The sequence below is a fragment of the Copadichromis virginalis genome, linkage group LG16 (genome assembly GCF_057382275.1).
Source record: "Copadichromis virginalis isolate Kocher_CV1m ecotype Utaka linkage group LG16, C_Virginalis_male_GT1.1, whole genome shotgun sequence".
Taxonomy (NCBI): domain Eukaryota; kingdom Metazoa; phylum Chordata; class Actinopteri; order Cichliformes; family Cichlidae; genus Copadichromis; species Copadichromis virginalis.
In genome coordinates, this window is record NC_140633.1 from 23,582,055 (window position 1) to 23,707,705 (window position 125,651).

Here is a 125,651-nt window from a genome sequence, read left to right on the forward strand (position 1 = left end):
AATAACAGTAAAAAAAAATCCATTGAAATGCATGGGACATCTGAAACAAAACAATTCAACATTTTGCACCAAAGCCACATATTGCAGAGTCGTACCTAATAACAATATTACACTCAATGTCACTTACCCATTATATTGTATATTGTATAGCTTTCTTGTTATATGTAAAATTGTATTTATTCAAATTTTTACTTTTTAATTATTTTACTTGCATTTTTTAAATCACTTTTATATTTAAATATATTTAAATGTTCATTTGCTATTTATCTAGGGATTGAAGAGTAACGCAATTTCTATTCTCCGTATGTCCTGTACATGTGGAAGAATCGACAAATAAAGTTGACTTTGACTTTGACTTTGATATATAACAAAAATGTGAAGGGGCAAAAAAAAGTGTCCAGTTCAAATGAATGAAAGCATCGGTTGTTTTTAAAATGATTCACCATGGCACTGACATTTTCCCCAAAGAGAGCAATATGGTGACCTTTCCTCATGCCACATCTCCAGTTTGAGATGTGTCAGTGTGACAAATCAGATAAGGCTGAGCTAAAGCCTCAAAAAGACTGGGGAAACAGAAAAGAGTCAATTATTCATGACTGTTTTGTTTTATGACAGCTACTAGAAAAAATGTTGAATTTGCCACAGGTGCTATCTATCTATCTATCTATCTATCTATCTATCTATCTATCTATCTATCTATCTATCTATCTATCTATCTGAGATATAATTAGAATATTTATTTATACATTCAATTACTAACTGGTTACTTGTTCTATTTCAAGAATTAAAATGAACATTTTTATATATTTTAGGTTATATTTTCTGTTTAAAAAAACAGTCTGTCTCCATGTCCTTAGGTGTAAAACAATCAAACCTAACAAAACAAGGCTATGAAAGAAAAACAATATATTTAAACACAACAACAATTAAAGGTGCATAAACAAATTAAGAATGAAACGGGCTGCTAAATGACAATATACGCAATAAAAATAGAAATATGACTTTGAAAAGTAACTATCTTATAATAAACTGTTAATGATAAAAGAATTGATAGATAGAAGAAATAATCATGATTAACCGAAAATTAAACATATGCAACTTTTAATCTGCTGCTAACAATATGCTTTCTATAAACACCATCATTCGCTGAATACCACCAATATATATATATAGATATATATCTATATATATATATATATATATATATATATATATATATATATATATATATATATATATATATATATCTATATATCTATATAGATAGATAGATAGATAGATAGATAGATAGATAGATAGATAGATAGATAGATACACATATATAAATGTGTGTGTGTGTGTGTGTGTGTGTGTGTGTGTGTGTGTGTGTGTGTGTGTGTGTGTGTGTGTGTGTGTTTTGTTTTGTTTTTACAAATAATATGACAAGTAGAAAATTGGCATACATGTGCCAGTGATAAAGTCCAGCACAACCACCATGTCTGGACTCAGAGTAAGCATTTTTTTTATATCTCTATAGTATAAATATTTGACTTTATAGCAAAATGATGGTCTCTGCTCTGTCTCCCTCCATTTCCTCTCTGACATCCTATCTCGGTTAGCATCCATCGTATTTGACCTTGAGCAGACCTGTGAGATTGCATGCTACTGCATCTGCTTCATATTAGTAATATACATATACAGGTTTTTAATACCTTGTACAAATTATATTTTTATAACTACTTTTCTTCCAAATAAATGGACAAGACGTCACACATATATATTTGTAAAGTTTTTGTTTGTTGCTAAATTCTCACTTTCCAATGCCTTTTTCAAAATATATATATACATTCTTCGTTAATTTGTTTATATTTGTGTGGGAACGAGTGCTCTCATGAACATAATCCACAAAACTCACATAGTTTTATTGCTGTTCCCTTGGTAACAAGCAAACCCTTGCCCTTTTAGCCTACTGGCACTCGTGTGGATCGTACCACTTTGCGGACGTAGGGTGGGTGTCAGAAAATAGAAGTTAAAGAATGCCTACTTTTTCCCACTATATTATTATTTTAGAAATCAACTTAATGTATGAAATGTCTCTATACAATAAATTACGCCTTACGCTCGGTTGAAACGTCATATGCTGAATTAATGGCTGTTTTCAGCCTTCGCATCGCACCCAGGGACACCCCTTTATCACACTGAACTGACGGTCGTACAGTAAGCTGTCAAAAGCTTGTTGCTTAAATCTGTGCAGCGCTACAAACTAAAGAAATTAGGTCGGAGACGTGGATGAAATAACGAGCGGTAATTCTCAGAACAGGGCGAGAAATAAAGAGGCTATTGAGAGGAAATTTCGGGAACACTTGACATATTGTTTTCGTTAGTTGGGTTGCCGTTGTCCTAGCTGGTGCGTGATTGTCGTATCCTCTGGGAAGCAGCTCGTTCGTGATGATGAGGTAAGCAGGTCCTGTCTTTCTGCTACCAGTGTGGCTAATGCAAGCTAATGCATGTTAATGTGAATGTATTTCTGATTGGGTTGTAAAGCTGACACTTAAGCATCCTAGCAGTCTCAAACTGTGGTAATAAAACTGCGTGATACAAAATAGTGGCAGTTAGTTGACTGCCATTGTACTAGTAAGCCTTAAAGTATTTTCTTACAGCTTTTAATCGAATTACATTGACACAATATGATTGTATTTGTTGTTATGGTACACCTACAGCGGTGCTTCTTATGTGCATTTCCTCGTTTACTCTGAAAATGACTACATTTTTTTAAAAAAGTAGACAAAATGATTCCTACCTGGGATACTCGGAAGTGCCATTAAGACAACGCCATCCATCATATTGTCAGCAGTAAGTGGCTACACCCCTGAACTGAGAAGGATGCTGAAATTATTTAAATGTTACAATTAGAACTGAAAGATAACACACACAAAACAAAAAAGGCGTATTTCTATTTACATTGGGTTATTACGGGTTTTTAATACCAGCATACTGACCTGCACCTAATCCAAGGTATGGAGCTAATAACTCAGGCCTGTATTTATGATAATTAACTGTAAAGAGTGTTTAGGATATACACTTATGGGCTGCATGCTCTGTAGTCATGTTTGTGCAGAAGCTTTGTGCAAGCTTGCAAAATAATTTATTTCACATGCATCATTGTTCATCCCTGCAGCAGCAAACTCTGGAGGCATGGATCAAGTGTTGAATTCCACGTTCTCCAAGTAATCAGATTGTAATCATAAATAAATGGTCAACAGGAAGTTTCACATGGCAGATCAGATTCTTGTTCCCTATTGGACAATTTCTAACTGGGAGGGTCTTCCCAGAGGCCAGCTCCCAGACAGGAAGGGGGTGGCTGGAAATGTTTTAGTCAGAGCCTGGCAGAGAGTCTGTTTTTCTTGCTGTGAAGAGAAAATCTTTAGTCACTGAATCCATGGGACAGAAAGAAGGGTAAGAGTTGTTTTTTCTTGTCAGTATATTTAGAAGTCAGCAGCTTGAAAGTTGTATCTCCAGCCTAGATTCCAGGAAACAAGAACAAGCATTTTAGTGCCGAATGAAGTGAGAGAGGTCGGTTTTCCTGCTCTGTTTCCTGACTTGCGCCTAAAGGAATTTGCTGCAGCGTACTGTTAGACCAAGGGTTGCTGCAAAAGAAAAGGAAGAGCAGCAGAGCAAAACAGCTTTTGGAGTGCAGTATTTACTGATAGCTTTAGTTGATTTTAGTAGGATAAAAAAAATCAAATCATGCAGATTTAATCAGCTCATGAGTTGTCCACCTTTTCTGTCTGCTCAGCAACTTCCTGTGTAGTTGCAGGTCTGACTACGCAGTTTGTGTTTGACTCCCAACCAGCTTAGCAGTACATAGAGAAGTAGAAAAAAATGAATTGGCTGCAATAACTGTATGACTCTTATAAAGTGCAATTAATGGATCCTGATGAACAAACTTTGATGCAAATGTGTCATAACCGTGTTTCAGCAAAACTCTGATTGTGTGATCTGGTGCCTTTATAAAATGCTAATGCTTTTATTTAGGCAGCATAACCTGGAAAAGAGTGAAATGTGTAGGCATAAAACATCTGTATTCCCTTTGGATTTCCCACGAAATGATGAGAAGGAGCTCCATGGTGAAAGATAAACGGATTTTTTTATGCCTGATTGCAAAATGTATGACTTGTGCTTTGCTGATTCAAACCTATTTTGTGTAGTTGTATGAGTTTAAATGGATGGCATCTGCCACTTCATTGTAATTCAGTTTATAGAGGAGGCAGACTAATGGCTTTAAATAAAGACAGGAACAGATGTGAGGTGGTGAGTGATTTGCAGGTGTGTGCAAAGTCTCTTTTCTTGATAAAACGCTGACAGCTTTGTATGAGCTGAACTTTTATTACTTACAGAGGAGTTCTAACAATGTGAATTGTCTGCTCTGTACTATCGTCATGGGGGCATGTTGGTGCAGTGGTTACCTCACTGCTAGAAGGTCCTGGGTTCGAACCTGTCTTTCTGTGGGGAGTTTGTTCTCATATTTTACATAACATCTTAACGTATCTTAATATGCCCACTGAACAGACTAATGATGCTGTAATCACAATTAAGTTTAATTTCAGTAATATCCCTGTTTTCTTTTCTTTCAGATTACAAACAGATAGTGCCTTTGAGAAGATATCTCCGACCTGAAGTTGGTTCATGTACATTGCTGCCCCTCGCTTCTTTTTTAAGTTGCAGTCTCATGCACCAACACAGGATACCTCAGCTCAAGCCCTTTGTCGCTGGTTTGCACACTTTCAGCACCTAAAAGAATGAGAAATTCAAGCCATAAAATAGAGGATAACAAGACGGAGGCTACTGACCAGCGCACATACGACAGAGTAACAATTCTGTGTTGAGATCATTGTTCACTCTCTGTGGGCGTTCTCGGCTGTGGAGTATACACTGCAGTCTCTTGCTGTAAAAAACACAGTTGTTCTTGTTTCTAGGATAATTTTTCTTTGATTGGCTAGTCATCTGATTTTTCTGCTCCTTCTGATGGGGGAGTCATCTGGTTGTTTTAACAAAGAAGCAGACTGTATTCAGAGCTAAAAGCTGCGATTAAGCTACAGCTTCTGGTGAATTAGTCTTTCAACAATAAGAGTGACTTTTAAAAGTTGCTTTAAAGTTACAACTTTTGGACATGGCGTTAAATATTTCTTCAGCGAGAGACACAAAATGGCTAACTCTGGAAGTTTGTCGACAGTTTCAGCGAGGAAACTGTTCACGCAGTGATGAGGAATGCAAATTTGCTCATCCGTCGAAGAGCTGCCAAATTGAAAATGGAAGAGTCATAGCCTGCTTTGACTCATTGAAGGTAAGACATATTAATGATCTTCTATTAAGTGTCAGAAAATAATGCCCCTGTATAAAGGAGTATGAAAGTAAACTAAGACTAAAAGGAAAACTGGATTTTGTTGCTGTTTGCTAGCAGTGTAACTGTGTAAGTTACTTATATGCTTAATAATGTAGTGCTGGAAGTACGTGTCAGTTATTAGTTTATAAAAGTGAAAGAAAAATAATTATTTCTTGGGTTAGAAAAAATTCAAGCATGCTCATTTCCCATGTTAAGTGGTGATAATAGAGAAATCAACTGTTAGCATCACTGTTGTATAGTCAGGTGTAAGTTTAATATTGAATTCTCAGAGCCCTTCAGTGCATTAACCCTCCCAAGCATCCAGCCTCATTTCCCATATTGCTCTACTATTTGTGAAATCATGGGTAATACCACTATTTCCCAAAGATTGTACGGTAAAATCTAATCACTTATCCAGAGGATTTAGGTGATAGAAGAAGAAAAAAAATCTGGCAGCCAGATGGATTACAGTCAGTTTATTCTCCTGCTTGCTCAGTTGCCCTGAATGAGGTGGGGGCATCCTTAATCCACTCTCACACATTCACCATCACACCAAAATCCAGCTTTGCCTCCAGGACTATCCTCATGTTGACTCATCTCCTTACCACCTTGCTACAAGTTTTTACATAGCTTGCCTGTAACTCCCGTGGACATGGGCCCGAATGCATTCATAGAATGAATCTACTTCATTCCTTCATATAAAAACATTTATTGTTCATCTTGATTATTATGACTGTCGGTGAGCTGCACCACTCTGCAGTCCGTCTTCCCTTTTCATAAACTAATCATCCCTCTTTGGTATGGTAGGTCCAGCCTGCTGGCTAAAAAAGCGACCGGAGTCTTCATTCAGAAATCTAATTGATACATTCAGATGCCAACAGAATAATGGAACAACAGATTAATTGGGTGCATATCTGAAAGGGGGGTTTTATTAGTTCAGACATTGGCTTTATGTTGTAGATAAGTGGCACCAAGCACTTTTCAACTTATCAAAGTGATTAGAGGTTTCCATAATATTTATTTTACTGCAAAGTAGTCGGCCAGAAATCTGTAATTTCCTTTGTAAAAGATTGTATTACATTTTGCTCATAAAATATTAAGGTGAGAACAGCTCTCTGCTTTGAAAAGAAAAGCTACAACTGCAACTATCTGCATTACCTTCATATTGATTAATATGGAAATTTAATGATCATAATTATAATAGATTTGAATAGAACATTTCAAGAAACTCAAGAAAGAGTATAAATAAATTACATTCATATATAAAAATGATCTAAACTGATTGTCCTGTTCACAAGTAAAGTGCTTGTTTTATTTGACCAACAAGCAAATATCAAAACTACTTAATTTACTGTTACATGAGATAAAGGATACCCTAAAATGCCTTATTTATGATTTTTATTTGTCAAATTAGCTGAAGATTTTCTAACAAATGTTCATTCGTTGCTCTAAATAAAATGTGCAGTTTATTCAGAGCCAGACTAAAATGTTTTTTCAACAGGGTACCTTAAGGGGAGTATAGAGTTTCTACTGGAATTTCGAGAATGAATGTCAAGCTGTGCTTTTCCAATTTTTAGGAACTCTGTCTAACTATGTCAAAGTTTACAATGATGTTTTGTAGTATTGAGCCCTTGTTTGCTTAGTGAGAGCTAGCCATTCAGAGACGTGTTTTCCTCGTATTTTTCTCTTGGCTTTCCTGCTGACGTTGTTGCCATACGATTTTTGTTCAATTCAGGGTTGTGAGTGAGAAGGACATGTCAAAACAATTACTGTTAACTTTCCCATTCACCAGTGAATCCTAACACAATTGATGTCATCATGTTGAAGAATATGCACACTCTTTGGTATTGTAAGTAGATCCTCGTGGCTTCTAATAAAGCACCCGACAGTACTGTTGATGTCCAGATGTAGCTGATTCCTTTTGCTTGCTGTTTCTACAGTTTTATTGTAGGCGATACGTTTTTGTTATATATCAGGGCTAAAGTTCAGTACCAGCAGGCATTACTTCTGAAAATTTTCTAGGGCTAGATGCTGAAGATATAAAGTCAAGTCATTCCTTGGTTGTTGTATCTCCTTGTTTGGTTCATTCTGTGAGTACTACATTTTTTCTTTATAGATAAGACAAATTAATAACCAGTATTCAGAATATATATCTAAATGAATGTCAGAAGAAATTTAAATGAGCAGACATGAGTCTGAGAACTTGAATATATAGGAGAGAGAACGCTCATCTCTTATTAGGTTAATATAAATGCCTGAGTGGCAGGGATGGCTTTGATTGGCTCATATTGAGGGTAAAATAAATAAATAAAGGGTTTTTCAGGTTTTGTATTTAGGCTTAAAAACAAACCGCTGAAATATACCACCGTTAAGGCTAAATGAGTAAAAAAAACCCTGTGTAATTAGCCAATGCATGTTGTAATGCACAGTATATGCTGCACAAGTGTTGCATTCAAAGCTGATGTTCAGTGACTGTGCAGTGAATGATTTTGGATAGTAGGTGGGTCGGGTAGGATTGAGAATTGTGTAGTCTGTGAAATTTTCATGGGAAAAATCATTTAACCTGCTGATTAACACTTCTGAGTACCAGCTCTGATCTGATCTGTGAGAGTCTAAATAAAGGATGTAATGCAACACATAATCTGCAACAGTTTATTCTTTTGCATTTTTCAACACTAACTGTCTGCACTCCAAGTAAAGTCTTGTGCCTGACTCAAGAAAATTTTGACATCCATCATTGCAATGTAAAATGCTTTATTCTAGCCACGACTAGCTGTCACGTCATGCAACACAGCACCGCTGACAGTGGAGCCTGAGTGGGAGAGCTGTGGAGAAAAAACATGTTGACGATTACGTTTCTTTGAGACAATCTTACAGGATTTTGATGAAAACAAAACATTCATTTTTTTTCTCAGTCTTTTGATTCAGCAACATTTTTAGTCTATCAGATTATAAAATTTCTTTATGATATGAATGAAAATGCTTCTATTTCACTTTATAATTTCTCTGAATGCAGGGCAGATGCTCAAGAGAAAACTGCAAGTACCTTCATCCACCTTCACACTTAAAAACCCAGTTAGAGATAAATGGGCGCAACAACCTCATCCATCAGAAGACTGCAGCAGCCGTGCTTGCCCAGCAGATGCAGCTTATGATCCCTGGACCCAGCCTGCAGCCTGTGGTAAAGTCCTGGTTCAGGAGGAATTTTAAGTCAGTGTGATGTTGATGGATGGCATTCTCACACATAATATGTATGCTCTTCCCTCATAGCCAACATTTACACAGGGACTTGGCACAAACGCTGGTCTCGGTTATGGTTCATACATGACACCATTAAGCCATGGAATGAGCCTCATTCCTTCAGACATCCTCTCCAGCACTCCGGTTCTTGTTCCAGGGAGCTCACCTGTCTCAGTCCAGTGCTCCTCCTCTTCCTCCTCCTCTTCCTCTTCTTCTCCCTCACAGAAGCTTCAGCGTTCAGACAAACTAGAGGTATTCATGCACACCAAGGCGTGACTTCACATAAAAATACATTAGCGCTTATGCGGTTTCACATGATCTGGCTACACATTTAAAAGCTGAACTCCTCTTGCTCCTCTCAGGTGTGTCGTGAGTTTCAGCGAGGAAACTGTGCAAGAGGGGAGACAGATTGCCGCTTTGCTCATCCCAGTGACAGCCCAATGATTGACACCACGGATAACACTGTCACTGTTTGCATGGACTACATCAAGAGTCGCTGTTCCAGGGAGAAGTGCAAGTATTTTCACCCGCCTGCACACTTGCAGGCCAAAATCAAATCCAGTCAACAACAAATCAATCAGACAGCAGTGGCAGCACAGGCCGCAGCCGCAGCTGCAGCTGTGGTAAGTCAGAGTGTTATCCTTCTGATGATTGATAAAGTGTTCATCATTGTTCTGTCTATGAAATTGCTGAATGTGGAGTGCTGCATATTTGTAAGCATTTGTAATGGTACATTCAGTGAAGTTGAATAGAAGCTCCTCTCAAAACTTTAAGCAGCAACTCCTGAAGTAGTTTAATATCAAAGAAATGCACCAGTATTTTATTTTTAAATAAAACTTCTTAAAGGTCACAATATTGATTTCCTATGTAAAACTTCAGACAGTTGAATCTGACACCTTCCTCTCACAGATTTACATAGTCTTAGCAATTTTAAATTGATCCTCTTCATTAAGTCTTACAGCTACAATTTTTCTTGGATTGTTTTTAAATTGCGTCATTAAATATCATTAAATAGCCTTTAAATGTAATGCACAATCAGGCTTCTCACAATTTCTATTATCTTTTCTTTAGTGCAATATTAAAGCCACATTGGCTCACTAAATTATGCTTCTTTGGCCTCCATTCTACTTAAAAATCATGTCTAGCATACATCATCTTTTATGGTTAATTCTTTTCCATACATTTTTATTTAGGTTGTAGTTTAAGTTGTTAGTTGTTCTTATGTACTGTACAAGTTAAGGAGACATCTGTAATTCAAAAGCTTTAGTGTGAATGCAGTAAATGGAGCTCCACATTCTGTGCTTTGTGACATCAGGTGCATGGTTGTTTTAACTTTTGATTTGTGGTACTGCCTTTGCTACCTTCATAAAACCAAGCTATCTTTCATTTAATTATGAAACTGTTAAGTGCTTGCTGTGCATTATATCAGTATCCTGCACTTGGAGTCATAAAACCAGCGTGTTCCAAAATCCTTTTGTGTGCATAGTAGGTTTTGTTAATATTTTAATACCTTTCATTTTAAGCATTGTTCTCAAACTTGACGTATAGTTTAAGGTTATTACACCCTTGTTATTATAAGTCTTTGTTGCCAAAATGATTCATTAACTGTACATGTTGACCTACTAATTAAGGAATCTTTAGTTTAATGTGTCCTTACTGTGCATGAATATTGTGTTTTATGTGGTATACTACATTCAGGTTATTTTTGTTTTGTTTTCCCCTTCTCACCTATCCACAATGCTGTCCTCCATGATGCACCTCTGCTTGCTGTTACCTGTATGTTAATACGCTTGAATCCCATTGGCCCACTGCCATCATGTGCTCGCTGCCTGCTATTAAAAGACTCAGTCGACTGCCAAAGCAATGAAGCGACCCCTCGAGGCAACTGTAGACCTGGTACTTTCACCTTTTGCTTTGCATGTAGCTATTAATTGTACTGTGAGAACTTTTCATTTTTGTCATTGGGGTTTACGGCTTCTTCAAGTCTTATATTGCCCTTCTGTACATGATCTGTCAGCATGGGTATTTTTAAGTGCTCAAGTTGTCAAATAAGTTTTGGTGAATACATTACACCAGTCATATCTGTGGTAGTTTTTTTTTTCATTGTGTCATCTTTATATTTTAGTCATGTGTATCATTTTTTAAACATAAATACTAACATATCCTTTTAAAGGTGTGCGTAACAGAAATATGGGAAGTGTCTTATTGCCTCTTGTCCCTTTCCAGGCCTTTCCCCATAGTGTTCTGCAACCCCTACCAAAGAGACCAGTTCTTGAGAAGAGCAGCTGGGCCGGCTCTCTCCTCAGCCCCAGTTTGTTGCACTACCAGCAGGCTCTGGTCAGCTCACAGACTCTGCAGCAGCCCACTGCAGCATTTTATCCCACAGGTGAGCTTCCAAACCTGCTATGACTCCATGGCTAAGCTAGATTTCCGTGTCTGTCTCAGGGCTTATTGCCGTCAGATATTGTTCGCAAATATCACATCATGTATTACTGTTACTTAACTGAAGAAATTTGCAGGATCAGCAGCACTCCTTGTGAACAGGTCTGTTATATCAAAGCTTTCAAAAAAGGGTGTGACTCTTAATCCTTACACTAACAGGTTTTTGACATGTCACTGCAAGATTCTTGGCTTTATCATAGCTTATAATTAAACTTTGTTAAACTCATATTACGAAAAGTAAGACTGTTATGAAAAACAGTTGCTCTCAGTTACTCCAGTAGAACCAGTAAACTATTAAAGATTGAAGCAGTGGTTACAAAGCAAATTGATGACCTCTTAACAACCAGGGCAGGTTCTTCAAGGCAACAGGTGTGCTATATGTCAGTTGGCAAGTCATGGTCATAGACACACCTATATGGGGAGAAATTTGCCTCAAAGAATTACAAATGTGTACAGTATGACACACACGCGTAAACTAAGATTTACAAATGCATACGTTTAAACCTGACTAAATACTGATCATTTACACACAATTTGTTAAGTTCAGCTTCACAAATCGGATAATTTTCTGTGTATACAAATGTCTAAAACTACACGTAACATCCCTCTCGCTCACTTACAAAACCATGTGAACTAATCGCCTAATATGCACACGTGGGCTTTTGAGACACATTTCACAAGGTCAGCTTTGCACAGATCCATATATGTAAGCTGTGTTCATGTTCTGGTGTAAAATTGGGATTTCCTTTGTTTTCCAGTGTAAATGTCTGGTTTGAAAAGGTCTGTTTGCTTGCAGAAATTTCTCTTAAATGTATTCTATGTTAATGCGCCTGTTTTGTAGTTAGTGAACACTAACTACAAAACACTAGTTTTGTGTTACTCAGCTTGTATCCATCAGAACAAAACAATGCTGCATTAACACAATGGGCCTGTTTAATAAAGTAAAGATCTGTTTTTATGGGCTTACACCAGTATTGACCATATTAATGTATGTCGATTTTGATAAAGACCTTTTCTTTTTTCACCTGTAAATCACACAGGTTCTGTGTTGTGCATGACTCCAGCTAATGGCATTGGTAGGTGCCTCCTCCATGTTCTTCTTTAACCATGTCCTTTTGTAGTAAAGAATACATTACTTTGTCTGGATAAGGTAGAGTATACTTACTATTAACGGATGAGAAATCAACCCTTTGAACCAGGAAACTGGATGAGAACAAAAACTGAAAAAAACAAGAGATTACTTTAGTTTTTTAGTAAACATTTTTAGCTTTATGTTTCATTTTTTGCCTTTCTGATCAGAGCCCTGTATGTATATATGCTTGTAAAATTATTTTAAATAATCAAAGCACAGTAAAGAAATGTAAGCACTTTTGGTTTATTCTGGATTGTGATTAGGAAATTTGATCAGCATCCCATAGATTTACCTCATAGTTTATGCTCTTTAATGTTTTGTATTAATAGTAAAACTCTGTAAATGTTGTATTTAAAAAAACAAAACAACAACAAACAAACACATTGATCACCTCTGGTGGCATAGCTTTACATGCCATATCTTGTGGGATGCCAGATTATGGACAGATTTCCTAATTTTATCTCTTATCAGCCCTCCTTTTATGTTTTTCCCCTGCTGTCTCGCTTTGCTGTGTGATCACATGCCATCTGCTGGTCTAACCCAATGATGGCTTGCTGCTAATGTCATTTTGTATTTGCTTGGCAAGAGAGAGAGATACATTGCTATGGTTACCATAATGCTCCACCTCCCTTTTCATTGCTTTCATGGTTCCCTTCCTGAAAAAGTCCCCATGATGTACAGTGCTACGCCTGCTACTGTCTCTGCAGCAACTACTCCCGCCACAAGTGTCCCCTACGCAGCAACAGCACCAACCAATCAGGTTTGCTCCTTTTTAAAGCTTTCTGTCATAAATCCTTGAGCTCTAAATAAGTGCTTCATCTTTCAATCAGGGGAGTTGCTTCATCAGCGTAGAGATGCCCGGCTTGCATTGCAGCATTAAGCTTTCGTGTACCTCGTAGACCAACTAGGCTGCATCTCATCCTTTCCTTTAGAAACAAAACATATTTCTAGCTCTTCCATCTGCAAACTGTGGTGTCGCTTATATTCTCTATTGCATGTTTTATGCTTTGGTTGATGCCAGTGTCTTTTCCAACACAAGCTACAGTATATAGGACTTAACCATACAGTTCTTGATATTGGTTATGCTGACTTTCTGTGTGCACCGTCTTAATATAAGATTTTTATTATTCGTGTAATAAAAAATATTATTCACATTTCCTCAATTGGCTAGTTTGAAACATTTAATATTAGGATTGAGAGAGTAAATCTAAAGTATTTGGTATTCTTTACTTTGATTACTGTTGTCTTTTTAATGTTTAATGAATGAAGTCATATGGACATACGGATAAGTTAGTATTTAAACTTTGTCATGACCACTGGCATAAAAGTGTGGGGCTAAGTCAGAGTCAGAAGTTTTATTCATTTGAAAAGTCTTTTGAAACGGAAATTCTAAGTTTTGATATTTAAAATGTAAAAAAAAAACTGTTTAAAAAAAACAAAAGAATGATTTTATTTTGAATAAATTTGTTTTCATTTTTTTTTTTTTTGTTAGTTTACGTTTATTTTTTTATTTTACATCTGATTTGATCATTTTCCGATTTTTAACCCTGGTTTTGTGTTGTGGGCATGTATGAAGGGGGAGAGGTGGGTGTAGACTGATGATTGACAGCTTCTGTGTCACATTTGTTACAAGTTTAAAATGAGCATTTTGATGGAAGATGGTCATCGCTCCTTTACAGGATGCTGCTGGCACCAGCCAACAGGTAAGAAACATGGTTTCCTGGATTATCCTATGATTGACTATATTGATGAGTGAATGTTTGTAACATATTGATATTGCAGGTGCTATGAACTCTTTTACATTAGGTTTAAATAAGGTGGGCGAGATTCTAATCTCAATATAGCTTTTTTGCAACCTACCACCCAATCAGATAACAGTATTCCTTGTTGTAGGGGTAAATTTTTTCCCCACATGTATGTATATCAATATGTTTCAAATATTGACCCATCAATATAGTCTATTATAGCACAATCTGAAACTGTGGCTGGTGCCGGCAGCATCCCGTGAAGGAGCAGTGACCATCTTCAGCCAAAATGCTCATTTTAAACTTGTAACCAACGTGACACAGGAGCTTTCAATCACTAGTCTACACGCACCCCTCCCCTTTGATACACAGCCACAACACAAAATCACGGTCAAAAGTCTGACACTGGAAAAAAAAAAGGGTTTGAAGCTGATAAATAGTTAAAACTGTTTTTAAAAATGCATAAAACAATTTATTCAATGTGTAAAATAATTCATTTGATTGTTTAAACACATTTTTTAATATCAAAACTTATAATTTCAGTTCCAAATCACTTTTGCAAATCAATAAAACTTTTAACCTTAAATTAGCTTCAAGGTCAAGCCGCATTTTTACAAAACGATGTATCAAGAGAATAAAGTTCATTTCACTTAAACTTTGTATTTTCATATCACTTAAGAGTGAGAAGTGAGTTCCTTAATAATCTTTGTCTTGTAACAAAGGCGATTGTAAAGTATACCTGTTGTGTGAAACTACTCAGTGACTTGTCTTTGCCTCCGAAACAGATCATCCTCAAGTAACCGCCAGAAACAGAAGCCAGTGCCGTGTTGCTGCTGTTAAGGGTCCCGGGCAGCCGTTCTGTAAATATTCTGTTAACAATACACACAAAATACAAGAGGCTGCATGTGGATAACATCGCCGACTTTATCTGACATTATGATGATGATGATGATGATACATTACAGGCAGTTATAATGAACCTCTACATTATACTGTAATAGGTGTCAGAGAGATTGTTATTGTACACGCCTTTGCACCTGCTAACATGCACCTTCAACGATCAATGTGCATTATTTATTTGTTTCCTAAACTAATTCTGATAGGGTTATGAGTGCATTTAGCCACCAATCAAACTTAAATACAATAGATGCTACAGAGAAGTAAACTGGCAGTAGTGGCATAAAACTAAACAACAGAGATGTTTTAAATAATGTAAATATTTTAATCAGTTCTCAGTCTGTAGACAGTACCTGTTAATGTCAGGTGTAAAGGCGTCCTATATTGTAGATTATATTGCAGTTTTATCATCATCATATTCTTTATTGAATGTGTTATTTAAACTAAGAAAGTTTTGTTTTTGATGATAATGATTGCTCATCTAGTGCCAGATTTAACTTTTAATCAAAGAGAAAAGCACTTAATTTAACTTTAAACTTAACAAAAAATTGTGTATATAAAAAAAATGTAATCTAACAGCAGGTTTATGGATGTCCCTTTAAAAATGCTCTGAGTCCCTCTATACTTCACCCAGAGTAATGGATCAGTGCTCCACCTCCTGGTGTGCCTTTGCATTACATATACAGATTGTTTTCTGTCTTTTCTGAGAGAAATGAAATGTTTTATCCGTTCAAAGCAATTTTGTTTTTCTAATTTAACACCTCTTTAGTAAATGTGCATTATTGCTCAAGACAATTGCTGACTCACTGATGGATCTGTAAATACTTTTCACTTGTTCAAGTTGATATAGCCTCCACAGCCATGAAAGTCAGCTCAGTAAGAGTATGAAGTTACTGCTGCTCATATTCAAACTAAAGCTCTTGTGATCCTGTGAGGGTTGCGTGTTGAGTAGTGTCTCAACTGTTAGTCTTAAGGTTGCAGTCACTTGTCAGTACTGTATTAATCGAAGGTTACAAGTGCCTAAACAGTTGTGCATGCAATGATTAAGTATATTTGAAAAGGTTTGTGTGGAAAAACACTCAGAAAATCTATTCCACTTAAGACATATACATTAGGATTAAATCTACGTGTTTTTGCAATACCATGTAAATGCAGTGGTATTGTGTGTGTGGACCTGTTAATTAGGCTTACAGTTTGTTTTCACTGATGCTTTAATGTGTATGTTATTCAATGTAATTTTCAATTTAATTTGATTTTCTTTCATTTTTCGACAAGAAATTAGCAAAAAGGGCAAAATACTTTTGTAGTAAAGTAGAAGGAGGCAAACATTTGGTGACATGTAGTCATGAGAGATTGACGCGGCATGATGCAGTTACTCATTGCTGTCTACTATTTAGCAGCAGACAGGGTGGGCATTGTGTCTGATTAAGAGAAATATTGTTTCTTTCTTTTATTAGAATTTTAGTTATCTATTTTGCAAACAAGGTGTACAAATAGAAACCTTTCATTGAATCTTTTGCATTTCTTCACTTTTTTATTATATATTTTCCTTGTGATGTTTTACATGTCAATAGAATTTACGAGCATAATTTTACTGGTGTAATATTAGTTCAAAATAGTTTTAACATGTATTCTTTTATTTTGTGATGAATGCAATTTATTAAAATTACTTTAGGTGTGCTGAGGGTTTCTCAAAGGACCTTGATCTGTTAGCCTATTAAAAGCGGTCTTGTGTCCAGGGATTGATGTTGGACAAAGGAGAAACTTAAAGCAATTCATCCTTTTTGCTGCCTGTAAGGGACAACAAGCCTTTGTATGACCAAGGCCATAGGATTGATTTTTATGTACAAAAGTGCATCGTACAGGACATGTTTTCCAAAAAAGAAAAGAAGTAATTTTCATAATGGTGTAACAGTAGTTTGTCATTTATTGTCTGATTTGCTGCTGAGGGCAATCCCAAGTTGCAGTGATGAAAACTGTATTTTGGTCGGTGGTAGATTAGCTGTATCTCCTCACAGTAATTAGATTACTTGGAAGAAACTTGGATATTTAACTTTATTATTATATGGTGAAACACTGTGGGTAAAACAGTGCATAAAAGAGAACTTTTGAAATGTTAGTTTCGTGTTTGTTAAGGCTTCCCTCTGCATGTTGAGCACCAAACTTAAAAATGTATTTGGCTTTCAAAATATAATTGCTTTAAAAGTTTAGACTGCTATTAGACATACAATATTTCCCCACTTATTTATTTTACTTAAAGGCATGTTTTTGAATGTTTGTGTTATGTTATGGCAAAACGTTTGAATGTCATGGATCCACCTGCACACAGAGGTTGTTTGAGATCTCGCCCAGTCAAAAAGATGTGAACAGTAAGAATGTTTGGTCTGACTGACTGATGGAAACACTTCTCATAAGCACTTTTTCTACAGTCAGACAACTGAGAAGACAGGCTTTGTGTGAACTTTGCCTTACCTTTGGTGTATTACTGAGTCTGTATTTGTTCACTAATTATGATTTCTATGTCGTCTAATAAATAGAATAAACTTCACTGAACCTTTCTCTTAAATTAAGATACACACATTTCTAACATGAGGACATTATTACATTGTAACGACACCTGAAATAGCTGATATTGATTGGCTTGTGGGGTTGGCTAGCATTTTATTGCAACCTGTCATATTTAAACACTGAAGCTTCTCGTTAAGATGTCACGCAACAGCTATTTGGATCCATCCTGGTCTGAATGCAAACATTTTCCCCAAAAGTAATTGTGTATAATTAAACATTTCTTGTGGATATTTTTTGTTCCTGTAAATTCTAAATTGTGTACAATCTGATATTAAATATACATAAATAAATATATGAATGTCGTGTAAATGCCATCCTGTGAGCTGTGTTTAATTTTGCAATGCATCAGCAGTAGAAACCACGTGTCATCCTCAGTGAGCATGTTTTCATGTTTTTGTGTTACAATTTGTTCAAACAGCTGTCCTGTGAAATTGTATTTATCACTATTAGTGAAAGCTAAAGTAGTCAATTAAAAAGACTTACCTGGCGGTTTCAATTGGAGTGTGTTACATAGCCTGTATTGCTCATTATCAAAGAATAATAAAGGTTTATTATATTTTTTTTTACAAGGTGAGTGACTTTTCACTCTCGAGTCGGATCGCAGCTAAATTTTTTTATTTTTTTTTAATGCAGCGTTACCATAGCAACAGCATCCGGTGCGTTTCACCTCCTCTTGGATACACATCCCCGAGCCGCCTCCGTGATTGGATGAGCTCTCTTTGGATGTCACTGGGGCAACCGAATGATGGGAATTTTAACACATGAACGGAAATGTCAGCGACGAATCTCACTGGCTGCCTCCGTGAGGCTGCCATTCAGGCACATGTGAGGTGTACAGAAAGCGGAAGCGCCCATTGGGCTGTTCGCGTATCCATCTGACGAAGGAGGATCCACAGGCTTTTCCTTTTTTCTTCTTTTCTTTTTTTTTTGGTGCCTCGGTACGGGAGCCGAGTGGGGACCGGCTGGTAACGCAGCGGCCGCGGGTCTCCACCCGAGAGTATGGCAGCTGGAATCGCACTGGAGAGCGGGGGAGAAGCGGAGACATGTCAGAGATGGTGAAACAGAAACAAAGAGACGCAAGTTCTTTAACTGAAAGTCAGGGCACTTTAATTTGGGAGAGTTTCTCTAAGGCGGTCTACAGCTTAAAAAATCGTGCCTGCAGTTCATTCCGAGGCTAAGCCAGCGTTTTCCCAGCGTCCTCGATGGAGCAAGTTTGTTTTTTTATGAAGTACAGAGAGGGGTGAGCTAAGCAGATGAACACCCGCACGTTCAACATCATCGGGCGAGCTTCTTTTTCTCCCTTTGCGCATTTTTCGGACACTTTCAGTCCTCGGATGCTCGTATAACTGTCAGTGTCTGGCCTGCATGGGGGGAATATCTACAATGAAATCCATCTTGAGGTGCCGAGTCTTTGTGCTCTGCCATAGCTGAGCAGCAGCGAACAAGACTGTGTTATTGACAGCCCGTTCAGAATGGGACACGAATGGTGAGCGTGATTCGCACTGGAGCATTTTGCGTTGATTTCAATGACGCGCGGAGATTGATACCTTACGACTTGATTTAAATCCCACGATGCGCGAGTATAAAGTGGTGGTCCTGGGCAGCGGTGGGGTCGGGAAATCCGCCCTCACTGTGCAGTTTGTGACCGGGACGTTCATTGAAAAGTACGACCCCACCATAGAGGATTTTTACCGCAAGGAGATCGAGGTGGACTCCTCGCCCTCGGTGCTGGAGATCCTTGACACCGCTGGGACCGAACAGTTCGCCTCAATGCGCGACCTGTACATCAAAAACGGTCAAGGATTCATATTGGTCTACAGCCTTGTCAACCAGCAAAGCTTCCAGGACATAAAGCCGATGAGGGATCAGATCATAAGAGTGAAAAGGTTGGTGAAATCATGTGCTGGGGAAAAAAAGAGTAATTTCCATAATTAAGTGTGGCTGTTGGGGGTTGTTTTTCACAAATATATGCTGGACTCATGGGCCCTGTAGTTTCAGGATAGATCTCGGCCTGCTTGGAGATGTTATGCATCTTTAAGGCAGCAACACTCCATGCCTATTATGGTATTCCAGGTCTCACCCCTATTTCTTGCCCCCATGCCTCTGACCCAGCATATTAAGTTCCTGCAGACGTTCTAATGTCTCACTTAAGTGTTTACTAACAGGACAACAGTGCTGATCCTTCCTACCCCTCAGCTCTGCGAAGACACGTCTGTCTTCCTGTCAGAGCAAAACAAAATAGTGTCAGTGATCTGCCAAGCTGCTGTCTAGTGCCGCTCGGTGTCCACTGGATGCTGCAACCTTTGCGAGACACCCAACCGGGAATACTCAGGATTCAGTGCAAGAGAGGCTCTGCAGAGAGCTTTCAAGAAAGAGTGGCTGAAAAAAACAAAAAAAGCTGCGGGACTGTTGAAAGCACAGATCTGCAGAGGAGTCACCGTGTTTTTAATTAAGAAGCTGCACAAGCTGTTTAGGAAGAGCAGCACAATGGAAAGCCTGATGTCTCAGAGCTGCTGCACAGATGATCCAGATATGAGGTCACCACAGTGAGCTGCTGATTGATACATGGGAGAGGTTAGCTGAGGCTGCGTGGAGCTGTCATGTTATTGGTGTTCCTTTGCTCTAGGCCAATGTACTGTGCAGATACACTGTACTGTATGCTCTATGCTCACCTGCTGACATAGCATGAGATTATAAAACTCATCCAGATCAGATTGGTTAATGTCCTGTATTTGTTAGCTCCGCTTCGGCGTTCCAGTGTGCAGGCACTGTGCGCTGGGCTGCGACTGTGTGGGTTCATCAGTCACTGTAGTTGTCAATGGATTTGTTACAGTTAGTTCAGAGAGTCAAATAGGCTCCGGAGAGAATAAGAAGAACCCTACTGAAATCAACTTATAGTTAATACCATTTAATAATCTTGTTATTTACTATATGCTGTAGTTGGATAAGGTTTTTGTCCCTCCCTTGTCACAGTTCTTCCACTCTTCCACCTCAAAATGAAATATAATCATGCTGTGGATGTTTATTTTTATAGGTTGTCTTTAGTTTTTGTCACTTAATTGGATTTAGACCCTTTTTTTGTCAAATGCACCTTCTAAACAATCCTATTATTATGTGGCTCCCGATGAAAGAATGAGGTCAACATGTTTCTCCCATGCGAATTGAGTACGAGTAGAGGTATGTTGAGTCTGCTGCGCGAGCGTGTGTCGTCCTGTATGTAAATGGTGTGCGCGTGCGCTCACGGGGCAGATGCAGCCAGGCTTTTGTGTTTTCACACTGAGTCTGGTGCCGTTGTCTGATATGACAGCAGAATTTATTTTCCGTAGCAGAAAGATCGCGCTCCACAACACTACTCCCACACAGCAGTTAATTTGGTGCTGGGCTTCATGGGGAGTTAGACATCTAAAACTTAGGATTGTGCTTTTTTTTTTCTTTAAAAATGTCATATTCAATGCGATTATTAAGCTGTGACCTACATTTTGTATGCACTCCTGCTTTCAGAAAGTTGGCTCTGAATGGCAAGCGCGCACATTTCCTTCGGTTATTCAGACTTTTTCTAACATCAGCAGAAATCGACCTTGTTTGCTACTAACCTTGCAACGAGAAACATTTCATTTAAGACCCCGAAAGGCTTGCTTTTACTGTGCTCCCTGCTCCTCACCCATTCCGGCAGGATTAATAACAGCTTCTAATGACTGCAGCTGCATAAGGTGACTTCTTTGTTCCTGAAAAGTGTTGGAATATCTTGTAAATATTAAACAGCGCTCATTCTGTGCTGCTACATCAGTACAAAGACTGGTGACCAGATTGCACACAGGTAAGAAATCCAAATTCAGTGCATCCTGTGCCTGTTGCATAGTTTGTCCATCAGAGGACACGCGGCAACTTCACTGTTGGCAAAATACGTGTCACAGAAGGCAATGAAGAAGTTACAGTTTATGCTCATAAAGACATTTCATCATTAAGACATTTTTGAATTGCTCGTTTGCTTTCCTGACTGCAAGGAGACATGCTTTTGTTCACCTAAGACCCACAGCTAAAATGCAACACGTTCGGGCATGTTCTGTCGAAAGGCATTGTGGGAAATGCTGTAAATGACTACTGGCAGTAGGAAAAACAAAGTAAAGACATGACTATTATCATGTAGATTGATGAGGTAACTTACTGGTAACATTAGAGAGGAAAAGGGTGTGATTATCCTTTTAAAACACCCGAGTGAAGCACTCACAGGTTTCTCAGGCAAATCCTGTCAGCAACTGTGTGAACAGCATTGGCGTTGTTTTTGTTTTCCCTCTCTGTCGCTCCTCACTAACAAAACACTGATGACCGGTCACGACCGTATCGCCCGTCGCTCAGGTCAGAGGCGCTGCTGCGTGTCGCTCTCACTCTGAACCCTGTCAGCTTCTATCAGTGCCCGCTGATAGCAGCACAGGCAGGCGTTAGCACAGGGGCCCTGGGTGGACATGATTACACCCTGGCCTGCCTGTGCTCACTGGGGACCTCGTCGCTCCACACTTCAGCTGCAGTTAGCTATATACCAGGGATGTGTTGTGATTGGTGACTTCAGAGAGTAGAAATACAAGTACCGTGTGAGGGTAGTGAGGAAGAAAGTGGTGAAACAGGATAGCATAATAAACCCTGCTGTTGGCACTGCAGTGGTTGTTGCTGTTGCTGGGCCCTCTGCACATTTATTCATTTTTTACATTTTTTAAGTTTTCAAGTACTGCAGTTCTGAACTTTTCTCGATGTCACCTGACGGAGGTTCCTGCGAGAATGTAAATCGAGCAAGCCAGCTCCCAAGGACAAGGTCCATGTGATGTGGTTTTTGTCTATTGTGAAAACTGGGGAAATGAATAAAGCTAAAGGTCAATACTGATTACTTCACAATGGCTTGGCTATAAAAAAAAAGTGTTATGAGTACTTCACCTCCCTGAGAAATTTTGAAACACCAGCAAGTTGTTTCTCATCTGTTTTAAAAGTCACAACTTCAAAAAGGATCAGACTAGTTCAGCTGGTGAGACATTAACTCACCTCATAAAGCAAGTAAAGTTTTTGCAGCGCTACCAGTATGCAGTCATTTATTCTGTTGTATCGCAGCGTGACGGTTCCGGGTTAAATCTCCTGGCTGGCTGAGCTCCTTTCTGTTGTGGAGTTTCCATGTTCCCTCTGCGTCTGTGCAGGTTCTCTCCGGGTATGCCAGCTTTCCTCCACAGTCCAAAGAAGTGCATTTTAGATTCATTTGTGATTCCAAATTAGCTGTACCATAGGTGTAGATGTAAGCACGAATGATTGTCTGTCTCTGTGCGTTAGGTCTGTGATGGATTGATAATCTATCCAAGGTGTACTCCATCTCTTGCCCAAGGACAGCTGCAGTAGGCTCCAGCACCCCCACGAACCTGAACTGGATAAGCAGTTGAGAAAATGGATGTATGGATAGATAGTGTGGTAGTGTTGCCAATAGATTAGATATCCCACACAGATAGTCCGCTGTCATTAGTTGTTACATTGTAAGCCATATGTCACTAAACATCCACTGTTCCATCAGGAGTCGAGTCAAACTATCACTGCACCAAAAATACAGATCCTTTAGGGGGGGAAAAAACTCATTAGCCCATGCATAACTCATACATCAAAATATAGACAATTTTCAGTCTTTGAGATACAGTACTGCAATATTTGGTTACAGATGTAAAAGTAAATAGTAAAGTAAAGTAAACCGAAATTTTTTTTAAATCAACACAAATTTGCATGCAATAACTTTCTTAATACTGTGTGATTGTTCAGAGAAATGCAAAAATGTAATAATAATATGCTCTTAATATATATATATATATATTTTTTACATGCATAACAGTGAAGGGACCTAGCTTGTTAACAAGACCATAACATGCTAATTATAAAGTTTTTAACACTGGTTTTACATATTTTAAATAAGCTATGTTTGCGGTCAGTGAATGCCCAACTGGATCATTTGTATGTAACCTGATTTGTGTTTATCTTTTATTTTCTCAAAACAATCCCACTTTTCTGGATTTCATTTTATATTGATGCCCACATAGAGCCCACTGTGATCTTAAGTGGGCCAGACCAGTGAAACTCCCCTTTATCAGTGTAAGTGTAAGAAGTGCCATTTCAGAACTGTGTCTCAGTTTTTCTACGTGAAAGAAATGCTGTGGAGGAAAATGAAAGAAATCGGTCAGCGTGACTTAAATTGCCATAAATAAATGAAAGCTATATAAAAGTTCTAGTAGATCATTGCCCAGACTGTCCATAATTATAAAGTAGAAAGGTTTTGTTAATTCACAAAAAGCTTCTTTTTTTAACTGTGGAAGCATTGTAACAAACAAACAAAAACAAACTATTTCTACAGACCATAGTGGAAAAAGAAGAACTTTTTTGTCGTTTAACTGTTTATCTGTTACTTAATTCCTTTGGTGTAGTATTAATGGTGATGGGGGAGCTCTTTATCAATAGGATAGGCTGTAAAATCATTAAAATACACTTTAAATTCCAAAATCTATGTCCTCCTTCACTTCTTGTCTAATGACCTGGATTGGAGGCTTTACCGGGCTGATTCTGGTCCCCAAGCCTTATGTTTGACAACCCTGTTGTAGAGTGTGAGACTTTATGTAAGTTTTTTTTTCCTGCAACAAACCTCAAGTGTCCACGAAATCAGACCCTCTATTTCAATTAATGTTTAGCGGACTAATTGTCAGGCAGGCCTACTTGCTAAATTAAGAAATGTGACAAACCTTTGCATCTTACCACTGCCACTGTGAGTTAAGGTGGAATGCCAGCTGAGCAATTAATTTAAAGCACCATTGTGTCTAAGCCTCAGAGCCCGGGGAAGTGCATGAGAAGTGCATGTTAGCAGAGCAGAGAAACAAAGAACAAAAAAGTATTAAATATGATCCAAAGTAGTGATCAGTCATTTCTGATGTACACTGCTTTTTTCAGATTATTCCAGGTTTGTGGCTTGTTAAGGGAGCAGGACAAGTAAACAGCTTGGGAGTCAGCAGCGCAAAACTGAGCCAGGAAACATAAAAGCTATTATATTGCACACTCTGTTTAGATGGTATTCTGGTAATTAATTACACTGTTCAGCTGTTGCAGAACTCCTGACGTGTGTTCATTCTCCGATCTTTTGTTACATTGTACCTTAGCAAGAGTTTCAGTGATTTTTTTGGTTATTTACCAAGTTTTACTGCGATTATTGTAACAAATCTCCATAAAAATCCCTTAAGAGCTGAAGTTGGAAACTAATAATCTCCTTTATGCATCCTAATTGTTCTTTTATTGTGAAGTATGCCGTCAAACTGAATTTTTTTCTGGTGGTCCAGTGAGATTTCTGACTAACTGTTTCAACTTTTTTTCAATCATGAGGTTGATACTGACAGTATGATAAAAGGGAAATATCGTCCTTTACAGATATGAAAGCATAAGGGCCGTATTTTCCGGTTAGAACTTTTCAATGAATTATTCAAAGCGTATTACTGACCGACTGTTCAACCCGGACAAATTTCTACTAAAATGGTACTTGCATTTTAGATGTTTGGCCGTGTACTTCATAAGAGAAGTAATTTGTGTCAGACAGCATAATCACCCACAGAGACCTGCTAGTGTGCCAGAGTATTGCTGTGATAAATCAGATCCAAGGAAATCTGTACAGTCTGTCAAGTTCAGTACTCATTTATCTTGTCCATTTTGGCACTTCTTGGCCAGTGTGTTTATCATCAGTAAACGGGGTCGATTTTTGAAGGCTTTGGGAAGCAAATAATGAATTCTCATAACCATCCCAAACAGAATTAAAGTGTTTTACTTGTCATATATTATTGCTTGTTTTAAAGGGAAAATCTTTGCATTCTTGCCGTGGGTCAAAGAAGCCATTCCTGATTAAATCTTTCGGTGCCCTAATGTGGCAAAAAGAGGAGCTTTGTGCTGCCTTCTGACTCAGCTCAATTCTCTCCCCTGGCTAAACTGAAGACCCTCTACAAAAATGCTATTCGCAGGGAAGGGGTGCCCAGCACACAGCCTTTCCTGCCTGCTGCTGCCCCGAGTCATAACCAGTGGCTCTTGGGCAGCCGGTTTCTACCGTCTGTCAGCAAGGCCTGTGTGAGTTGATCTGCATCATGCATTATTGATAAGCTGTGTCTGAGCAAGCTTGAATTGATGTTTGCAGTCTGAGTGTTCCACTGCCTCTGGCATCAGGCTCACAAGCCGAAGGCTAAAGAGCGACATGTTGTTTGTGCTGTTTGTGTCACAGCAAAAACGAATCCCGCTCAGTAATTCGTTTGGCCTGTGTTTTCTGCAACAGTCGAGCCTTACTTTCTTGTATCAGCCACCAGTGGTTGGCCGACAACCTTAACGCCGAGTCTCTGTGAGCCTTAGCCCCATGGCAGCCTCTGTCTCACACCTCCTTGGACTGCCGCTTTTCTTCTCTGTTATTATGACTATATATAGACCCTTTCTTCTTTGGGTCCAGATGCCTTTGTGCTGTGTTCCTGTAATGATGAGCCCCAAACGAGCTGCATAAGTTGCAAACAGCTGACCAAAAAAAGCATGTGGCACACTCACACACAGTTTAATGTGATTTTAAGATACTTCTGCTGTTTGGGACAACAAAAATAATGAAGTTAGGGGTTTTTTTGTTTGTTTTTTTTACTAGATGTTTTACACTTTAGCACTTTTTTAACATAGCAAGTGATCGTCAGTTTAGCAAAATAGGGATTACCAGGGTTGATATTATTGCACTGTGAAAAAGAGCCATTGCACAAGCCACTGTTGTGCAATGTGCTTTATCTTTGTAACGCACAAATCTTGTTAAATCAAGCTAAAACTGAGGTTTCTCTTCTAATTTACAAACAGTATAAAAACCTCAGCAAGAGTTTAGCTGTCACCTGAGAAAGCAGCATGCCAAAAACAAAAGGAATCAGTTTGGACACACAAAGGAGGAGATGGGTGCACAAAAGTTTTCACTGGAGTGAGAAGTATCATCAGGAAATTCAAAGACAGTCACACAGCAAAGAAAAAGCATGGCAAGAGGTAGAAGTTAAAGATTTCAAAGAAGCTGGAAAGAAAACTAGTGAGAGACCCCAGAACAGCCAAGAGTGAATCTTAGCCAAGTCGAGATCTGTCTTACATACAATCACTCGAACTTTGAAGGGACTTTGAAGTTGCAGAGCAAGAGAAAGTCCACTCGTGCAGAGGAGACACTTTGAGCTCTTTGGCCACAGAGACTCTGCTTATGTTTGGAGAAAGAAGGCAGAGGCATACAACCCAGAGTACACCATCCCTACTGTGAAACACATAAGTATTATGGTGTGGGAATGCTTTAGTTCAGCTGGAACTGGGAATCTCGTCAGGGTGGAAGAAAACTCCAACTAGTCAGCAGCAAAATTGGGTCCGGGTCATCGCTTTGTCTTCCAACACAACAATAACCCAACATATGTAGCTCCTGGTGAAGAACTACCTTAAGAAGACCAACGTGAACATTTCTGACTTAAAATGTGTGGAGTAAGCTGAAGAGTAAGGTCCATGCCAGGGTCCGTGTACATGTAGCTTCACTTCTTCATTGTTTCACTTCATTCCACTGCTTCAAAAAAATTAAAGGAACACGTTACTATTTAAATTTGAGGATTGATGTGAGTTGACTAATAACTGGTGAGTTGAAAATCTGTTCGATAAAATTCTAAAAACCAACACATGTGAAATAACAGAAAAACGTGCCTTCTTTGTTGCGATAATATGACTTTTTTCGCTTCTACTTTAACCGTACCACTGTTGTCCATGGAAACAACATCAACATAAGGTTTTCTATTGCGTAGGTTTTGCTCTCCTGAACTGAACTGAAACCAGTTTTGTACTGTGGAATAACCTCAGTGTTTCTGTCATATTTGCTGGGTTTGTGCAAACAGTTTAGAGCAGAAAAGCGAGAGCTTGTGTGAAACAGCATCTGATGGTACAAGATACATACCTCTTTGAGTGATTTAGAGTGGGAGACAAACAACAGCTGAATGGAGGACCTACCAAAATGGCATCATTAGCCCAACTAAACACAGAGGCCCTTTTAAATGGATGCAGCTGTAAAAGTAAAGATTTTGCCTTTCAATCTGCCCACCCACAGCTATGCTTAGTGTTTGGGGGGTTTTCAGTGAAGGTGGGAAAGGGAATTTAAGGTTCAAGGCTAAATATAACCTACCACCAACTAGATCCAAAGAAGTTTTCAGAAAAATCACAGCCTTGCTGTTTTTACTGACACCAGGAATGCAGCGAATGAGAACTTAGGCACGACATGCTGAATGTTAAAGTTGAGAAGCATAACATGTTGTTTCTCATTCAGTTTGCCTGCCTAGCTCAACACTTTTGGTCACACACCGACCGACCGACCTCAGAGATTGTCTCTTAAATTCAGGTAGCTCCTCTCGGCTCATCCTGGGAACAGAACGGGATAGTTGAGATTAAAGTTCGCTGGATAATGTATTCATGGGTAGATCAAAGTCGGCTAGTTTAAGCTTATTTAACGCTGAAACCTGCAGCCCCCCTTACCTCTGAGAAACGCTCTGGCTGCTCAGCCTGGAAAGGCTTCACAGTAGTCTCCAGACTCCCCGTCTTTTCAACAGTAGCCAGTTCCTTCTTTACCAGTTTATTATAACAAACAAGGATGAGGATGATATTAATTTTGGTGAATAACTTAAAGGCATCTATAATTCACAGAGCGAGTGCAGAATTTGAAAATCCTAATGGTGCTGACAGGTGCTCGGGTTAAATTTGACTGTGCTGTGAAGTGTGAAGTGAACACAGACGTTTAAACTTGGTTCAAACGACAGGTCCGACAGATGGAAAGCGCCCCCTCGGTCGTTTTGCATACTGATAAGCATGAAAGAAATAGCAACCTGTTGTTTAAAGGATGCGAACACGCATGATCTGCTATCTCTCTGATGTTTTTGAGCTTTGTTATCTCCTCTGATGTGTACAAAGTGCCTCAGAAGCCCGCCATGTTCCCCAATATCAAAACTGATGTAGTGATCATATTGGTGGAAATGCATCTCAGCTGCTTCTTTTTAAGTAATTATAGAGCAGCCTATTTATTTTAACCGACCGCATCCTCTGGCTGTCCTCAAAGTAGTCCAGTTCCACAGTGACATTTTGTGCTTTAGCTACGTGCCAAGGAGTTCAGAGCTCAAAGGATTATGGCCACTTCCTGCCCTCAGGGGTGACAGCTATAGTACCCGTTTCCTCTGCTGTACTGGGTCAGGCTTTACACTTAGTGTTTAGATGAAGCAGGTGACGCTCTGGTTCTTGATCTGAAAAAAGCTTCCTCCCACACTCAGAGTCCACTCGTATGCTAAAGTGGAAACACTTTCATCTTAATCCTTCTTGCGACCTTTCAGTCAGAACGAGCCCACCTCTTTCACCCAGCTGAGCTTTTCAAAAATAACCACCGAGATCCTTTTTGTCAAAGATCCAGGCTTGTTTTGTTAGAGAGATTGGAAAAGATAAAAGATGGAAAGATGTCAAAAAGGGATTAAACAGAGGCTGAGAATTGATGTTAATTTAATGGTCACGTGAGTGGATAATGTAGCAAATGCAAAACTGGTATATTAAGAAAGAATTATGCTGCTGATAACAGTAACAGCTTTTTGGGTGAAACCACCAACTTCCAGTATAATAAACTGGAGAAACTGAATAGAGGCTGTCGTTGTTATGGAAAAAATAACCTTTTCTCTTAGGTTTCAATCACTCCAGCCATGCGTGCATGTTAGTTCACGTGAGTTCAGCAAGCTCAAACAGTGGCCATGATGTAAAGTCCACATAGGCTTTTTAGATTGATTTTTAGGTTGAATCTTCTGTTGATAGTGGTGATAATCATCATAAATATTTTGCTAGAGGTGCTGACTCAGTGGTTAGCATTTTCACATTTGCCCAATGATAATTCAGTAACCCAGTAAAGATGCTTTCTTACCTATTGCCTATTGCTTCCAGCCTCTTTTTAAGAGGCTATTATACTTTTTTTTCTTATTGTCTATCATACTTGTACTGTTAAAATAGTGGATGCACTTATTAAACAAGGCCAAAGATTCAAATAATGATATCGGTGTCTGCCCTGGAAATCAATGTGAGCCAAGAGCTTTGGCTTCAGATGCTCGGTTAGAGATAGTAGAGGTGGGTTTTTTTTCTATTCTTTGCTCTGTATGTTGTGACTGGCCATCTCAGCCCCACCCACCTGTTCTTCAAACCTTCTGTTTGCATGGGACAGCCAATCAGGAGAGGTCAACTGTAAGGAAAAAGTGTTTGGAACAGTTTGTTCTAGATACACGATGAACTGAGGGGCTGCACTAATGCCCACTATCAGATAAATAAAGATGATCCTAAATTCCATTATGCAAACCTACTTTAGTAGAATAAAAATATGGAGCTTGAAATAAATGTGTCAGATCTCCTTTAAATAATTATGATTTTTGTAAGTGCAACAGATGAAGGTTTTAGTCACTGTGCGCTTTTTTTTTCTTATTTAGAATTTGCTAAAACCAAGTTCTGAAAGGGGAATTGCCTTTCTTTTCACTTTTATGGGAAAAACATAATAAAATAAAAAGCTCTGATTTGCCACACATGCAGCAGTTGCTTTTTCTGTGTGTCTGACAAACTGACGTCGGTCTGTGTGTGCTTTCAGGTACGAAAAGGTTCCCGTTATCTTGGTGGGGAACAAGGTGGACTTGGAAAGCGAGAGGGAGGTATCATCCAGCGAAGGTCAGGCTCTAGCCGAGGAGTGGGGCTGCCCGTTCATGGAGACCTCGGCTAAGAGCAAAACTATGGTAGACGAACTGTTCGCCGAGATCGTTCGGCAGATGGACTACGCCGCTCAGCCAGACAAGGACGACCCCTGCTGCTCCTCTTGCAATATACAATAGCCCTGGGGAGGGGGGGGGGGGGGTACCAGGAACAGACCAGGCAAAAAGTCCACTTAGAGGGAACTTGTTTGACTTGCAGTGGACAGATACACACTTAGACACACACATGCACATGCCGATTAAACTGAAGATGAAAATCACAGTTGAGCGCAATGGATACCAAGTGAGTGGAGCATAACATTTGCAGTGACACGATTAATAAGAATAATAACACGTGAGTAATGCGTACATTTTGAATGAAAATTGCCAGGAATTTGCCGCAAAGGTAACTGACAAATGACAAACAGAACATGCCCTCGCCTTATTTTACACTTTTTTGTTTGTTTGTTGTTTAAGTTATTCCGTTATGAGGAAGCAAATATTGTCAGCAAAGAATAACAGATCGGGATCTTTATTCATTACAGCTTCCTAAACAATCTGCTAGAAATAACTGTTGTTATTGCAGTTTTCAGACACACCACTGAGACGCATTTCCTGTTACCATGACTCTGTTGCAAGTAGCTGCTGAACACACATGACAGATTTCTGAAGAAGCATTTGATTTCCATTATGTACAATGTTGCTCCCAGTTTAATTCGAGCAGAGGTTGGCGGAGGGTTTTTTTTCTACTCATCACAGGGCTGAATCAAAGAGGTTCCCTGAAAGCGCCTCAATGTTCTTAGTTTTATTTTTTCTGCTGTTCAAAAAAAAAAAAAGGAATGGAGAGAAAAAGGATAAGTCGGTGTCTTTCTTTAAAAAAACAAAAACAAAAAAACAACGGTGCAATCATCTCTTTCCTATTTTCTCACTTTGAGATATGATAGTAAGCATAGCGGAGTCTTTCACATATCGTGTGATGTTTTGTTTTCCTCTCCGGGAGACTCTGACAGCAGATTGCTGAGTAGTAATATAAGTAACCGCTTCATCCTGACGGGACAAAGAGCGATTTCAGTGTTTGAATATCTCCGCAGACCGTCTCTCCAAACTCTTTTCAGGAATGGGTGACATTTAAAGTGAAGATGCCAACATTTGTCATACTTTTTTTTTCTTTTTGTCCTCTGGTATCAATATGAAATGTGGCGCTCCACAGTTTCGACATCCTGATGCCATCCTTCATGTGCTCAGAGTATTCAAATTCATAGTAACAAATAGCACCGACGGAGGCGGCGGTGATAATAAGAATAATAAATGGTAGTGTAAATATTTTGTATGGAAAAAGTGCCAGCTCCTATGAAGACACTGACTCAACACATGTGGAACTGTCAACTGTATGCATGGCTAGTGAACAAAAAAAAGGACTCTTATTGTCTGAGATTACTGTAGGCTGTGGAGAAAAAAAACGTGCAAATCAAACACATACATGTCTGGATCTGGACACTGTCTCAACTGTACATCTATGTTGCCACGGGAAGCAGACTTTCCCCGTGTGACCATTTTCATTGTTGATTTTATATTTTTTTATGTGGCCATTTACTCTTTATCCCTCTCTGAATGGTGACACTGTTACATTTGACACCTAAACAATAAAAGTGCGTTCAACACTATCAGTGCGACTGGCGAGCTTCAGTGAAATTAACTGAATGGGAGGAAAAATGTGGCTTATATTTTAATCTCTTCTTCTTCTTTTTTTTACAAATCAACAATTTGTAGTTTTCTGTTCAGCTGTGAGACAACTATTCTAATTGTATATATGATATCCAATTTGGATATACAGTGTCATTGTTTATTTGTTTATATCATCATCAGTTTTAAAACTTTGCCTGGCATGATGAAAATTTGTCACATGCACTACTATTTTTCCTTCACCAGTGTTAGCCGAGCACAGTACTGAGAAAACTATTGCTGAAGATTAACTTGCATTTGCTTTGCCTGTGTCCAATCAGGCTTTCAGACTTCCTCAAGTCTGAAAGCTGCGTCTTCCTGTTGAAAGTTTTGTACTGTTTTTAATTCATATTCATTATTTTATTTATTGTCTATGTTTTACACGTATACAGCCTGACTCCCTGGTAATTTGACCAATCGTAGCTTTGAATGTGTAGGGAAGCAGATTAAGAAGCTGACTGGTTGATTGGTGTGTCACTGTAGGTCATCTGGTTAAGCAGGCAGTCCATATGCCAAAGGCTAATGCTGCGGCCTGAGTCTGGCCGTGGCTTGCGTGTCATTCCCCTGCACTCTTTCATTTCTTTCTTGTCAACGCTATCTGGCCTAATAAAGGTTAAAAGCAAAGGGACAGGGGTGATGACTATATCCAAAATCACATTATTCTGTACTAATACAATAAGGAGTAGATAAAGCTTTATTTTGACTCATTTTGAGTCATATTGAGAGGTGTAGAGTTGCTCAGGCTGATCTGTGGAAACAAAAACCGCCTTAAAAACAGCCACATAAAAAACCACCAAAGCAAAGGTAAGTGAAATGACCCAAAACAACCTGTAAGAGATCCAAACAATTCAGTGTTCTTATATGTGGAGTTTGGGTGCATTAAAATATCTGTGTTCGGGGTTTCGTTGGATCTCTACTCCAGTCTTGTCAGGAGGAGAAACTGTTGACTCCCACCTGCAGGACTCAAAGATAATTGCAAAGCGTCGTCTCGTTAGTCCAGCAGCACATTGTTCTTACCAGATTGCAAAAAGGATCCAAAATCATTTGCTGTGATTTTGAATCGAACTCATGCAATGTGTGTGGTTTCTGGATTCACTGGGACAGTCAGGGTGGGGTTTTTTTTACAGTCCAGGCTGGTCTGAATATGCCAGTACATGTTCTTACTGTTTGTGAAGGCACTGATCCTTCTGTTATTTAATTTTGTGCCATACGCACTCTTCAGCATCTGTGTGGAACACAACTGAGTGCTACTACTTTGTTCATGTTCTTAATTGGATTTCTTTTTCTCCAGATAATAGTTTTTTTTGTAGCAACAGTGAGTCAAAACGCCTCAATCCCCAAAAAATTAAAAAAGAATGACTTCCCTCTGCATTGCATTGGCACAGAGAGAGGAAGAAATAGACTATAATTTATCATGAATTATTACAAAATATTAACATTTAATCCAGCCATTTTTTTAACCTCTTTTAGGTTCATGGGCAGGCTGGATCCTCTGCCGGCTCCCAGCTGACACTGTGTGAGAGGCCTGGTTTTCCTGTACATCCAGTACTTGACAGTCATTTTTGTCTTGAGAGTCATTTAGGTTCACATCCACATCTACAGCCACAATAAAGCATTAACTTAAAACCAAATGGTACTTGTTCAAGTGTTCTTTGAGTAACTAAAATTTCAGTTGCCAAGAGTTCAGATACACATGAGGTAATCCCTCGTGTCAAAGGCAATGCACCAAAAGCTGTATCTGAAGTTATATGGTTTGAGGAGATTGATTTTTTTTTAATGCTGACTCCTTTTTTTTCCCCCCTTAGTTTGCCTCAGTGGGTCTTTGAGATTGTTCTAAATCACTGATGCAGAGTAGAAGTGGCAGTGGGGGGAAACACTAGTTAATAGAGCTGGAGAAGTGAGAGTCAGCATGTCCTCTGAGACGCTTGTCAGCATCCACCTTCAGGCACCTGATGTAAGGACAGTCTCAATCTCTGAGGTGCTTTATCCGCCCTGATGAGACGGTGGGCAGAGGGCTGAAGGACCTGAAGATGATAGGTCTCAGTGGGGTTCATTAGGAAGCAGTATCCCTGTTCAGCAGCAGCCTTTGTGTTTGTGGAAACATTTAGTTAAATGAGGTACAATATCCTTATTGTTCAGTGAAAGAGTTTTAATGAGAATGGATCACCTAATGGCTCGCATGTATCAGCCTAATAGCTGTGGTGCAGTGTTGCCTCATGAACTGTGTTGTGTTTTTTAAATTATCTTTGTGCACTCCCTTTGCCCTTTCCCTCAACTCCTTGCAGAGCTGGAGCTAGAATAACTTTCAAGGAATTTGCGGCAGCGTCGTGGGATGCTGAATTCTCAGCGGGAAACGATGTGGAAAATATAAATAAAATCAGCTTGAAAACAACCCCCCCCCTCCCGAGTTTCCCAGTGTAGGTGTATGAATTAAATAGGCGCTGACTCATCGTTACCTGCTCTCAGCTCTGTAAGCCAGGGGCTCAGAGGCACAGACATCGCAGCTGTGACACAGCACGCTGTGTTTGTTCCAGCTGAGATCCTCTACATCAGTATGTCAAATGTCAAGAGGAAGAAGAGGGGGCTGAATGAGTCACTCCACCACCAACGCCATCCCCACCTCCCGCAAGGGTGCAGCAGGATATCTGTGTGGGATACAGCAGCAGTACATGGCAAAAAAAGGCCACGTGGTGCTGCTTCAGCCTCTTTGACTCCAGGCCACGCTAAGTTCAGGAGCAGAAGGAACACCCTGTCTGCCAGCCCAGAGGTTTTGAGGATGAAGGAGATTCCAATGCACACACCACACAAAGGAGCCTTTAAATTGCTTTAATCCTCTCATTGATCAGTGGAGCATTAAAGTCTCAATGTGGTCCAGACCGGGGTTGTAATGTGTGGAAATTAGGCTTTTATGCTTCTGCTGCACAGAACAATTGTTTAGATCAATTGGCTCTGATGTGAAAGTGCCTTTAGGGGAATTGCTCTGTCATGATGTGGATCTGCATGCTGTGCTGTCCTGTTTAAGGTATCATCTCGTGCCTGCCTGGTTTTTTTTTGTTTTTGTTTGTTTGTTTATTTGTTTTTCTAGGATTTTAGACCACTGGATCTGCTCATGACTGAACATGCTGAAAGATTATACGCTGCTTGCTTGCTGCCTCAGCTGGAAGTCACCAGCACTGAAGCTGTTATCAACCTACACTCTGTGTTTCATGCCTTTTTATACTGGAAACAGTGTTGATGTGCAGGAGGGGGAAGAAGGAACAAATAGGCTGAGCTGGGACTGTCAGAGGGCCTAATAACTAGGTGTCATGGCAACCAGATGGCAACACATGAGCTGTCAATTTCACAGTCTAATTTGCCGCTGCAACAGAGGAGAGTGTGTGGGTGATGATCTGTTCAAACAATGAAACATTTCTGTGCTGAGCACATGTGTTCATATTCTGGCTTTTAAATATCAGCCATTAATCAAATCAAGTGTATTTATGTAGCTCATTTTAAAACGGACATATGGGAAAAACAGGTTAAAACATTTTGCATCAAGAATTCTAAAAGTAAAAGTAAAGTAGTAAAAGAAAAAAGGCAAGGAGAAACATAAAAATCCATAATATTAATCAAATCACAACAGCACATGAAACAACACATGTACATATAACAGCAAATCTACACTGTGGATCCCTCTAAAAAAAACTGTAATGGATTTAACACGACTGTGAAGCTGGGTTTAAGAAATAAGTGTTTAAACTTTTTAGAGTGTGTTTAGCACCACCTTGTGCCAGTATAGAACGTGACGTCACGTGGTTGGTTGGTTGCAGCTAACAGACTTCATGAGTTTATGTTAGCTAACAAGTGACAGAACTGATAACTCTGTAAAACAAGCAAACTAAAACTGAAAAGCAGTCTAGGGGAGTCACTTTTGTACTGCCTATGGCTGTAGCAGTGAGTTTTATGGTTAAAAAAATAAATAAAAAACAGGACATACTGTCCACTTTCACGCTCTCTTTAGCACTAAGTGGTTTTTCATTGTTAGCTAGCCGCACTGCAATGGAAAAATCCACCTGTTAGCCGTAATGCTAGGGTTTGTAAATGAGGACTATGCTTCAGTCAGGTGCACCTGTGGTTCACCCGGCCGACAAGCTGGAGTCTACGCAGATTTTTCATTTTCATACTTACTAGGTCAAACTAATCCCAAACAGCTAGGAGGAAGTTTAAGACTGGATGCATTTTTCATGTTGTTCTCATGCAGATAAATACATTTCTGACTGATGGGATGTCTGCAAAAGCTTTGGAACTAATCACAAATTACCCAGTGCAACTATTGCAACAGAAAGGCCCTGACTGGGTAGTAGGAGAGAAACCTGGCATTATAAGATATTGTGGTCATGAACCAGGAGATGGTGAGGATTTGTAGACCAATGATCAGGGACACCTCTGAGTGAAGTCTAGTTGGCAGGTAGAGGAATTACCCTGGATGATTATCTTATCTAACTCTAATCTAATTCTATATGTTTGTGTTTTTTTCTCGTCACTCTCCCACAGAGCAAACAGTCACAGCAGATGGCTGTCCTTCCTAAGCTTTATTCGCCGGGAGCTCTTTTTCAAAGAGTTTTTTCTCCCCTTTCTGTCGCCATATGCATGCTCATAGGGGATTCTCTATAGACGTAAATAACAGAAAAGAATACAGATTGTGGTCTTAACAAAGGGGGGTCTTCTATTTGAGCTCCACATGTTTTTGTGTATGTCTGTTAAGCATACATTTTCTGCCATTATGAATGACTCCCAATGTCCTTAATTGTGCTTTTTCATCTTCAGAAGAGTAATGACCACAAGAGATTAGTCTATTAAGAACACTAAGTGCTAGGAAGTGTGTGAATGTTTCACTACCACCAAATAAGATGTGGGTAATGTTAAAAATGTAAGTAATTTGCGCGTGCACACTTTCTGCTTTTTTCCCGAAATTTTCCAATATTCAGTAAATTTAAATATCAATTACATGGATTTATACAACAGCTGAAGGATTTTGAGTATTTCTAGTTTGCATCAACACACACTCAGCATAAGCACAGCCAAATATAGTATGTAAATTGGACAAAAACAAATTTATGGGCCTGTGGTTAATGTCGGGGACAGACTCTCTCCTGTGTGTTTCAGTGGAGGGGATCATTTATATCTTAATTCACTCAAGTAGAAGTGTAACAGTAATAACATCTGTTTAATCCTGATGCTTTTGCACATTCACGGCAGTAGGAGAAGCATATTTTTAAAAAAAATCTGTCTGTTACCTGTCTTTTCCCTTTTTGTTTCTTCTTTAAATAGAGCATGTGAAGAGGCTCCCTCCTGCTGGTTTCCCTCTCTTCTAGAGGTGGAGAACACAGTAGGAGCTGTGTGTAGAGGAGGAAGTCTTGGATAGTCACTCTCTGAACAAAACAGATTTCCCTCCCTCTGCTTTATCAACTGTAACAACTCCATGTGTCTCTTCAGTACAGAAAAGATCTAAAATGTCTTAATATAAATGTGATTTTTAACACCAAAATATCTTAATATTCAGATTCTGATTGAGATCAAAAGGGTATAACTGCTTTTTCTTTGAATATAATTCACAAAGCATGGAAAATCCTAAAAGAGTAACAACCACAGCTGTTGAAACACACATTTCATGAGGGATTCACTCAATTTCAAATATCATCCAAACAGCGATGATGCCTTACGAGAGCTGCAGGAGGCAAATGTGCACTCTAGATAAAAAAAAAAAGCATACAAGTTGCTGATTTACAAAGATTCCTGCTGTAATTACATGAATCAAGTGGTTGTAATTTTCATGCTGCATATATAATCTGCACAGCCCTGTCACATATGCATCCACAGATACAGAGAGTATTGTTTGTTTGGATTTTTTCTCTTTTTTTAGAACAAAAAATGAAATAAAATAAAAGCAACTGGGACATTTACTACGCTTCAAGCAGCACAGGCAGGTTTATTTTAAGCAGCTGAACAGTAGTTAGTACTCTAGACACAGAAATGTGTGTGTGTGTGTGTGTGTGTGTGTGTGTGTGTGTGTGTGTGTGTGTGTGTGTGTGTGTGTGTGTGTGTGTGTGTGTGTGTGTGTGGAACACTGGCAGTTGGAGAAATGTGAAAGTGTAGCTCTAATGACCTGGTATTTAAAGTCGGTGGGAAATGGTGACAGGAGTATGCTGCACACAGACCAAAATACATCTTCAGGGAAAGATATTGTGTGAAAATGTTTTAGATTTTGAATAGAGCCCTGGGTTACATCATGTCAGCCTACCCTGTTTAATTATGAAATTATTCCACTCTGTACCCCATACTTTACTTTCTTTGTGGGGCTCCACACAAACTGTGCTGGAATAAAGAATAAATAGTACACAGCAGGAATAAGTACCAAACAGGAGAAATATATGCAATCAAGAGAGATATATACAAAACAAGAAAAAGGCACACATTGGAGATCAACTTTCAAAGTGCTTTGAAGTATTGCAAAGAAGAAGAGTTGGTCAGAACAGAGTGCGTGTGTGAGTGGTCTGAGTGATGGGAGTTACGCAGACCATGGATCAGATTGGTGAGATGAGGGGGCAGGGGTGAGGGTGGAGGCACAGTGTTTGTTGACAGTGGGAATGGCCCAGGGGAAGAAGTTTTTTGTGAGCCTGGAGGTGTAGGACCTGATTGCCCTAAGGCACTGACTAGAGGGGCAGTGCCTCAGGGTGTCCTGCACCTCACCCTCTAATGAGGATCTGACGATGTCCTCCAGAGGTGGCAGACAGCAGCCAATGATTTTTGGGGCAGTGTTAAATTACCCTCCTGTTCTTAGTAGTGGCCCCTGTGTACTAAACACCCAGGCACTAGGAGAGCACGCTCTCCACTGAGGAGCAGCAGAAGGCCAGCAGCAGCTTCAAGGTTATTCTTCCTCAGAACACTGCTGGGCCTTCTTTACCAGGGCATTAATGGTGTGGATCCAGTTGATGTCAGCGGAGATGTGGGCGCCCAGAAACCTGATATTGAAGACAGATTCCACCCATTCCCCATTTATAATTAGAGAGGAGTGGACCTGTCTATGCCTCCTGAAGGCCATTATGAGTTCTTTTGTTTAAAGGACTTACCTGCAAACACAAAAGTTTAAGTTGTATCTACAAGCTTTAACTTGATACTAATTTAAGACTTACATGGTAAATTCACACCGTGTCTTATCAGAGTGCCAATTTGTACAGCATTCTATCCTGTTGTGAATGATCTCTTCACTTGTCTTTACAAATCTTAATGATATATGTACACACAGTCCTGTGATAAAACGTACACACAGTTCTTTGAAAAACTAAGTACTCCATGATTGTAGAACCACCGTTGCAGCAATAACTTGAAGTGATTGCTTTCCACATTGTTGTGGAAGTATTTTGGATCACTCTTGAGTGGATTCATTTATGCACAGCTCTCTTAAGGTATTTTGGTCAGGTTGAGGTCTGGACTTTAACTGGGCCACTGCAACACCTTCATTCTGTTCTCTTGCAAACATCATGCTGTGCATCGTGACCAAACATCTCCATTTTGGTCTTGTCTGTACAAAGGACATTTTTCCAGAAGACTTCTTTTTAGAGAGAAGAACGTTTTTCCTGACAACGCTTCCAAACAAGCCATCCTTGTTCAGGCTTCTTCTAACTGCAAATGTGTAATGAAGTGATCCTTATATAGCACTTTTCTGCTCTGATTAAGCACTTATTATTTATTTTACTGCAGCTGCTTATGCATACATTTTTTGTACAGCTGGTTGAGGATGATGCAGGTATTTATGTCTATCAGTGGGTGGGAGGCTCGTATTGTTACATCACTTTTATTTGGTAGATCCAGTTTATCCATAAGATCTTGATATAAGGGCTACTAACAACATATGTGCATGACCCCATTTGAACCTAGATGTGACATATTTGTTTTCATTTTCCCAGTATATGTTGTTTTTTTTTTTATTAGCATTCCGGGAAACCAGTCAAATGTAAAGTCGGCTGAATGAAAAATTGTCATATAATGAATAGATATTATGTAAAACTTTTGTGTGCAGTGTTTCCCCACCCAGCAGTGACTATAAGTTGACTTAATGATTTCATTTGCTATTGCATAACTGGATAAGAGATCACTAAGAACATGGCCCCAAATCTTGATTGCTTACATAACTAATCCAAAGCAGCATTGTCTCTGGTCTGTTTATTCTTTCTCGCTTGTTTTCACGCTCTTGCCGAAATGTTAATCTTTGCCTCAGTTCCAACACGGTGCCTCCAGAGAGCCTCTGAAGCTGCCAAGACACCAAGTGTAATTTCTCCATCTTCAGTCCCACACCGCTAAAGCGTAGGAGACTTCCTTTCCTGCCAATGAGAAGGTGGGCGAGCAGCAGACATGAAAAAGAGGCAAGGAGAAGAAAAAACTGTTTTGGTCGTTCACCGCAGTCCTTGCCTTTTATCTCTGTCCCTGGACCCAATAGCATACACAGAGGCGTGGGCGATGTGGAGGCCCGGGCCCAAGCCAAAGCCCCAGGCCACTCTGCATAAAAAGAGAGGGAAGGAGGGCATACAAGGCAGTGAACAGTTGGCAATGATTACATAATGTGAGCAATCGACTGTTCATAAACCGACTGATTAAACCAGAGGTTTCTCTTAATCTGACTTGTCCGTCATTATTAGAGTCACAAAGTCAGTGGTAGTTGGCTTGTTAGTATCATCGCTGGACACTTTCAGGGACCACTGGCCAAGTAATTTATCAGTGATACTACTGGGTGCACTAGCATTTACTACAGTAGTTAGGCCAAGCAGTTTTTATAGGGATGACAAAGATGAGACCACTGCTTATTATTCCTTTATTTATCCAGGTAAAAAAAATCTCATTGAGATTAAAAATCTCATTTCCAAGAGGGACCTGGCATCACTTATATTGCTATGACACAAAAACTGATGTTTTTGTTCTGCCTGAAAAATTGTGGGCTTGATCATCAGTTTTTTTGTCAGTTGCTCTCATGATTAGATTTGATTTTATAGTGCAGATTCACACTTTAAAGCATGTTACAGTATTGCAGTGTAAAGACACCACAGTATTAAAGCAAAAACCCCTACAATTAAACAATCCCAGGCAATACACCACTTGGCGATCGCTGGACTGGACATCTCTCAGAGGCTGTTTGTCCAAAGACCTGCCTAATGCCTTTTTTGATATTGTCTGGTTTAAATAACATTTGTTCTGAATACATGCCATGAGTTTAACAAAGTAGTAGAAGAGTTCAGAAATGCATTAGCATTGCAGATCTCTGCTTGGATATCACAGAAACTGAATAAAATCTGAACTTGGACACAAGGAAATCAGCATGATGCCAAGTTAATATCTTAGCATCTTTTTCTTTGTTTTTGATGGTGACACAACTACACCTTTGACTCATTTTCAGTTTACATCCTTACACACACTGTTATGCATTCACTGAAGGATTAATGGGGGGGTTTTCCAAACATGTGTCCATGATTATGGCCTTTTGTATTTCGTCTGCATTTCACTTTATGGCAAACTTATCTGGACCTCAGGTAAACTGCAGGGTTTTGGTTTTTACATAGGTGATGCAGAATACAGTAGTTTGATAAAAGAGAACATTGCCTTACAGAAATGTCCTTGAGCTAAGAGTCTCTGGCAAACTCTAGAGGATGCTGTTGCATGGATGCTGTTGCACGACCAACCTCTGTCCTTAGATCAGTGACTCTCTATTTCCAAAAATAAGATAGTAAGTGAGCAGACCACACACAGTACACACAACCGGGAGGAAACAGAGGGTAGGACATTACCACTTCCACTTTTTATTTAACAAAAGAGTACCTGTTTCAATACATGCTGACATTGCTTAGTACTGCTTTTTTCTTCTTCTTTTTTAAATTCTTGTGATTGTTTACCCTTTCAATTTTCCTGGTGCCTGAGGCAAATACATAAACAACTGTATAACACACATAAGGAAGAAAACAGTGAGTTTGAAATCACAACAACTTTAAAGTGGAAATATAATACAGCACATACCCATTAAGCAGTAACCTTCGAGGTAACTTCCGGGATTGCTCCCTAAAGCTTCCCTGCTGGTCCTCTAACGTTTCCACAAACGTGACCTTGGTTTACCAAAGTGGTTTGCGCCACTATAGTGTAACTACTGTAACTATAGGACCACTGCAGTGTAACTATAGTGCAACTATTTTATATAAAAATAATGTAACTACATGATGTAACTATCTATAATGTCACTATAGTACAACTTTTGTTACTTAAGCAATAGTTACACTATAGCGCCACTATAACCATATTGTAACCATAGTGTAGCTATAGCTATAGTGGTACAACGCCAGTGGGTTACCCGTATCACCGACTGTGAAGAAAATAATACATTTAAGGATGTTTTCGCACTCTCTTGGTAAATGTAAGTCTTATCTTAACTTCTAAAGTTTGAATGCAGTGTTTTGTTTTGTTTTACAGCAGCTGCCGCTGGGTGGTGCTGTTGCTCCTCGGTGTGCAGCTGCTGTTCGGAAGGTGGAGGTGCTGCTGCACCTCCTTCATTGTCTGAGTGAATTCAGCAGGAGTGGATCCGTCGCTCGGTTCAATGTAATCCCGTCTCTCCCCGGCTCACTCACTCAGTCGTCCGCCATGGCGACCGCAGGAAGCCTCCTGATCGCTGCGAGCTGTGTCTAAAACTCATCTGGGATTCATTTTCCCCCAATTTTTTCGGACGTGGATGTAGTCTTCCCCTTCAGCAGGGAAATACTTTCGTGTGGACAAGCCCGCATTTCGAGACACGGGGGTAAGAATCGTGCAGCCCGAGTCCTCTCTCTCACTGTGCTCTTTAAGGGAAGTGATTCAACTTGTTTGAGGAGATTAGGGTTAAGTCTTGGGAGTATCTTTCCCGTGTTGTTTCGTGATGCTGGATTTCGAAGGTGGGGAATAACTATCACTCCGTGTGAAAAATCCTTCTATGTTGCTAGGGACTGTCCTTTCTGTCCCTGCAGTGTGGCTTGCATTGCACAGATATACCTTAGCAGTATGTGCAGACGCCGCAGTCGTTGGGGGTTCCGTTTCTCTGAGACGATCCATGCACGCTCTGTGACATTTAAAAGATTGCAAAGATCAAACAGTGCCGGGGTGTGTGCATTTAGCAGTTTCCAGAGGCTGTCCAGGTGGGTCCGAGCAATGCGTTAATGTCACATGTACTGTACTGGCTGATAATGTCCCGAGGATTACAGCAGCCTGCTCTATTAACCTACATTATATTTATGGTGTGACCACACTTCAGACTCCATGAGCTGAGTCTACAGTGACTGTAGCATTCGAGTCATTGAGACTCTTTTGCATATCCCTTAGTTACACGTATCCTGTTGGTTGTCATTCCTTTCACTTAATGGACATGTCACATTGCCAGCAGTACAGTAAGAACTTAAAGCCTTTCAGGCAATGCCAGCCACACCCATGTATCAGTGTCGATTGCGAAACACAGAAGAAATTGAGCTCTGTTTTTTTGTTATGCAGCTTCTCTCAGGTAGACAGCCTCTGGCCATTCAGCTGTCATTAAAGGATTCCAGCTGTGCAGTTGTGGACTTCATCTAGGGGCCCCTGCGTGCCTCTGCGCACAGAGGAGCCACTGTTACAACGCTGGACTCTCAATAAGCCAGCAGTCACAGCTAAACATTACAGGCTTGTGTGGAATTTCAAGCAAACAAGTTCAAAGGCAGGGAGGTTTACCCTGAGAAACACTCAGGGGTCTGCAAATGTCCCTTTTGGCATTGTATGCTGGACGAGTACGCTTTGTGTCACTTTCTAGCCCTGGGAACAAGGCCATCTGTACTACTGCCTGTTTTTGTGTTTGTTTGGTCCTGTGTTACCTATTCAGAGAGGCGCACAGACCCGGAGTCATGACTGGTTGATTCATGATGCTTGGTGCAGGGGAGGGTACGTGCTGACTGAAATAATCAGAGTCTACTCTTTCACTGCCCTCTGTTTCACTGGTGCCTTGTTTGAAGAGTGTCCGGTTACGTGGCGTGCATGTGCAGGTCATGCAAGCCATGAATTTACAGAGTTGACATAATACGCTTGCCAATAATCAAGAGCCAGGGCCACCGAGCGGTGACAGCCACTCGGATCAAGTGTCAAAAAGAACTGGGCTTGATTAGGGGAAAATATGCTCGTTTCCATTCAGACTGCCCCGGTGGCAGCTTTTAGGTCTGTTTTTGATCAGCCCAAGGGAGCGTGCACTTTAACTGGAATACAGCAACATCTCTCACCCACTGCGCTGTGATGACAGTGTACAGGCAGGTGAAAATGATACAACATGGTCCCCAAAGTCTTATAACAGAGAACTCAAAGATGAACTTTCCTGATTAATTGCATTACAAAGTGTCCTTTACTTTTTTAGCCTTTTACCACAATACATCTGGACAGAATGGCCTTGACAGCCTTAACAATCACTTGACAGAAAATTGGTTTCCTATTCAATCAGTCATTCCTCAAGTAAAACTGCCTTTTTCCTGTTTTCTTGTTTCCTTTCTCTTTCTTGTAAATAATATCTGTTTATCTTTGGTCGCTTGCCACAGTTTTCTATCACCCAGCCGACTGATTTTTCAATCAGTCAGCAATCATCAATTAAAAAAATAAAATTACAGTCAGCAGACCTACTAGCCATCGATCCCTACACCATCATCGCACAGAATTTACAGTGTCCACTGTCCTCGGGCTATATTCTCCACACACTCTACTGGATTACATTATCCACTCCTTTGAAATGCCTTATTCAGCTCTCAGCTTAAACTTGGCACCAGTCGTTCACCTCTGCTGCGGCTGAACAACTGCCCAGTGGCCTCGGTGCTCTGACGAACCACTCGGTGAGGTCTCGGGATGACATCAGCCTGCTGGAATGTGTAATGAAGAGAGAATTAAGCAGGACAGCAGGGCCTAAGGGGATCTGGCTGTAGATACATGGTGGCGGGGTGGGGAATGGGGGGGGGGGATAGTGGCCTGATCAAGTGTCAACCCGAAATGAATCCATGACTTTGTCCAAAACATTCAGCCATCTGGGAGAGTCATTGACTGAGTGATACTGCAGATTTTCCCACATTCCAGATGCACCTCAGCTCTTTCTGGTTTTGGATGTAAACCTCCAGCACTGGATGCTTTGTAGCGATGGTACCCATCATTTATATTTGTCATGTTAGTTACTTTCTGTGGCCTGTTGAAGCCATTCATCTATTAGTTATGGATTGGAAAGAGCCTGGTTGCACGAATTGGATGTTTTCCCTTTGCCATCATGGGCTTCTTCCCGCAGCCAAAAGGCATTCGTGTTATGTTAATTGGTGGATGTGGGAGTGAACAGTTGCCTGTCTTTGTGTTAGCTCTGATTGGCTAGTGACTTGTCCGAGGTGTACCCCATCTCTTTCCCTGCTTGCCCAATGACAGCTGAATTGGGTAAGTGGAAAGAAATCGATGTACGTTATCTGTTATCTCTACTTTAAACCTGCAGTTTATTGATAACCGATCCAATATAGTTATTTCATCATCTGGAGTGTTTTCGGTTAATTCCTATTACTCTGGGTTTATTCTACTTCTTCCCCAAATCAACTGTCATTCTACCAGCTCTTTGATTTTTACACTCTAGCCTCATGATTCATTTGTTAAATCAAATTAGGGCTGCCTGATTTGTGCTTTGAAAGCAAGAACTTGCCTCACTCTTTTTTTAGATTAATTGGGTCTCCCACTGGCAACAATTATCAGCCATTAGCAGCGAGTGCAAATACTGCATTTGCAATTACTGTGTTTTGTGTGACATGAAAGGTCGTGCAGCCCGTCCTCTGGGAGCCGATGCAGACATTGGGCTGTACTGCACATACATCGCTGACGCTGTGAGACGGGAGTTTCAGATTTTTACTCTTTAGGTTGAATATGTTTTTCTGTGCTTGACTTCTGTCTTGCCCTTGATGCAGGCTGAGCAGTGAGCAGTGCAGCACACCATGGCAGAGCCAGACCCAGACACAATCTCCTCTGGCGCAGGGCAGCGCCTCGGAGCTCCGGAGACCCTTGGCATCAGTACGTTAGATCCCGGGCACAGACCTCCGGCCATGCCCCCCGGACGACACGTCACCGTCAGGGTCCGTATGCTGGATGACACAGAGGAGCTTTTCGACATCTCGGTGAGTCATTATCGTTTTTCTTGTTGTTGAACAGGACTTTTCATTATCGCACCATGGCCAAGAAGCATTTCCCCGATTCCAGCTGCAGTCTGGTAACAGGTTGGCATGGTAACTGCATGTTGAATGAAACTGGATGGATCTTAGTAATGTCAGGGTTCCTCCAGTTTATTGTGGGTTATTCAATTTCTGCTCACTCTTTCCTAATCTCCCAAAGTGTTTCAAATCTGCTCTACAGCTGTCGCTATTACTACACCACAATTATTCTTCTGCTGCCAGGGTTCTCAAAACGCAGCTCACGGGCCAGAGGTGGTCCTTGGAAATATTTTATGCCGCCCTTGGATGACAAGGAAAGGATGCACGATTCTACAGCTCACTCATGGAGAGTTCATGCCCATGCTATGATGTTGCACGACTGAACGAGACCAAGAGAGAGAAGCAGAGCAAAGCATCCCTGTTCTTAAAGCTTTCCAAACACTGGTGTTATCTTAGATAATTTAATGAAAGCAGATAGGTACAGACGAGAGAGACAAGAATATATCTTATTTGTCTTGTTTGAGCTCCCATTCGAATTCCATTCTTGACTTTAGGATTTAGAGGATTAACGTTCTCATCACATGGCTCTAAATTTGGACACAGTATGCAAAGGCGGATGTGCTAAAATTAGACACTAATTGCTAAGTGCCTTCTACTATCTGGTCACAATGCTTAAAATGCAAAAAAAAAAAAAAAAAGTAAAAACATATGTTCATTATGTAGAGGAGAAAGAGAAAATACTGGTATTTGTCTGAGGATAGAGTAGAACAACGAGCTACATTCTGCGACCAGAAGCGTTTCCTCCCAAAACAGTGGAGCGAGATGAGTAGATAGTGAAAAGTAGTGATGGAGGGAAACAGATACAGCAGCAGCCACACAGGACCTGTTTAATGTGTATGAATTGACCCCGGCAGTGAAGTTGCTGAGCTTTACTGACAGTTAGTGCGTGTGCATTGCAGGGTGGCTGTGTCCTTTTGGCTGTTTCCCAAGGCAGTGTGGGTAAATGCAGTTCCTTAGGCAGTGCATGACTCTTAATCTTTCTAGAGGTGTCATATGTTCTTCTAATACTTAACGCTCACTAGGTTCTCCCAGTGAAATCCTGTTTAATTGCACACTTGTTTATGTTTTTTTGTACTAGTTTTTCTCACGCTAGTTTGTCAACTGCAATATCATCCAGCCGGTGATGCTTAAATTTGATATGAGTCTAGAGCAGGAGTGGAAGGGATTTTTTTTTTTAGTCCGCTTCAGGGCTTGCAATCTGTGGAAAACCTGCAATGGGAAACTCCGCTTACAAAGGTGATCTCAACCTCAGAGTTTAATACATTTTTTATGACGTTTCAGTGTCCCAAAGCTGTGTTTAACACTACTCTAACCGCCAAGGAGTACACACGCTGACACTTTGGATCTTCGGTGGTGAAAAAGAACATTAAACGACTAAATACTGTGCACTACAAGAAATATATGTAAGTGACCCTTTTTGCAAGGCCCTAAAATGTCCTTCATTATGTAGCTGAGCGGTTGTGATGGTGAGTTTGCAACGTTTTCTCGCCAAGCTGGCCTGAAACAAGCTGAGGCTGCGAATCAGGGGAGGGTAACAAAAGGCTCTCGCTAACAGAAAGCTTTATTCATGCTCAATTTAACACACATTATATCCTTTGTCACAAGTCAGTACTTGAGATAAAAAGCTCTGTGGCCTGAATGTTGTTTTTTGCCCAGAGGTATCAACAGAGAAGATATTTATCTCAGTCACTGGCTTGCATTCAGGGTGGAAAGATCTATTATAAAATAAAATAAAATAAAAAAAATATATATAGATATGTATAGACACATATACATACACACACATCTATTTATTTACTATGTACATATAGTTCAGTGAGTATGTTGAGCTTCTAAAAACAAAAGGTTACTTTATTATTTTCGAATTGCCAAGCAGTGTATACACTGATCAGTCACAACATTAAAATCATTGGAATTTAATAATATTATTTATCTCATTACATTGCAATGTTTAACTGGGAAATCTTGGGTGATTGGGGTTCACATGGGTATTATTTTGACATCTATCACATTTCTAATGGTTCTTATGCAGCTCCTCTTACCAGTGGCACTCCCTGATGGCAGCAGTCTCCCACAGCAGGACAGTTTACTCCACCCCACAGCAAAATTGGTTCACGAATTACTCGAGAATTGTGACAAAGAACCGAAAGCTCACTTCATCCGGCCTCCAAACTCCCCACATCCCAATCAGATCAAGCATCCACTTGAACGAGCCCAGTTCACGGAGTCCCCATTCCACACTCCACAGGACTCAAAGCACCAGCTGCCCACGTCCTCACAGGACACCAAAGGCTCCAAGTCCACGGCCCAATGAGTCAGAACCAGATTTAGCAGCATGAGGGAGACCTTTAAAACCTTAGAAAGGAGTTTTTACTGGAGTTGAGGTAAAGCAATTTTAAAGCACATTTAGTTGCCTGAAGCGAGTTGCTTTCTTTCAGCAGTAATTACAATTTGTTTCACCAAGTCGCAACCCAACTATCCCTGAGATACAGAAGACATATGTCAACTTTGTACACACTGTGCTGATGTTAATCTCTTCCCCGCAGCAGTGAAGTGAGATAGCTGCATGGTCTACAAAACACATCTGTCAAGCAATTATCCAGTCTTTTATTTCACAACAGGAACATGCAGCATTGTTCAGGAAGAGGCAACTCATCTCAGATGATTTTATTGTCAAAGTGATTCAAGGCAGGAATTTTTTTGGGGGGGGCGTCTCTTTAAGAAAACATAAAATGTCTAACCTCACCCTGTTACTGATACTGAAGGCTTCAGTTCCCGTTCCTCTGTTTGAGAGGGGTAAGTTTCCACCTCAGCGGGCAGAGTATCAGATGGTTGAGAAACAAAAAGGGGCCACAGAGCCTTCTCATGGGTCGCATACCATGCTGTGGCCTAGTTAGCACTCTGGCTGTGAACACTTGTGTTGATGCTGATAAAGTCTGGCTGCAAAAACCTGGACAGCGGTAGACTGGCCTCCTGAAACATGACTAAAATCTAGTCCATCGTTTTTGTTTAATTCCAAAAAAAGCAGAAGATTGAAGATAAAGTCGTTTTGGTTTAGATTCAGTGGGGCAGGAGAACAGACTGCCATCTGGCCTTGCGTTCCTCGGGCTAACATACGCCGACACCGTGTGTACTGATGTTTTGATGCTTATGTTTGCTGATGGCTGGTGGAAGCTCTGCAGATTTTGTCTGTGAAGAGTGTTATTGCAGCATGCATTTAGCAGTTGGCATGTGGGGGAAGGGATGATGAAGGCAGAGTGGAGGAGAGTTATGTTCATTCCTGTGAATGAATGAAGGAGTTCAAATCCATCGGGCCAAACCTTTCTGCTAGAATAGCATCAGGTACAACCTTATATGGAATACATCTAATCTGATTCTGATTTAGCAAAACATTAGAAATTCAGACACATACCATCTCTCTCTCTCTTTCTATCATATTGCACTCCTACTGCTGGTCTTCCTCTCTCACTATAATGAGCCACTGAGGACTGCAGTCTGTCCTCTCCTGCCTTCACTTCACTTTGTCCATTACAGCCACAGCCCCTGTTAAAAGTCTACCTGCTGAGGCAAATCCTGAATTAATTAAATACAAACCTCTTAATCTCTATGCATTTTAATTCGCTTTCCATATGCGGTTTTTACTGCAATACTTTTTCTTTCCTAATAACTAATAACATCAACAGTACATACAGGTTTAGATTAAACCACGGCGTGCTTCTTATTCAAGCTAAGCATCACGCAAAACTGCTGAATAGACATGTTGTTCTTATTCCCCAGTGGATGAATACTTCTTATATTACGATCACCTGAATTCCACTCAGTCACCTCAGCTTCAAAGTATTCACTTAATCTGTGAGTATTGGAACAGTTACTACACTATGTTGGTGTTATTTGCTAATTTGCCAGTAAGCTGTGCGTTATCTGAGCAATTTCAATAGGCATGCTAGAAGTCTAGTTCAGTCTTGGTATTTTTACACATTACATCCTTAACAGATTCTGGCCCATATTGACATGATAGCATCACATAATCGCTGCAGTGTTTTTGGCTACACATCCATGATGAGAATCTCTTGTTCCACTACATCCCAGATGGGTTTACTTGGATGCTTTCATATTCAAGAAACCAGTTTAGGGTGATTTGGTCTTTGTGATCTGGATAGATCCATTACTACAAATTCTGATCCTTCCACTTGAAGGTCACAGCAGAAATGTAAGTTTTTCTTTTCTTCTATTGTCCAATTTTGCATTATAGACTCAGTTTTCTGTTCTTTGCTGAAAGGAGTAGCATCTCGTGTGGTCTTCTGCTGCTGTACCAGATCGGTGTGCTCTTCTGCATACCTTGGTTGTAACACTTGGTTATTTGAGTTACTGTTGCCTTCCTATCAGCTCAAAGCAGTCTTGGCATTTTCCCCTTGACCTCTGACATCAATAAGGCATTTCCACCTAGAGAACTGCTGCTCACTGGATAGTTTCTGTTTTTTTGGACCACTCCCACACAGCCAGATGGTTGTGTGGGAGAATCCCAGCAGATCAGCAGTTTCTGAAAAACTCAGACCAGCCTGTCTGGCACCGTTAACCATGCCACATTCACGTTCGCCTTTCATCTCCATTCTGATGCTCGGTTTGAACTTCAGTAAGCCGCCTTCACCATGTTTACATACCCAAATGCATTGAACTGCAGCCATGTGATTGGCTGACTAGATATTTGCTTGACTGAGCAGTTGGACAAGTGTACCTAATAAAGTAGCCAGTGAATGTAGATTTACTGTCAAGGTCAAACCAATTCTATGATAATGTAACTGAACACCTTATCCAACATTGCACCGAGATCCACAGATCAGGGAATCAGTTGCTGTTACAGATTTCACACTCAAGGCGTAAAGCAGATGGCAACCTTGCCATGGAATAAACTTCTTCTTACCTTTAGATCAGCTTAATCAGTTCCCTGTTTTAAACAACTTTCAAAAACCCACCTGCATTGACAAGCTGTATAACATTATAACCATAGCCTTATAATTCTCTTTTCTTTTCCTCTCTTTATATATTTTGAAATGGTTTAATGCTGGCATTTTTGCAGATTTAATTTAAGGACCTTGTCATTCTGGTTTGGAAAAATGCTATAAAAATTAAGTTTATTGCTATTGTTGCCCAACACTGCGTCCTCTTGAGGTTTTGAGCTGATTTATGTTACTTTTTTTACTTCATACTCACTCTATCGCCCTTCTTTTCGACTTTTCAAAGCCCCGAGCTTTTGTACAATAGCAGAAAATGAGAACGTGGTGCAAAACACGGCGTGTTGTCGGTGAATCTCGGGGGTGTTGATGCATCAGAGTTTGAGCCATCAGTTTAGATTACAAATCAGTGGATGAAAGTAAACATGTTAATGAACACCCCACTGGTGTTCGGCGCTTCTCCTACCATTGTCTTAGGGTGGAAGCCTACTCCCTCCCTCCCCCAGTGAAACTCATTTCCCCACATGAAGCCACAGGGGGATAAAAATGAATCAATAAATAGGAATAATAAAATGAAATTACCTGATTTATGTGCCCTTGTTTCAGCACAGTGTGAGAGCCTTGTTTTGCGGTCATTTGTGGTTGCACTAGCTTGTCTCATGATTTGTGCTTGTGTTTGCAAGTGTATGCATGTGTACATGTGTTTTTAGGGGAGGAGCAAAGAAGAAGATGTAGCACAACAGAAGAAGAGTGGCAAGGCTCTGTAGCCATTACCGGTATCCTGCAGAAGATGCTGCTGCCTGATTATCACGACGCTGTCTGAGAGCCTGTCAGTCTGACATATTTAAAGTTTACATAACTAAATAAGGATGCTGGATCCATCTCCACTCCTTTTTAGGCATCCTTTTAGTGTGAAATGATAAAAAATTAATCAAGAATGTTTCACTGAGTAGATTTTTTTATGCTAACTATGAACGCAGACATCTATATTTAACCTATTTTCTGTTGCTGGATGTGATTTCTCTCTCTCTCTCATCCTCTTAACTGAAAGTGTTCAGAGGAAACCGGGGAAGCAGGGGCCACCCGGGCTAAAAGAGGGCTGTGTCACAAAAGAGAGAACCTTCATTAGAACAAGCCTACTCTCACACCAGTCCAGAGGGCTTAGCATCATCCGGCCACTCTCCACTTTTCTCCCCATATGCTGTCACCCATTCATTGTGATGAGAAGCAATAAGAGGAGCTCTAGTGTGCCTTGTTGTCCGCTGAATGGCAATGAGGTCCTGACTTAATGAGCAGAAGCACGATAAAGGGCTTCTTTCAGCTCAGTCTTAAACAGCTTATGTATGGTTGTTCAGTGACTGACTGACCGGCAGTGAGGACAAGTACACACCTGTGGAGCGACGCCCAGATGCATATGGAGAGTCGAGTACCAGGGGTGCATAAATAGCTCCATTCTGAACATTGATCTTAATAAAAAGGAAGCAATGGGATTGGCAAATGCAGCGTACTTATTAAATCTGACATTCAATCCACTGTCATTAGTGTACAATACAGCTAATTAATTGCACAAAGCCGTCCATTAGTCGTGGTGTTGTACTCACGTTATGAAGCTGTGGCGTGACGCATACGTTTTCTTAAATGTTTACCCATTAATAAAAATGACAGTCATGGTAGTTTCAGTTTGGGGTTTCTTAGTGCATCAGTTGAATATCTTTTTCCACGAGCTGCTCGTTTGTTATGTATGCTGATAAGTTTTAAATATGCTAAATAAATCAAATAAAAAGCTACATTTTAAAAGCTGATTTCAAGACGGCTTTGCTCTCTACACAGAGAGCGTTGTTCAGCTGCATCCAACCAAAGCCTGCTGTGTGTTTGGTCAGTGCAAATGGACTATAAGAGGACTAAAAATGGAAACCATAAAACTTCTGGTACCAAGAATCTCCACCCTAATGGCTTATATACATTTGCTCTATCTCTTTAAAACAATTATGGTAATTTAATCATGCGGAGTCAGATACGAGGAAGCCCTAAAGCCTATACCAGTGCTGCCAATTTCAGATGACAGATTAGCCATACAGACCAAAAGGGAACGAATCTGAATCTATTTTAATATTTGAATAATCATTACAGGCACATTTTAAGCACATATGCCAGACCTGCAGTAGCTCTAGCCTCTTAGTTTGTGAATTTGGTAAAAAAAAAAATGGGTCAAAGGTAAAGACAATTTAATGATGAGTTATTCTCTAGTTTGGGAAACTAATCAATAATTGTCACTGTTTGACCGATTGCACAGAAGTAGCTCATCTGTCAGTAATGGAAATAACTGTTAGTCGCAGTTGACTGCAGCACTATAGCCGGGAATAACAGGTGTATTCATATTTACCTGTTTTATATTATAGCTCATTTGTGTCTAAACTGCATTACTGAAAACCTTCTGCTTGTTGTTTTATCGATGACTTTAAATACATCAGCATATTTTCTCTGATGGTTGTTGTGCAGAAATACTAACTGGGATAGAAAGCAATCAGCCTAGATTTCCACTCCAAGCTCAATGTATTTATGCAAAGGGAGTCTCTGAAATCTTTTGTGTCTGCACAGCGGGACGGGTCGACACCACTGAAATTCAACATGCGTATTATCTGCGCGCATAACGCACGTTTCATGTTCTGTATTTATAAACATGACACGTGGAGCGTAAAGGGAGGCAGTGCTAAGAGAGAGGAAGACGGTCTAGTCTGGGAGCACTGTGCTAAATCCTGTTAAATTCGGAGCTGCGGTGGGGACACGGTCTGCTTCCCCCAGCCTCCCGGCGCTTTAGGGGGGAGAACTGACAGAGGTAGTGGTTGAATGATTTGCGCACAGGGGATGATTTGGCACCAGCGTTTTTTTGATGAGCTGTCATTGGCTGAATGCGAATACAAATGGGATTTGATTGGCTGTTAGAGCATTCGGGGGAATGGGGCAGCATCTATGATGCACAGAGCAACACATCCAACTCTCCCCTACCTTTTACACCATGTCAATGAGTTTTCTAAACCCATTACTGTCACTCTCCTCTTCCTGATATGAGTCATGCATGAGTACAAGCCAAATCTCTTTAAATTAACTGTGTTGTTACTCTAGTAGCTTTTTTTTTTTTTTGGCGGGGGGGGGGGGGGGGGGACTTGTATAGTGTGCATCTGTTGCGGTCAATGAGGAGATGGTGACCATGGCAATCTCTCCATCCCCTGTTACAGCAAGCTCAGTCTTTGTGAATGAGGGGATTCATTGGAGAGAGCTTCCAGATAAATAGCAGCTCTCTGATTTTTATCTTGCATGTCACCAGAGAAAAGTGTTTGCAACCTGGCTGGGGAGACAATTAGAAAGAGGCGCCGATACCGCAAGGAGACTGGGAATCACAAGCATCCGAGCATGTGATATTTGCCTGTTCTGCTAACATATTACATTTGTTCTCTTTTGGGAGCCTTAAAATAGAAACATTTCTTTTTTCTGTTCTTAAGCGCCGCTCTCCCGATAGTACTGCTTCAGCCAACTTTAATCTGTTGTTATTCACTCTTAGAGAACACACGCAGCTGCCTCGTGTGGCTCCCTGCCACGAAAAGGAATTATTGCTCGTTTATCATCCCACCCTCCGCTGTTAGAGATCGTCTCGCCGGCACAACTGTCGCGACCTTTGAGCGGCAGGACGTGAACCCTCCGAGGTGTTAGTTTGGATCCCCGGCTGATGTTCTTTCTGTGCACATACATCGAATTTCAACACTGTACGAGTTCTTGTTTGAAAGGGCACGTGTAATCATGCCGGTCTATGTGTGGGTTGCCATGGCTACGCAGAGAGGTGGGTGAGGAGCGTCTGATCCGGCTGCCGTGCTGCAGAGTTCTGTCTTCCACTGATATCTGCTCGGGAAGGGGTGGAGGGAGGAAGAAGCGGGGATGTTGGGTTGAGGAGTGGGGGGTTTCCATGCGGAGCATTAATATGAGAGCAAGTCGCTGGCATGGGGATTCACTGCTGCACATCATTTATGAGTAACATATTCAGGAAGGAAACGCAGCCCTCATCGCTTTTTTTTTTTTTTTTTTTTGCATTCAAAACCTCTTACTTAAAATGTGACTCACAATAAGTTGTGGGGCATTATTAGCTCGTCTTCGTTTCACTGCTGATTGACCCATTTTCCCCTGAAAGATGGCATTGTGTTTGGGATGGCAAGGGAGAGGGGGGCGGGGGTCATATGCTCAGTTTGACTATAAAAATAAATAAATAAGTCAAATAAATGGAAGATTTGTGTGGGTTTTAAAAGCTGAGACATGCAGTGAAAAGATGAAAGCCTGCATCAGATGTTCCACTGGTGATACAGATTGAGGACGGGGGGGGGGGGGGGGAAAGAAGATCAAAAATAACGGTGGCATTCATGCGTCTTGCATCATTGTTGCACTGACTGACTGTCTTCTGCCAGGAAATATTCTCATGCTTTCCTCACATGAACTCTGAACCCTCGGTTGCCTTTTTCTCATGGCATGAAATTGAAATCCCACAGAGGGGTTTTTGTGAGGGTGGCGGGGGTTGTTGTCCCCCACATCCTGAAATTTAATCAGGTCATTTAGGATGAGAGCCACGGGAGAAGCGCTACAGCAGGAATTATCCGGTAACTGATGGCTAAGAATACTAATATGGGAAGAGACACATACTGATAAAAGGAAGACGGTATTTTTACCAGATAAATATCAGGGATACCTTAAAGGATTGTGGAATAGCCCATTTAATCAATATCAAGGCATTCAAAATGATACCATATAATGATTCGATGTAAACAAAAACAATCATATTGAATATTCTATGATGTAAAACTACAATATCTATGTATACTTAGTTTCCATCTGGGGTTTTCATATCAATCTGAGTCAGGTACATGACTGTCTGCCAGGAAAACCAGTTTTCCAGGATTTCAAGTGTTTCCTGCATCCAGATAGTTGTGCGCTAATCTTCCTTTTTCTTGCTCTGGTCATTGTTAATACATGTAAACCAATTAAATAATCAGACAGCAGCAGATGGGTTTGAAATTCATGAAAATCAGGCCATCTTTTGCTGCCCTCAAAGTCTGTTTACATGCATGCAGTCGAAGCCCACTCAAACACGTAAAAGTCTTCAAACACAATCCACAAAGCTTTCAGAACAAAATATCTGTCCCTGCCTACAGATTCTTGCTGCTGCCTATCAGAGCAGTGGATTTCCCAAAGAAGGATGACCAAGCAGTTGCATGGTTTTGACTGAGTATGGTGAAGAAATACCAGAGCTCATCTTTGGCTTTACTTGGGAACAACTGAGCAACATTATGGGGGTTTTGTTGGATTAACTTTGTGAAGTTATGTTTCTAGCTAGCCAAAGCCTTCCCAGACTCGAAGTGTATTGCAGCATGCTGAATTTAGATATCCATCATGTATCACAATTAAAGGCTGCAAAAACATACAATTAACCAACAACTAGACAATGGAAAATTAATCAACACCATTTTTACAGTTATTTGTGTTAATAAGCTATTAATAAGGAAACATAGTCTCTATATTAATCAATAATGAAAGGAAATGTTGTCTCAGAAATATTTTGGCTGTTTTTCCTATGAGGCAAATAGAGAGCACTTGTATAGCAAATATTTACATTACGCGTAACCCCTCAATTCCCTGTAAAGCAAAAGCAAACAGGTGACAGTGTAAACACAGCTGTAAATGTAGATTTCAGTTCCCCGTACATTATCCACACTATTTCGTGGAGACACAGAGTGAAACAGCACAGAGCCACTGATGAAAGCTGTCACCGACGCTGTCATGTTGTGCCTGACAATATCATGCTGCTCTGCTTCCTATACTGTGCACAGGTGCTTTGGGAAAACTGATGCCTTTATAATAAGTCTTGTTCCTATGGTAACCAAGATGGATATCTCTTTGTGGAGGATCGTCGTATTTGTTTGGTTCACACAGCAGCGACGGTCGACTCTATCTGCCGATGTGACCATTTGCCTGCTGTCAGTTTGCAAAGAAAGGACGAGGCGAACGCAAACATAACCCGTGATTCTTTTCGTCTCGTGACCGACTCGTGAAGACGGGGGATCCTCTGACTTCCACACGCCGTTTGACTGCAGCTTCGATGGGCTCGCTTTTCATTAAGCTCTTGAACTGCTGTATCCCACTGACTGAGTAGCAGCGGGGTAGGTAGACATCACAGCTCGTGATGGGTGTGGCGGCCGTGCCGCTCTTAGTGAGCCCGCAGTCTTGCCTGTGATGTCCTTCTGGTCTCAGATAAAGGGTGAGACCCTCACGAGAGCTGGTTTGCCTCGGCTGCACAGCAGCTTCACGACAGCAGTGCCCCTCTTCAATAAATTATGAATTTCTCATTGAGATTCGCAGGGCTAATTAACATGTCAGAACGGACTAGCAGTGTGATATCATGGGATTATCCTTATCCACTCCGGGTGCTGTGGCTGTACCTCTGCTGCTCTCCTGCTGAAATCTTCTTATCAGTTAGAAATTTCTGCAACACATGTGCTGCCCTTCTTTTTCTCGTGTTATTTGCTGCAATACTTGATGGGTAATTAAAACATAAAAAAGTGCTGAAGGCTGTGCTGTAGCTCTGCCTGCAGTGAAGTCATTCCCATGATGCAGTTGCCCAACATGTTGTGTATGAGAATGCCTTTCAGCTGCACCTGAGTCTGCCTCCCACGGCACCCTGACTGTAATTGAATTTGGGGTCTCGTGGGTAAATAGAAGAAACGTGTGGGAGGAAGAGTCAGGGTGAATGAAGCAGAGATTGAGGGAGGGACATGAGAGCATGTGTGTGTGTGTGAGAGAGAGAGAGAGAGAGAGAGAGAGAGAGAAAGAGGGAGGGAGTGAACTATTTAAACCAGAAACCCCAGCTGTACTTACGCCCACCGGAGAGCGTCTACCATAACAACGCTGCCCTCTCTTACCCCTTGGTATTAAAGTGGAAACTGTTGCATAATCTACTTTGGAGACTAGCAAACTAAAAGTTATCATTTGTCCTGGAGAAACCAAACTCGAAAGTTTTTTTTTTTTGGGGGGGGGGGGATTCCTCACTTTTCTTTTATGTGTGATTTGACCTTTAGTCGAGCTGCTCTTGAGCTTTTCGTCCATCTCTATTGAGAAGCGATGCGCGGAAGTCTGGAGCAAAAAGAGTCAGAGCTCTGTGATATCAGAGGATTCATTCCAGGGGACGTCTGCTTTCAGACAACCAGCGGGGGTTGGGATCGTTCAGGGAACTTTAGGTCTTCGGAGCACTCCTTAAGAGAACTTGTCATGCCAAGTGTTTGCAGAATAGCCAGTTCAAGTTGCCTTTTGTCAAAGCCAGAATGAAGCTTTCCTGTTTGTGTCCTCGTCAACCACACGAGTCCAATAAGAGAGTCAAGCTGCTTGATAACCTTTAGAGGAGCAGAATTGGGGATATTTTATCTTGTTGTGACGTTTCTCTGGAGACACAGGTCTTGTCGTACTGGATGACTCACTTGCTTTATTTCATTGGGAGTCATTATGGAGCAATGTTGTCTGGGTGCTCGTTCACATAGGCTCAGTTGACCTCCTTTAGACAGAGAGGCAGCATGGAAGCATTTAGCCTGTTTAGTCAGAGAAATTGCACTTGAATGACCGTAATGTAAGTAGGTGATTACACTCCGCAGTCAGATGTGAACCATGGGGTTTGAATAAGCCCAGCATTTGTGGCAAACAATGCTGAGTAAACAAAATAGTACGATAGCGTAATTTTGCAAAAATGATGACCTCTTGTCCTCTTTTCCTGCCTTTTTGCTGGTTATTGAAAATGTGGCATTCATGCTCTGGTGAAGACGGACAGGAGACAGATTCCATGACAAAAAGAGCAGAAATCAGAGACTTGGAGCTTGCTAGCCTAACCCAGCATGTGGTGTTCCACCAGAGACAGTCACATCAGTTGATCAAGAACAATCTCAAGCAAAGTGGGCACGTAGACAGTGAGCAAACAGCTAATATACAGGCAAGTAATAGAAATAGCTGCAGAGAACACAGAATGTACTAATGGAACTACTTTCCTTTTAATTTAGGTAATTTAGGTAACCCCCCCCCCCCAAATGTTCATTGTGCTGCAGAGTGGTTCATGAATAGTTCCTCCTTTATGTTAAAAGTGGGAGGTGAAGGATGTTTGGCGTCTTTGTGTACTGCCATGCAACGTCAGTAACCTGTCGTTTTTCTTGTGCAAACAACCAGAAGTTTCAAAGAGCTGACAAAGGAGAAAAGCAACAGCTGATGGCTGATTCAACAGAATCCAGGAATTCTTGCTAAATATCGAGCCTATACTGTGTATACGTCCATTATCTGTGAGGGATTGTTGCCAGTGTTACCACCATTATTGGCTTATAAGCAGAATAGGGTCAAAGCAACTATAGGACTGCGCATTAATCCGTTCCCCACAGTTCAAGAATGAGGTATTGTACATTACTGTGCAAAAGTCTTGAAGCACCCTTTATGTTTGCTTCCAAGGAGCCATTTGTTTCCATTTCTTTAATGCGGAAGGCAACACAGTGCATTTGTGTACCAACAAGAAGAGCTATTAGCTGAAAAATGGCGTATGTCTGCATGGTATCACTAGCCGTGTCTGGGCCTAAACTCCGCTGCAGGTCCATATATCAAACGACCACTATTGCATTACTGAGAGTTGAAAAACTGTCCAAAGTCTTTCATCTTTAATAAAATGATCAGCGTTCTGCTCTAGCAGGTGTAACAATTGAGTTTAACATCCAGGCATCCATGAAAACGGAATTTATGACATTTAACCGAGTTAGAAGTTAGCAGGGAGTTAGCTCGCTAGCTTCTATCTAAATACAATATAGCATGTCTTGACTGCGGGGTTTTGGAAACAAATTAAAACGTACAGCTCTGTTATCACTTCCAACATAAATGAAGACAGAAAACTAAACAGCAGTGATGTTTGTAGGGTTACTGAAGTTTGGCTAGCTGGTATATAATGATGTGCTACGTGACCGCTAGCGACACAGCTATGTTAGCATAATATAAACAAGCTAACTTTTTTTCCACTCGATAAAAGTTAACGTGAGTGTTCTCGGTGGTCAGGAACAAATGTAATCGCATGGCAGGATGCTGTAAAAGGACCAAACTTCAGCCAGGAGAACAACTGAGATAATCCATCCACAATACGAGGTTAGCCATTCATATACTGCTGCATGGGCTGGGCTGTAGTTACATCTAGGGGTGGGTTCTTATAATCGATTCATCGATTAAAATCGATTCTGGCTTGGATAACGTAAAATCGATTCATTAAAATCCTGAATCGATTTTTTAATATAAATTTATTTTGCCCAAAATGCCAGAATCTCAGGTGAAATCTCACAAAATTTCAAGAACCACCAAACAGTTAAGACAGTAAATGAGAGCAGGAACACGGATTCTGCACAAAGACTTAAACACACAGCGGGACCCGCGGATCAGAATCAGTTAGATGTCGCTTTTCTCACAGTCGGGGCTGAAAGCCGACAGCTCGCTGACTCTGATCTGTCGGCGGGTCTGCGCTTTGTGTTCACGCCCTTTATGCGCCGATTCTAAAGCTGTTAGTTTGATCTCTCTCCAAACAATATTGACCGAACCAGCAGCAAAAGAAGATCCAAACGCTTCACATAAACATCGTCATGAATTCACTCAGACTTTTACTGTTTTGCTTCCACTGCGATGCACAGCTCTCTCTCTGTACTTCAAGAACAGTTTCCCTTTCTTCATTATTCGCTTGCTTGTTACGCACAAGTCTACTGTTGTTTACAGGCTGTCGGCCGCTGTTTTTTCCCTTTTACATTCTTCCGAAAAGAAAACCTCATTTCTGCTGTTCAATACTGAACAAATTTAAACTTTTTAAAATTAGATTAGATAGAACTTTATTAATCCCTCGGGTGGGTTCCTCTGGGAAATTCGATAATTATTCGATAATTATTCAAAATGCAAAACGCTGTGTCTGTAATAAAACCGCTGTAACTTCAGAGGTGATGTTCATATGTTGATTAATGGTTTTCTTTCGTTTTTGATGTACTGCAGAATATTTTTATAAAATCCCAGGCCAGGAAAATCACCTTCATGTTTTTCTGTGTTTTATCCTCAGCTACTTTGACACAAAGGCCTCTGCTGTGATGCTCACACCTGTGATAAAGTCTTGCGTGTGTCAGCTTCCTTTTTATTGATACAAAAATATGTAAATGTACTGATCTGAATTATAATATTTCTGACTGTCAAAATTTCCCAGATTTAAATCGAATCGAATTAAATCGAATCGTGGATCGAATCGATTCGGGGCCTTGTGAATCGGAATTGAATCGATTCTAGAAATCAGTGACGATACCCAGCCCTAGTTACATCCTAAGGTTTTAAAAACTGAGCTTAGATAAATGATTAGCGGTAATAAAAACCGAGGGAGGTCAACAGTGATCACTGACTGTTTTAGGAGCTTTTTGAGATTAAATAGAAGAAAATACAAAACATTGAACATGTTAACAACACAAAAGCCATATTAAACGCAGACTACTTTAGGCCCGGAAGTAGGATTCGTCACGTCATCACTTAACGACCGGATAGAGTGTCTTCTTAAAAGAGATTAAGTTTTCTGAAAATAATGTGAATGCAATAACTTCAGAAGTAGGATTTTTAAATTAATAGCATAGAATTGTTGGTGTGTACATAGACCTCCAGCAACCTTCACCAGTGATTGTGTGGGGGAGGCTGTCTGCCCACACTTTGCCTGTGCTGGCACTTCTTGACCGCCATATGTGTGGATGTAGATCCATGTCTATGTTCATGATGTACATATTCACAGAAGTGGTCCTCACTATTAAAGAAATGTTGCTTAGTAGTTGCAATAACGCTCAGAAATCCCACATAGACTACTAAAAATGTGAAAAACGGCAGAAGATAATTACGGCTTAAACAGCTGATGACAGCCTGTTTATAGTTTTTTTTTGGTCAAATGATACAGATTGTTTCTTCACTGTGATGGAACCCTTTTCTAAAAGACAGAAGAGATCTGTTTCATGGCCACAGTTGAGAAATTGTCTCACTCATGTTGGTGTTTGCGTCGATGCTTTGGAAAAATCATTTCACTGAGTCGTTTGGCTAAGAGAGTGACACTCGACACATTTTTGAGCCGCCACCAGAGCAGAGTCGCCATGCCACATCCAAGAGGTTACCATGGATATCTTCCGCTCAGTTAAAAAACGAGGCAGCATTGCGAGACTGAAAACCTTGGTTGCTTTGAGTGCTAATCTCTCTCGGTGAGACAAACCCCAGGCCCGCATTTAAACTTCACACACCTACGAGAGATTGCGTTTTAAACCTCTTACTCACAGAAACACTCATGTTAACCCCTCGTCCATTGTTTATGAATGGCTAAATTAGTCAGAGTGGGTTGTTTCACTCTCTGAAAACCCTTCAGCTCCAGCACTCTAAAGCATGAGTCCATTGTGCACATTTCCTCGGGCAGATGTTGTAGTGCTCACCATACAGCGTACAGTAATGGTTTTTGGGTGTGCTTGAAAAGCCATGAGCTGGGTGTAACATTTGCACCACCGTATTTTAACTTCCAAAGATCCCTGAAGCGGTCACAGTAATTAAAACATTATTACACAGCAAAATAGTGTAAACCATGCCTCTAAAAGTAGAGCATGCATCACACCATGGAAAGATTGATCTGTCATCATTTTATAATTGCTTACTATTTGCTTAACCGCAAGCCTTCCTTCAGCTGATTTTTCCCCTCAGATTACAGGAATCACAGTTTTCCTGCCATGGTTCTTGGTCACGCTCCATCTGCCAGAAGAAAAACGTGTATTCTCTAGTCCCGGCAACTCAGCCTGCAGACGCACAGCAACAGCTGCCTTTACTGAGCCTCTGTCTGCTCTTTCATTCATTTGCTGGCTTATTTCTCTGCTCGAGTTTCTCTACCAGCACTCTTTAATGTGAGCTTTTACCTCAGGACCAGGACTATATATCTCATCCTCTGGAGACAGCTACAGGTTCATGCAGAGTGCAGAAGATTTAAACTCTGCTATATTAAAATGTGCAGTGTAATGCAGCTTTGCAAAGTTTATGAAGCCAACACAGGTCTCGCACCACCATGCTTATTTTTTCCTCAAAAATAAGTACAGCTGTTCACACATTCAGTGTCAGTCCAAACAGAGGAAAAACACAACAAGAGCACACGCAGCAAAATGTCTTTCTTTTTTTTTAAAAATCCCACTGGTGGTGTCTGTAACTGATTTAGCAGCTGCTCACTTCTGGTATGTTTCCAACATGGTATAAAGGAGGCACTCTGAATGGCCTCCCCAGAGAACAACAAACAATGACATTGTGCACTTTACTTTATGCTGCGTGAATCTGATTTAGATAGCACCGAGTCTTTGAGTTCTTCAGAGAATTCGCTTAAACCAGGACTTTCTGTATTGGATGGATTGATACAGATATCCATGGCATGCAAGACAACAAACCAGATCCTGCAAAATCTACTTCTTGATTATAGCCTCAGAGTTTTGTCCATAAATGTCATAAATTCTGATGATGTTGGTAATCTCCTAGAAGTAAATCCTGAAAAAATAGATTTGGCACCAGCATTCATGGCGAAAGTTAAAGAGGCAAGGGTGATATTGTTTGACATGCCCAGAGGAGTGGTAGTGGATATACTGGGTAAAGGTTGTTAAATATGGACCTGGCAGGCAGGAGCACGAGAGGAAGACCACAGAGAAGATTCATGGATCTAGTGAAGGAGGACATGCAGAGGGTTGGTGCAAGGAGGGATAGGATGAAAGGGAGGTAGCTGATCTGCCGTGGGAACCCCTAAAGGGAGCAGAGGACAGAAGAAGAATTGATTCCCCCCTCAAGATGAATTATACTGATGGTTGCTCCGGGTCCTGAAGAATCCCTGCTCTGACTTTTTTGTTTTCAGATTCTTATATCTTGTGCTAATTAGCAAACGTGAGCGCGTAAGTGCTCTCAACTAAGAGAGCAACATTATTCCCTCAAAACAGCCGTATGTTAGCATGACTATTATGTGAGTGTTAACAGCATTTGGCTCAACCGCTGTGCCTAAGTACTACCAGCTGCTTTTTTTTAAGCACCTGTTATTGTCATCTCAAAGCCACATCTTAAGTCAAGAGAAAAAAAGAGAATACAAGCCAGGCTTAATTGGACTTTTAATCAGATACCTCTGCATTGTGCATTTGTGCTATGAACACATATGCCTCGGTAGCCTGGTTATATCACTGGTGCAGTTATAAACTGAGGGCGATTCCCAGGTTGTTGACCTTAATCCTCGTCCACGGGAAGCGGCAGGTTTGGTCCGAGGCTCTGTTCTCTAGGCCTGTGTGTTCTTAGGTAATCTATATTCTGACAAGGAAATCCCAGCTGACTGGCGGCCAGGAGATAATTAGAGTTTCAGTGTGAATATATTAAAGTGCTTAAATGTGATCTTTGACATATTGATTTCTTTGGGGAGGGGGGGCTCTGATTATTTTTGGTGTGTTTTTTCTCAATTGTAGATTAATTAACCTGTGTTGTGTTTATCTGATTCCTTTTGACCTATTATATTGTACAAAATTAGACACTTTGCCAGTACAGGTTGTGTAGCAGTGGGTAAAGCATGCAAATTTCAGTTCAGCTGCTGAAGCTCTTTTGTAGCCGCTGAAAGTTTGGGATGTCAGGTCACAGCAGCTGAGAGACACTTACCTGACTGCATCACAGGGCAGAGGGCCTCTGGATTTGCTGCTCTAAGAGCTAAGTAGTTTAGGGCTAATCTTGAGAAGGCCAATTGATTGGCCTCACCACTAAGAGAGCATGTGCTCCTGTCTTTATTTATTGCTGGTGGAGATTATGTGTAAAGGAAGGAGCGTGCAGCAGGACAGTATTCCTCAGAGACCTGCGTGCTCCACCAGTGGGAGGAAAAAACATCTCTTAAACACCACACAAGCTCCTGGGTCTTATCTTTCTCACAGTGCAGCCCACTCAGGAAAATCTGTGGTAGTCTGGTGGTGAGGCAGAAAGCTGGTTTCTCAGACTTTGATTCAGCGTGTTGATGCTACACTCCAGGCAGTAGTTAGCTTCAACAGTGCCAAATCATGAATGGAGTGACATGTTCAGACTGGAAAAAGCTTTTCTTTGGCAGTGTTGCATTTGTTTTTCTACACATTAGGTAGCGTGTTGAATGGGATTCTATTGAATTTGCATGATATAAAATTGATTTGGAAAATCAAAAGAGAAATGGACAGTCATATCTGGCTTTGACTCATGCGGTATTTTTAGAATCTGAAAGTGCAAGCTTCCAACATTTCTGATTATACTCTCATAAAACAAAAGATATTGAAAGATGAGCTGGCTTAAACAGTATCCCACACTGTTTTTTGTGCCAGCCTATACACTGACTGTCCAGTTTGTTAGCTACGCCTTACTAGTACTGTTAGAGGCATCTTCATGCCAGGTGCTGAAAATATTCCTTAGAGATTTTGGTCCATATTGACATGACAGCATCACATAGTGCCTGCATATTTCAGCTCCATCATGTGAATATCCTGTTCCCAAAGATCTTCTGTTGGACTAAGAGCTGAGTTTGAGATAATATGGAGATGATTAGGAGAGAGAGCATTGGGCTTTTTAACAACATGGTTTAACACAATCCTGATCAATTAGAGGCCTGAGGAATTTTACTGGTATTGATTTTCAAGAAAAAGAGTGATGTGCAGAGCTTTAATAACTACAGAGGGATAAAGTTGATGAATCATACCATGCAGATATAGGACTGATTTTTTTTAAAGCTAGGTTAACTTGAGAGTATGACTACATGGCGAGAAAGAGCACTTCAGAAGTTGCGCTGTTTCTCTGTAGAACTAGAGAAGAGGAACTGTGCAGTGGCACATAAGTATGTGAGGGTGGTGCAGGACATGTGTGAGGACAGAGAGACAACGGTGAGGTGTGCGGTAGGAGTTACAGATCAAAGTGGAGGAAGGATTACGTAAGAAATCTGCTCTGAGCCCATTCTTGTTTGCAGTGTTGATGGACAGGTTGACGCATGATGTTAGGCAGGAGATGGATGGCAGAACTAGAAATGTGTATATCAGTGGAACAGATCAAGTTGCTAGAGAGGCAAGGCTCATGTGTTTGGACATGTGCAGAGGAGGGATAGTGAATATACTGGAAGAAGGATGTTGAATAGACAAGAGGAAAAGAAGAAGACCACAGAGAAGATCCATGGATATAGTGAAGGCGGGTTGCTGTGACAGAGGACAATACGAGGGATACGCAGAGATGGAGGCAGGTGATGTCCTGTGACGACCCCTAAATGAAGCAAACAATAGAAGAAGGAAAAGTTGCCTTCTTATCAACTTGAAGCAGTCTGGCTATTCTTGTCTGAACTCTAATATCAACAAGACTTTGTCTTCCAGAGAATTACTGCTCACCGGAAATTTTCTCTTTTTCGGGCCATTCTCTGTAAACCCTAGAGATGGTTGTGCAGCAGTTTCTAAAATACTCAGACCAGAGTTGCTGTCGTGTGATTGGTGTGTTAGATATTTGCTTAAATGAGCAGTTGAATAGGCCTAAGTGGCTAGTGAATGTATTTCAACTACCGATTTATTCGCACTATAAGGCGCACTTAAAATCCTTTAATTTTCTCAAAAATTGACAGCGCGCCTTACAATGCGGTGCGCTTTATGTATGAATTCTGGTTGTGCTTACTGACCTCAAACTGATTTTATGTGGTACACGGCGCTCAAAGAGCTGTCAAAAAATGTTTTAGCACAACTTTGTTGAGCTACGAAGCTGCACCACTTGATGGATTGTCGGAGCATTACGGTTGCTGTAGTCAGGAGCCTCACGGACTAATCTGGGTCCAAAACTCCATCTGCTTCAGGTCCCAACGTCAAACGAACTCTGCAGCATCACTGAGAGTTAAAAACTGTCTAAATTCTTTCATCTTTAATAAAATGATCACCATGGCTGCTTTACCAGGTGTAACAATTAAGTTTAACATCTAGGCATCCATGAAAACAGAATTTATGAAATTTAACTGAGTTAGAAGTTAGCAGGGAGTTAGCTCGCTAGCTTCCATCTAAGTATAATACACCATGTTCTGACTGAGAGATTTCTGAATAAATTAAAATGTACAGCTCTGCTATTACTTTCAACATAAATGAAGACAGAAAACTAAACAGCATTGACGTTTGTAGGGTTGCTGAAGTTGAATGATGTGCTACGTGATGCTAGCAACACAGCTATGTTAGCATAACATAAACACAGTGAAGCTGGAGGATGAACTTTTCCCACTTAATAAAAGTTAACATGAGGGTTCCTGATGGTTAGAGACAAATGTAATCGCATGGTAGGATGCTGTAAACAGACCAAACTTTAGTCAGGAGAACAACTGAGATAATCCATCCACAATAGAGGTTAGTCATTAATATACTGCAACAACATGGGAATAGAGCAGCTGGGAGAGAATTCAACATTAATGAATCAATGGTACGGAAGTGGAAGCAAGAAGAATGAGTTGAGTAAAGTTTGACTTATCAGATTTTTTTTCGCTTCATGCGCTTTATAATCCAGTGCGCCTTAGCGTCCGAAAAATTTGGTATATATACATTTATATAGAAAGTAAGGGGAGACTCCTCTAATGGCAAAGAGGACTAATTAAGTAGGAAAATGACGCTATGGCTCACTTAATCCATAATCTCATAAAATCTTCCTGATGAGTTTCTGTACTTGCTAGTTTCAGGGTTTATGTTATACACCTTAAAGGCTCACTTGGTAAACTGTGGCCCCATTTAGAGTAAAATAGGCAAAAAAAGAAGTTGAGGCTTTCGGTCACTCAGACCCACTCCACCACAGAGGCTAGAATGCCAAACTAAGGACTGCATTAGTCCCTCCATTAGTTAATGGTTAATTCTATGTTTTATATGCGGTCTCTGTGATCATTTTGTGAAAATGAGAATGAATTTCGGACTTGTTTGTTTGTTTGAGCTGTTTTTGCATTAGTATGTGGTACAATAATTAATGGGTGCTGGCTGTGAATTCTGCCACACTATGAGCTTCTTATTAATTCTGCTTTCTGCTTTAATGCCATCCCATATTATTGCCTCAGTCTCTCTTTTTCTTGATCTCTACAGCACACAGAGCACACAAGCAGACATCACAGTGATTATATAGATCACTACATCTGCTCCAATATTAGCTTCTGTTAGCAAGCTGCTGTTTATGCATGCAGCGTGGCACATTTGCTTACAGTTATTTAGCATACTTTGGATATTAATTTTTCCAGAGGGCGTCCCGTCTTTTTAGCATCTGATGGATTTGTGCAGGTTGGAAGCTCGGTAAAGTATACCTGGCCCGTCTCAGACTGTGGGAGCCAGTGCCCAGATTGCTAAATCAACAGCTGTTTGTTCTGCTGTTCTGATATTAATTTTCGATTTTGCATGTTGTCTTACAGTCCCAGCAGTGCTCAGAGTTAAATTAGGAAAATAAATATTCCAAAAATATTGAAAGAGTGTGTTTAGAGACAAACATCCAACATGCTCAACTGCAGATGTGCTTTGAAAAGTCTGAGCCGAGGGGAAGCGTCACACGCTGTGGGGATATAAATGATCCTGGCACGTAGTGGCCGAGTTTACTCGGACTAGGTGCATGAAATTGGACTGTAGCCCTGATTTAGTTATGTTTGTTCCTGGCAGACTGTGACAGATTGTGACTTGTAGTTTTTCCAGTTTGTTATGCAGAGCACTGATGAGGGTTTAATGGGGGATTTTTTTTTCTTGGTTTCGTGCCTCGTGTGCTGATATTTTATCTGTTACAGATTAATTTAGACCATTATTACATCGCTCGGTCTCCAAAGCATCACAGGTAATCACATTTAACTTCAGCCCCATATACCGCTGTAGCTGGTGTTACCATAAACCTAATAGTTCACTCGATAATGTCTTTTGCTCAGCTCTCTGGTGTATTCTGTAATAAGACCATCAGACGTAAAGGTCAGGCAAGGCATGGCTGGTGCTAAACCATTAAGAATTACCTCTTTGACATGTTTTTGTATTGAGATTATATATTATATATATGAAAGGATTGCCTTTTTCGCTTTCTCCCTATTGGCCTGACCTTGTGGGAGTTATCTCTCACAGTTACAGTTAATTAAGCTCCTAATTAACCTATTGATTGCCTGCACACACGTACAGAGCGCCACAGTACTCACAGCTATGCGAGAGAACACACGGTCTCTTAATTCTGCAGGTGGTGATAATTACCTTTGCAGGAAAACTGTATTTACAGCTGTAGTTACACAATTTGCTTTTAAATCAGCAGGTAATGGCTGTTTTTTCGCATATCTTATGCATGCAGGTCTTTAGAATCTGGTGAGATGACATCTGATAATCTGGAAAAAAAAAATAGCTTGACCTCATAACGCTGGATGGAGACTGAATTTCTGTATTTTATTTTCTTTATTTGGCGGCAAATGTATTTTGGGCTCATTCTTTTTTTTCCTTTTTTTGTATTTCTTATGGTAATGCGGTGACACAAAACGAATTCTGTTCTTCAGGCTGCCTTTATCGAGCTTAGCTAAATGGGGAGTTTCTGCCTAAATGTGAAGTGACGCATCCTCCCTCTGAGTGACAGTAATCCCCAGCTCTGAAGAGAGGCGGTGGTGGAGAATACCCAGCATGGGTTCAGAATTTGAGGCACTCTGAAAGCGATTTGGACAGATGAAGAAGAAAAAAAGGGGCCAATCTTTTTGGTAATTCCAGCTGCCTTAAAACCCGCTCTTGCCCTCTTGCATATTTTAATTATGCTCAGTGTTGGGTTAAGGCCTGATAGGACTTCACGTTGTGTTGGCTCAGTGTGGGTTTAACGTAGTCCCGTAGCTTTATCTTTGCGAAGCACACTGGCATGTTTGGTTGAACTCTGCTGCTGCTTGTTTACCGTCTCCACTAACGATGCAAACCTGCAACTGTGCTAATTTGTGGTGCAGCGACTGACAGTGGGAGGTCTTTGCTCAGATCCACAGATATTCAGCAGCACAATGGCCACAACAGGACACTTAATTGCACTTTATGCAAAATCAATATGGTTCTTGCAGCCCTGACTCCTGGGAGGCTAGGCGGGCAACGTAATGAGTCCGGGGGTGGGGGGTTCCAAGAGAGAAGCAGGAGGAGGTGTTTTCTACCTCTGACAGGATCCAGGCGTTATTTTCATGGTTGTCCTCTCCTCTCTCGTGTGACAGAGTGGCTCGGGGGGGGGGGGCTTGATAGTTAAATCATTTACCTGCTGATTATTTCCTAAAAGCACAATAATACTTTTAGATGTCATGATAAGTGTTTCACGTCCATTAAAACGGTTCAATATATGCCTCATCACATATCTGTATGAGCTCCGGGAGCACGCCAGTAATTTGACGGGATTATCAGCGGGTTCGTCTCCCTCCTTCACCCTGAGAACCTCTGCGGAGCATGACCTGAATCTGAATGAGCTTTAGCTGCTCCTGACTTCTCTGTCCTGCCTTCATTCCCCCTCCTTGGGCACCACAGCACAGATGCAAAGACGCCCACATGTGCAGGACAGTACTTTGAATAGTTGGCTTTAATGAGACAGAACCCATGGGAGTATGGGATGGTTAGTTAGCGGTTTCAAGAGGGATTCCGGCTAGGATGCATGTGCCTGCTACTGTAAACACTTTGTAATCTCAGCCCTTCCTACAGCAGCTTTATCAAAAGAGACGTGGTTCACTTAAGACTCGTTCCTGGGGTTTTCCACTTCTACCACAGTGACAAGTATGACGCAAAGGTTTTGCCTGGCAAAGCTCACTTTCAGTCTCCGGCACTAAGTCAATCAAACGTCGGTTTGATATCACTTGAAAATAAATAAATAACCACTTTTATAATAGTGCTAAGCCTGTCTGGGACCTTATCTGATAAGCGCTGCAGATATTTTGAATCTGAGAATTGACCTTTTACCACTTGCTTATTCCTTTCTTTGAATGACACACATCTCTTTCATCCGTGACCTCAGTCGACTTCCTGTGACGTTGCTGAATGTCACGGCTGAAAACCTCCTGCTGGCAGAGTCTTACTCTACATTCTGTCGAGGTTTAACTGAACCAGCAGGCACAAGTTTACCAGCAGGGTCCACGACACAGGAAAAGACAAAGAATAAACTCTTACGTCCCTCTTCAGTCATGTCTAACCCCTTTGCTTTAATGCCAGCATCAACTCCTCCCATGCACCAAGCAGTATATTCAACCAGACACGATTCCCTTTGTTTTTTCTGTCCATCTGGAGCCTCGAGGCACTCGCAGTCTGTTTGCCATCTATGGCACCCACCCCCATTACCCCACACAACCTCAGGTTTGTCCAGCATCGCCTGGCCTAGCTTTTTGTGGGTGAAGTGGGCCATACGAATATCTCCTGCAGGGGAATAGTAGAGGGAACACAGAGCTGCTTTACACCTGACCTTTATCTCTTTTTGCTGACAGGAGCTTACTAACAAAGGGTGCTGGGGGGGAGTGTTTGGTCTACCCTGAAGTGGAAACCCAGGCAGACATTGCTGTCATCTTTATTTAGCTGCATTTTGTCAGTCGGAGCATGCAGAGGGCAATGCAGCGGCGTAGCCGTACTCGCACTCACACACGTGTAAACAGTTGTAGCCTCCTATGAGTCTATGTTTAAGCCTGATGAACCCAGACAGAGTCTCCCGGCGCGTCTTGTCTGGTCTGAGATTGCTGATTCAGAAAGCGTTGCCTCATGCTGCAATTGACGGCTCCTATGTAAACTGTAAACCTTATTTTTTTATAGATAGAGGCCATGAAAAGGAAGATTGGTGACATTTTCTTGGCATTCCAGATGATGAAAGAAATGTCAGGTCCTGATGATGATGTTTCCTAAGACTGTAACCTTTCAGCTGAAAGCGGAGGCTGCACGACATGTATGTAGAGGTTTGAGTCAGCTGCACTGTCAGAGGGAAGAAGTCACAGCTTCTTTTTTGTCTGATTGTTGTACACTTTAGCGTTGGCCTTTTGACTTTATTGGTGCTTGTGCAGTCTTCTTAGAGACTACTTTGATGCCTAGATTTTTAACCCCTTAACACCTAGTGTATTTAATTTGATACAGTTGTGTGATTTTTTTGAGACTTCTAAATCATCAGTAATCATCAAATATATTTATATATAAATTTCGGGCAATTATTTCATTGTTTATGTTTTAAAGAGTTAAATGTACTGTTTGCCATCTGGGTGAACAGAGGATATAAAAACAGACAGCTTTGCTGTAATTAATGGTTCAGTGAATTGACACAGTAAATTATCTTGTGTCTTTACAGCTTCAGTGACCTAAATTAAATTAAATGAACAGGTCACTCTGAGATTAAATTCAAGTATTTTTGTCTGTGGCCTGTAGTGCTAATGACCCGTCTACATTGTTTTGGTGTGCGTTGCCCAGTTTTTGAGATATCAACTGTGGAAATCAGTGCCTTTCCTTGAATCTAATGGAACATGATCGCACTTGCCTTGTGCTGCTTCAGATGCCAAAAAAATGCACACAAACAGAGTTCCTACATTAAAGTGCTCACAACAGGGTTTGAGGATTTTTGAGTAACCAGGTCATGATTTCTAGAAGGAGATATTGCTGATGACTTTTTCACATTAATGTTTTTGGAGCTTGGAGCACCTCAAGGGAAGTGCTATCGGGTCCCATTATTTTCAACAGGGGATAATATTTTCTAAAGCTGATATCTTCAAATATGGGCAACTCATTCCAAAACAACCTGAATGGTTAAGTTAACTGTCCCTTTAAATCAGATGTTTCTTAATCCAGACGTTCACACTAGGCCATTGCTACAAGTCAATATTTCAATTCAGTTCGAAGTTTTATTCATAAAACACAAATTCATAACAACAGTTGCCTCAGGGCACTTGATATTGTCGGCTACAGACCCAACAATATTGGAAAGAAAACCAAAGAGTTGTGAAGAAATTATTCCCACAGAACATTAATATCTGTGTTTTCTTCAAGACCCATTGTAGTACCGACTAGTGCAGAGCAAATGTAAGCTCTGGAAATGCTAAAAAAACAGCAAATTTAATGTAGCTTCTGAAAGTGTTAGCATGTATCAACACGTTTAGGATTTACCCACATATATGTGCTTGACAATATGTGGCAGCTATGGCACTCATTACCAACATGCAGGCACCCATTCAGAAATAATGAACAATTGGATTTCATTCCCACTTCAGTTGCAAGCTGGCTCACTGTCACACTGCCGTGGTTTAATGGCACACTTGAACAGAGCTTTCATTTATTTTATTTGTGATACTTGAACTTTTCCTGTACAGAAAGGTCAGAATCTCTGCTGTGAATAGATCAGAAATGATTTGGTCTCAGTAATTTTCCCAGTTAATACATTTGATGTTTTCCATGTTCTATTGTAAATTTGGGGATTTGCAAATCACTGAATTCTGGGTTGTTGTTTTTTTGCATTTTACACATCATCCCAACTTTTTGGGAATTGGAATTGTAAATCCATGTGCATTATTATGGAAATTGTTCCCCCCTTACAGCTAACACAGCTTCCCCTCTTTTTGGGAAGACTTTCTACTAGCTTTTGAAGCTTGTCTGCGGCAATTTGTGCCCGTTTAATAGCATTTCTAAGGTCAGACGTTGATGTTGGATGAGAGGGCCTGGCTGGCAATCTTCTTTCTAGTTTATCTCAAAGGTACGGTGGGGTTGAGGTTAGGGCTCTGTGTGGTACAGTTAAGTTGTTCCATACCAAAATCATCCATCCATTCTTTGGACTGAGCTTTGTGCAGTGGGGCTCAGTCCCACTGGAACAGAAAAGCCTCTGCAAAAGCTGAAAGGATAGAACTATAAAAAAATGTCACAGTGAGCTAAAACATTAACATTTCCCTTCACTGGAAATAGAAAGCAACCCCATAACATTATCCTTCCTCCACCAACCTTTACAGCTGGCACCGTGCACTCAGGCAGGCAGTGTTTCCTGCTATTCACTAAACCCAGACTAAACTCAGTCTGGTGTCCAGACTGCCAGATAGAGAAACGAGATGAGATTTATCACTGCAGCACGTTTCCATTCCTCCACAGTCCAGCGGTGGCATGCTTTACATCACTCAAGCCAACACTGGCCTTGCAAGGAGATGCTGCTGCCATGGCAACCCATACAATGAAGCTCCCAGTGCTGATGTTAAAGTCAGAGGACTTTGAAAATCTGCAGTTATTGAGTCAGCAGAGCACTGGTGACTACCTATTGTGTCACTTCATGGCTGAATTGCTGTGGTTCGTGAATGCTTTGACTTTGCAATATTACCACTTACTATACAGCTCACTGTGGATTGTCTGGAAGGGAAGAAATTTCACTAAAGACTTGTTGCAGCTGTGCTATAACAGCCAATTCCTCAGAAATGTTTGTAAAGACAGACAGCATGAATACGTGCTTGATTTCATTCATCAGCAACAATGGGATTGAATGAAACACTTGAATAGAATGACAAAGAGGTGTGGCTCAGTATATAGTCCATATAGTCTATATTGATCTCATGGTCTTATTGCCTTTGTGGCTGAATAAGAGAAAATCCCTGCCTACAGGTTCCCCAATGAAAAAAATGGAGTCAGTTGTAGTAATCTAGTAACACCTGTACTGTCCAAAGATGAGCGTCTTTCTTCGTAAACAGTTGGTTCAGACTTTATTGGGTAAATTTAACTAAAACTACTCCAATCCAGTACTGTATATCCCCTCCGGGTTATATCCTGCTAGGATTGATTAAATGTCTATTGTATTGCGGTATATTAGTAATAGATAGGTGTACCTAATAAAATGGCAACTAAGAGGGTTCGGTTTTGTAAGACAAGTTGCTTTTATGCCAGGTTTCATTATTACGTAGCTGCAATTAGGCTTTTAGAGACTCTAAAGTGAGTACTGTGTTACTAAGTGTCCTCCAAGTGCCTGCGCCAGTACAGCTGTCATCTTTGGGTCTTGTGCATCATTAACAGTGGCCTTATTATTGTGCCGGCTGCAGCGGTGTCAAATGGCAGTGCCGTAACTCCAGTCTGCAACAGCTGCATTTAATCAAGCACTGTCAAGCTTTAATCAGCCTCGGCCTTACCCATCTCTGCTTGGCTCGCGGTCATTTCTGCCCCGACAGCAGATTTATAGGGCTGGATACGTGAGACAGAAACACTCTTGAGCCTCAACACTGCATCTGCAGCGGTTTGTCCGCCGTACGTTTTCCTGGGGCACATTTGTTCAGAAAACATGAGACATAGAAGTCATTCAGGAGTTCATTTGCCTCAGTTAGGGTGGAATATTTACGTGTGAGAAGGGCTTAAGCTCTTTCCCTCTAGCCTGCTTGTCACCATATGGAAACAACTGGCTTCCATATGGTGACAGAGGACACCCTCTGCGCTGCCTGACGAGAGACAGTAGTGCTGTGTAGGAAGGACAGACGCGGGGGGGTGGCTGATGTTGTGAGTGGGCGCTTGTTTGGGAAAGACTTTGGATTTTTTTGTGAAAGTGTAAACCCTTTCACTAAGCTGGCTAAGCTTGTGTTTTTATTCTTTGAGCAACAGGAGCGCAGACTGTATCATTGTTTGCCTGTGAAACCAGACACATTTAAAGGCGGGCGAGACCCTTTAATACAGTTCAGCTGCATGAAGGGGAATTCATGTGACGCGTCTCTGCGACTCACTCTTCCTTTTATGTAAAAGCACAGGAGGAACTGCTTCCTTGAAACCCACTCGGAGACATCCCTGGATCATTATCCAAACCAAAGGGAACTGCTACTACAAACACTCACATGCTATAGCTGGGACACGCTCCGCTCTGGTGCAAAGCAGTCACGAGGAAGCAGCCAGGCAGAAATTCTCCTGCTGTGTGTGCGCCTGACAGAGCTCTGTCTTCTCAGGGTGCCTGCAACAGAAGTGTTTCAGTGGAAATCCCTGACTTTTACTTGACCTTACATGGGAAAGTTTCTCTCTCCAAAGATGTGGTGGATTTCTGAGGCCTGTGTGTTGTCACATCGCCAGGCAGCACGTGGGCTGCTCGCTCTTTCTTCAAAGTGTTTGCGCGCGGTGCGAGCGAGGACGGAGGTGGTCGGGGAGGGTCTTTATCCCGTCCTGATACTGTATCAACCTCAAAGGCCGCCAGGCCGTCATCAGTGACAGCAGTGACACTGAAAACACAGATCAAAGACGGGATCTGCCTCCCCCTCTGGCTCCAGCAGGGAGGAAGGGGTTTTGTGACCAACCGAGCCCGTGAAAGCAAGAATAGAAGGACGAAGGCTGGCAGAGGAATTTGGTCAAAAAAATGATTATCTACTTGGGTAGCATTCACTCGCATGGGGTTTGACAGGTCAACAAAGCCGGGCTCTTTTGCGCCTGAGTGCTCTTTTGTGTCATTCGGCCCAGAAGTTTGGCTGGCTTTATGTATGTAACCATATAAAATACCAGAGTCTCCTTTGACTTCAATGCTGAGGACAAAAGCTGACTTTAAAACAGGAATAGTTACTGTTGCAGTGTTATATTAACTATAGCTCTTTGTCTTTTCCTTTTGTTCACAGCAAAAAGCCTCAGGCAAGGTGCTGTTTGACCTCGTGTGCTCCCACATGAATCTCATTGAGGGTGACTACTTTGGCTTGGAGTTTCAGAACCAACAAAAGATGATGGTGAGTAAATGAGAGCACAGAGGAACCTCTGTCAAGCATACCTAACGTAGCTTTCCCTAAAATCAGCTCCGTGTTGACCGTCTTCTCTCTTTCACAGGTTTGGTTGGACCATATCAAACCCATTATCAAGCAGCTCAGGCGTAAGTGCTTTAAAATACTGAACCCTATTCTTTGAAGAAATCTCTCTCAGTGAACGTTTCTTTGTTTGTCTGGAGAAAACCTGTAAGCGAGCGAGAAGCATATCTCGCTTCAAAGGGCTGCTGTTTTGTGTATTTGATGCAGTCCAATAGCAGATCTCTTTGTTGTGTTTACGCAGGGCCGAAACACACAATCCTGAGGTTTTCTGTGAAGTTTTTCCCCCCGGACCACGCCCAGCTACTGGAGGAGCTAACGAGGTGAGCTCCTCTCTGTGTGATATAACTTATCTTCGTCCCAACAGCGTGCTTATCTTCCGCTTGGCAATGAAACATGCACTTGTATACAGTGTGTCAGTGTAAATCAGTGTCACTTATTTCCACTGTGACTGAAAACAATTGTGGAAACATGAAACATGCTGCGGTTCCCACAAGATTTATTCCCCGCCACGCTATGCTGTTCACATATCAGGGCTGCCACGTTTCTGATTTACCTCCTGGGAGATTAGTGCGGAGCTAATGGTTTTCCGGTTTCTCCTTTCTTGTTCTGGACTTTAAATCCTGGTTATTTGTCATAATTATTCATTGATTTGAAAATGCAAAAGACATTGAAAACATTTTTTGGCAAACTCGGCAGCTGAAGGACGGAGGTGGATGTAAACTGCTTGACTAGTTGGCGCTGACGTTAGATGTTCTCAAAAAACCAAAGAAATTATTATGCCTCTTATCAGGACTATATTTGTTTCTGTGCTGGACTACAGCCAGGAGGTGCAATGTGTTCAGGAAATGTCCCGAAAACTAACTTTACTTCTTATAGATTTCTGAATTTAAACTGTACACTTGTTCCAGCTGACTGTGGTTCAAAGAAAGGCAAAAGATGCTTTTCATTTAGTTAGAATTTGCAATAATCCTCTTGGCTGCCATGTTTGAGTTTAGCAGTAGACTTCAATCTGATCCAGAATTCAGGTGGTAGAAAACACCAAACTCCAGCTCCTCCTTTTGTATAATGCGAATGCTGTTTGTGTTTGGCCCAGGTACCTGTTTGCCCTCCAGATCAAACAGGACCTTTTCTGTGGACGTCTGACTTGCAACGACACCAGCGCCGCTCTGATGGTCTCCTACATTATACAATGTAAGGAACGCCGGAGCTGTTTTTGTCATTAAGCTCACGGGAACAAAACACACACATAGATGAAAGGCAGTCATGGTAAAAAAACAAAAGTACACCGCAAAGTACAGTATCAGTTCTAAGATTTTACATGAAAAGTAAGTAAAAAATAATCTAGTCCTCACCAGCTGTTAAAATCAGGCAAATACAACCTCAGACAAACAAATACACATGACAAATTACAGCAAGTAGTTATTTATTTGACGAAAAAAAACCAACAAAATGTAGAAGCAGTGTCTGAAAAACTAGGTAAACGGTGATTTAGCCTCACATTTGTCTCTAGAATACTTTGAGGAGTTCCCAAATCATCACCATCAGCAACAATCGCTTCACTAAAATCACTGATGTCTTTCATTCTTGGCATTGTGTGAATAAACAATGGCTCCAGACCAGCAAGCTGCCTAAAGTAGTGCTTTTATAGAGGTGCTCGCACTCGCTGATGATCAGTTAATCAAGTGCATTTGATTATCAGCACCCAGCAGCTACTTAGCCTCATAATTCCTGCAGAAGCAGTGAGGGTTTTTCACACACTGCTTTTTCATTTTTGATGAATTTCTTTTGTTAAATGAATAATTATAGGGTGTAAGATGTCATGTGTTGTTGTTCATCAGAGGATTTGTTTACCTAATTTTAAGAGCAGCTAAGACACGGATTATTTTTATTATATCCTGATACAGAAAACATTTCATCTAAAGATTAAATGCTTTCTTTTAACCGTGAATGTAACAGTGCACACTTAACACCACTGCAAATTGATTATCTGTGTATTACGGTGGGTATTTTTTAGTTAGATGGTGCCAATGCCAGGAAATCTGAGCATTTTCACTGCTGCAGTCTGTCACACGATAGTGATCAAAGTTTTTTTGTATCAATAAAACACTAAAAGAGGAAAAACCTTTAATTCCTCCAGAAAAGCCACGTTCTGAAGCGCTTTTACAAGCACCCTACATTGACTCTCTTTGCTATTATTCTCATTATTATCAATTCTTATTTATTTTATTCTTATTTTGTATAACATGAGCTTTTTCACCCCCCTTTCTTTCATGTCTCCCTTAAGCTGAGATTGGAGACTTTGAGGAGAGCCAGTGCCGGTCACACCTCCTCAACAACAACTACATCCCAGATCAAATGCCCCTCATTGACAAAATCATGGAGTTTCACTCAAAGAATATGTGAGTAGAGATCTTGATTCAAGGCTGCACAGTGGTTTTAAAATAAGGCAGTTGTTTGGTTCCAGTCGTAGTTTCTGTTTAACTCTCTTCATAAGGTCACTGAAGGCATGGCTGCGCTCAAATTACTCTCTCAACCCGTCAACAGGAAATGTTGTTTCAGACCGCGTGCGTGTCCCACTGGGAACTTTTATTATAGAGGTGGCACATTCAGGAAAACAGCCATTGAATGAAAGGCTCCTTTCTCAGAGAGCTGTGTATTTTTATTATACACGGGCTTAGAAAAGGCAGTCTTTGTAAGTTGTTTTACAGCTTCTGGCCAGAAGTGGATGTGAGTTCATCTTCTGCTCTGTCTATAAAGACTACTTTCCTCCTAACAGAGATCTGAAATCCTCCTTCAACCTGCTGCATGACTCACGCTGCTGCTGTCGGCCAGTTCAGTAGGTTAAAAACGCAGTTTGTCAGAGAGCGCTCTGAGGCGTCTCGTGCAGGAGGTCGCGAGAAGTGAAGCTGGCGATTGAACTTGGCGCTTCTTTTTAGGCTTTTCTATTATAACTGCCACTCGTTTTGGGAGTGGTATGTTACTGGAAACTTTCCAAATGTCCTTAAAGCACATTTCACAAAATTCCCCCAACCGTGCGTGGGTTTGAATATGTGCCAATGCTTTGCTAACACTTGTCTCACCTCAGCATTACAGGGTGTCTTGCCAGAGATGGGCACGCAGTGGGTGGCTGCGGCAACATGAAAGCAGCTCCGTTAGAGCTGACTGCTCCCTTTAACTTGCTCTTTTTTTCCCACCAAGAGTCCTTCTTAGTTGATGACTGCAGTACTTCTGGCTATGTGCCATGTAGAATTAAATCTCTTATTAATTACCACACACAGGAAACAGGAAGGCTTATCCACTGATAAGAAATAGGAAGGTTAGTTGGCATTTGCAGCCCCTCCCACCACTTCTCCAGAAACTCAGATAAACTTGAGAAACCTGGATTGAACTCTGTCTTTGTCTTTCACTTTAATAAGCCAGATATCCAACAGGGGAATACGATTCATTTTTGTCTGAATTTACCCTCCCTGCTCTAATAATTATTTCCAAAACCATCTAGAAAATACTTTCTAAAGTGAACAATGAATAGATTGAATTTTAAAGCTCGTGTTCCTGTGTGTAAAAGATTTTTATGAGCGTATAACACAGAATATTTTGTTGCAATAATAACACCAAGGTTTAAAAGATATTAAAGAGTTTAACAGATGTGGGTTAAATAAAAGCTACTTTCAGCTGGTCCCTCATTCGCGAGCGGTCCCCACAGCAGGTAGCTCCACATCTTTGATTTGCTCAAACCACCACAGTATGCTTCCAGTGCTTCCAGTTTTCGAAAGTATAGACAACCCAACACTAAGAAGGTGTCTTTGTTTTTTGACAGTGGAGGTTTGCGACAGTGCTCGTTAGTATGTTCGCTTTATTGATGCCTATGGTCTTTCCCTGAGATTTGTTTCTGTTAAACACTACATGAAATATAGTTTCATTTGTTTTGTTTTATACCACAGTGGTCAGACACCAGCAGAATCAGACTGCCATTTGTTAGAAGTTGCTCGCAGGCTGGAGATGTACGGGATTCGGCTCCATCCTGCCAAGGATCGCGAGGGAACAAAGTTAAGCCTGACTGTGGCACACACGGGTGTCCTGGTCTTCCAGGTTAGTCTAAAATCAGTGCAGGTCAGCCCAACTGGTATCAAATGCTTTTTATGTGTTTAGTAGTGCAAAGTAGTGAATTCTGTTTTTCATCACTTCAGGGACACACAAAGATTAACGCCTTCAACTGGTCTAAAGTTCGAAAACTGAGCTTCAAGAGAAAACGCTTCCTCATTAAGCTGAGGCCGGATCTAAATGTAAGTGACATCACAAGATATTGAAACCCTTCAGCTCACTGACTGATGTTGTGTTTAAATGTCTTGATGTGTCCCCCAGAGTTCATATCAGGACACTCTGGAGTTTTTAATGCCAAGCAGGGACTGCTGTAAAGTCTTCTGGAAGATCTGTGTTGAATATCACGCCTTCTTCCGCCTATTTGAGGAACCTAAGCCCAAGCCCAAGCCGGTACTCTTCTCACGAGGCTCCTCCTTTAGATTCAGGTAGCATTTGCATCAAAGAGCTAAACTCTGTCTATCATGGCTGCAAGAACACAGCATCACTTAACAGTCTACTAAGGCTCTTGCGGAATAGCTCATCATTAACTGTCTCGTATTTATCTCTGCAGCGGTCGCACGCAGAAGCAGGTGATTGAATATGTGAAAGAGTCTGAATTTAAAAAGATCCCGTTTGAAAGGTAAAGACTGCAGATACGTTTGACATATTTGGTACAGGCGAGGGTGCTCAGAGTTTATAACGCTGACCTTTAATATCCTGTCTGCCAGGAAACACAGTCGTGTTCAGTACAGCAGTCGGGTCCAACACAACAGTCGCCTGTCACCATTGCCTTCTCCAAGCCACCGTGAAGTGCCAACAGATGTGAGTCTTTTAAGTGGGCAATTTGTTGCATACAGCATTTTTTGTTGTCTGAGCAAATACAGTCCATAGTGTCGCTTTTCACATTGTTTTCTCTTTTTAAAATGCATATAATGTAAAAATACAGCAAAATACAGCCTACTCATCCGGAGGCATGGATCTTAAGACTCTGTTATGCTCCAAGATCATTTTTCTGGTATGAATAAACTCCTGTTTTATACAGCTAACGCTGTCATCATAGCACCAAATTAGAGAACATCTTTTTAGAAGAATAGTGTTTGATCCCTCCAACACAGTTCAAGAGACTTTGTGGAGTGGGAATCATTAATAAGGAGCACTAGGGCTGTTCTGGTGACACATGGTAGCCCAATACTGTGCTGTGGTATCCCTGCACATGTGTGTGTGCATAGAAGATGCCAGCCTGCCCAACAAAACAGAGCCATGGGGGTACTGCAGGGTATTTTCAAGTCAGGTAGAATTTATTTAAAAACTTTAAAATCCTGGCCTTCAGTAAGAGTAATGAATACAATGAATAAACTGTGGTCTTTAAATTCTTTAACCCTGTGTTCCTGTCTCGTACTGGCAGAGTGGTGCTCCTGGGGACAGAATTGATTCTCCTCGGCGTCACTGGAAGGAGTCGGTCCTGGTGAGTGCAGAAGACCCGGCAGCTTCGCGGGCGAGGATGAGCCCCTCGCATCAGAGAAATGGCCACGAAGAGAGAACGGGGTCTGTATCCAGGACAGAGGAGACGAGGAGCCCAACACGACAGACCCACCCCGAACATCTGAATACAGGTCTAGCATCTAGGGCTGCTAAAGGCGGCAGCTTTTCCATTCCCTACATTGACTGCAGTGATGTAGATGCTCAGTATTACTTGGGCAGGGACCAGGCTAGCAGGTCAGACCACAGCTATAGAGAACAGGGTATGCTCCCCCGGGGATCTGGCTCTGGAGGGATAAATGGGGCTCTGCAGGCTCAACAGGAGCACTTTCTGGGTAGGATGTATAGGGAGTCTTCTTCTTCTTCTAGAGCATCGCTCATCATGAGTCATGAGCTAGAACATTCTCCCAAGCAGTCATGCCAAACGGTTGACCGAAGTCCTGTTCATAGCATTATAGGAGACATAGGTGTCCAAGAGAGGCAGAGCAACAGCCCTATAACAGTTTCCACTGTGACGGGTTCAAGAGGTGTCACTGCCAGTCCTGTGATTGACATTCTCCATCACGCACCTTCCCTCAGTCGCATAGACCAGAACGGCTACAGTCCCACTCCACTTAACTTTAATGACGGCAGATGCTCTCCCGTCATGGGCCGATCTCCTCGCTCACAGAAATTCCACAAAGTCCATTTTGACGCAGACGCAGTCCAAGGAACGTCCTCTGCAAAGCAAGAATCGCGTACTGTCCTCTCTCGGGCTGAACGCATGGCTGCTCTTGAGCGCCGCATGGTGGCCAATGGGCTAACTGCGCCAGGCAGGTCGCGGACCAGTCTGGGGCAGAAACGATTAAGATCAACCGGTGTCACACAGTACGGAGCAGTTCAAATGAACGATGGCCCGAACACAAGCGGCTCAGAGTCCAGCGAGTCGGAGTTAGAAAATAACAGGGGCAACTGCAGCAGCCCCGTGATGTTTGGTAGCCCAGCGGAGGCTAATTCTAGTTCCCCCATACCAAGAAACACGTTTTCCTTTGGCAGCCTCCAGCTGGATGAGGAGGCAGATGAGGATGCTTCCCATGCCTTCAGCGATGAGGATATCGGACACATTTTCAGCTGTTAAGTGCGCTAAAAGTTTTAAACCATCTGCGACTGAGAGCTAGAGGGGTCTGGGTCAGAACGTAAGCAGGAGGCTTTTTCACATCCACACACTCCCGAGTCCATAGTGGTCACAGCACAGCACTGCTGAGTAGAAGCACTTTTTAAACGTAGCCGAATGTATGCGTTCAGGCTTTTCTTGCCCATTTCATGGAGCGGCTTTAATGTTCAGCCTCGCTGTTCTTTAATTATATTAACATGTCCGTTTGGACATAGACACGTGCCTTTTAAGGATTTTACACTCAATGGCTACTAATTAAAAACTACAGAGAGTACAGAGGCTTTCAGACAGTTTGAAACGTGAGGCTGATTAAAAATGTTGTAGATTTTATTCATAAGTCAGACGATGCCTTAAAACTCCCTACGGAAAATCCACATTTTGCTCCATAGCTGTCCATAGACACATCTAACTATTTGAAATTAGTTACATTTTTTTTAAAGGTTTCTGCATAAGACACTTTGTGCTTGGTACTAATATTTTCTGGGGTCTGTTGATGTGTCATTGAGGTAGTAGTAACTGTTAACTTCTGTACATTTACCTTTCTTTTTTTACTCTTAATGCAGCACCTACTATTTGATTGTTGTGAGAAGTTCTGGTCTGAAGTGATGCTGATCCATATGCAGTACCTCCACTCATTAACTTGAAGCAAACTTTATGATTTAGCTGTCATGTTTAAATGTCCCGCCAAAGGGAGGGAGTGTGTAATCGGCTCTGTTTGTTTGCTTGTCTGTGTATCTGTTTGCAATCAGTCTAGCGTCCACAGCTATCAAGATCTAATTTTCAAAACTTTGTGTGATGCTAGATATCAATAACAGCTGGAGTTGATTTCATGTTGGTGAAAATCGGGTCAAAGTTAAGGTCACATCCAATGTGAAAATTAGTAAAAGTTATATATTACCCACAATTTTATGGATCGTTTTCAAACTTCACTTGGGGGACATGAGTACCTAAGCAGTTTTAGCACGCAAGGTTAAAGTTGACCTTGAAAAAAAACAATCTGACATCAGCATGTTGTCATAAAAACATCACAAAGTATCAGAGTTTTAGTTTAGCCCTTGCCCTGTGGGGGGAGTTGCGCTCTCTTGTTCACAGATGTTTTGGCAGTTACGAGATCACAAGATTTGCGTGAGTAGTAGCTTCGCGGGACCGGCAGTGGCTTCATCTGATAGAGTTAAAAGCACGTGTGTGTTGCAGTGTTACACTGTGGTCACTCCACAAGTTTGTGGCTTTTCATGCCCAGTGTTGACAATCCCAGTCTGCTCTTGATTTGCGTTCAAGTATCTCTGGCAGTAATTTGGCATCACCGAGCTGCAGTCTTCCTAACTTTTATTTCCAGTCTCTTTTCTTAACTTTCTTTTGCACCCCTGTCTTCATGCTTGTCTTTGTGTATTCTGTTTAACAAGCGGTTGAGCTTTATTTTACATTTTTTGTTTCTCTGTTTCATTTCTTTATTTTTCTCTGTCCCTGTCTGTCAGCATGAAACTGTTTGATCTTGTAAGTTTTTCTTTTTCTAACTTTGAATGCATGTCTATCTTTTCTGTAACTCATAATGTGTGGTTGAGGAAAAAAACAAGAAAACAAGATTACCAGCCTCTGGGTTCCCTTTTCTGCAATGATCCAGATAACGAGACTGTAGATGACAGGAGCCTAGGAATGTGCGGGTTTTAGTATCGGTGAATGCGTGCGTTACTCTATGTATGAATGGCAGTTTAAGGGCAGCACCTCAAAGCACAGAGTCTCTTTGCTCATCCATCATATCAACTGCTTCAGCGGTTGCCCCCCAGAAAGTCTTTAGCGCTGACATTAAGAGGCATATCAAAAGTGAGATATGATGGTTTTACACTTCTATCAATACCTACTGAAGTCTATCCATCCATAATAAATCAAAATTAAGAGATGGTGTTAAGATAATGTAGATTTGGGAGTTACTGGATCACTGCAGTGTGGGCCAGGCTTGTGTTTGTTCTCACCCACTGGTGTCCTTGATGGTTTGTTTGCAATGCATGCTGTGATGAACCAGATTTGTGGTATGGCTCAGGTCCTGCTGTTCTGCTCTGGCTGCTCTCTGCATGCACTCTACTGTATGTACTGTAATATACTGTGCTATTACTGTCATTTCAATACTTTACATCTAGTAAGATATTGACATTTACATTAAATTAGACTGTGAGAAATAACAGCAAGCTCATTTACAAAGAGCTGAAATGTACAGTATTTTTTACTTATTGTGTAATTTATTAAATTAAACCTAATGTGAAATTGATTTGTGTTTATGTTATAAATTATATAATTTCTGAATTTCCAAATTAACCCATTTGTCATTAACACGTTTCTCGACTCAGCAGTAACAGAGTGAAAACAAAAAGCAGTTTACTAAAATATTCATAAAGCCATTTACTATTACAGGCCTAGAAGCATGAATGCATTTATCCCCACTTTTTCCACGTCTGTCTTCTGTCTTGCATTCATTCGCTCACGGTGTTCTTGTAGATGTTCACTGGGCCTTTTCTATGCTGCTTTTCACACAATTTTGAACTATATGTGTTCAGCAGAGTCAATAAAGACGTTAAAACGATATTTTTTCCAAATCCTTCTTTTTAAACCGTTGAAGTCGGTGTATTTTCTGGAGTCTGGTCCCCACTGTAGATGTTAGAACCTTTCCGTCTCCTTTGTAGCATTCCTCTAGATTGTGTGTAGTGTGTATTTGCCTGAGTCACTCCTTCCCTCAGCTGTACTTGTGCATTGAGCTAACTGCAGCCACCAGCTGCACTGGCCTGCGTTCTTGTTATAGCTGTTGCGTTCGTGCCAACACACCAGAAGTCGCCAGAGAGAGGTGAGCAAGTTGCTGCCGGAACATAGTAAGTAAGCTGAGTGAACGCTGTCAGAATGGATGACACTAAGTAAGCCGTTCTTCTCGATCACCCTGCAGTATTTGTCTCAGCTTGCGTATTGATTGACGTGGTAAGAAAACTGCCAGAGTTGTCTGGAATGTTGAGCGAGTCACGGCTGACTCTATATTTTCTGTAAGCAGACCTCAGATGCAATGATTGAAACAGTTTGGTTTAGCTTGCTAAGGTGTCCATTAGGTAAAGTGTGCAGTGTAGGATAATGAATCGAATGCTGGAGAGTTTAATTATTAGCCAAATGCCACCACGGCATCTGACGAAGATGACATTTCTGTGCAGCAGAAACTACTGATTTTTTTCCCTATCAAATAATCTGTTGATTACATTCTCGATTTATTAGCTGTGTATTCAACAAATGTCAGAACATGGCGAAAAATGTCATCACACACTTCAGCTTGTTCCTAATGTGTCATTTAATCAGTTTGAAAAACAAAACAAAACCAAATGCTTTATAACAATGTAATACAGAGAAAAGCAAAGAAACCTCATGTTTGCTTCAGAAATTCTAACAATTTGGTCATTAAAATTGTTCTTACTATTTAATTTCTGCAAAACTCAACCCGTCTGCGGCTTAAAGTAGGCAAGTGCTCTCAGAGCTGCCTAACTTTATCGTGCATCGTTTTCGCATCTCATTATGGTCACCTATGGCTCCGTGCAGGTGTGGTTTCCAACAGTCCTCACCTGTCCGCGTCCTCTGGACACTCCCACGGGATGGTCAACGGTCAGAAGTTGCTGGATCTGTGCAGTCACAGTCCCGACGGCCGGCTGCCTTCCCCGCTCACCAGCCCGTTGCTCAACGACGCCTGCAGCGTTCGCACTGATGATGAAGACGAGGTTCGAAGGAAGGTTTGTAACCAAGAGCCACTTTAATATATTGCCTTGTTGTGACATTATAAAGATTTGTTTTTAAATAAAGTTGCTACTCAAAATAGAAGTGGACCCAGATTATCTGTCCTGAATAAAGTTACTGTTAGACATTTGTGGAGCTGATTGCACCCCCCCTTCGTTTGTGATGCCCTTGCAGAGGTTCCCAACAGATCGAGCCTACTTCATCGCCAAGGAGCTGCTGACAACAGAACGGACGTATGTGAAGGACCTCGAGGTGGTGACCGTGGTAAGATGGGCCAAGTCGCTCGCCAAGCCGACGCTCTCCTGTTTGTTTTCTCCTGCGCTTGTCCTCTGGGGGGAAAACATTGATTATTCCGGTTAGCTGCTCCATTGCAGAGCACCCGCCAAAACATAGAGTCAGGCAGTGACACAGGAATATTTTGGCAGATGCGATTTCATTTTTTATTCATTCCCCATGCTCGTTCTCCGAAATGCATTTATCTCCCCCCGTTCAAGGCTGTGAATACTAAACTGTGTTTGTGTTTAAAGAGATAGATGGATTTAGCCGCATGCGCTCTCTGCCTGTGACTCACTGCTTCAGCCTGCTCCTGTAGATTTAATTGCTGGGTACAAACAGGATATTAAATGTGCGGTACCGCTCCTTCACATGCAATCAAGGAGGATGTCCTTATGAGGCTGGACTGAAGCGTTGCCGTTGTTTGATTCGGCTCTCCTTTTACACTGGCAGGTTCAAAAGCCGCAGCTTTTCTCGGCTTGCAGTTTTCAGAGGAGTCTTTCACACATCTCATAAATATTTTGGGTGGGCTTGTGCCCTCGTTCTTTTATTCTGCTGCATGTGTATGTGTGCTCCCTCGCTCTGGTTGGTGCCGCTGCTGTTAAGGGTGAAGTCATCTGAACAACAGCTGGCGCCTCGTTTCCAGCGCTCACTTTTCCTAAAACCCACTTCTTTTCCCATCACGTCAACTAAATAAAGCTGTTTTCTGTTCAATGTCCACAAACACAAAACATAAGGCTTCTCTCTGAGTTAATGAAACAACAGCGTTAAGAATGGTCGGCTATTGATTCTTCGATTCATCCTCAGCTAATTAAGGGATTTGAAAGGAGGCAAAAGGCTTTTCATTACCTGTTCACTTTATCTCTTCTTCTCAGAAGAAAATCGCTGTGGAGATCTCTTGGTAACCCTTGGTATCATACATAAATGTGCAAAGGTCTTGAGTTACCCCTTGTTTCTTCATATTTTTCTAGAAAAATGTGAAATAGTTGCTGTGATTTATTGAAACATATGTAAACATGTATGAAAGGTGATTGTTTAATTCTAACAAGCTTGAAAGTCAGTATTTGGTATCTTCAATACATCCTAAATTCTCTTAGGAAAACATTCTTTTAATTTCTTTAAATAGTCTTCAAGAATAGTTTTCCAAGTTTCTTCAAGGACATGCAAAGCTCTTCTTTGGATGCTGGCTGCCATTTGTTCTGTTCTCTGTCAAGATGATCCCACACTGCTTCAGTAATATTGAAGTCCAGGCTCTGAGGAGGACAATGCATGACTGATAATATTCCTCTGTGTGTTATTCTGTCCAGGTGTGATTTTACTGTATTGGCAGTGTGTTTGGGATCATTGTCATGCTGAAAAATGAAGATTTTGCCAATCAAATGCTTTTCAGATGGTACTACATGGTGGATCTGATAGCGTTTTTGTATTCAAATTCCCTCAGTTTAAACAAAAAACCCAACACCCATTCATTCTTCCATTTTCTCCTGCTTATCCAATCTAAGGACCCTCTCCCAGCTGTCATATGGCAACAGTCTGGGTGCCCCGTGGACAGGTCGCCTGTCATAGAGACACACAACCAGAATCACCAGTTCACCTCCTCTTTACATCCTAACATGAGTGGTACAACGACTGGACTTATGAGTGAGAAATGAGTGAAAAAACAGCCAATGAAAAACTACTGCTGAAGACCACTTTTTAAAAACACAAGAAAAATCTGGCCCCTTGGAAGCAAAATATAATAAAATGATGGGTGGCTCAAGACTTTTGCACAGCACTGTAGTTCATATAAATCAAGTATTTTATTTCTTATATAGGCCAAAATTAAATATTCACCCACAATCAGCCTTATATCCAGATACCAGGAAGTTCTAATAGAGTTTAAACACCATCTGTAAACATCCTGTCATGATGTCACAAGTATGACCTGCTTGTCACAAGTAGACAAGCGCTGCCACCTGCACAATGAAAAAAACAAAACACTCAAAAACCTGGTTTTGTTAGTGAACTGAGACTTTTATGGTTAAACTGTATTTCCCTCGTTAAATGGCTTGAAAGATCACTGTATGCATGTATCCGTGATACCAGTCTTTCCAGAGTGCCGTGGGACAAGATGAGGCAACTCCGGACTCCCTGAAGGACGCCATCTTCTCCACCTTTGAGCCTCTGCACAAGTTCCACACAGGTTTTCTCAGGGAGGTGGAGCAGAGGCTGGCACTGTGGTGAGGCTCATTTCACTTCCAGATATTTCCTGCAGGGTCAGGAACAAGCCCGGTGATGTGTCGGGGGTTACGGTTCAATTTAAAACAACTTCCTTCCCCATTTTTAATGAGTTTTGCTGGCATTTAGCCCAAGAGGGCGGTCCGGTCCCTTTAGATGACCCAAGGAGCTACAATCGCCATAGCAACAGTCATGCTGCACCACAGCCTGCCTTTATTCTGGTTTGTAGGTGTATGCCCTCTGATCTCCTTAATGATTGTGCTTTATCTAGTACACACTGACTTTTTCACAGACACGGAGAAAGTGACGCATAAAGCTGTTAAAATTTATGGCCATTAACTACAGTCCGTGATTTTTATTTCAAAGTCTCCTGTATCTAGTCACACTGATTAGAGCTCCAAATTAAAGCAGAAAGTGATAGTGTGCTTTACTCGGCTGATAAGACCCACATTCAAATGCATATGCAAATTATCCACCCCTACATTTGTCTTTCTTTTTTTGCAGCTTTGCATATTCAAATACTGTACTAGATATGGACCTTGGTTGTTAAGAATATGATGAGAAAGTCGTCTTTCATAAGAGCAGTAGGATGCATTTTACAGACTGAGATATTCCCCCTAAATTCCCTGCTAAAACGTTAACATTAAATTAATAACTAGTCTGACCAAGTCCAGTAATGGCAGCCCCATTCCTCATGAATCCTACATGGGGAATCTGATGCTCAAGGGAGACACCTGCTGGTGTTTCTTGAAGTTAAACGCGTCCATTCCAACTTCATTGGAATTATTCTTGAACGCAGTGTGACTGAATAGTCAGTGAGATTAAAGTGCTTTCATGTAGCTTACCCGGCTCATCCGCTGTCCACAACGATAATAATATTTATTCATGTAGCTCAAAGCGAGGCAGATATTACAATAAGCTTCACACAGGAAAATAAATCAATGAATAAAAAAAGAAAAGAAAAGCTGGCAACAAGTACAGCAAATGAAAATTTACACATGAGCAGAGCGGCAAACACACATGAATATGCAAGAACATTTGGGACATTACACAAAAAGGTTATAGAAATAGTTTTTTAAGAAAGCTGTATTTTCTGAACCATCATAAAGCGACGCAATTCTTCATATATTTTAAAGAAGATTTTGCAAGCTAAACAGGAAATAAGCTCCAATAGTAACCACTGATTAGGAGACATTGCTTAAAAGGGACTGCTGTCTTTCTCTTTTAAGGGAAGGACGCTCTAATGCACACATTAAGGGAGACTACCAGCGCATTGGAGATGTCCTGTTGAAGAACCTTCAGGGTTTGAAGGTGAGCTGTGACTTTTTGTTAAACTTCTATACGTGTTTAATTAGAGAAAATCACGACTGTTCGTGGATAACAAGTCTTACCTGCAGCCCCTGACAGCAAACCTGAGTAAGCAGTCTGAAATCCTGCTGGAGCTTGAGAAGGCGTGCAAGGCGTCCCGAAGGTTGGAGGGTCTCTGCAGAGACTTCGAGCTGCAAAAGGTCTGCTACATTCCCCTCAACGTCTTTATTCTGCGGCCTTTGCACCGCCTCATTCACTACAAGCAGATCCTGGAGCGCCTGTGCAAACATTACCCAGCTACTCATGTGGACTTCAGGGATTGCAGAGGTGTTACACTCAGTTCACAGAAGCATATTTCAGTGTTTTGGTGTAACGGAGCATCTGTAACGATCTCTTGCCTCTGGTTGGTGTCCAGCTGCTCTAGCTGATGTGTCTGAGGTGGTGGACCAGCTTCAGGGAAGCCTAATCAAGATGGAGAACTTGCAGAAACTTCTGGAGCTGAAGAAGGATTTGATTGGTGTCGACAATCTTGTTGTTCCTGGTCGGGTGCGTTTGAAATCTACAGGAGAGAGATTTGTTTAACTTTTTGTTTCTGTTTAGATTTTGTGACAAATGATTTCTTTCCTCAGGAGTTCATCAGGTTGGGCTGCCTCAGTAAACTGTCTGGAAAAGGGCTGCAGCAGCGAATGTTTTTCCTGGTAACGTCCCACTTTCTTCATCTCATATCACTAATCGAATTATTTAGCTGACTGATCTCAGCAGAAATGATAATCATGCTTTTATCCTGCCCGGCTATGCATTACTGAGATGGTGTTGGCAGATTTAGTGCAACCGCAAAGGTTCAAGCAGGGGAACGTAGCAGATGTTGCTTTGAACTTTGGCGGCCTTAGTGTTTTACACGAGTATTTGATTTGGTTGCATAAGCATGAAGAGAAGCGTTTGTGTGTGCAGGATATCAGTGTTAAGTTTTGGTTTTTAATGCCACCGAGTTGTTAATTTGTTCTTAGGATTTTTAGCTAACGTGTCCTCCTCTGCCTCTTTTGCAATAGTTTGATGACGTCATTTTATACACAAGTCGAGGGATGACGGCGACGAATCAGTTCAAAGTGCACGGGCAGCTGCCGCTCCATGGCATGACAGTAAGTGCCGTTGTCTCTCAGAAGAACACAGGGCGTTGGAGCGGCTGTCACCAGTTTGTCATTACTAGAGAACATCTGCCCCCACTCTAGCACACACACACACACACACACACACACACACACACACACACACACACACAAGCTCGTTCAGCTATCTTAGTGAGGACCTTCATTGACATAGTGGTTTTCCTAGCACCTTACCCTAACCCTAACCATTAAAAATGAATGTCTAACCCTAACCCTTACCCTAATACCTAACCATAACCTAATTGTAACCTTGACACCAAAACAATATTTTGAGCCTGAAAAAGGCCTTCAAATTTGTGAGGACCCGTGTTTGTCCTCACAAGTGACTGTTGGTTCTCACAAGTATGGTAGAATGCAGATTTCGGGCCTCACAAAGATAGGTAGACAGGAACACACACACACATACACACATATTTTCAGGACAGCTACACGTTTGCTTCTCTCTCGCTTCCTTTTCATCCACCCTCCCGCCTTCCCTCCTTTTCTGCCTATTTTGGTCTTTGCTGTCCTAGATACTGCAGCTCTCTAATGTCTTTTCTGTGTCTCTGTGTTCTTCTTCCAGATCAGAGAGAGTGAGGATGAGTGGGGTGTACCTCATGCCTTCACATTGGTTGGGCAACGGCAGTCCGTAGTAGTAGCAGCTAGGTACGATTGCCAGCAAACACCTTGCACCTTGAACCTAAAGTGGCAGGTTTTTAAAAATATTTTAGATGCCGTTGAGTTACATCTTTAAAAGCATCTACTTTTAGTTACAGTGAGCTCATAAAATTGTGATTTTCAGTCTTTTCCCTTTTAGCCTCTTTGGCTACACAGAGTCTGTTGCTTTACCCTCTAACAGAGGGATGTTGCCCCCTGAGAGGAGGATGGCAGGTTACTCAGAAAAGCTACTAAAAACTCATCTGCATATTTCTTTTTTTTGTTAAATCAAATAAACATAAGCTAACAGTATAAGAAAGTATACTTGGAAGATAAAAATAAATTCAATTCATAAAGCATGCAGTCAACAACAACGTGAGTTCATGCTTTTCCCGCCCTCAGATGTTTAACTGATTCGCTTTGCCTCAATAAACAGATGGTTCATGTTTTACTGTTATTTAAGAGGAACATTTGGCTGGGCTAACCAGACTATTTCTGACCACCGGGCCTACCCTGCTGCGACTCTTTGTGCTTGTTTTGTTCAGCATTCTGTCCATTTGTGTGTTTTTTCCTCCAGTTCTTTGGTAGAGATGGACAAGTGGATGGAGGACGTAAAGATGGCGATAGAAATGGCAAAAACCAGCAACGGGCCTTCATCTGAGCTGCTGACCAGCAGCCTGACAGACAACAGTAAGTTAGTACGAAGCCACACAGCTGAATGTGAGAAGCTTGACTTTGTGATGAAGCAGCGTTAACTGTTAAGAGACACATCATGTGAATTCCCAGATACATGCTGATTTTTGATTGGTCTGACGCTGTCTGTGTTTTAGCGCCTCTCCTTCCCCCTCTTTCATCATCCTGCTCATTGTCTAGCAGTAACAACCTCCTGACTTTCCCAGAATGCCCAGAGGACTCCTCGGTGGAGGCAGAGTCCGAGGACGACATGACAGCTCCCCACGTGTCATTGGAGAAGCCCACGCCTCACCGTGGTAACACCATGGTGCACGTGTGCTGGCACAGGAACACCAGCGTGTCAATGGTGGACTTTAGCATAGCCGTGGAGGTATCAGCCCACCTCAGACCTGCCCCCCTCCTCCTGCCCCGCTGTTTTCTTTCTCTGTTTCTGAGTGTGTGCTGTATCTGAATTCACTTTGATGATCTTTCAGTGGGAACAGTATCCCCCTTAAGCTGCTTAACAGGTTGCTATATCCCATTAACTACTAATTCAGCTGGAGCATTAATGCTTTTTTTGTTTTTAAACAAGATTAGCAAGGGTCACTCTTTTTTAAATGTCACAACACTTATTATTAAATCAGAAACAAGTTTGATTGGAACAAATAATGAAAGAAGTTTGTTTGCTCTTGAAATAAGAAACACAAGTGAGTTTTTAAAGGTGCACTGTGAAGGGATCCTATTAATGTGGACTAAAATTACTGAGGAATGTTTCAGCGCCTTGTTTAGTCCATGCCATGAAAAAATGAAGGCAGCTCTGAAGGCAAATAAACACATCAAACGTAATCGCAATAAAGCGGTTTGTGAAAGTATAATTGACCACTTTGGAGCAGCACTTTGAAAATTATAATTAATTTATTTTTGTTTTTGTTTTGATGAAGGCAAAATAGTCAGCGACAGTTTCTTATTTACACATTAAGCAGATACAAAGCAACATTATGGCTCGTTTGGATTCCTCCTTGTAGCCATCCACACTGTCAGATCTAAAAATTCAGTCTTCCAGTAGGTATCTGTGTCCTTAAATGCCACATGCTCTTTTATAATGACAGCTAGTTGCAAACTACCACATTTAGCTCAAATTCACCATAAGTCACCATCAAGCCAAGTGAAGCTGCAGATTTAGAAACATTTCTTTAGGGTCAGTACTATAAGTTTAACTATAAACTTGTGGATTAAGACTGCCCTAATTTTTTTTAAATTGTGCATTCTTTTTTTCTAAATTCTACAGAAGAGGATTAGGGCCACTGGGGGGCAGTGGGCACATCTTTTTTTTTCCCCTCTTTTCCAGAATTCTGAGAAAAAAGTCATTATTCTGACTTTAAGCTCAGAATTCTAAGTTCAATAAATTCTGAGATTAAAGTCAGAATTCTGAAATTTTTTTTAAATTCTGATGAAAAAGTCAGAATTCTGACTTTAATCTCAGAATTCTAGCTTTTTTCTCAGAATTCTGACTTTTTCATCAGGATTATTTTTTCTCAGAATTCTACTTGTTTTGAGAGTTCTGAGAAAAATTCTGAGTCAGAATTCTGACTTTTTTCTCAGAATTCTGACTTTTTCATCAGGATTATTTTTTCTCAGAATTCTACTTTTTTTGAGAGTTCTGAGAAAAATTCTGAGTCAGAATTCTGACTTTTTTCTCAGAATTCTGACTTTTTCATCAGGATTATTTTTTCTCAGAATTCTACTTTTTTTGAGAGTTCTGAGAAAAATTCCGAGTCAGAATTCTGACTTTTTTCTCAGAATTCTGACTTTTTCATCAGGATTATTTTTTCTCAGAATTCTACTTTTTTTGAGAGTTCTGAGAAAAATTCCGAGTCAGAATTCTGACTTTTTTCTCAGAATTCTGACTTTTTTCTCAGAATTCTGAGAAAAAATAATTCTGATGAAAAAGTCAGAATTCTGACTTTAAGTTCAGAATTCTGACTTTTTTTTCTCAGAATTCTGGAAAAGAAAAAAAGACGTGCCCGCTTTTTGTTTTTTTCCAGTGGCCCTAATCCTCTTCCGTAAAATTCACGCAAACAGCTGTCTGTCGATGGAATAGTGTGAAACCAGTGACAGGATGTGATGTGACGCTACCCTTATGCATAAGGTTCCTCATGCATTTGCATCAAAGCAAACTCCATGGATCAGTCAGTGTTTGTGAAAACATGACTCAGCTGTACCACTGCTAGTCAACAAATCCTCCACACAGTGCTTTTAAACCGATCTGCTTCTGATCTTTTGTGTATGGGGAGTTTTTATTCATTGAATTATTTTTACGAGTTACTGTTGGATTACTTCATTTACAGCCTCGAGGAGGTTACTGTTCTCACGTTTCCTTCTTTTGGCAGTAGCCAATGTGATGTCCTGATCTAAACTCCAAACTGTGGCTTTCCTGAGTTGTTTTGTCCTTTTTCTTCTCTTCCCGGCAACTCTAACCGTCTATAAATAGAGAGAGAGAGCAGTACGTAGATGTGCTAAACGTCCTCATTCACATTAACAGAACGGATCCTGTTTTGGGATGTAGCCTTCCTAAAACCCAGCTGTGTCCTGATCTAGTTCTGCTCTTCCTCTGTAGTTGTAACAATGTCCTCTTCACAGCCTTGCCTGGACACACCGTCGGCCTGAGTGTTAACCCCTGCCACTGCATGCCTGTGTTTCACCTACTCAGTCTCTGTGTTTCTGTCCCTCCTTCCCTCCCTGTCTGTTTTTTTTCTCTCTCTCTGTCTGTCTGTCTTTCTTTCCCCCATACGTCTGTGCATTCCTGCGTGGTAGAGGAGCCTAGTCCAGTCAGTGAGAATAAGACCCCCCTGGTGGGGCCCCCGAGTGGCCAGGGACCAGTGCCTCTGTCTGTTATCTGCTGGTACCGTGTTCAGAGCCTCTCCTTTAGTGAATCCTGCAGGAGTCTAGAGGTAAAGGAGCCAGGCAGACAGGAGAGGCCCTGTGTTTATGTTTTATTTGAACTGTATCGCAGGAAGCAAGATTTATAGAGAGGAAATTGAAATTAAAGTTGTAGTAATACCTCATAGCGACATAGTGAAATATTATGGTATTAACACCACTATTAAAGACTTTAATTAAGCATAATTTATTGCAGAGGGGCCAAAACTGTGATTTTTCCTTCCTGCCTTATAGTTATTCTTTTAAACCAGTGATTCCCAACTAGACATGCTCGCTCTTACATACTACAGGCAAAATGGGAACAGACTGTCTGCTAATGGTCAGTGTGAAGAGGAGGAATAATTATGCAGGCTTCAGTGTGTTTAATCATTATTTGAGTGTGTCTAATTCATTTAAATGAACGAATTTGAACACGCTGTGTGTGTCAGATTAGGGCGGGAACCTTTAGTATATCTGATCTCCTCGTGTTGGTGTTTGTCCAGGATCAACATTGCATCTGACCAATCGCATTTTTATGATGTCATAGCATTGCGATTTGGAAAAGACCTGCTCATGGTTGGGGGTTAAGGTTATGGGGTTAGCGTTACGATGTGGTTTGTGGTGTGATGGTGCAATCGCAAAGCTATGACATCAGTACAATGTGATTGGTCACTTGCAATGTTGAACCTGAGGCAACATTCGTTTTGTTGATCTGAGAACAGCACCAACACAACGACATCAGATCATGTTGGAAGCTATACCTAGTAAAATGAAGCCTCTTTAGAAAAGTAGACAAAGTAGCTTGATTGCATGTTTGAAAGTGCAGGTAGAAGTTAAATTTCACGAGTGTTGCACTAATAGTGAGATATGGATGGCTTTCAAAGCGTCAGAATCAGGCTTGTTTTTCTCTTTGTAGAATCAGCTATCAGGAAACTTACTAAGGAAGTTCAAGAACAGCAACGGCTGGCAGAAGCTCTGGGTTGTCTTCACCAACTTCAGCCTGTTTTTCTACAAGTCTCACCAGGTAAGGAGTACACGCTCTCAAAGTCCTGTTGTTTGACTATGAGGATGGTGGTGCGCTCCCTCGACTGGTCTTGAAAGCATCAGATCTCAGTGTGAAATATCGAATCTGTGTGCCATATTTGAGGTAAATGCGTTTTCCCATGCCGTATTTCATACTGTGAATTTCAAGAAAAATAATGCCACTCCTAAACTTTATAGAAACAAACACTCCCTCTGTGTATTAAAGGCTCATGAAGTTAGCACAAATTATGTGGAAAACCAAAATTTATGGAACAGTTGCAAGAAAATTAAATGTGCTGCACACGTTTGAGTTGAAAAGACTTGTAAAATATGCTGTCAATGCTCTGCAATGGAGACTTGTGCACCTTCCAGTAAAGGTGAAAGACAGCAGTGGAGCTTTTCCATTACTACCCCTCAGCGTTGTGTCGTTGATGGGCTATTGTCGTTACCCTGCCGGGCGGGCGGGTGACAACACGTAGGACTTTCAAATTGATACCATAAGTGTGTCTGCTAAAACTCTCGGAGGAATTCAACCCCCAGTGACCTCAACCTCAAGGTTAGAGGTCAAGATTTCTGAAAATCTTGTGAATGCAATAATTTGATAAGGATGCTGCTAAGTTTTTAAAATTGATACCATAGTATAAGGCTGAAGGGAGCCACTGGCTGCTGCTAGTATGCTTTTTTTCCAGAAAGCAGACGAGGAAATAATTTAAAAATATCTCATGTGGATGGCTTTGGTGATGCCTGAGGGCGGGCTGTAGCAGCCAGGCATCGAACCATAAATGCATGTAACTGAACAAAAAAAATCACAAAGAATAAGATACAACAATTAAAATAGTATAATTACATAAAGCTAAGTAGGAGCAAGCCTGAACAGGTGGTTCTTAAGTTTTGGGTTTCACAATTTGGGGGCCACAATCTCAAAACCACAGTCCCCCTTTGTCTTTAGAAACAGATTTATAGAAAGCACTTAGGTGTAGAAAAAGGTGCTTGTGTGAATGGGTGGATGAGACATCAGACACATGTTTTCTGCTCAAGTAGAGCAGACAAGCACTACAGAAGGACCAGCCCATTTAACAGACCATACAAGCGAATGAAGATGCCAAAACCACACTTACACCAAAGCTAAAGCTGCATTAGTTCAGAAACTAGAACACTCGATTCACCCAAGTTTAGACTAGCTGTCAAATTTGTTTGCTTTACACGAACAGATCTTTACAAAATGTGCACTTTCAGCAAAAAGGGTATAAAAAACAAAAAGTATAGCATTGCTTTTGATACTAAATAATGCAATGCCAGGCCCACGTGGATTTAGAGCAGAGTTCTATAAAAATCTAAGCTTGTCCTTTGTGTATATGATTAATTACTCATTTGTTCTTCAGTATTTTCTCACAGCAAGCCTCATTGGATCCCTCTGGAAAACCACCAGAGGGATGACATGATTGCATTATTATGGAAGGGATTGTGTCATATTTTGCCCCATCTACATTTTTGATGTCTGTTACTCAGTCTGTTGATTCCTTTTGAAATTATTTACAGGATATAATCCAAATTATTTAAATCACTTTTGTTTTTCCCCCTCTCTAGGATGATTACCCATTGGCCAGCCTTCCACTGCTCGGTTACTCGGTCACCGTCCCCTCTGAGTCCGAAAACATCCACAAGGACTATGTCTTCAAGCTGCATTTCAAGTCCCACGTCTACTACTTCCGATCAGAGAGTGAATACACATTCGAGAGGTACCAAATGTGTCATCTTTTAAAAGTTTTCTTTCATCCTCTATGTTTCAAGGACTGATTAAAAAGCCCTTTCTCTGCCCTTTAGGTGGATGGAGGTCATCCGCAGCGCTACTGTCCCCTCAAGTCGAGCTCGTGGTCTGAACGGCAAAGAGACCCACGCTTAATGAGTTGGCTCACCTAGTTTCCATACCCTTTCTCCTTCGGGTGGCATCCGCCCGTCCTGTCCCACTCCGGACTCTTTGCTTTTCTTTTCTACGCATATCTGGGACATTTGTACATGTGTCCATGCACATTTGGTGCTTTTTAATGCTTTAATGGTGACATGTCCGCTGGTTTAGACTGCATCAGAGACTGCATTTTTGGCATTTTTACTCTCAACTCTGAAACCTCTTTTTAAGGATGTCATTTTATACTGTTTTCTAATGGTCTGAACCACTTCCTCTATTTCTGGTTTTACATGTTTGTCATCGGTTGTTTTTAAATGCAGGAACACATTGATACTAGATATTCAGTATTCTTTCTTAGATAGTTAAACTCTCACTGCATTGTCATAAACATTTTGTCTACGTGTTCATTCTAGGAAAACGGTCACCCTTTAACAGCTGATGCTCTGACCACGCTTGGCCCAGCACAAAAAGAAGGAAATGAAATTATTTTGTCGTATTATTGACGTAAACCTCGACATTGTGGCCAGGGGTGGCTGCCATCACCACTGATGCCGTTTTAAGTGAAGTAAATGTTCTATTTGCTGAAATTTGTTGTATGATTCCAATCACAGAGTTCTGCTTTTTTATATATATATATGCATATATATAAATTAACTCTGAAGTTCCCATTCAGTTGTGTGAGAAAATGTGAGATGTGCTCATAATCGCTGCGTTATGATGGCAAGTGTAATTGAAAGCTTTAAGGATTATGTGCAAAACAAAACAGAAACTTTCAGTTCCAAGCGACGTTGCCCTCACAAAACTAGGCTGCCTCCCCATATAAACACAGATCTGTTTATGGGTCTGAATGAATGGAAATATGCATTTGACAGGGTTTTGCAGTGAAGTATATGAGATGGAAAACCTCAGTTCTGCCTAGAATTGCAGCGTTTTTTCCAGACAGCAGAGAGCTCTTTGGAAATGAAAGCAATAAAAAAAAAACATACCGTACTCAAACTCGGATTGTTGCGAGTTCTGTGTATTTTTTCCAGTACAGAGGCAGGGGTGATTTTCAGTAGGTAAAAAGAAGATGTGCAGTGTGTTTATGGCTCTGTTGGCTGTGGCCTGCAGATGGCATCACTGACCAAGAAAGCTTTCTCAGTCAAGCCATCACTGCACAGTGTCCCTTCTGTCCTGTACTCTTTGTGGGGAGGATACACTGCTATCAGCTGTGACTCCCATCCAGGGCTAACAAATAACTACCGCACAGGGAGTTAGCCAAAGATTAGCTTAACTGTGACTGAGCGGACTTGAAGAGATATGAACAGAAAAGTTAACAATGAAGTTAAAGTAATCTATAAGGCGTAGAAAATGGCAGCAAAAATCAATACAGTTATTTTTAATAGTAAAATAGCTAAAATAGCTTACAAAATGGCTAACGGTGTTAGCTAAATAGCAACTGCTAGAAGGTTTTGCTGTAATATTAGCAAACAAATGTAACTGGAAACCTGAAAGGACGTGAATAAGCAATTGAAGGATGGGATTAAATTACGTTAATACGTTTAGCTCTTTATCTTAGCAATTCATAAACTGATAGCTAAAAGCTGAAATTGTTAGTTAAAGGTAAGGCTTCACCGTTTAAATTGCTACATGGTAAATAAAGGTAGTGGACAATAGTTTTAAAAGGCCAATGGAGGTAAAGTTAAAGTTATTATACTTTCTATTTTTATTTCATTTTGAGTTTTTGTTTTGTTTTCATTTGGTTTGCTGGGGAGATTTGCTCATTAAACAGGTTTATGGTAATGATTACTATACCAACCCTTACAAAAAAGCATATGCACCAAAGTCCCTGATCCTACATGTGTTGACAAACTTGACCACATTGACATAAACTAAACGTAAACACAATTTAAGGATTTTCATTTTAGTTTTATATAAGCACACGGTATACTTTAGTCAGCTTCTTTTAAAGGATGGTCTTTTTTCAGTTAAATAAAATATCATTTCCCAGTTTTAGTTATTACTTTACTTTTAGATAGATATAATAATTTGGGTAAAAAATTAAAATAAAGATAATCAGATGAAAAGTGCAGCTAGAAGGCTTCTATACAAGTACTTGGGAGTACTCTTTTTGTTTTTAACTCACAAGTAGTACATAAATTCAGTCTTTTATAGTGTGTCACTGAACCAGTTCAGTTATTTTCAATATAATCTGTTTTTTGTAGTAGCTTTGGAAAAATGGCCTTTAAAACAGTACCGTTTGATACTGTTTTAAAGGCCAGTTTCCGGTGTCACAAAAGAGGAATGTTGTGATGACACTCCAGAGGCTTGTTCGCCACGGTTGTGATTTTTGTGGTAATGGGGAAGCATTGATCCAGTCATTCATACTGTAACTGCACGCAGTCCAAAGTCCAGGCCCACCAGCTTACACACACACAGCAAGTGGGCAGGACTTCAAGCCGGTAAGAGGCGGAGTACGCAAGGGAGAAAACAGATTATACATCTCTTGCCTGGCGATGGACGGCCAATGAAACGCTACTCAAGGGGACACTTTATTGTGTCAACAATACCCGATAAGAGAAGGCAGAGTTCCGGAGCGATGCGGCATGTGTTGATTTTCAAGAACGAAAACTGAATCGAGGAATAGGAGCGTCGTACCAGCGGCCACACCACAACATGACCCAACTTCAAACTCGTGGTGCGCACTAGCGGCGGTCGAAGGCGCGGATAAGCCGATGATGAGTTTCCTGTAAACTGTTGATAAAACGCGTGGATTGGACGGTAATTAATCCCAAGGGACGCGTAGCGATGGCCACTCCGGTGCATCCGGAGACCAGGAAATTTACGCGGGGTCTGGGTAAACCTGGCACCGCTGCTGAACTCAGGCAAAGTGTCTCGGAGGTGGTGAGGACGTCGGTGCTGGTCGTAAGTACTCACCTTAACTCCCACTCCTCTGCGCCACAACGCTCACTGTCATCAGTGTCTATTAAAACTTTATGGAGCAATGAGAGACCTGCTTTTTCTTACGCACACGTTTTTGGAGAAAATAACTGACTTCAGATCAGTTGAGCAGGACTACGCGTGCCTTTTAGGGTGATATAATTAAGGTTTAAGTATACCCCTGACACACTTGGAGTGATATGGGTAACAGGCTCCCACACAGCTTTGAACAATATTTGGTAGACTGTTGATTATAAATCATAATATATATTTAAAACAAACAACGTTTTCAGCTTCCTCCTGTTTGCATTTTACACAAAACATTTGGAGCTCATCATGAATGCTGGCAATCTTTAAATCCTTCACTTTCATTCTCACCCTGTTGACTTCAGACCAGCTGAGTTAGAGCACGTGGGCATTATGAACGGGTGGGTGTGTGTGGCCAGGGGGTGGCATTTTTTTATTTATTTTTTTAATGAATGAAGATATGGGTGACAGAAAAATGTAATCGGTCACTTCCGTTTGGAATTTTTTTGAATGAAGTGCTGACTCAACGAGCTTTCCAGTTAAAGCAGATAGATTACCAGTCCAAATATACATTTAAAGACCAAGGGAAACATTATCACATATACATGAGAGCATAGAATGAATCAAAGGATCTCCCACTTAAATGTAGGACTGGAAATGAATGAAAGTGAAATAAAACAACAGCCACAAAAACAAACGTGGAGTAATGAAGTGATTTGTATTTATAGGTAGGTTTTGCAAAATAGACAATAGGCGTTTGCAAGGTGTTCAACATTACAGAAGAATGTTGTCTTTATTAGGCTCAGACATGTATGTCATTCCTTTCCTAGAGTCTGTAGAGAATCAGTGCACGTTCAAAGTCCTGTGTGTCAATGAGGGGATCACTTCACAGGGCTGCACCGAGATGACATAATACGGCTTCACAAAGGAAAGCACGAGGCTCCAATTTCATGCTTCAGACACATATAAAGTGTCCAGTGACAGTGACAACATCTGGGTGACGAGGACCTGAAGCCTACCTGCTCGGTATCAGTTTTCCTCAGAGCTCATCTTGGATAAAGGAGTTGACCCTTTTGTTGTGTCCAGAGTGCGTTCGGTGTTTGGTGCTCCGTCTGATTGTTCCAGCTTTCCTGGAAAAAAAAAAAAAAAAAGCTGCTAGGCAACTGAAACGTACACCGTCCAGGCTTTCTGTCAGGGAAATGGAATCCTGAGTCACGATCCCAGACATCCAACCACACCTTCATATTATTTATTCATCCTCACTCTGGTGCACTGCCAGGGACGCCTAAGGGAGGAGAGGAGAAGTGGATAGAAGAATGCGTGTTGGGAAATCAACATGCTCGAGGAAGACTGAAGTAACTTGTAGAAACTCTGTGGGGGAATTTGTTTTGCGGTTGCCCGAGACAACTTTAATATCATTTCAAAACTAGTACCTGCCATCTCGTAGACTCCAGCCCTTTGTATATGACCTTTTTAGACATGAATGCATGGCTGCAACTTGGAGTTCAAGTGTTTGCTGAAGCTTCTCAGTGGGATAAGAATGCGACTGCACACAAGACCACTGTCCACGCAGCTTGTAATTAATTCCTCCATAAAACATGTAAATACCACAGCAGGAATGGAGGGATCTGTTTTCAAGCACATAAAGGAAAGCTTGTGGTTGTTGTCACCCATCCTGCATGAAGCCATAATGATGTTTTCACGCGTAAATGTTGCTGCATGTTTAAAAGCCTGGAAACATATTATAATGTACTGTAGAGGACTTGCATATCCACTGATTGTGGATGTTTGTTAGCCATGTTTTGGACTCAAGTGGGCAGTGCTGTATCTTTCACTAACAATTAGTGCGCTTTCGTGCAGACAGACACTGTTTTTCTGTTTGAGTGGAGACACACTTGCAGTACCCCGGAGCCCTCAGCTGAGCCCTCTGTTTCTTCACACTTTAGGCATGCTGAGGACGTCATTGGCTCCATGATTGCTGTCACCAACTTTATATTTATTTTAACTAGTACTGCGCTTTGCCCCACTGTCTTCGTGCTACGCAGAGCTAGAGTATAGTGTAGTTAACGTATTGGCTGATTAGTGTACCATAAATCCATGGCAAATTGATGGAAATGTTTAGTTAGTGTATACAGTGTACGAAGCAGCTAGGGGGGCAGTTGTGTAAGTGTAATCAATAGTCCCAATTGCCTGTCACCTAATGGTGATATACTCAGATCCTCAGTGTTCCTGCTATGTGCCTGACCCGAGGGAGCTGTACACCAGATGGGTGTCATTATGTGGGAGTGATGCTATTAGCCGTCTATAGCCAGTGCGTACGCAGCTCTACAACCAGAGGGGAAAGTGGGGCTGTCATTTATGCTCTGCAAAGACGAGCATTAACATGTATAACTATCACCAGAATGCACGTGTCGCTCTATAGAATAGTGCTTTTGGAATTAAGCATAAGAGATTTTATCAGTCTTATCCCCAGTTGTAGAGAAGGTGTTGCCATTTTAAGGAGAACAACCATTTCAACAATGCAGCTCTCCCTCTTTCAAGTCAGCAACTTGGATAGTTTAGGTGCCCCTTAGGCTGTTTGGCAGGTAGACTGCTTTCCTGTCGTTTGAGATTCGTGTTTCTGTATAGTGTAAAAAGCAACATTTTTAGATTGTCTTTCCTTAAGGCAAAGCTTGCAAGTAATAAGAGCCTGCATAGAAGCTGCAGTGTTAAATGTCTTGATGATGGCATTGCTGACTCTCTTCCAACTGTGAATGAAAACTGTACAATAATCTGCTTTTGTCAGCCCTCTGGGCCACACCTGCACACCTCTCCTCTTTAGCTTTTTTTTAAGAGTCTGTAAATTTTCCCAAGATGTGGAAATTCCAGAAATACCTTAGATGGGTGTGTTACTCTAAGTAGGGCTATTTTTCAAACAATACAAATGTGTCAGAGAATTTATTTCTCCGTGTTTGGATCTTTTGCCATGAAAAAAACATGTTCTGTCATGCAGGGAAGCTGGATTTGTTAGCCATTCAGTTTGCCAAAAAATGTGCTTGAGAGGCTGGAACCGCAATGAGACGAATTTAAGGTTAAAGCTCCGCAATCATTAATCAGCTCATTATCTGAGTTCATCAAATCAGTAGAAAAGAAAGTAATCAGTCTGCTATGTTTTGTCTCCTTGGAGCAGATGCTGGCTGTCACATAGGCTGTAGCACCGAGCCAGTCAGAAGATTACCGCGTTGTGTTGCGAGGCCTAAGCAGCTTGACCTGCCCGTGCAGTTCCTGCTCTGTCTACCTCTATAAGGAGCACTGGTATCAGAGTAAAAGTGCACATAAGCTGCTTCTGCTGCCCCGTTGGTAAATGGTACCCTGCGAAAGCAAAACCTGGGGGGTAGAGATTGGAGAGCAGATGGGTCAATAATACATGAGACTGCTTTAGTAACCACTGCACCCATTAAGAGTCTCATTCCCATTTGCTCCAGATTAGACAAACTGAAAACTATGATGCTGTTTGGCGCCAAATTCCCCAATTCCTGTTGAACTTTAAAACACCTAAGAGTGTTTCTAGTTCATAAGAAGCAGAGATCCCTGTGCTGCCTCAGAGTTCACACCATAGTGACATCTCTGAATCTTACTATAAAAATACTGCACAGTGAAGCTTCCTTCATGAAAGGCAGTTTTTGTTGAAACTGGAGAGGTGTTGATAGGTCTGCATGGGCATCATGAAACTTTAGCTTTTGGTATGGTCTTATTGGTGCAGGTCTTTTGGTTATCTTGCCACACCGATTAATCATAGCGAGCCAGCTTTTGGTCTTAACTGAGCTTTGGCTAAAACCTGTATATACTTACTGTGTTTCGTGGATAAGCTAGTTTTGTATCATACATGTGCGTTTATGGAGTCAAATAACTGGATGACGCTTAAGTGGCTGAAAAACATTTTAAATATCCTGTCATCAGGCAAAAAAAGAAGATTTACTTATTTTTCTTGAGCACGTTAGCACCACAAATTTAAATGGGTTTAGACTTGTAACTTTTGAGCCATGTGACAGATTTTAAAATCGCAAAAAATTGAAAACTTGAATTTAAGAGTGGAACTAGAAATGTTTAGTGATGGTAAAATTGCTTATGGTCTTAATATTTTGTGCCTACCAGTTTAAATTATGTCATTGCTTAAAGTTGTGCATAAAAGGTACGATAACTTTTAAACTATTAAGCAACCCTGTCGAACTACTGGGCCCGTCTCTGGCTAGCAGCTGCATTTATTTATTATGTAAATACAGCTTTGTTATGTATTTGTTATGCGAAATGGAAAAACACTGAATGATCTCATGTTCTTTGCAGAAAGTTTCCTTCTGTCATTGTTTTAATTTTGTTGTCTGAAAGTCATTGGTTGTCCTCACTGGCTACAGGTTTTGAAAATAGGCAGTGTGGCATTTTCTGTATATTTTTCAGATTTTCTGGGCATTTTATTTCTTGAGTATCTTGGATACAGCTCTTTGTTTCTGCTTTCACATATTAAGTTCAATCACCTACATTTTATTTTCTATAGTCATACTAAATGCACTAAAGAGTTTTAAGCTGGTGTTCCAGGTGTGCTAATACAACTTTCTGTACAGTATCCACGCAGGATTCAAACCTCCACCAGAACCATTTATAGGCGGTGATGGATGACTTGTGGAATGGAGGCTTTTAAGAAAAGTGCAAAATAAAATAAAAAATAATAAAACACGCCCATCAGACTCACTGTGAAATTTGTCTGCCTGGATTTTGGCACGTCTCTTGGCAGTTGTGATTATAATCCAAACCAGATTTGCCACTCGGGGCTTTTGCAGTTAAGTGTGGGAAGCTTGAGAAATCCTCAACTGAGCATAGAAATTTTGGGGAGAATATAAAGCACTCAGTCAAAAAAATATAAAGGATTTCCTCCATTCAAGCTAGGGCTACTCCGGTTAGTTCACATAAATATTGCAGTAGCAAAGCCAACTCAAATGATCCACAGGCCAGACAGACAGATTTTGTTCCAGTGCAAATGAAAACGAATTACATGTCACGGGCACGAATTGACAGTGTACTTTAACCGCATGTCAAAGTAAGTGTTAAATATTAAGTTAGAGCCAGAAATGAATCCCAAAATATCAATCGTGGTCACACCGTGAAATTACTTAATGATTTCTTGGCTCGGTGTGAAAACGAGGGCATTCTTTACTGCTTTAACAAATCTGTGTACTCTGAAATCTGTAATCTCGTGATTTTTACCTCAGTCGCTTAAGCAGAGTGGCAGCACTCCTTCTTCCTCCATGCAGTTAGTGGGGATAGGTACATTGGAAAGTCTAAATTGTCCATAAGTGTAAATGTAGGTGTGAATGTAAGTGCGAATGGTTGAAGATAGGCTCCAGCCCCCTCCGCGACCCTGAAAAGAATAAGTAGCAGAGAATGGGCGGATGGATGCTTAAGCAGAATTCACACATACCCAGTATATTGCATGTACACAGATCTACATTTTTCATAAGTGAATAACACTTACTAGCCCCCTGAACTCACTCTCCAAAATCCTTCATCCTGCCTGAGCGGGAAGTGCCCATAACTTCCCGTCCTTCATATTCTGGTGGGAGAGCAGAGGCCTAACTTTTCCTAGATAGAGCCAGTTTCCTGTACTTGGGCTGAGCAGAAGTGCTGGGCAGGGCTCAGCATTAAACCGCCCACTCTGTCTGAGTGTTCTGCCTGATAGAGCAGAGCTGTTTTGGAGCACACGAGAGGTTACCATAACAGAAAGAGCCTGCTGAAGAGCCTGGCCAGTGGGTGTTTTCCTGTTAGCAAGAGCATAGCAGCACTCTGGGACTTGTTTCCCCCCAATTCACCCAAATGGCCTTTTTGTAAACACTTCTATCATTCATAATGCAAAAGGCAATGATGGAGGCATTCCTACTCATCTGTTTCTATTTTTGGAAGTTTTTCCAGTTAAGGTTCTGCTGAAGTGATTTTTTTTTTTTTTTTTTTTTTTTTTTTTTGGGGGGGGGGGGTGATTTCACATCTGTCTGAATCCAGGCTGCTCTCCCATCTTACTGTTGAGAGCTGTTCAGCAACAGCTTGGCAATCAACGAGAGTATTGCTCTGCTTCCATCCTCCAGGCCATTAAGGTTGCTATTTTTAAGCTAGCAGGGCACACACCTCAATGCAGCTGGCGAACACAAACTTCCCTCAGTCATCATTATGTTGTTAATCTAGTTTTTCTTCCTGTTCTACGCTGGCAGCAAATTTGCCATCTTCATCTCTAATCTAATAAGGAAATGGATTTGAATGAATGGAACAGAGTTTGTTGTTTATGCATCGTACAAATATGCAAAGGTTGTTTTGTATCTTTAGCGATGTGCGAACACACCTTAAAATAAGTGTTTGCAACATGATGTCCTCCAATTTTAGCCACGCTATCAACCTGATGCTGACTCTTTGTCTGTTACGCAAACTTCTAAATGGAAAGATTTTAGCACAGGCATGTATTTTTCTGCATTGTCCTCTTGGGATGAATTCTACATCCCAGAAATCTAGAAGGATCGTCCAGTTGAAGTTTTACTTTCTCCAAATATACCTGCAGCCCTAACTCATGAACTAGGACAGTTAAGACATATCAGCACTCCTGTGCCTAATCCTACATCTCACATTACTCACAAAATGTAGATTCTTATTTTAGTATTTGCTCTAAATCTGTCGTTCTCTCTAATGCATACAGTTATCTTCTAAGAATAGACCCACATTTCTAACGACAGTCGATTCAAATGCTTTCTCGTTTAGCCTCCCCTCCATCAGAGCCCTGAGAAGTAGTCTTTGTTGGCCTAACACTTGTATGAATGGCACCATTACAAACAAGTCTTTACATGGCTCAGCCCACACTGGAGTAAGTGAATGAGAAAATGTATCTGGCGTATGGATACTCTTGAGGCCACCATCACTTATTCATTAGTTTTGCAACAGGCCGAGCAGAGCAGAGAGGTGATCCTAGTCCAGCCTAAAACCCCTAAGGCAAAACTGTCACCCTCTGCGTGCAGGCACAGGCCTACAGATTAAGCTCATTGGATTAAATCCTGAAAGCACGACAACTCCCGTGACTATAGACTAACACGTCCGTGTTGGCTCATGGAAAATGTCTAGAAAGAGCAGACTAATGACTGGCAAATTTCATTTTAAGACCCTGCATGTTTCTTTTTTGTGAGGATTTAGTCTCTATCCCCCTCATGGTTTGCCTATAAAAGTGATGTTTCCCTCCCATCTTTTAATGCAGCTGACCATTAACTCTTCATTGTGGGAACGTGTCTGTTGTAGCCAGCCAAGAAGGGTGCACTGCAGAATAACACTCCACTTTTTTCTTTTCTGAATCAATGGAAATTGAAAGTAAAGTAAATGGTTTGGAGGTTTTGAAGCGTGGAGTTGACTCAAAGTTTAACGTATTCTGCTTGGTAAGGTTTTAAAAACTTGTATTTTTGAGTGCTAGTAGTCATAGGGATGGAGAAACTGAGTCTATTAGTCTGGAAACTCATGTCTTTTCTAACTAAAACATCTTGATAAAAGCTGATGGGTTTATATGGACTCATGTATAGATGTTAATGGCTTTCTCTTGACTTGTTCTGGAGTCACCACGAGGTCAACATTTGTGGTTTTTAGTGGAGCTATTTGACCAGTAACTAAAGTAACAACTTACAGTAGTCTGTTGTCTATATAGTGTGTTTACTTGACAGGTGATAAGTTCAGTTTTTAATGTAATAATGTTATGTGGCTCAGATTTTAGTCTCTATCAGTTCCAGCTCCTAACAGCTAATGACTCCAGTATGTCCCAGCTAATAGCTAAATGATCTGTCTGCTGTTTGGTTCTGAGCAGGTATACTACAGCAGGTAAACAATGCTGTAATCCAGCGTACTGTTTGGCTGTCTGGGCCAGAAAATGTAAATTTTCAACCAAACAGTGAACTGAAACTCTCTATAAAACTCTATAGTCTTATGTCACTGTTGTCATCCAATGTATTGTTGTCTTAAAAAGTTATCCAGTCAGTAGAATTACTTAAAATAGAAGCATCTACTTTTTGCTTTCTTTTCACACCTGTCTGTTTTATCACTCATGCCTAGTGTCAAGCAAAGAGTCCGCTCTGCCTGAGAGTGACCTCCCATCACACTCGGATCAGCTGAGGGCAGATATTGTGTTTCACAAAGGGATGGATTAGCACATAATTAGCAAATACAAAAGCTGGTTTCCTGTACTGATTCAGATCTATGACTGTATAAATTAACTATAAATGGAGAGGATGAGCTTGTTCTGGCCCTTGCAATTCAAAACCACTTCAGTCAGACTGGACAGCAATTTTTTTTTCTCTCAACTGGAGTCAAAATGACGATGGATATTCCTGTGACGTGTGTGAGGAAACTACAAAAGATTCTTGCTCTGTGTCTATATTTAATTGTTATGTGACTACGCTGATGAAAGTGAAAGTTGCTTCTGATGTTATTGTTCATGTGGGATTTCCCTGAAAGTTGTTCTGGCTCATAGGTGTCATCAGCTGGGCAAATAGATGAAGCTTAGAGGCACCTTAACATGTAGTTAAAGTGAGCCATCGCCAATGATTTCCCCCTCCCTCCTATAGTGCCTGCTGTTAGCTTAATTAAACCAAGTCTAAGTTCTCAGAATTCACTCTTATAGCATTTTCCACTGTGTGGATGGGACCTGCCAGCCAGAGGGGATGAACTATAATGACTTTTCACCAGGCCGACTGCATAGCTAGCATTCCTCGCTTGGACACAGTGTAGGCCAGAGTGGGATAGTGAGGGGGAGGGATGCAACCTACAGAGGGCGGAGCAGGGGAAGATGGTTTTAGGGCACGGTTTTCACCTTACCTTTTATACCTTACCATTTTATAAGGTATTATTTATTTATATATATATATATATATATATATATATATATATATATATATATATATATATATATATATATATATATATATATATATATATATATATATATATATATATATATATATATATATATATATATATATATATATATATTAGGGGTGCAACGATACGCAAAATTCACGGTTCGGTTCGATGCTTTAGTGTCACGGTTCGATATTTTTTCGATACGAAATAAAATGTTCATGCCTTTTTAATTTGTCATTTATTAAAATTATAAATATATATTTTAACTCAAAAGTACAGTCTTTAAATTTAACCCTAACCCTTGTGCGTGTTTTTTTTATTTTGACAGCGAATGCGCACCTGCAGACCACTTATGTGCACCCCTGGTTATTTAGCTCATCATATCGCAGCCACAGAAATTATTTTGTCCATGAAACCATAAAGCTGCACTTTCTTTTTGCCTTATAGTCTGATTTGTCATAACTTCTCCGTTTTGTGGTAAGCTTTTCTTTGGCTGTCACTTCTTCACCCTGACCTGTCTTATTTGGCTCAGCAGAACTGAAATATAAATCCTGCTGCTTTTACACACGCACTCACATAAGCTCAGCGATTCTCTGCGCGATCAACCTCTCACATGTTTAAGCTTGCTGCGGGAGATTTCACTTGTCATGTTTGCATAGTAAGCTAACGATTAATAAGACAATGTCAGAGGAATTGGTGCGCAAATTATCGTCACTCACCAATCAGTACTGTCGCTCTCTCTATACACAGTTCACGCGATTGCAAAGTGAAAGCAAAAAACAAGCGCAAAGTCAAACGCGATTTCAATATGTCACATATTGACAGTGGCTCACCGATGTCAATGACATAATTACCCAGCTACATTTCCGAAAGAATGCAAAAGCATTGACATATATTTTTCCTTCCTACGATAGGCCGATGGGCAGGGCAGAGATAGATTTTGGTAGCCCGACTGGAAAAATCTCTAGCCCCAGGACGTCGGGCTAGCGATTTTGCGAGCCCTGTATCTGATTGAGGAATCACTCATCTTTGGAAAAGAGAGTTTATTACAGAAAAATGGCTCTTTCCAAAATAAAAGCTATACTATCCGCTTCTTCTGGGCTATATTCTCAGCAGCATAAGGAGAATCACGTGCTAACAGCTGTCTAAATGACTCGGCTAAAGTTAGTAGCATGCTTGTTGTTTTTGTCTTTGCACTAGGATGATGTCGGCGTAAATGTGCAGTCATATTCGTTGTGTTCCCACTAGTGCTTTTATGTTAATCTCGTTGAAATGACCTTAACGCCACAACACGGCAAATCTCCGTTAACGAGCTACCGCCGATCGCCCCGTGCATGGGGCTAGACGGCCAACACGTTAACGAGCTAACTGCGCTAACACACTAGTTCCCACCCATGTAATTGAGCATTGCATGGCACATCCAACATATTGTTTTACTTTAGTCCATGACTCGCTTACCTTCAGGGTCATACGTCACATGAAAACCAAAATAATTCCAAACGCCAGATCTGAATGAGGGTGGGGGAGGTCCATGTTGCAAGGAGAGCTTAACTTCTGTCTTGCTAGCTTGCCCTGCGCTCTTCCTTCTGACTATGCTGTCTGTGTTGAGCGCTCAGTGGATCTGCGCTCGACAGTGCAGCCTAGGCGGAGTAGTCGAACGCAGATTCACTGAGTGCTCAACACAGACAGCATCGTCAGAAGGAAAGTTGATAAAATAAATTACAAATGTTGTATTGTTTGATACATATGCGTACCGAACCGAAAGCACTGTATCGAACGGTTCAATATCGATACGAATATCGTTGCGCCCCTAGTATATATGTGTATATATATGTATATATATGTATATATATGTAGAGAGAGATAGAGATATATAGATCTGTCTGTCTATAGATAGATCATAATGCTTAAAATAAGGGGAATGGAAATCAAAGGTGGCTGAACAGTAATTGTTCTAAAATGTCAGGATTTGAGATGGAACGACCCGACATGAACTGAGGTGAAGGTGGCTGATGGACCATTATCTCGTTCCCTTCTAGAAATTTATCTCCCACAACCAGGTTAAAAGCTGTCTGAGAGGTCAGGAGGTGATTAATGGGATTTGAAGTTCAAAACAAAGAGCTGGAAAAAAATTGCAAGTCATAGCGTCCCACAGTGTGAGACGCTTCCACCAAGACACAGTGTTTGTGTCGGTGTATACTTATTCTGTCAAAGGCCGAGCGCTTCCATACAAAGTTTTGACAAGCTGTTGGATGTAAAAGGAATGTTAATGAGTTTCTGTAGTTTCCCATTCAGTAAAAAAACATTCCACATGAAACACTGAGTTCCTATTTTTCTTTTTCCTTGTAAAGCTGACATAAGCCTATTGTGCGCTCCCTGCCCACAATAAACAAATGAGTTGTATTTTAAGTGACACATTCACTGAGGTTTGGGGCTGTATTGCTAAACGGTCCTTCATCCTCTGTTATATCAGCTGACATTCACAAAACTGAGAAGGAGGAAAGCCGCACAATAGCTTGAAGACTCAAATGAACGTCTTACACAGTAAGCAGTCATGTGACCTTGATAATGTGTGTTTGGTTGTTCTGTCAAAGCCTGTGTGTTCAGGAGAGAGACCCAGCTCTCCTTCAGGCTTTGTTTTTTGTTTGCTTCCTGGTTGTTTTCCAGGGGCTTAGCATCAGGAGGCTGGATTGTATTACAGAGTGAGCAGTATGCTGCCACAGTGTGCCTTGCCAGGATGGATAAATAAAGTTAGCTGCATGGTGCTTTATGGAGAAACAGCGGTGCGGCCATGTGCCTGAAGGTCTGTATGTGAACCTGGACCGATTAGAAGAGCGTTGCTCTGTATGAAGTGCTTTAAAACAGACGCTTCTTGTGACGGCAAGCGTTAAACATGCAGGACCGCAGCCCTGTTCTCCACTGTACACACTCCTGCACAGATAAACAGCTCAGTATCCCTGACTTGTCTTAATCTCCCTTTAGACTCTCTACTCTGTCTTAAGAGCGGCAACAACACCCTCCACTTAGAACACTGTGTTGGATTTTCTTCACCCGCTGGACTAATTAGATGTTTCTCAAAATGTGGCATAAGCCTTAAATGACTAAGAAACAGTTTCTGGATGATGTATTCAAATTTAATTGCAGATGTAGCATTCATTTTTTGGAAAAAAGTTATCCCAAGAGAATTCCTAAAGATTGAGGAAAAATGTCAAATCCATCTTAGTTGCCAGGCAGCCGCACTGCTCACTGTGTTATTAACCTAATCCAAAAAGTCTCATAAAATGCTAACAACAGAGAAATAAGCAGTGGCAAATAATGAGATTTGCTTGTCATGAGAGGTCCCGCTGTGTGTGTGTCTGTGTGTGTGGTTGTGTTACTGCAAGATGACAGGGGGCTGTTGCTGAAGGTGGCATAGTCAAGACGCACATATAGCCTGTGAGATAAAGGCTTCAGTAATACTGACTGTACTACTAATGGTGCAACTAAAAGAGACCCGTATCTCACAACATGTGTTTCCTCTGTCAGGAAGGGTGGGGGCCTCTGAGTGGGGGTGTCAGGGAATAGCTTGATACAGGTGCCAGCAAATGTGAATACAACAGGAAAAAGGCGGTGTGCCATTCCTGGCTTTCCACTCAAGCGGAGCAGGGCTGATAAAGCAGTGATTGCCTTGTTTTAATGGTCTTAGTGACTCAAATGTTGATTATTTTTCTTCTAAAATCACAGTTTATTGCTTTTGTATACTATGCAGTTATTATATGCTGGTGTTTGCATGGAAATAAAGATGTTTACACAGTGCCATGCACAAGATTTGATTGACTTAAACTCACCTTAATTTATACGCAGGGGATTTAACTAAAATACAGTGGGGCAAAAAAGTATTTAGTCAGCCACCGATTGTGCAAGTTCCCCCACCTAAAATGATGACAGAGGTCAGTAATTTGCACCAGAGGTACACTTCAACTGTGAGAGACAGAATGTGAAAAAAAAATCCAAGAATCCACATGGTAGGATTTGTAAAGAATTTATTCGTAAATCAGGGTGGAAAATAAGTATTTGGTCAATAACAAAAATACAACTCAATACTTTGTAACATAACCTTTGTTGGCAATAACAGAGGTCAAACGTTTACTATAGGTCTTTACCAGGTTTGCACACACAGTAGCTGGTATTTTGGCCCATTCCTCCATGCAGATCTTCTCGAGAGCAGTGATGTTTTGGGGCTGTCGCCGAGCAACACGGACTTTCAACTCCCGCCACAGATTTTCTATGGGGTTGAGGTCTGGAGACTGGCTAGGCCACTCCAGGACTTTCAAATGCTTCTTACGGAGCCACTCCTTTGTTGCCCGGGCGGTGTGTTTTGGATCATTGTCATGTTGGAAGACCCAGCCTCGTTTCATCTTCAAAGTTCTCACTGATGGAAGGAGGTTTTGGCTCAAAATCTCACGATACATGGCCCCATTCATTCTGTCCTTAACACGGATCAGTCGTCCTGTCCCCTTGGCAGAAAAACAGCCCCATAGCATGATGTTTCCAGCCCCATGCTTCACAGTAGGTATGGTGTTCTTGGGATGCAACTCAGTATTCTTCGTCCTCCAAACACGACAAGTTGAGTTTATACCAAAAAGTTCTACTTTGGTTTCATCTGACCACATGACATTCTCCCAATCCTCTGCTGTATCATCCATGTGCTCTCTGGCAAACTTCAGACGGGCCTGGACATGCACTGGCTTCAGCAGCGGAACACGTCTGGCACTGCGGGATTTGATTCCCTGCCGTTGTAGTGTGTTACTGATGGTGACCTTTGTTACTTTGGTCCCAGCTCTCTGCAGGTCATTCACCAGGTCCCCCCGTGTGGTTCTGGGATCTTTGCTCACCGTTCTCATGATCATTTTGACCCCACGGGATGAGATCTTGCGTGGAGCCCCAGATCGAGGGAGATTATCAGTGGTCTTGTATGTCTTCCATTTTCTGATGATTGCTCCCACAGTTGATTTTTTCACACCAAGCTGCTTGCCTATTGTAGATTCACTCTTCCCAGTCTGGTGCAGGTCTACAATACTTTTCCTGGTGTCCTTCGAAAGCTCTTTGGTCTTGGCCATGGCGGAGTTTGGAGTCTGACTGTTTGAGGCTGTGGACAGGTGTCTTTTATAGAGATGATGAGTTCAAACAGGTGCCATTCATACAGGTAACGAGTGGGGGACAGAAAAGCTTCTTACAGAAGACGTTACAGGTCTGTGAGAGCCAGAGATTTTCCTTGTTTGAGGTGACCAAATACTTATTTTCCACCCTGATTTACGAATAAATTCTTTACAAATCCTACCATGTGGATTCATGGATTTTTTTTTTTTTTCACATTCTGTCTCTCACAGTTGAAGTGTACCTCTGGTGCAAATTACTGACCTCTGTCATCATTTTAAGTGGGGGAACTTGCACAATCAGTGGCTGACTAAATACTTTTTTGCCCCACTGTATATTGGATAATATGATGTTTGACCATGGCTGTTTGGGGCATAATCTATAATTGTTCGTCGATTTTTGTTATATTCTCCGAGTTTGTATAGATCGCATAGATGGATTTGGCCGTTTTGTAGCCATGACTTGTGACAGTTCCTTGCACCAGTTGTTTGTGGCCTTACTGGGCAACTGTGTAGTACAGTAATAAAGCTAAATCCAGTGCCACTGTTTAACTGTGCAGGTGCACGGACATGCGTTGCTCTCCTTCATCCTCTGTTTCCCTTGATTGTCAGTAGCGCTCATTGAACCAGGCTCAAGAGGATTTCCACTGATTCCAAACAAAGAGCCAAATGGGATTAGCTGATCCTTAAGGGTTCCCAAACTCCTCCATTATCCCTGCCCTGTCTCCCTCCTGCATGTTGCCAAACCGCAAAAGGCTGGCTTTTTCTGAACAGCAGATATGAAAGATTGCCACCTTATTTTTATTTCCTCCCGTTTACATTATTAGTGTTCACAGACCTTTGATTACACTTTCACTTAAACCCTGTATCACGCTCTTCTGCATGTGACCATGGTTACGCTCTCCTCCGAGGGTGCAATGTGTCAATTTCCTGGTATTCTTCGTATTTCTCTCACCTGAGACCTTTTACAACGAGACCAAAAAAACATTAGCAATCACTAACAGCTTCTAAGGGGAGTGTCGACACTCGGGACTCGGCCCATCATGATCTTCTGATCAGTAATCCTGTAGGTGATGCTGTCGTACGTCTGGCTCCATGGCCCACAGCATTATGTTGAAGACCACAGTATAGTGGAAGTTGTACATATAATAAACAAACTAGTTTCTGTTGTAGGTTTTTCGTTAAAGCATCACGGCAGTGTTTGGTAAGTCCACTGTTGAAAGTATTTAATCCACCCTGTCTAAATGGCTTTCACTGAAGGACTTTTGAAAAAAATCTTAGAACAGACCATCTGTTGGAGTTTTCCGCCCTAATGCTGTGTGAGGATATAATTAATTAAATGCTCCAAACAGAAAGAAAACCACCTGGATTAATGATTAATTGCTGTTTGGTCCTTTAAAAAAATTATATAGCTTGTGTAATGCTTAAACTACATGTTAATGAGTAGCGAGGACTGTGTTATCATGAAACTGGCTTTAAAAAAGCTTGTGTTAAGCTGTCTCTTGATCAGAACAAATGCTGGAAATAACAGTCTGGTTATATGTTACAGTGAAAGCCATCAGGATGGCCAAATGGCACATATCAAATGGTTGAAAATTCCCTTAATGGGAACCTGAGGTCATCCAGACTACATGTTATTCCTCCCATAGTTCATATTTTCTATCTGGATCTGCGGTGCAGTCTCAGTCTATAAATGAGCGAGTTTGAAATACTCTGTGTACTGTGAAAGAACAGCATCATTGTCCTGAGGCACAGGGTGATCCGAGCAATACCTCTGACTGGTGCTAAATTCGTGAAGTTTATCCTCAGGTACATTTTCAGAATCCAGACTAAATGACCCATTTAATGATCCGGAAACATTTAAAACAATTCTGAGTCAGTGGTTGTGACAAAGTGTGTCTGTTTCTTCCCGTCATGGCCCGTCATGTCAGGCCAGCATGGGCTTGTTTCAGGAGCAGACAGCTTTCAGCTTTCCTCATGCGTGTCAGAGCCTGACCGTAATGACAGCACTCTGTCTAACATCTCATTCACACCTGGGTGCTGGCCACTTACCTCCCGAGAGGTGTTTAAACTCTAAGTTCACTACGATGCGACATGACCCCATCGGCATTGTTTGGCTCAGTTTGACACGTAGTTCCTCTCGCGTTCCTACCTTAAACTGAAATAACCTGAACGGAAATCAGTCTTGCTCACAGTATCGCAGTATAAGCTGCCAACAGTTCTCATGCTTGTAATTTGGATGAGTTTTAGAGCTGTGTAAACACTGTGACAGCAGGGTTCTTCTAACGCTCGCTTCCTCTTAAGGCAGCACATGGGTCACCTCTTCTTCCTGTGCTGGGAAAGATGATTTTCACTCTGAGGCCCTGGAAATGACGCTTGTGCATCAAACAATGGCTGGTTTATCGTCCCAGTGATCATTACGAGTGCAGGCCATTGCCACTGAAACACTGTATCACACGGCAGCAGTATAATCCTTTTGTGCTTCTTCAATAAAGGAAAATTGTGTCATAATGCACAAGTAACTCATAATTACACAATATTTCCCATCATTCATTAATAATGTGTCTTGAAGGGCTTAAAGTAAATTCAGTTAATCCTATGGGTTTCCATGTTGTATCATCACTTGCCTGTAGGTGGCAGTGACTTCTTTCATACTCTGTTTTGTATCTTTTACCTCTGGACAGAGCTTTTCAGTATCCCCTTACAGCATTCCCACACATCTGTGTGAACACAGTTTAATTGGCTTCTTTCTGCCTCCATCTGACGCAGACATGAAGTCAATCTGAAAATTTTTTTTTATCACAAATGCAGCTTTTTTTTGTTGCTTTCTTGGACGTGCTTCAGTCGTTCATCATTCGTGTTTGCGTGTTACAAAAACACAAAAAAAACAAAACCTGAAGGCAGCATAAATTATGTTACTTTTTGCCAAGGGTAATTTTAAATATGCAATGTGATCGATTGTGTAAGTCCTTGATACTATAAGTAGCAAGTATTTTGTAATAGGATTGTTCCATGTTGTGTTTTCTGAAGCCAGAACACCGTTGGAAGGACTAAGAGGATGACTGCAGGCCCTGCAGGGCTTTGGCTCTGCTTCAGACCATCTCTGCTGGTGTTGCAGCAAAGGCTGTGAAAGGCACTCACTGGTTGAAGCATACATTAATGATTAACTAAACCAACTGCAGCAAGCCACACTGCAGATCCAGCAGAGCTTCATGGCACTCACGAGTGTAGATGAATGGCGTGTGTGGTTGCAGTGTATACTTATTCTGCGCCTGGTGGCTTGACTACAAAGTAAAGGAAGCGGTACCCCTCAGGAAAATGGGTCATTTTCTTCTCCTGGGATAAATAAATGATTCCCAAAATAACAAGAGGAAGGGGATGTGGCCTCTTGTATTTATTTTGCACCATTTTACGGGGGTGAGGATAACCTGGGTGTCAGCTACAGGTCAAAAGGAGACTTTGATTGAATCCAAGTAGTAGTTACATTTAAAAAAAACTAGAAGAAATACTTGCAATACTCTCCCCAGACAATGATTGAAGTCTCTCCCGTTGTCTAAAGCATTTTGTAGGTTGTAGTGTAAACTTAGCATCTAAAAAAGTGAAGTAGTGAGATTCCAGGCTTATCTCTGTAGCCCACCCACATGTGTAACTGTAGGGCAGTACCCATGACTCGCATTGTAAACAAAAACCCTTGAGAAGCTGATTCTAATGTTTACATAGGATGCTTAATATTTCTTAATAGCACTCCTGGCTTCATCCTCCTTCAGTAAAATTGAACTCCTTCCATTTGTGTTGTGAAACTTTGGAGGAAGGCATTACTTTGTCAGAATTTCCACAACACTCAAGCTTTCGGGGGTTTATTGAGTGATGAAGTTTGAACGACAGCGGTGGAGCTAAAGGTGGCTTTGTTCCGACAGGGTTTACACACACACATCAGCAGGAAACAGCCACTTCCCTTTCAGAGTCCCCGGGCAGTTCCAGCTGGGAGGCACTGTGTTTTATCTGCCCTGTCGTGCTGGATTTGTGGGTGATGTCACTGTGGTCCGCTGCGTACTGACTTCGCTCTGGACAAACAAGCATACTGAAACACACATACTCCTCCCTGCAGAGCCCCACAGCACACCCTGGGTATGGAAAGACGGCCAGCTGTGGACTTGACCTTCCAAGTCGAGAGGCTCCTCAGATGAGATGCCAGCTCCACCCGCACTCCCCTCTACTCCTCAGAGCCACGTGGAGACATTTTTTGTCTTTGTTGTGCGTGAGATAGTCCACTCCTGAGTGTGAAAGGGGAACCTCAAGTTTTTACGCTTTGCTGTCCACATGTGCTGGCTTTGATGTGTTTTTTGTTACAATTTGACTGCACCCAAACCTAGCTGTTAACAGCTTGAAATGGCTGTATTGGTACAAATGATGTTATTTTGGGGCGGGTTACTGCAGGCCAGTGATGGCGTCCACATGCAGCAGATGTTGGAAGTGTTTGGTGAGTCCAGCTGGAGGAAAGCAACAGTTGCTTACGAAATCTCAGAGGAAGTGTTGACTGCAACACTAAGAAAGAATAAAAACCATCTGATCTGACATCACAGCAGTCCTACACACACACACGCATTACAGCTAAGCGCCTTGAGGCAACTGTTGTTGGTTCACATTTGCAATAAAGAATTTGATTGGATGACAAACATTACTGTCTATTACAGTTTCTGGCTGACGTTTGCATTCACACTCAGATCCTGACAATTGTAGCCAGCTCACAGTGACTGTTGGGAGAAGGGTAACTGAAGTGACCCGTTGTTCTCATTTCCATCTCTATATTTTTATTCTTGCACTCTACTAGAGTAGCTTTGCAGGATTCACAGTTCAGAATAATCCCTGTTTATCCCATACTGGGCCTTTGTTCAGCTCCCCCGGTTAATCTATGTGAAAGGAGCCATTTTTACAGTTTTAAACCGACTTTCTTCTGTTTTGAAAACAGAAGATTTAACTGGCAGGTGGGAGGCTGTGGTTCTCACCACCATAGCTGTTCACCTGATATGACACGAGTAGCAAAAATGTGTCTAAAATTGAGCATTTACAGCACCCTGAAGCTTTTATTTGAAACTTTGTCCGTGTTTATGAGCGTCCACCAGGCATTAAATGTCTTACAAATCACTCAGTTATGCTTCATATAAAACATGCAGTAACACTTAAAAATAGAATTTGTCCAAGTTCATAACACCATGCCAGGAAGTACAGTCCACTGCAGGGAACTTAAGCAGTGTTGTAACAACAGCAGCAGTAATCAATGACGCTCCACGCAGCGAGCAGTGCTTCAGCCCAGCCCTTATCTGCTGCTGCAGATTTGAGCAGAGCTTCCACATAACACAGAGGATGTTCACACTTGAATATCCATGCACAGACACCCTCTGTGCTCCAGCAGCGTACTCTAACCCCCCCCCACCTCAGTCCACCCACTAGTCTCACTGGCTTGCCTGGAGCTCTGACTCATGATTTAGTATGGATGACACAGTCCAACTGTCTACTGCTGGAGGCTACAGGACCACTTCATTTGTGAGCTATAGAGAAGCACAGTACAGATGTCCTCTATGGTATAGGATTGATTATATTAAGACAGTGTGTGTCACAGTGGGTTGGAGTTGTGAACCTCTTTCTTAAAATAAATGATATTGTTTTTTTTACCTAGCAGCTTTTTTTGTGAAGACTGGCAGTACAGAGAAATATTACTACATCTAATGACCCACCGATCCCCTGTTTGACCTTAATAATGTATCGCCCTTACACCGCACTACAATTCTCTTGCACAACGCAGCCCAAAAACATCTTTCTCGAGCAATTTGGGGGCATGTAATCAAATTTTTTTGACTGAAAATCCACAGTCCAAAAAATCCACAGCTTAAAAATGAAGCGCAACAATAAACGAAAACATCACATAACTATATTTAAACCAAAGATTTGCTTGTTTTAACGGGAAAAAGAGCCTTTGAGCTGTTATTTATTATCAGCAAACACACGGTGTGATTGATAACTCATGAATGGGCGTCCTGTTAACTCAAACAACCTCATGGACATAAGTGTTTCATTTATATACTGTTACATATATACTTTGCTCAACAGGAAACTAGTTTGATTCAGGTATTTGGTATTTGGTATTTATTTATTTATTGTCATTGTCAAGAACAATGAAATTGCGTTTGGGGCTTCCATACAACCCCAAAAAAAGAAGAAAATAATAAATACCCCTTAAAACCCAAGTGTACATATTTAACCCAGTGTGACTCCAATGCAATAAGACAATCCTTAGCAATAATGTTCGTAGAAATTCAGACAAAGACCTGAGAAACATGACAAAATACAACAATGCAACCCATTCAATATTATTGTACTGTGAGATATGATATCAGATATGATAGTTATCTATTTAAGAAAGAGGGGGGGGGGGGGCAGGAGGGGGAAGAGAATAAAGATATGATGCACCAATGCAGACCAGTTCATTGCTATTAAGAAGTTGGATATGGTTATTGTCCGTGAGAGGGGGGCAGAGAGTTCAGGAGCCTCACAGCCTGTGGATACAGGCTGTTGGCCAGTCTGGATGTTCTGGCCTGTATAGACCTGTACCTTCTCCCTGAGGGCAGCAGATGGAAAAGGTGGCGCGCAGGGTGATGTTGGTCCCGCAGGATACTGTGCACCCTCCTCAGACAGCGAGTGGGGAAGATATTACTGATCTCTGGCAGACTTGTTCCAATAATTCTGCCAGCTTCTTTCACCACCCGCTGGAGTGCTTGCTGATCGGCCTTGGTGCAGCTGGGGAACCACACTAGAAATCCATACGTCAGAACGCTGCTGATGGCACAGTTGTAGAAGTTCAACATCAGAGATCTGGGAATGTGTGCGCTCCGCAGTCTCCTCAGGTAGTAGAGGCGCTGTTGGGCCTTCCGTACAACTGAGGTGATATGGTTGCCCCAGGACAGGTCCTCGGTCACAGTTACCCCCAAGAATTTAAAACTGCTCACCCTCTCCACCGCCTCACTGCCAATGAAGAGAGGCAGATGGTTGTTATGACCCCTCTTCCAGAAATCTACAATGATCTCCTTGGTCTTTTTGGTTTTTAAGACCAAGTTATTGTCGTGGCACCATGACTCTAGTTGTTGCACCTCTGTCCTATAGTTTGTCTCATCATTGTTGGATATAAGTCCGAGCACTGTAGTGTCATCTGCAAACTTAACAATGAGATTGGACGCGCAGGAGGAAATACAGTCATGGGTGAAGAGAGTGTATAGCAGAGGGCTCAGAACACACCCCTGAGGGGCACCGGTGTTGACCACAAGGGTGGAAGAGGTGTTCTTACCCACTCTGACACTCTGTCTACGGTCAGTGAGGAAGTCCACAATCCAGTTGCACAGAGAGGAGTTAAGTCCCAGTTGGTGGAGTTTGGGACGGAGTTTGTATGGCCGGATGGTATTAAAAGCCGAGCTGTAGTCTACAAAGAGGAGCCGTGCATAGGTGTTCCTGTGTTCCAAGTGCTTCAGTAATGTGTGCAGCACTGTGGCGATCGCATCCTCGGTTGACCGGTTCTCCCTGTATGCAAACTGGTGCGAGTCCAGGGATGGTGGAAAAGCAGCTCTGATGTGTTTAATGACCAGTCTCTCCAGGCATTTGGCGGGAATGGGGGTGAGTGCCACAGGTGTTCATTCCTTAAAATGTGCCGCGTGATGCACTAGATTCATTCTTTTTCATCATTTTAAGAAATCCTGCATGCTGTAGTACCTTCGCGCCAAAATTTTTAGCGCCTCAACACAATGTCGTTGCAGACGTGCTCCTACGTGCACGGGGACAAAATATTTACAATGACCAGCTGTCACACTTAAACCAATGACCGCTTCTTGCTTGAGCGACATCTTACTGTTGGTGCTCAGTAATAACAGTTCAGTGATGACTGACAGATGGTAGTAAACATCCTTGAGTCGCAACAAAAGTCGCCAAAAATAAACAGACACGGCCTCAAAGAGGAGATTTATGACTTTGCAGTTTTAGTAGTTTTACAGCAGATTGCTTCTTGTTATTCCATAAACTAAGCCTAAAATCCCTTCGCTGCAGTGACGGGGGGATGGAGACAGGATCAGACATGTGAGAAAAGGGATAAACCAAAAGAGGAAACGTATTTCCCAACAGATCAATGGGCATAATCATACTCTCGTCCCCTCCCTCCCCTCAGTTTATTTTCTCCCTCGTCTTCCCTCTCTTTTTCCTTCTCTTGCTGAATCCCCTCATCTGGGGGCTCAGCTGTTTTCCCCTGCAGCTCGTCTCATCCTGCACTCGAATGTAGTTCAGTGTGTCAAGCACCACTGAAATATTAACACAGCAGCAAGCAGAAATGCGTGCGAGCATTCGTGGCTTAGTGCACCATCGTGATGTAAGGGAATGCATCCCTCTCTCCAGACGTGTACGTGTGCGATCATTTGGGTTAAAGTGAACTAAAGAACAGATGAAAGTTCATTGCTCAACAGTTTTAATAAAAAAAATCAATGCCACCATGTTTTACTGTTGAGAGAAGCATTAAGCATAATCATACTAAGCGTAGCTGGTGCCAGGGGGACTCGCAGTGTTTGTGTAGCTTTAGGATGTGCACGCCACTTTGACAGTTGACTTTGAGGTCTTAAGGGGTCTTTGAGTGCGACTTAGAGCAGCAGGAAGTGAACAGACAGGATAAATAAACCAAGACAAATACTGCGGTGCTTCCTCGTCTCCTCCCCTCCCAATTCCTTATAATCAGGATGTAAAACACGAGCAAACACAGGAGGCAGATGGGATAATTGTGTAGGCTTTTAATGAGATTTTGTCCCACATGTATAAAATGGCCCAAAGGTAGCACAAGGACTACATAAAACTAAAGATTTGCAAATGTAGAAGCAACAATATTTTGAAAGTGACCTAGAAAAAAATATTTCCTTTCCTGCTTTCATCTTCAGTCTTCCCGATCGCAGTCCAGAGACATTTTAATCAAAGGCCGTTCTAGCAGATGAATCATTCCCTGACATTTTGAAAAAGCCTGTGTATGATCAAATTGTGGGGTTCCATTCCCAGTATTTCTGTGTGTTTGGCAGAGCGCGCAGCTTGTGATCAAGTGCAGCTAATCTTTGGTCAGGAAAGTGCTCCCTATTTGATGTCTTGGCCTAAAAGGCTTAAATC

The 125,651-nt window shown here is 41.3% G+C and overlaps 3 protein-coding genes and 3 long non-coding RNA genes across 13 annotated transcripts; 3 read left to right on the forward strand and 3 right to left on the reverse strand.

The window, feature by feature from the left end:
* The first annotated feature begins 2,032 nt into the window (after positions 1-2,032).
* LOC146690810 (muscleblind-like protein 2a) lies at positions 2,033-17,700 on the forward strand. 4 transcript variants are annotated; one of them, XM_085433917.1, is made up of 10 exons: positions 2,042-2,435; positions 4,614-5,323; positions 8,379-8,543; positions 8,633-8,854; positions 8,965-9,225; positions 10,445-10,498; positions 10,829-10,988; positions 12,085-12,120; positions 12,842-12,936; positions 14,707-14,769. In XM_085433917.1, exons 2-10 carry the CDS (start codon positions 5,150-5,152, stop codon positions 14,719-14,721), a joined length of 1,182 nt encoding a protein of 393 aa, XP_085290043.1. In that variant the 5' UTR covers positions 2,042-2,435; positions 4,614-5,149; the 3' UTR covers positions 14,722-14,769. The 4 variants fall into 4 exon arrangements, with proteins under 4 accessions (XP_085290044.1, XP_085290045.1, XP_085290042.1 ...); XM_085433919.1 differs by lacking the exon at positions 10,445-10,498 and having other exon boundaries at positions 2,036-2,435; XM_085433916.1 differs by lacking the exon at positions 12,842-12,936 and having other exon boundaries at positions 2,039-2,435; positions 14,707-17,700.
* On the reverse strand, positions 8,012-18,186 carry LOC146690811 (uncharacterized). 2 transcript variants are annotated; one of them, XR_014915493.1, is made up of 6 exons: positions 18,026-18,186; positions 14,661-14,790; positions 12,210-12,264; positions 8,769-8,848; positions 8,409-8,551; positions 8,012-8,187 (listed from the first exon to the last, which is right to left on the reverse strand). It is a non-coding gene; the product is annotated as an uncharacterized LOC146690811 (long non-coding RNA). The 2 variants fall into 2 exon arrangements; XR_014915492.1 differs by lacking the exon at positions 18,026-18,186 and adding an exon at positions 17,870-18,018.
* A 130-nt stretch (positions 18,187-18,316) lies between these two features.
* rap2aa (RAP2A, member of RAS oncogene family a) lies at positions 18,317-33,496 on the forward strand. Of its 2 annotated transcripts, XR_014915491.1 has the most exons (3): positions 18,317-19,272; positions 30,057-30,457; positions 33,346-33,496. XR_014915491.1 is itself a non-coding variant. In XM_085433921.1 (2 exons), the coding sequence occupies exons 1-2, from the start codon at positions 18,959-18,961 to the stop codon at positions 30,292-30,294; spliced, it is 552 nt and encodes a 183-aa protein (XP_085290047.1). In that variant the 5' UTR covers positions 18,317-18,958; the 3' UTR covers positions 30,295-31,817. The 2 variants fall into 2 exon arrangements, 1 of the variants encoding a protein (XP_085290047.1); XM_085433921.1 differs by lacking the exon at positions 33,346-33,496 and having other exon boundaries at positions 30,057-31,817.
* An 8,924-nt stretch (positions 33,497-42,420) lies between these two features.
* Positions 42,421-100,152, forward strand: LOC146690813 (FERM, ARHGEF and pleckstrin domain-containing protein 1). 3 transcript variants are annotated; one of them, XM_085433925.1, is made up of 27 exons: positions 42,421-42,685; positions 45,852-46,058; positions 76,719-76,823; positions 76,921-76,963; positions 77,140-77,218; positions 77,992-78,089; positions 79,183-79,297; positions 80,840-80,987; positions 81,086-81,181; positions 81,261-81,424; positions 81,550-81,618; positions 81,707-81,800; positions 82,384-82,591; positions 87,175-87,362; positions 87,541-87,630; positions 89,725-89,858; positions 91,086-91,167; positions 91,254-91,491; positions 91,580-91,710; positions 91,794-91,862; positions 92,214-92,303; positions 92,893-92,975; positions 93,544-93,656; positions 93,797-94,029; positions 97,474-97,581; positions 99,168-99,319; positions 99,405-100,152. In XM_085433925.1, the coding sequence occupies exons 2-27, from the start codon at positions 45,879-45,881 to the stop codon at positions 99,481-99,483; spliced, it is 3,189 nt and encodes a 1,062-aa protein (XP_085290051.1). In that variant the 5' UTR covers positions 42,421-42,685; positions 45,852-45,878; the 3' UTR covers positions 99,484-100,152. The 3 variants fall into 3 exon arrangements, with proteins under 3 accessions (XP_085290051.1, XP_085290052.1, XP_085290053.1); XM_085433926.1 differs by having other exon boundaries at positions 93,866-94,029; XM_085433927.1 differs by lacking the exon at positions 93,797-94,029 and adding an exon at positions 96,453-96,589.
* Positions 86,826-89,190, reverse strand: LOC146690814 (uncharacterized). Its single transcript, XR_014915495.1, has 2 exons — positions 88,489-89,190; positions 86,826-87,695 (listed from the first exon to the last, which is right to left on the reverse strand). It is a non-coding gene; the product is annotated as an uncharacterized LOC146690814 (long non-coding RNA).
* On the reverse strand, positions 89,829-112,926 carry LOC146690815 (uncharacterized). The gene is made up of 4 exons (XR_014915494.1): positions 112,795-112,926; positions 103,452-103,562; positions 91,248-91,723; positions 89,829-89,887 (listed from the first exon to the last, which is right to left on the reverse strand). It is a non-coding gene; the product is annotated as an uncharacterized LOC146690815 (long non-coding RNA).
* Positions 112,927-125,651: the final 12,725 nt, after the last annotated feature.

Bases quoted from the DNA above. Each gene is read 5' to 3' on its own strand.
- rap2aa (XM_085433921.1), top strand. From the start codon at position 18,959: ATGCGCGAGTATAAAGTGGTGGTCCTGGGCAGCGGTGGGGTCGGGAAA. The intron at 19,273-30,056 runs GTTGGTGAAATC...GTGTGCTTTCAG, and splicing joins CAGATCATAAGAGTGAAAAG to GTACGAAAAGGTTCCCGTTA.
- LOC146690813 (XM_085433925.1), top strand. From the start codon at position 45,879: ATGGCAGAGCCAGACCCAGACACAATCTCCTCTGGCGCAGGGCAGCGC. The intron at 46,059-76,718 runs GTGAGTCATTAT...TTTTGTTCACAG, and splicing joins AGGAGCTTTTCGACATCTCG to CAAAAAGCCTCAGGCAAGGT. The intron at 99,320-99,404 runs GTACCAAATGTG...TCTGCCCTTTAG, and splicing joins AGTGAATACACATTCGAGAG to GTGGATGGAGGTCATCCGCA.
- LOC146690810 (XM_085433916.1), top strand. From the start codon at position 5,150: ATGGCGTTAAATATTTCTTCAGCGAGAGACACAAAATGGCTAACTCTG. The intron at 10,499-10,828 runs GTACTTTCACCT...GTCCCTTTCCAG, and splicing joins TCGAGGCAACTGTAGACCTG to GCCTTTCCCCATAGTGTTCT. The intron at 12,121-14,706 runs GTAGGTGCCTCC...CCTCCGAAACAG, and splicing joins GACTCCAGCTAATGGCATTG to ATCATCCTCAAGTAACCGCC.